This window comes from Sinohyriopsis cumingii, chromosome 16 (assembly GCF_028554795.1).
Source record: "Sinohyriopsis cumingii isolate HCF-2022 chromosome 16, ASM2855479v2, whole genome shotgun sequence".
In the NCBI taxonomy this organism is placed as follows: domain Eukaryota; kingdom Metazoa; phylum Mollusca; class Bivalvia; order Unionida; family Unionidae; genus Sinohyriopsis; species Sinohyriopsis cumingii.
Genome location: NC_142976.1, coordinates 7,877,752 through 7,989,322, shown reverse-complemented (window position 1 = coordinate 7,989,322; position 111,571 = coordinate 7,877,752). Strand labels below are relative to the sequence as shown.

Sequence of the window (111,571 nt, the reverse complement as noted above, 5' to 3'; positions counted from 1 at the left end):
GCCACACATATCAGACTAGTGGCCCATACATGATTTTTCGTGTTCTAAAGTTTTCAGTTTCAATGTTATTAATTTTTATTTTTATTTTTCTCACCACTGATCTAGTATCTACTCTAGCGTTTCGATGGCAAAACTATGACACCGTTTAAGCTTTCTAAATGAAATTTTGAAAATGTTTGTTCAAATATTTGAATCGTATTGTATGTGTTTTTTTCCTATTCAAAATTCATCAGATTAAATATTTTCAAACACACACATACATTAATAATCTTGATGTGCTTATGACCTTTTGAATATACAAACACAAGTATTTTAGATGTACTAATGATATTTGGAATATATATATATACATATATATATATATATATATATATATATATATATATATATATATATATATATATATATATATATATATATATATATATATATATATATATATATATATATATATATACTCGTAATCTATATTTATATTTGGAATATATGACATTAGTAATAGATTAGCCTTGATATAGATTACTATATTATTTTTGGGCGGCCTGGATATAGATGACTCCATATTATTTTGGTGAGGTTGGGATGTATATGACTCCATATTATTTTGGTGAGGTTGTGAGGTAAATGACTCCAATTATTTTGGTGAGGTTGGGAAGTAGATGAGTCCAATTATTTTGGTGAGGTGGGATGTAAATGAATCCTTATTATGTTGATGAGGTTGGGATGTAGATAGCTATATCTTCTTTGACTTACAACCATATGATAATAATTGGGAAAAGAAAATCGAACAAGTATCATTTAAACACTTGCCATTAATCAACCATGGTTAGTGTAAGCATTTAAAACTTGCACGTAACGATCTGCCGGTAAAAAAGATCATTACAATATCATTGGAAGAATATTATAAATGTATATCTCTCTGCTATCTAATACGGTGGAATATAGCGATCGATATGTCCGTCTGACCTTCCGTACTTTTTTGCTTGTTGTTGTTGTTGTTCTAGGGTTTAACGCCATTTTTCAGCACAAGATAGGCTATACATGGCGGCCAGTATAACTGGTGGAGGAAGAACACTGGAATACCCAGGAAAGAACCACAGACCCACGAGAAGCTACTGGCAGGCTTTCCCACGTACCCACGCTAGCCGAGCCTTGGACTCGAACCCACGCAGACAGAGGTGAGATGGCAGTGATCCGTAACGGTGAGCGCTTTAGACCACTCGGCCACTCGGGGCCCCGTACTTTTTTGCGGAATTATAACTTTAAAACGTTCATGGTCTCTCAGCCAAACTTGGTAAACATGTAAAGCAAGTTACATAGTTTTCATTCGTCGAACGTTCTGCATTCAATATTTTTGGTATGTTACCATGATAACAAAGTGTAAGATGGTAAGTATTTAAAGTGAAAGTACTAGACCATAGTGTATTTTCAGATTGAATCTTTGTATAAGGGGGGGGGGGCATTGTGGGATATGTCATCTCAAAACTTACACAAGTGGGGGTATTGTGGTATGTGCCATCTCAACATGATTATTTTTTCGTTAATAATTTGAAATTTATTATGCTGACGAAAATCTTCATGAAAATTACCCTTTCAAGAAAAAAGTTTTTTTTTAAAGCAGAACTGGTATTTTTCACTTGGATATTTGTTCCTTTTTTTTGGGGGGGGGGCTTGATATTTTATTGTTATTGCATGGAGATACTAGTTGTATATCTGAGCTTCCCTCTTGGTCAGTATGTGGCCATCACATCACCAGCGTGGTCAGTAGCGTTCCAAGCTTTATTATCTGACCAGTGTGGTCAATGGCCACCCAAAGTCCGCTAAAACACTTCAAAATGGCAATGGATATTTAATTTACCGTGATTTACTGTTAGGTAACAGAAATCGAATCTGATACGACTTTCTTTGTCCTTATACGTAATGCTGCGGTAGATACAAGCGGTCATCGCCATTAACGGCATTACCATGTCAAGATTATCGGGAAGAGTAAATAACCGTCTATATTGATATTGTAGGTTCACTTACTCTTGAAATTTAACGGTGTACGACGACGATTTTTCACATTTCTTGTAATTGCACTTCAACAATCACAACATTCGTGAAAGATCATGTGGAATATATGAATACATGACGCTAGTAACAGTTAGTACTACAGATACGCCATATATATATATATATATATATATATATATATATATATATATATATATATATATATATATATATATATATATATATTGTTAAACATTTGTTCAGACATATAGCCAGATAAAAAGATAGATAAATAAATAGCTAGACATAAAGATAGATAAACATGCCGATTTTCCCCATAAGCATAACAGTTTTGAACATACTATTATTATCAAATCATAAAATAAACAGTAATAGTGGGTCACTTTGAGATCCGTCTTGGTTTAATGCCAGAAGTGAAACTAACGAAAGCAATTTACTCTAAGCCGAATACTTATAGCAGAAATTATACAGTCATATAGGATAATGTACAGTCATACAGGATACTGTATAGATTGATACAGGAAGCTGTAAAGAGTCACATAGGATACTCTACAGTCATATAGGATACTTACAGAATCATATAGGATACTGTACTCAGTCATAACAGAAGCCAATGATCGTGAGATGAAAGCAAACATTTAAGCCTTCGTTCTCAATGTTCGGGATGTGCGTTTTTGCGTCTCTCAGATGTGACAATAATTTACGGGACGAACTAATTTCATTTGGGCGGAATCAAGACTCTCTTGGTTTTGTGACAGACCTGGTGGAGCACATTGATTCCGGCTCGCTCATGTAGACTTTGAAACCGCTCGCATGTTTGAGCTAATACTTCAGCTCGTTCGCGCGCGCGCGCGTGTGTGTGTGTACTTTTTTTGGTTGCTGGTAGTATTGGGATGTTGGATGGTATAGTGGTGTGAATGATGGTATATTTTTGCGGTGTAAGGGGTTGTATTTTGTGAGATTGCATCTTCTCCTCTTACACTCTAAGCTAACAGGACGTTTTTGGATAATGTATTGAGGATATGAATTGTATAGATGGTGTAATGTATAATATTTCAATGGGCTGTTGGATGGTATAGTTACTGTATGGAATTATGTTTGTGAGATTTCATCTCCTTCTCTTACACTCTAAGCTAACACATGGCGTTTTCGGATAGTTTGTGTAAGGGGTGTTGAATGGTATTGGGATGCTGGATAGTATAGGTTCTGTGATAGTGTGTTTTATGGTGTGATGGATATTATGCTTTGCTTTCATCTCATTCTCTTACACTCTTGGTTAACACAGGACGTTTGGGATTGTGTGCAATGATATATTATATAGATGGTGTAATGGATGGTATTTTTATGGGGTGTTGGATGGTGTGTAAAGGGTGGTGGATGAAATAGTTGGTGTGTGAGAGTATTTTTTGGCTTGATGGATAGTACGTTTCTCTTCTTTCATCTCCTTCTCTTATATTCTAAGCTAAACAATGTATTTTGGATTGTGTGTAAGAGGTGTTGAATGGTATAGTTGGTGTGGTGGATAGTATTTGTATAGTGTGATGGGTAGTGGTGGATAGTATTTGTATAGTGTGATGGATAGCATGTTTTGTTTGCTTTCATCTCTTTCTCTTACAATAAGCTAACATAGAACGTTTTTATATAGTGTGTGGGGGTGATGGTATATATGGTGTAATGGATGGCATTTGTATACGGTGTTGGATGGTATACAAGATGTGTGAGAGTATTCTTATAAGATTTCATCTCCTCCTCTCACACTCTAAGCTAACATAGAGTTTTGGGATAGAGTGTGTAAGGGGTGTTGAATCGTAATGGGATGTTGGATGGTACAGCTGATGTGATGGATAGTATATTCTGTGATGTGAGCGATAGTAAGTTTGTGAGATTTCATCTCCTCTTAAATTCTAAGCTAACATAGGACGTTTGGGTTGGTGTGTTTATGGGGTAATGAATGGTATAGTTGGGTGTGAGAACATTTTTATGGGCTTTCATCTTCTCTTACACTCTAAGCTTACACAATACAATTGTGATAGTGTGTATATGGGTGTTGTCTGGTTTAGTTGGTGTGTGAGAGTATTTTTGTGGTGTAATGGATAGTATACTTTTTGAGAATTCATCTCCTTCTCTTACATTCTAAGCTAAAAGGTGTTATGTGTGTATGTATGTGTGTGTGTCTATGTTTACAATTAAAACTTAAAACATTTCTACCCATAAATACGTTTGTCCCTATAAAACCCGTCCCTATCAACCAACCCTATACACATTTTACATAGCTTTTTACATACCTACTTACAGTAGAGCATATTGAGGTCAACTCGAACACTGTTACTAATTCACTGCTTGATTTAGGTCAGCAACTTGCAACACTATTGCCATTTTTCCCTAGTGTCAAGTACGATGATGTCACCCATGTTCAATTCCCCTTATCCCTTGATTCTTTTCTCACTTTGTCCCTAGAATTATTTTGTCCCCTGATTACATTTCACCTTTATTCAATGGTAAGTCCCATTCACCCCCAATAACTACTCCCCTTGACACAGAGATGACACATTGTGACATGCTGTGCTGAATTCCCCTAGACACATAGATGACACATTGTGATTTTTCATTCTCTTTTCACAAGGACTTTAATATTATTTGTATGTTCATATTGTACAAACACTGATTTTATCCTCTCTTCTTTCTATCTTACTAATTATTGTTACTCATGTATGTTTCTTTCTATAAGCTGTATTTCTTTACATTTCACTGTGTTGACATGGCTTTCAAAAATGACTGAGTCTAGAAACAAATTCATATTACACTGATTCTAATGGTCTATTTAGAATTGTTTATGATTTCTTACTTTAATTTTGATCAGTCAAATACAAGTACTAACTACAACTAACTGTAACTTCTAATGTCGTGTAGACACAGATCAGGTGTGTGTGTGTATGTGTGTGCAAAAAAGTGAGAATTTTATTGCAAACATTTCACCGCAAAAGATTTTCTTAAAACTGAAAAAAAATTAACTTCTGGGCTATGCAATGGCTTTGAGCCAGCAACAAGCTGTTCTTGAAAGACCACAAACTGATTTAATGGAAATCATGCCTGACAACTAGGATGGTATCAGCTTGCATGGTATTTAATTACCACAACAGTATAAAAATTTACCCAAGGCAACAGCGGAAATATTTACCCATGGCAACAGTATAAAGATTTACCCATGGCAATATTATAAAGATTTACCCATGGCAATAGTATAAATATTTACCCATGGCAACAGCAGAACTATTTACCCATGGCTACAGTATAAAGATTTACCCATGACAATAGTATAAAGATTTACTCAAGCAAGAGCAGAAATATTTATCCATGGCAACAGTATAAATATTTATGGATGGCAACATTAAAAACATTTACCCACAGCATCAGTATCAATATTTACCCATGGCATCAGTATATAGATTAATCCATAGCAACAAATATATTTACCCAAGGCAACAGGATAACTATTTACCATGGCAACAGTATCAATATTTACCCACAGCATCAGTATCAATATTTACCCAAGGCATCAGTATATAGATTAATCCATAACAACAAATATATTTACTCATGGCAACAGTATAAATATTTACCCACGGTAACAGTATAAATATTTACCTATGGCAACAGTATAAATATTTACCCATGGCAACAATATAAAAGATGCATTTGTTGCAACAATATGAAAAAGTACCCATGGCAACAGATCACTGGAAAAACATGCCACCAATGTGACAAGTAATGCTATACAAGAATATTTAATCTTCTTTTAGACTTACACCAACCTCATTGATATCAACACTGCAAATCAAAAGAAGTAACTACTGCAGTTAGATGTGTATTACATACATGTAAAATAAGAGACACTTGCAGTTAGATGTGTATTACATACATGTAAAATAAGAGACACTTGCAGTTAGATGTGTATTACATACATGTAAAATAAGAGACACTTGCAGTTAGATGTGTATTACATACATGTAAAATAAGAGACACTTGCAGTTAGATGTGCTATATGCAGGTAAATAAGACACATTTGTTGTTACACTTGTTGCATAGAGGTATATAGACACTAGCAGTTAGATATGTTATGTAGTCATAAAATGTTTTGTATTTTGAGGCAGGCAAGTCAAAAAGAACTTTGCCTTTGTTATGAAGTTTTAAACTGGCAAGCCAAAAAGAACTTTGTTATGAAGTTTTAAACTGGCAAGCCAAAAAGAACTTTGTCTTTGTTATGAAGTTGTAGACTGGTAAGTCAAAAAGAACTTTGTCTTTCTTATGAAGTTTTAAACTGGCAAGCCAAAAAGAACTTTGTCTTTGTTATGAAGTTTTAAACTGGCAAGCCAAAAAGAACTTTGTCTTTGTTATGAAGTTTTAGACCGGTAAGTCAAAAAGAACTTTGTCTTTGATAGACTGGTAAGTCAAAAAGAACTTTTGCCTTTGTTATGAAGTTGTAGACTGGTAAGCCATAAAGAACTTTGTCTTTGTTAGACTGGTAAGGCAAAAAGAACTTTGTCTTTGATAGACTGGTAAGTCAAAAAGAACTTTTGTCTTTGTTAGACTGGTAAGTCAAAAAGAACTTTGTCCTTGTTATGAAGTTTTAGACTGGTAAGTCAAAAAGAAATTTATAAAGATTCTCAAAAAGAGAATACAGTCAGTAATAATTACTTATCCACCTTAGTATAAATCTGGCATTTTGAATGAAAGAAGTTGTATTATATTAATACCTTACTTAATAAATGCAAACTCCAAACATTGCTAAATTACTTGCCTGTATTAACCTACACTGCAGTAATTTTATGCTACATCTAATTTGAACTTTTACAGGCACTACAGGTTATGTGACCTATATCTGGCTTTAGCACCTTCTATTTCATAAAAAAATATTTAAAATGGTTTGGTCAACGTTTTACAAACAAAAACAAAAAAGAAACTTTGCAAGATGTCACTTTTTGCCTGAAGATGATTGATCTAAAAAACAATCTTCACTAATTGAATGTGGTTATACCAGACCTTTCTGTTACACAAGACTTGCTTTACATAATGATTTAATTATTATCATTATTGTTACTATTATTATTAATTATTGTTGTTACTAATATTATATTATTGTTGTTATTATTATTATTGTTGTTATTATTATTATTATTATTAATATTTTATTTGTATTGTACTTGTAATGCTATACGAGATATATCAAGAGATGTGAATATAGCTGGCTGTAAGCAAGGCATGCAAATTTGTTTCACTCACAGAAATGCTTGCCAGAGATAGCTTCAACAGGCACAAATTTAATTATAACTTGGCTTACCATTCGTATCCAAGCTAGCACTTTAAAAGGATTTACTTGAAGACATTATCTACATATATTCTCTACTGAGTGCAATCAATCACAGTCCACCTTAAAGATACATGCATATATACATACACACATATATGTACACACAAGTTACAGATGTTGACTACTCATGAGGGGGAGTGGTATAATGAGGGATTTATAGTAATGTAACTTTAAGATGTTAACTTGTCTGGACTACTTTTCTGTTGCTGATCTCTGAGACGTGTGCCATGGTCATTAAGTTTATTGAGTGTACAGTCAAATACTGTTTCTTTACAAGAAATAAATTTATGTAAAGCAACACTCCATATTTAGCAACATTCTTGAACCAACTCAACTGGAACTTGAAAATATTTTGTATATAAATCTGCTTACTAAAATATCTGAATTCAAAATTCAAGCTAGGGAATGTACTGGAGATAAGGAGTTCTGTGACCATCTGGCCTGCCCTTTATTCAAGTTGAGGAGTTCAGTGACCACCTGGCCTGGCCTGCCCTTTATTCAAGTTGAGGAGTTCAGTGACCACCTGGCCTGGCCTGCCCTTTATCCAAGTTGAGGAGTTCAGTGACCACCTGGCCTGGCCTGCCCTTTATTCAAGTTGAGGAGTTCAGTGACCACCTGGCCTGGCCTGCCCTTTATTCAAGTTGAGGAGTTCAGTGACCTCCTGGCCTGGCCTCTATTCAAGTTGAGGAGTTCTGTGACCACCTGGCCTGGCCTTTATTCAAGTTGAGGAGTTCAGTGACCACCTGGCCTGGCCTTTATTCAAGTTGAGGAGTTCTGTGACCATCTGGCCTGGCCTTTATTCAAGTTGAGGAGTTCAGTGACCATCTGGCCTGGCCTGCCCTTTATTCAAGTTAAGGAGTTCTGTGACCACCTGGCCTGGCCTTTATTCAAGTTGAGGAGTTCTGTGACCATCTGGCCTGGCCTTTATTCAAGTTGAGGAGTTCAGTGACCATCTGGCCTGGCCTTTATTCAAGTTGAGGAGTTCTGTGACCATTTGGCCTGGCATTGTAGTCAAGCTGAGGGGTTTTGTGACTATGCGGCCTGACCATGTATTCAAATGGATGAGTTTTGTGAATATGGGATCTGGCTCTGTATTCAAGTTGAGGAGTTTTGTGACCAGTTGGCTCAACCTTGTATTTAAGCTGAGGAGTTTGGTGACTATGAGTTCTCGTCCTGTATTAGATCGAGGTGTTTTGTGACTATGGAGTCTAGCCTGAATTCAAGTTGAGTTGTTTTGTGACTACTGGGGCTGGCCTGTGTTCAAGTTAAGTTGTTTTGTGACTATGGGGCTGGCCTGTATCCAAGTTCAGTTGTTTTGTGACTGTGGGCTCTGTCCAAAACTCAAGCTGAAGAGGCTTGTGACTATGGCATGTGGTCACATATTCAATCTGCTGCTGAGTTCTGTGACTATGTGATCTGGCCCCATATTCAAATTAACTTGTTTTTTAACTATGGCATCTGGCAATGTGTTCAAATTGTGGAGTTCTGAGGCTATGAGGCTGGGCCCCATATGCCAGCTGACAAGTTTTGTAAATATGAGGCCTGGCCCTGTATTCAAGAAAGATCTCAACATGAGTAACACGCAAACCCAATCTTTTACAATTCAATGATATACAAACTAGCTGAACATTGCTGGATTATTTAAAGATGACCTATAATGCTAGTATGCTGTTAGAGTTATTTTATAAAACTGTGAGGGCTATAATAAATTTTATTGATAGCATATCTCAATTTGAGTGAGAAATTGATGAATATTTAGCCAGATTTGCCAATGGACTACATAACAAATATTGACTAACCATTTTTGCAAAGTATTCATTGAAATGGAATTACATATCACTTTGCATTAAAGTCTTTGATTGTTTTTACGTTCTACTTCTGCCTTGCTTACAGTTGCGTTTCACCATTATATTGTGGCATCAACTTCAGAAAAAAACTAGCCATAAGTATTTTTGCCATGCCTCAGTCCTATTTCACCTGTAAAATGTAACTCTAATATTCAACAAAACTATAATCACTGTGACACTCTGAAGAGGACTCTGTGTGTGTGTGAATTCTTGCTGCAACATCATATAACAACACGACAATGTTTTAATCAGTAAATTTTATTCCATTAGTCTCGAGTCTAATACCATAGTTTTGAACCCTTAAAAATGCCAACTCAAAGTCTCTCTTAATATGAGTACATGCATTGTATTTATGATCTAATTCAGTAGTGACTGCCATCATTACACAGGTGACGTCATGTCTTTGCATTCTACAGGCAATAGTTCCATTCTGCTTGAATAATTTGATCTTGATGCTGTAATGCACCAAGTGGTCAAACAAAGCATTTTGACATAAAATTCCTATTAGCTTTTGTCCATCCCTTCTGTCTTTGTATGTCATGTTTTCCGCTGCCGATAATCTCGTCTTTCTGGTCTCTGGTGAAGGCCTTTCTGTGGAGGCTTATCAATGGCATAGCTTTTGGGGACATCCATTTGTATGGATTCCTCTCTAACTTTCATAAGCCTCTGCCGATTGTACTTCCACAAGAACCGACGGTGATGTTCAAGGATTGGGAACAGTTCTGGAAATAACAGAACAAAACAAATCAGATAGCTGGGGACTGTTTTGTGCAAAAATGATAATTTATTGACAAGATCTATGTGTTTTATACTTGTGCGATCTATTATAGTTTTGTTTATAGACTTATGCCTGCATATACATCAGGCATCTCAAAGTTTTAATGGCACTCACCTGACACTGTCAAATGGAAAATAAAATCACTGCCAAATATAAGCAGACTTAAGTATAAAAACATTTTAAGGAGGTAAAACAAATTATAACAGAAAAGAAAACAATTATACACCTAATTATTACATGTACCAGTAAATGTGTCTTTTTCATTTTAGGATTTACTGCTGCTTCATTTTTTTGCATTACCCTTCCATTCTTCACTACTTTACTCTCAAACTGTTTCTTTTAAAAAAATAACTTTTTCTTGACATAATAATCTTTTAGAATTTCACCCAACAAGTGATTTTATGCCACTCTAGTGCTTTTAAAAATTAATTATTAACTGACAGTAAACAGAATAATGACCTTGAAAATATAACACTTTGGGTTTATGTCCCTTTATATGGTCGTTAGTCTAAGCATTTTGGTCACATGACTTCACATGAGCACAGGAGAAACTATACACTGTAATTATTCTAACTGACAGAAGTACCTAGATTACATTAGTATAATTACATTACTATAAATACTATAAATACACAATTGCATTACTATAATTACATAATCACATTACTATAATTATATTACCATAAATACACAATTACATTACAATAATTACATATTTACATTAATATAATTACATAATTACATTAATTTTACATTATTACATTGCTATAATTACATTATTACATTACTAAAATACATTATTATATTACTATAATTACATCACTATAATTATATAATTACATTCCTATAATTACCACTATATAAAAAATATTTAATCAGCTGCCCCTAGAACAAACAATTATGTTAGTTTCCAAAACTTCACCAAAAAATTGACTAAGTCCAAAACATTTCTAAGCTATTTTGAATCAATTTCTATCAATATACAGGATAGCATATGGACGTCTTCACACCATAGTGGTCATCTCTTCACACCATAGTGGTCATCTATTCACATCATAGAGGTCATCTATTCACACCAGAGTGATCACTGTTGTTGTGGATGAGTACCCTCAATTTGAAATCTACATGTTTAAGGGGTCAAGTCATGAATAAAGGTGAATTCTTTGGACTTATTCAATCTTAGTGACATTTTTAAAAACTAAAAAATTAAACTGTTCTATTGGCAACTGACAAAATATTTTTACCTATTTGTAAGTACAAAAATGTGAGTACACCCATATCACTATCTATCATATAGAGTGTCAGGCAATATATAATTATAAACAAAGTGTATCCACAAGATCTGTATTACAGATCTTTAAGTCCACCTGTGATTCTTCCTATCTGTCTTCAGATCTATCTGAACAGAGCTATCTGTCTGTCTCTCTGTCCATCTACATAATAAATATGCCTAATAGAGCTGTCTATCTTTATCCACTAGAGCTGTATGTCAGGCAGAGCTGTCTGTCTGTATCCACTAGAGCTGTTTGTCAGGCAGAGCTGTCTATCTGTATCCACTAGAGCTGTTTGTCAGGCAGAGCTGTCTATCTGTATCCACTAAAGCTGTTTGTCAGGCAGAGCTTTCTATCTGTATCCACTAGAGCTGTTTGTCAGGCAGAGCTTTCTATCTGTATCCACTTGAGCTGTTTGTCAGGCAGAGCTGTCTATCTGTATCCACTAGAGCTGTTTGTCAGACAGAGCTGTCTATTGATATCCACTAGAGCTGTTTGTCAGGCAGAGCTGTCTATCTGTATCCACTAGAGCTGTTTGTCATGCAAAGCTGTTTATCTGTATCTGCTAGAGCTGTTTATTAGGCAGAGCTGTCTAACTGTATCCACTAGAGCTGTTTGTCAGGCAGAGCTGTCTATCTGTATCCACTAGAACTGTTTGTTAGGCACAGCTGTCAATCTGTATCCACTAGAGCTGTTCATAAGGCAGATCTATCTCTATCCAACTGAGCTGTTTTTCAGGAAAGCTATCTGTATCCACTAGAGCTGTTCATCAGGCAAAGCTGTCTATATGTACCCACTAGATCTGTTTTTGAGGCAGAGCTGTGTATCTGTGTTCTTACCATATCCCATAATACAGAGCTGCTTGTCTTCTGTGTATACACCAGAGCCATCTGTCTGTGAACTCATCATATCTGTCATATGAAACTGTGTATATGGGCATGTAGTTGCCCAAGTCCATTATGTCCATGCACTCACCATATCTGTCACTACAGAACTATCTGCCTGCACTCACCACATCTGTCACTACAGAACTATCTGCCTGCACTCACCATATCTGTCACTACAGAACTATCTGCTTGCACTCACCACATGTCACTACAGAACTATCTGCCTGCACTCACCACATCTGTCACTACAGAACTATCTGCCTGCACTCACCACATCTGTCACTACAGAACTATCTGCCTGCACTCACCACATCTGTCATATGAAACTGTGTATATGGGCATGTAGTTGCCCAAGTCCATAATGTCCATGCACTCACCATATCTGTCACTACAGAACTATCTGCCTGCACTCACCACATCTGTCATATGAACTGTGCATGTGTTCATTTGTCTGAGCACTCATAATGTTATACAAAGCTGAATGTTAGTGTACATTTACCATAGTCTATATGCCTTTGCACTCACCAGGTCTTACAGAACTGTTTGTCTGTATGTGTATTGACCATGTCCTAGAGAACTGCTTGTCTCTCTGTGTACTCACAAGTTTTTGATTATGTACTCACTGTCTCTGTCACAACACAGTTGTCTATATACCTGTGTACCAACCAGTTCTATATTACAATACTGTATGTCTGTGTGTCCTCACCATATATGTCATACAGCTATATGCATTTATACATGTATTATTAGATCTCTAAAAATAAGATGCTTGTATCCCTATCTGCTCTTATACCAGATTGTTATAAAGATCTATTTGTGCTCACCAGATGGTCAGTTTTTGTGTGTTTTGTGGTTGTTATAAAATCTTTGAATAGCCAACAAAAACAGACTCTTCTGTTGAAACAAAAGTGTCCCACCCTAATCCATAAACTTATGAAATGATGAAAATGTTACTTCTTTTGCAAAACCACAAAAATTAATGTCCACAGAAATTAATGAATTTACAGTACTTGCTTTTTGTACTTACCAGATCTGTCAAACAGAGCTTGTGTGGCAGCTTCCATCTCTGCCTCCTGGATACTGTGACCAACCCCTGATGCCAGCCGCTCACCACGGAAATACACTGCAACTTTGTATTTCCTAGTATTAGTTGGCCCTGTGCACTCAATGACCCTGCACAAAGTATGAAACACCTTGTAATATTCTCCAATGTGAATACTCTTGTATGTATCATGAGGAATTTACAGTATGTATATTGTAATATTCTCTCATCTGCTGTGATGCAAAAGGTATGCTAATCCTATCCTCTATCAGAAGCTACCAGAATTGTCAAATACTATGGACCATGACATCAGAAGCTACCAGAATTGTCAAATACTATGGGCCATGACATCAGAAGCTACCAGAATACTATGGACCATGACATCAGAAGCTACCAGAATAATATGGACCATGACATATTTATATAAGCTGCACGATATTCTTGTTTATTTGTAGTAATAACTGAACAATGAAAATTCTCATTTCTAACAAAAGATTTTTTTTTTACTATTCAAAAGATACTATCAGAGTAAGCATGGGAGGAAAAATAAATTAAGACTATGTGGTTAATCCAACAGGACAAACCCAATGTTTAATGATGAAACCACTTACCTGAAATTCTACAACTTGGGTAAAACAAAGTAAAGTGTTTAATATAAACATTTGGAATCCACAGTAAAGGGATATTAAAACTGCATCCCTGTGTTTAAAATTGTAAAGTGAGATATGGATATTATGAGATTTTGTGTGTCTTCCAATGAAGAATAATGGAAAACTATTTTGCAAAACTGTCAACCAGAGTAAAAAACAAGTGTACCTAGAAGAGACCGACACTGTAATGTCCAAAAAAACAAGTGTACCTAGAAGGGACTGACACTGTAATGTCCAAAAACAAGTGTACCTAGATGGGACTGACACTAATGTCCAAAAACAAGTGTACCTAGATGGGACTGACACTGTAATGTCCAAAAACAAGTGTACCTAGATGGGACTGACACTAGCGTCCAAAAACAAGTGTACCTAGAAGGGAATGACACTGTAACATCCAAAAACAAGTGTACCTAGATGGGACTGACACTGTAATGTCCAAAAAGAATTTCCATGAATTCAAGATTAGATAATTTCTCCTTAAAAACTGCCGAGTATTGAAACCATCTCTATATTCTTGTGAGATAAGATATTAAAATTAGCCAATATGGTAGCATACTGGATGCAAGATGAGAACCATTTTCATTTAGATCAAAAACTAAACAGGATTAGAAGACTTCTGGTGAATACCCATTGCCAATACGACTATAATGGATGCCTGCTGAGCAACATTTTCATTTAGGATAATAAGATATATGTTGACAGTTTCCCTGTTTTTTTGAGAGTGCATGCTAAAAATTACATATGTACTTGCTTATTCCGGATTAAACTGCCTTAGACTGGAACTACTTCCAATTAAAGTTAAACTGCCTAAATTCAAGTTAAACTGCCTTACTTGTAGATTGGAATTACTTCCAATTAATGTTAAACTGCCTAAATTCAAGTTAAACTGCCTTACTTGTTGACTGGAACTACTTCTAATTAATGTTAAGCTGCCTAAATTCAAGTTAAACTGCCTTACTTGTAGACTGGAACTACACCCAATTAAAGTTAAAGTGCCTTACTTGTAGACTGGAACTACACCCAATAAAAGTTAAACTGTCTTGTAGACTGGAACTACACCCAATTAAAGTTAAACTGTCTTATTTGTAGACTGGAACTACATCCAATTAAAGTTAAAGTGCCTTACTTGTAGACTGGAACTACACCCAATTAAAGTTAAAGTGCCTTACTTGTAGACTGGAACTACACCCAATTAAAATTAAACTGTCTTACTTGTAGACTGGAACTACTACTTCCAATTAATGTTAAACTGCCTAAATTGAAGTTAAACTGCCTTACTTGTAGACTGGAACTACACCCAATTAAAATTAAACTGTCTTACTTGTAGACTGGAACTACACCCAATTAAAGTTAAAGTGCCTTACTTGTAGACTGGAACTACACCCAATTAAAGTTAAAGTGCCTTACTTGTGGACTGAAACTACACCCATTTAAAGTTAAAGTGCCTTACTTGTAGACTGGAACTACACCCAATTAAAGTTAAAGTGCCTTACTTGTAGACTGGAACTACACCCAATTAAAGTTAAACTGTCTTACTTGTAGACTGGAACTACATCCAATTAAAGTGTCTTACATGTAGACTGGAACTACACCCAATTAAAGTTAAAGTGCCTTACATGTAGACTGGAACTACACCCAATTAAAGTTAAACTGTCTTACTTGTAGACTGGAACTACACCCAATTAATGTTAAACTGCCTAAATTCAAGTTAAAGTGCCTTACTTGTAGACTGGAACTGCACCCAATTAAGTTAAAGTGCCTTACTTGTAGACTGGAACTACACTCAATTAAAGTTAAACTGTCTTACTTGTAGACTGGAACTACACCCAATTAAAGTTAAACTGTCCTACTTGTTGACTGGAATTACTTCCAATTAAAATTAAACTGTCTTACTTGTAGACTGGAACTACACCCAATTAAAGTTAAAACTGTCTTACTTGTAGACTGGAACTACACCCAATTAAGTTAAAGTGCCTTACTTGTAGACTGGAACTACACCCAATTAAAGTTAAAGTGCCTTACTTGTAGACTGGAACTACACCCAATTAAAGTTAAAGTGCCTTACTTGTAGACTGGAACTACACCCAATTAAAATTAAACTGTCTTACTTGTAGACTGGAACTACTACTTCCAATTAATGTTAAACTGCCTAATTGAAGTTAAACTGCCTTACTTGTAGACTGGAACTACACCCAATTAAAATTAAACTGTCTTACTTGTAGACTGGAACTACACCCAATTAAAGTTAAACTGTCTTACTTGTAGACTGGAACTACACCCAATTAAAGTTAAACTGTCTTACTTGTAGACTGGAACTACACCCAATTAAAATTAAACTGTCTTACTTGTAGACTGGAACTACACCCAATTAAAGTTAAACTGTCTTACTTGTAGACTGGAACTACATCCAATTAAAATTAAACTGTCTTACTTGTAGACTGGAACTACACCCAATTAAAGTTAAACTGTCTTACTTGTAGACTGGAACTACACCTAATTAAAGTTAAACTGCCTTACTTGTAGACTGGAACTACATCCAATTAAAGTTAAAGTGCCTTACTTGTAGACTGGAACTACACCCAATTAAAGTTAAAGTGCCTTACTTGCAGACTGGAACTACTTCCAATTAAAGTGCCTTACTTGTAGACTGGAACTACACCCAATTGAAGTTAAATTGTCTTACTTGTAGACTGGAACTACACCCAATTAAAGTTAAACTGTCTTACTTGTAGACTGGAACTACACCCAATTAAAGTTAAAGTGCCTTACTTGCAGACTGGAACTACACCCAATTAAAGTTAAAGTGCCTTACTTGTGGACTGGAACTACACCCATTTAAAGTTAAAGTGCCTTACTTGTAGACTGGAACTACACCCAATTAAAGTTAAAGTGCCTTACATGTAGACTGGAACTACACCCAATTAAAGTTAAACTGTCTTACTTGTAGACTGGAACTACACCCAATTAAAGTTAAACTGTCTTACTTGTAGACTGGAACTACATCCAATTAAAGTTAAATTGTCTTACTTGCAGACTGGAACTACACCCAATTAAAGTGCCTTACTTGTAGACTGGAACTACACCCAATTAAAGTTAAATTGTCTTACTTGTAGACTGGGACTACACCCAATTAAAGTTAATGTGGCTTACTTGTAGACTGGGACTACACCCAATTAAAGTTAATGTGGCTTACTTGTAGACTGGGACTACACCCAATTACAGTTAATGTGGCTTACTGGTAGACTGGGACTATTCCTGATTAAAGTTAAAGTGTCTTACTTGTAGACTGGGATGTCAGGATCCTCTTCATTCATCTCTCTCAAACTGAGACAGCATTGCTGTAACTGTGACTTGGGGTCATTCCAGTCCTGGTTTAGGATAAACTCCTAGACAAAAAGAACAAGTGAAAAACTGGTATTAAATGGAGATCTTGTAACAAAAATAATATATTCTACAATCTGTTACTATAAAAGTACATACAGCAACTATACAGGGTCAATCAAGACATGGTATTACTAAATACTGAAATACTATAGGGTTATTCTAGTTTTGATTCAGGATAAAGTCCTGTTTAAAAACTCAAAAATGAACTTGGACATTAAAAAACAAAAAGAACATTTAATCTAAAAACGAAAGCAAATACAGTTGTAAACTATAGTTTTTCATCAATTAAATAACTGCAACACATTAAGGTTATCCACTTTTGCAAAATCTATGTTTAGTGTGCAACTTGAAATGACATAATCATTCTCTTACAATGTCTTTGAAATAATGTCACTTTTCATCAAGCTATAATTGTAGTACTATAAACTCTGGGGAAGATTGGATGTAAAAAAACATGGTTGTGACTTCTGTTTCTTATCAAACTGATAGGTTTCTTCATTACCATAAGTGCAACCATCCACAAAGTTTGGGCCAGGCCTAAAATGTGGAACTAATGTTATTTAGAACAAAACTATTTGTCTTATTTTTGTCAGTGACCTTGACCTTTGATGCTAAAATCAACCTTACACCTAGTTCATGATATGCACAAAGTCTGTTTGGGGTAGGCCATGTAGAATTATCTTACCATGGAAAACCAATTTTTAATTCTTGCAGTCAGTGACCTTGCTCTTTGACCTTTTGACTCCATAATCAATAGTTTCTTCCTGACATGAATTTGAGTTTATGTAAAGAAAGCATTTTTCTTTTTCAGTCAGTGACACTGACCTTTGACCTTTTGAGCCTCAAATTGATAAGGTTTTTCCTTATCCAGTTATGTAGTCTTTTCACAATGACTGGAAGCTGCATAGGGTGGCAAACTTGAGCAATTGTGAAGAAACCATTACTCGTGAACTCAGAGTGATTTTGACCTTTGAGTTATTTAGCTCATTATCAACTGGTTCTCTCTTAGCTCAAGTGTCATCCATCCACAAAGCTTGGTAACTACAGATGGACAGTTCAGGTTACTGAGCAGAAACCAACCTGGTAACAGATGGATGGACATTTAGATGGAAAGACAAATGAACAGACATCATAACATAGTACACTCAGCCTTATGGCACAGTCAAACGTAATGCCAAAATTTACAGGAAGTCAAAACCACTCCAATCAAAAGTAAATATCCACCTAGAGACAAAAGAAAAATGAAAAGATGTTGCAAATACCTCCCTCCAACACAAAATGCACAGAAAATAAAGATAAAAGTAATGAAAGGTACAATCCTCAAAATACAAGTTCAGAAGTTTTCTGTGTTAACTGCCTTCCAAGTCCATGACATTGTCAGTTAAAACACATCACATGATACATCACAGCTAAGACTAGAGGAGACGGAGATACAAACCAAGTTTTTGATGTCACTTTGCTGGTGATGTATTATCTCACTGTGCTGGGCTTCATCCTGATAGGAGATGTAACTGTGCTGATAGTTTATGATCTCATTATGCTGATCATCATTGTCATAATAGATGTCACTGTGCTGATAGTTTATGATCTCATATGCTGGTCATCAACATTATAAGAGATGTAACTGGCCTGATGATGAATGAATTCATTATGCTGTACTGATGATGTATCATCTCATTGTGCTGATCATCATTGTCATAATAGATGTCACTGTGCTGATAGTTTATGATCTCATATGCTGGTCATCAACATCATAAGACATGTAACTGGCCTGATGATGAATGAATTCATTATGCTGTACTGAAGATGTATCATCTCATTGTGCTGATCATCATTGTCATAATAGATGTCACTGTGCTGATAGTTTATGATCTCATATGCTGGTCATCAACATCATAAGACATGTAACTGGCCTGATGATGAATGAATTCATTATGCTGTACCGATGATGTATCATCTCATTGTGCTGATCATCATTGTCATAATAGATGTCACTGTGTTGACAGTTTATGATCTCATTATGCTGGGTTTCATCAAGAGATAACATGGCACTGATGATGTATCATCTCACTATGTTGGGCTTCATCAAGAGATAACACAGCATTGATGATGTATCATCTCACTATGCTGGGCTTCATCAAGAGATAACACAGCATTGATGATGCATCATTTCATAATGCTGGTCATCATCATCATCATCATAATAGATGTCACTGTGTTGACAGTTTATGATCTCATTATGCTGGGCTTCATCAATAGATAACACGGCATTGATGATGTATCATCTCATTATGCTGGTCATCATTGTCATAATAGATGTCACTGTGTTGACAGTTTATGATCTCATTATGCTGGGCTTCATCAATAGATAACACGGCATTGATGATGTATCATCTCATTATGCTGGTTATCATTGTCATAATAGATGTCACTGTGTTGACAGTTTATGATCTCATTATGCTGGGTTTCATCAAGAGATAACACAGCACTGATGATGTATCATCTCACTATGTTCGGCTTCATCAAGAGATAACACAGCACTGATGATGCATCATTTCATAATGCTGGTCATCATCATCATCATCATAATAGATGTCACTGTGTTGACAGTTTATGATCTCATTATGCTGGGCTTCATCAATAGATAACATGACATTGATGATGTATCATCTCATTATGCTGGTCATCATTGTCATAATAGATGTCACTGTGTTGACAGTTTATGATCTCATTATGCTAGGCTTCATCAAGAGATAACATGGCACTGATGATGTATCATCTCATTATGCTGGGCTTCATCAAGAGATAACATGCCATTGACGATGTATCATCTCACTATGCTGGGCTTCATCAAGAGATAACATGGCATTGATGATGTATCATCTCATTATGCTAGGCTTCATCAAGAGATACAACACTGATGATGCATGATCTCATTATGCTGGGCATCATCATGAGATAACACAGCATTCATGATGTATCATCTCATTATGCTGGGCTTCATCAAGAGATAACATGGCACTGATGATGTATCATCTCATTATGCTGGGCTTCATCAAGAGATAACATGCCATTGACGATGTATCATCTCACTATGCTGGGCTTCATCAAGAGATAACATGGCATTGATGATGTATCATCTCATTATGCTAGGCTTCATCAAGAGATACAACACTGATGATGCATGATCTCATTATGCTGGGCATCATCATGAGATAACACAGCATTCATGATGTATCATCTCATTATGCTGGGCTTCATCAAGAGATAACACAGCATTGATGATGTATCGTCTCATTATGCTGGGCTTCATCAAGATATGATGTTGAAGGGTTTAATGGCACTTTTCAGCACAAAATAGGCTATACATGGTGCCCAGTATTAATGATGGAGGAAGAACCCAGGAAAACCCCGGAAAGAACCACCGACCCAGGAGAAGCTACAGGCAAACTTTCTCACACACCCACCATAGCCGTACCCAAGATTCAAATCCACGCAGACAGAGGTGAGATAGCAGTGATCCGTAATGGTGAGTGCTTTAGACCACTCGGTCACTCAGGGCCCCCTTCATCAAGATATGACACTGTACTGATGATGAATGATCTCATTATGCTGGGAATCATTGTCAGCATAATAGATGACAGTGGTTGTATAATAAAAAGACTTGGATTGAGGGAAAGTCTGAAAATGAATTACCTTTAGCCTTGGAAAGAAGCAGACCTGACACAGCACCTTGCAGAAATCCAGGCCTTTGTCCACATACAAAGCTCCCAGCAAAGCTACAAAAAAAATTAATTGTACATCTTTAAAACTGCATTGTGCAAGTCTCAGAAAGTAATCCAAAGGTGATGTCCTGGTAAACTGCTGAGATAATTCATGCAATAACTCTTAAACTACATTTATTTTTGCAAAGTATATACCAGGCACCCATCCCAAAAAGTTAAATTCCAAGAATTTAGAACCTGATTAATAATAAAGTAGCCAGATTAATTTAAAATGCAAAACAATTTTATTTGGATTAGACATGTTTTCATACATGTACAAGTCCTCTATTAGCATTTTTGCATACTGCTTGATTTTTTTTGGACAAACAAAAAATCAGCTGCTCTGTTAAACTCTGAACTTATATTTTTTATTTTCTTGCCAATAAAACATATAATATTAAAACTGTTGTTAAAATATTGGTGTCTTATCCCCCTGTACACAGTAACTGTATGCATAGGAAGTAAGCATAATCTATTTCTAAGGGTCATCTAAATGCTTGGAAACTTTTGACAAAGGGTGAATGGGTTTTCAAGCATCTAGTTACTTATAATTCATGTTAAAACAAGAAATGATTTACCAAAGAAATAATTATTCCAAATCCTTTCCTTCTTTGTAACTGAAGATCCAATATCCTTTGTCCCCCACCCCCACAACCTCGATCGTTGCAAGTATGCAATAGTACAAACCTTCCAACAGATCAGCCCTGTCCTTGGTTTTGAGACTGATGTTTGGATCAAAGGATTGGTCACCGCTAATTACATACTCTGACATCCCAAGGTCATCAGCTACAGATGCCTGAGTTCGATTGTTTACCAGTGAACTCCTCAGTAGCTACATAAAAAAGAAAAAGTTCCACAGAGTTTTAATTACTTGCGAATGGTGCTTTGATAATGCCATTACCTGTTAAAACAGATGATACTGAAATCGAAGGAAATCAAGGTACAAACTTATATGTATGAAGTACCATGTGAGATAAAATATCTAAACAGCGAGATTAAACACCTCTTTTTATTTGGGTGACATTGAGATTAATCACAATAAGCACACACCAAGGATATCATAAACAATGTCCCCAACATATGTATGCATGCTACTAGAAGATTTATCTCCCTTTATGTTGATAGCTCTCCACTTTAAAGATACTTTGTCTCTCTCAGTATGGTCTCCAACAACAAAAAAATACACATTAAACTTGTTCTTAAAACTGACTTAATGCATGAAAGTTAAGTGGCAAACAGACAAATGGAATGTATTATGTCACACATGGTAATAGTGGATACAGGTATGTGCAGGTATTATGTCACACATGGTAACAGTGGTTACAGGTATGTGCAAGTATTATGTCACATATGGTAATAGTGGATACAGGTATGAGCAGGTATTATGTTACACATGGTAATAGTGGATACAGGAATGTGCATGCATTATGTCACACATGGTAACAGTGGATACATGTGTGTGCAGGTATTATGTCACACATGGTAATAGTGGATACAGGTATGAGTAGGTATTATGTCACACATGGTAGTAGTGGATACAGGTATGTGCTGGTATTATGTCACACATGGTAATAGTGCATACATGTATGTGCATGCATTATGTCACACATGGTAATAGTAGATCCAGGTATGTGCAGGTATTATGTCACACGTGGTAATACTAGATACAGGAATGTGCAGGTATTATGTTACACATGGTAATAGTGGATACATGTATTTGCAGGTATTATGTCACACATGATAATAGTGGATACAAGTATGTGCAGGTATTATGTCAAAACATAGTAATAGTGGATACAGGAATATGCAGGTATTATGTTACACATGGTAACAGTGGATACAGGTATGTGCAGGTATTATGTCACACATGGTAGCAGTGGATACAAGTATTATGTCCCACATGGTGACAGTGGATCAAGGCATATGCAGGTAATATGTCTCATGTGGTAACATTGTATCAAGGCATGTGTACATATGTTGCATATGGTAATACTGTAACAAGGCATGTACAGGTATTCAACACAGATGGAAATAATGATCTAGGTTGTGTTGTTGTTGTTGTTGTTGTGGGGTTTAACGCCATTTTTCAGCACACGATAGGCTATTCATGGCGGCCAGTATTAATGGTGGAGGAAGAGCCTAGGAAAACCCTGGAAAGAACCACCGACCTACGAGAAGCTACTGGCAAGCTTTCTCACATGCCCACATTGGCTGAATCTTAGACTCGGACCGCCACAGACAGAGGTGAGATGGCAGTGATTCGTAACGAAGAGCGCTTTAGACCACTCAGGGCCCCAATCTAGGTTGTGGTTTGCAGTTGTGATTTTATAGGTATAATTCCTCTTTTCATCACATGATAGGCAATATATGGCAGCCAGTATTGGTGGAGCAAGAACCTGGCCTCCTCACCCCTTGAGAAGAACCAGTAACCCTCAGGAAGCTACTGGCAAGCATTCTTACATAACCATATGGGCCAAGCCCAAGACTTGAACCCAGGTGATCAGGGGTTAAGTGTATGAATGCATGTGCCGATAAAATGTCATATAAGGCAATAAAGGGTCAAGGCAAGTGAACATATTATATGATATAAGGTATTAGTTGGTCAAGGCATATGCAGGTATTATTTCACATATGGCAACAGCTGTTTGTAGAGAAGAACTGAGAAAAGATTCAAATGTATCAAAATGCCAGAAATAAACTAATTATCAATAGGGTGGTGGGGTGAGGGATGGTGAAGAATGGTTAGTGTTTGGCTAAACTTACAGACAAGTGCCCCTCATGGTGGTCTGGAAAATGCTTGAACAGAAATTCTGATGATACTAGCTGCATTATAGTGTCTCCAAGAAACTCAAGCCTCTGGTTATGGCCCCTGGAATGATATAAACAGAAATATAGTTGCCCCCCACTATAACCTCTTTCGTTATAATGTTTCTTCATACAGCATGAGTACAGGCATAATAATGTTAATTAGCTAATTAGTTAATGCAAACATATTATAGCTTCTCAAATTATTTCACACAATTTAGCTTGGCTCATGATAACCTCATGATACAGACTAAGGGAATGGTAATAAGGGAATTGGTACTACAGACAACAACAAAAAATGGTACTGGAGATTAAAGTGCTTGTGGGTTAGAGTCCTGTAGTGATCAATGATACCGTGTATGACAGCACTGCCCAGTGATTGGTACTGCAGACTAAAATGCTATTCTCACATTTCAACAGTAATTTTTCCTTAAATCTGTATTTCATCTCAAATAATAATCTGTGACTTTTCTAATGGAAAGCCATTAAAATTGTGTTTCAAATATGTTTATCAAAGTAAAAATAAAAAGGAAAAGAAATTAAACACTCTATATATCGCTTAACATATAAAGTGGTTACATTAATGGCCCATACGATTCAGGACATGAAGAAACAAACAAAAATGGTCTGCGAGTCACATGGAAATGCAAACCATTATTTACATGAGGGTTGTAAAGCCAAATGTATTTCTTTGTTGTCCCACTGTAGCAATAACAAAAACTGTCAAATCAGTTACATATAAAATCGTGTTATAAATCCAATTAAAAAATGTCACAATCATATGAACACTACATATGTTTATAACCAGGAACCTATACAGTTAAAGTGGGGCCTTGTTTCATCAGCTTGTAACATTAACGATTCCACTAAATGCTTTTTTTAAAAACTAACAAAACACAAAAATTCAGAAAAGGATGGTCCAAGTGGAATTTGGCACAATTGTGAGTTTCATAAGATGAAGAATTTAAAGAGTTTAAATGAGCTAGACAGAGCATGTTGATGACATTAATTTATAATTGTTTTCAGTGGGCAAAGCCGTATTGATCAGAATCTGTACAAATTATGGTCCTTAATGAAAGAAAACATTCATGCTGGTGTTAGGATCTGTATAAACTTTGGTCCTTAATCTAAGAAAACATTCACGCTGGTCTCAGGATCTGTACAAACTATGGTCCTTTAATCTAAGAAAGCATTCATGATGATTTTAGGATCTGTACAAACTATGGTCATTGATCTAAGAAAGCATTCATGTTGGTCTTAGGATCTGTACAAACTATGGCCCTTAATTTAAGAAACATTCACACTGGTGTTTGGATCTGTACAAACCATGGTCCTTAATGTAAGAAAACATTATGATGTTAGGATCTGCCTAAAATATGGTCCTTAACATAAGAAAGCATTCACACTGGTGTTAGGATCTGTACAAATTATGGTCCTTAAAGTAAGAAACATTCACACTGGTGTTAGGATCTGTACAAACTATGGTCCTTAATGTAAGAAAACATTATGATGATGTTAGGATCTGTACAAACCATGGTCCTTAATGTAAGAAAACATTATGTTGATGTTAGGATCTGTACAAGCTATGGTGCTTAATGTAAGGAAACATTATGTTGATGTTAGGATCTGTACAAACCAGGGTCCTTAATGTTAGAAAACATTATGTTGATGTTAGGATCTGTAAAAACCATGGTCCTTAATGTAAGAAAACATTACGATGATGCTAGGATTGTTAAATTTATATTTGGCCAAAACCAAGCTCCACCTGTTGCACTAGATGTTCAACTTACATGGTTAGATTGTTGTAGCCCACATTCCTTAAACTAAATGATCGTGCAAGAAGGCGAATGTGATCAAATCTGACTCCAATGGCTTCTTCAAATTTGGTCATCTTCTGAAAAGTCAATTTTATAATGCTTGAGCTTTTAAATTCTCAAATTTTGTATACGTAATCTCATCATTCATGTAACAAAGTGAAATTAGCCTATCGTGTGCTGAAAAATGGCGTTAAACCCAACAACAACACCAACAACAACAAAGTGAAATCTATCTTAAACTCAGCACAACACATGCAAAGAAAAATATAATTGGAATGTCACAAATAAAAACTGCAAAGCGGTGACTGGATATTGGCAGAGCTTTAAGACCCTTTATGTAAAAAGAGTTAAATCTTGCACACAAAAAACAGGAAACTGAATTTCTACAACTTTGACGTCATATATGGTCCAATTCTTTTATCAATGAGATTTTTCACTATACTTGATTTTTTTGACAAAATTAGAGGTAAAATTTACATTTTGCACATTCTGTTCCTTAAGCTTAGGAGATGAGTACAGTGAACACTAGGCTGCATGTGAAATTGGCAATCAGCTGACTGGTCTGATGCCAACTTATTTCATGGTGGAATGGGCCAAAAAAAATTACCAACCAGTCCATCTGGCCAGTTGGATTTTTAGTATAGCATGCATATTTAATTTACAAAATTGGATACTTTATATTAAAAAAATGAGAAATAAATAACAGTGAATTGTTTCTGATGACTACTTCTCAATATGGGTAAGAAGAGATTATAAATTACTTATGTGTAGTCTATGTTCAAAAGACGCTTCTAACTCCAGTTCAAACTCTACTGCATTCATGTAATGTCTGATGATAAATTCTACTTCTGAATTACAACACCAACAAATAGATGTATTTTGGATGCCAAGAAGCCACCAGAGGCCAAAAAGCCAAACATATCCAATGGAAACTATTGAAAAGGAACACAACACCATCAAATAAAAAGGTTTTTAAAAAATGTTGGGGTATAGAATTTGCTAGGAGTGTAGAAACAGGATCCATGCTAAGACCATGACAAAGCTATTAACTGTTTGGCCGCATTATCTTAATGGGATGAATCAGATCCATGTCCAGTAATCCACCACTTTGACTTGGTTTTTCCGATGACCTAATTTCATGTTCAGCAATCCACCACTTAGACTTGGTCTAGTCCTACATGTAAGACATAGCACATTTTGATTTTGTTGAGGTGCTATGTCTTACTATCCAAATAACGGCCTTGTATAGTGTGTTCCGATGTCGTTGACATCGGAATGAGTAATCAAAGTTTCAGGAACATCTCACACATTTGGCAGCCTATATCGACATTTTTCCACTAATTTATGTGTAATTAATATACTTACTGTGCTGTCTTTATCCTGGTGGAATGAAAATATGACACTAGCAAATGGATGCATTTTCACGTTCCGTTGATATACATTTGAATTTGTTGCAATGCGACGGAAGTCGAGGTATGCCGAAGTAAGTTCAAGTAGGTTGATGTTTGGGATATGTTTCTTGAACGAAACGAACCATTGCTTACAGTTCCAATAGGCATAATATATTTTTTATTCGTTTTGTTAAAAAATAAGGTTTCAACTTTATCCGTTTTCGGCATTCTCGGCTTTCATCGCTTTCCAGCCAACTGAAAAGTAGGCCAAAGAAACCTGAAAACGGGTCCATTACTTTTGTGAGAATTTGAATTTATTAGAGAAAAGGTATCATAGTAAGTAAAGTCTGATTAAAACATTATAACTTTAATTTGTAGAAAAGCGTCATTATTTTAGTTGTCAGTTGTGTGAAATATTCCTGAAAATTTTACTTTCGTAATGATGTTATACGACATCAAAACACACTACACAGCGCCATTAGTTAGGCTGTAAGACCCTGACGCCCACAACATAAATATCAGCGTTGGGTCTTACAGGTAGGACTAAGACTTGGTCTTTCTGCAGACCTAATTTCATGTCCAGCAATCCACCACTTTGACTTGGTCTTTCTGCAGACCTAATTTCATGGGCAGCTGTACGTTGGACACCAGAGCCTCATTTTGTATGTTAGATACACTTCTGATGCTATCACTAATGACAGTCTGTGGACATTGGATGAGAATCCTGATTTGTATTGTGACAATCATACAGACTGGTCATCATTGGCAGCAACAGATTCTGGTGTCCAGCCTCTGTATGAGTTAATATATATATATATATATATATATATATATATATATATATATATATATATATATATATATATATATATATATGGATCTGGTGGAAGGTTAGCATTAAGCATCTTTGTCCTTGTCAATAAACAGTCATCTTGTTTTGCTGAATTTAATTTAAAAAATTAAAAAAATTGACTGATCATAGGAATCTCTTATTTTGCGTTTTTCTATATTTTCCATGTTTCATTGTATAAATAACCTTACAAAGGAATAATGTTCATCTACCTGCATTTACCATTGAGTTGCAGACTACATTCTGACTTCCTGTATGATGAAATGTTGTTGTTGTTGTTGTTGTTGTTGTAGGGTTTAACACTATTTTTCAGCACACGATAGGCTATACATGGCAGCCAGTATTAATGGTGGAGGAAGAACCCAGGAAAACCCCAAGAAAGAACCACCGACCCATGAGAAGCTACTGGCAAGCTTTCTCACATACCCACATTGGCTGAATCCGAGACTCGAACCCACGCAGATAGAGATGAGATGGCAGTGATCCATAACGGAGAGCGCTTTAGACCACTCGGTCACTTGGGGCCCCATGATGAAATGTAGAACCAGTTGGTGATGGACAGAAGTTTCAGGTTACTAGTTCAGCAGGCTTTCTGAATTGTTTACTGAGTTTCTTGACTGTCATTTAGTACACTAGAATGTTTTGTCATGCCACCATTTATAAATCTGGCTGTGATAGAATTTCTTATTAAAGAAATACGAACAATGGTAGGCTTAGAAACTTTACAGGAGCCAACGTCTCCCCACACACTTCCCTTGTCAAAAAAATTCTGCCACAGTTATCAAACCTGAACTTGAGAACTTTTAAATTTCTGCACCTTAGCTGTTATTGTCTGTATCTCTTAAGTCCTAATTAGCCTTTATAGCCTAAAATCAGTAACCCAGATGGAAAATCTAAAAATGTGATACACTTGCACTGTTAACATTATTTGTCAGTTAAAAATTGAATAGATATTCTTAAATTACATATACAGCTTTGAATTTCATAAATATTATTTACTGTATAGTGGAATTTTTTCAATGATTTAGTCTGGTTCAAAATGAGGGTTTTAAATTTTGGCGATTTATATTTTTTATTAACTGCAAATCCATGGTGGTTATAATATATCTGATAATTAATTCTGATCAGTTTTGTTTATACAGTCTCACTCATATGCCACTAAATTGCTAAATTTCAACACCACTAAAAATGACACCTAAAATTTTAAAATGCAACAGAGAAATCTGTGGTGATTGATACACAAAGACCAACTGAATATACATATCACACTTGTAAGATAATATGGGTAATTAATAACATATCTAATACGCATCCCAGTGGTCTTGTGTTACCTGTAATGTTGGGCTGGATTCGATCCAGTGTCTGTCCCCATTAGGCTCATCCTCCTGTAGTGGGTGTTGCGGCAAATTTATCCAGGTTTGTAACAGATCCGACTCTGGAAACAGTGTAGATGAGAAAACACGGTCCGCAAGCTCTATCCCTCCATCCATAAACAGAGCACCTGGAGAGAACACAATGGACACCAGAAATTGATTGATCTGCCTGTAGGAAAAGTCAGCCTTACAAACTAAATCCATGATCCTGTCAGTCACAAGAAAACCTTCCATTGCTAAACCTATATACAGACTCCTTGGACATCAGTGACTAGTAGCATATTCCATCTACAAGCATGCAAGAGTCTCAACTTCTTTGTAATGAATGATACAAAACTCTAAATCAACTAACAGAAATGCATGCAGTAAACCATTCTGAAACACAGATTTATCAGTGACGTGTGTTAACATAGAGACATGAGTGATTAGGACAGATTTAGCTAGTATGACTTGTACAATTTTTGCAACATTAGCCATACTCAAGCTTGCTGTATGAGTACAGATTTATTTTGTGTTGAACAGAAAACCTCTTGTACCAAAATAATATTATCATGAAATAATATTTCAACATTCCCTTAAAAGATTATTTTCTTTATGCACTTAAACATATATTTTAGGATGAAACTCTAGTTATCCAAGACCAGAATGACAGATTAGTATCATTTTCAGAAAGTGGAGGAATGACTAATTTGTTACATGAAATAACTGCAACAAGTTAGAGTAAAATTGTTACGAACTGAGAGAAACATGATTCACTATTCATTACGATTGCAGTCACTGATATAACACATACAATCTGTGTAAACTATATATAGGAGACAGCTCAACCGATATAACACATACAATCTGTGTAAACCATATTTAGGCAACAGCTCAACTGATATAACACATACAATCTGTGTAAAGTATATATATAGGAGACAGCTTAACCAATACAACACATACAATCTGTGTAAACGATATATAGGAGACAGTTCAACTGATATAACACATACAATCTGTGTAAACTATATATGGGAGACAGTTCAACTGATATAGAACATACAATCTGTGTAAAGTATATATCGGAGACAGCTCAACTGTTAAATTATTAAAAGGCTATGTAGTTCCTACTTGTTTTTCTCTTTGACAAAGCTCTGCTAATGAAAATATTCACTGTGTGGTATACTGAATTAAAATGCAAGAAAAAGGACTGAAATATTTCTTTCTGTGATACATTTTTTATCTATATTCACTCGTTTAAATTCAAGCCATGTCAGGGCATAAGGACATAATTTACTGAGATGACAAAGTGTAACAATAAAGATGGATGATGTATGGATGATGGTGGATGATGGAATACCAACACTGGTGTCATAGTTATCCACTTTCAAACTTATCTAATGCAATACACATATATATATATCTGAACAATACTGAAAAATTTCATCATGTAAATATATCCAACCAGTACTCCATGATGGAGAAAAGTCTATAATTTAAAAAAAAGAACCCATCTTCTGCTGATAAATATACAAAGCACTAAGTTTCATAGCACTCCATTAGAAACATTTTGAGAAACCTTTAACATATAATGGAAACACAAACAGTCATCCTAATGAGATGATGTCAAGCACTCCATAAGTCTACAAAGCAATGAGGGCAATAACAAGAATTCCAGAAGCAAAATGATTTGTTGATATGCTTGTCTTCTGGTGAAGACCATAATATTTATCAAGTTTCATTGCAATCCATCAAAAACTGTGGGTCTATATATGGTATATTGTGTAATACAACGGATTATGCCATAACACACAAAAGGGAAATAACTCTAATAATAACTGCATGAGCAAAGTGAACTTTGATATCTGCAGAGGCAGGTGAGGACAATAATATTTATCAAGTTTCATTGCAATCCATCAAAAAATGTGGGTCTAGATACGGTACACTGTATAATACACTGAATTAAGCCATAAGACAAAAAGGGCAATAACTCCAATAACAGTATCATGAGCAAAGTGAATTATGGATATCTGCATTTTTAGGTGATGAACATAATAATTTATTATGTTTTATTGCAATCTGTTAAAAAAACTTGCTACTAGTTGTGCTAAGAAGATTGTGTCATGCATTATGTTACAAAGGGTAATAATTTAAACAGTACAAAAAGTACAATAACCTTTTTTAAAAAACTGAGTAACCAATATGATTAGTGGACATGTATATCTAAAGATATTGACAACAATATTTACCCAGTTTCATGGCATTCCATTAAAGCTTGCAGAACTAGATGCAATACTGTGATGGACAGAAGGATGGATGGACAGAAAGACACAGATGCAAGGATTAATATGTACCCACACCTCTACAGGTGTGGCTATAATATATAAATCCAAACAACATACTGTACTAGTGCATGATTCTTACAGGCAATTATGTAGGATAAACATAAATCTAATACTGATATTAACACAGATGCTTTAGAGTCCTCCTCAATGTTGGGTACTTAATTTTTCTATATTTTGTGTGCACATGATCACTTATTAAAAATAACTGGCCGATTGCCTGAGGCAAGAAAACCATGCCCAGTAATTAGTATAGTACATTTTTCAATTCAAAGTATTTTATGTTGATTCTTACATCATGTGAAATAGTGATCATTTTAATACATTTTGAAATGTTCAATAATAAAAGCTGAAAAGTGTTGAAGTTATGATGGTTTGAATTTGTATGTGATATATAGTGACAATTGGAAAGGCAGCATACCTCAGGCCCGAAAGTTATAGAAGCTGCAAGTATGACTGTAAATCATATTACGCTTACAACTTTGCTGGTGGTTGGTGGACCAAAGATATCGGCATGTGTCATTGTTTCAGTGACATATTGTGGTCATTAATTAATGAATTAATTTTCTTTGAAAAATATATCATTTTTTACAAGTATGATGAAATACAGTTGACAAAACTAAGCAAGTAATGCTTGTTTTCATTCATTAATTTACATGTGAAATTAGATTACTTTATTGCATGACTTGACAGGTAGACTGACATAAAACCTTATTGCATGACTTAAAGGGTAGACTGACATCAAATGTGTGGATTTGGTTGCATGGGCCTAGATGTTTCATTTGTTTCTTTGTTTTCGACACTGAATTAAATAGTTCTGATGTTGGTACCATCCAAAAATGAATAGAAAATAGTATAATAGTGTATACTTTATATGCTTAGTATGGTATAGTAATGTATAGTATAATAGTGTATACTTGATATACTTTGGATGGTACAGTATAGTACAATAGTGTATGCTTTATATACTAAGTATGGTACAGTATAGTATAATAGTGTATACTTTGTATACTTAGTATGGAACAGTATAGTATAATAGTGTATACTTTGTATAATTAGTATGGAATATTATAGTATAATAGTGTATACTTTGTATACATAGTATGGTATAGTATAGTATAATAGTGTATACTTTGTATACTTAGTATGGAATATTATAGTATAATAGTGTATGCTTTATATACTTAGTATGGAATAGTATAGGATAATAGTGTATACTTTGTATACTTAGTATGGTATAGTATAGTATAATAGTGTATACTTTGTATACATAGTATGGTATAGTATAGTATAATAGTGTATACTTTGTATACATAGTATGGTATAGTATAGTATAATAGTGTATACCTTGTATACTTAGTATGGAATAGTATAGTATAATAGTGTATACTTTGTATACATAGTATGGTATAGTATAATAGTGTTGTATACTTTGTATACTCAGTATGGTATAGTATAATAGTGTATACTTTATATACTTAGTATGGTACAGTATAGTATAATAGTGTATACTTTGTATACATAGTATGGAATAGTATAGTATAATAGTGTATAATTTATATACTTAGTATGTACAGTATAGTTTAATAGTGTATACTTTGTATACATAGTATGGTATAGTATAATAGTGTTGTATACTTTGTATACTCAGTATGGTATAGTATAATAGTGTATACTTTATATACTTAGTATGGTACAGTATAGTATAATAGTGTATACTTTGTATACATAGTATGGAATAGTATAGTATAATAGTGTATGCTTTATATACTTAGAATGGTATAGTTTAGTATAATAGTGTATAATTTATATACTTAGTATGTACAGTATAGTATAAAAGTGTATACTTTGTATACTTACTATGGTACAGTATAGTATAATAATGTATACTTTGTATACTTAGTATGGTATAGTATAGTATAATAGTGTTGTATACTTTGTATACTTATGGTATAGTATAGTATAATAGTGTATACTTTATATACTTAGTATGGTTTGGTGCTTTATGGCACAGCAATATATATATATATATATATATATATATATATATATATATATATATATATATATATATATATATATATATATATATATATATATATATATATATATATATATATATATATATAGGTTATTTAGTGCCCAAGGACACCTCATAGTAGCTGACCCAGGCTAGTCTGATGGTAGGATTTGAACTTGCACCCTTTCCATTATAAGTTCAGCACCACAACTTGTGTGCATTTAGAAAACAACTGTATGAATAATGCTATACTGGGCATGCAGAGTGCCAGCAACTTAATGGCTATTCAGGGTATGCAGAGTGCCAGCAACTTAATGGCTATACAGGGTATGCAGAGTGCCAGCAACTTAATGGCTATAGAGGGTATGCAGAGTGCCAGCAACTTAATGGCTATACAGGGTTTGCCAAGTGCCAGCAAATTATAGGCTATAACTTGTGTGCATTTAGAAAACAACTGTATAAATAATGCTATACTGGGTATGCAGAGTGCCAGCAACTTAATGGTTATTCAAGGTATGCAGAGTGCCAGCAACTTAATGGCTATACAGGGTATGCAGAGTGCCAGCAACTTAATGGCTATAGAGGGTATGCAGAGTGCCTGCAACTTAATGGCTATACAGGGTTTGCCAAGTGCCAGCAACTTAATGGCTATAAAGGGTATGCAGAGTGCCAGCAACTTAATGGCTATAAAGGGTATGCAGAGTGCCAGCAACTTAATGGCTATACAGGGTATGCAGAGTGCCAGCAACTTAATGGCTATAAAGGGTATGCAGAGTGCCAGCAACTTAATGGCTATAAAGGGTATGCAGAGTGCCAGCAACTTAATGGCTATACAGGGTATAAAGAGTTCCAGCAACTTAATGGCTATAAAGGGTGTGCTGAATGTCAGCAACCTGATGGCTATACATGGCTTGCCAAGTACCAGCAACTTAAGGGCTATAAAGGGTGTGCTGAATGACAACAACCTGATGGCTATACATGGCTTGCCAAGTGCCAGCAACTTAAGGGCTATACAGGGTGTGCCAAGTGCCAGCAACTTCATGGATATACATGGTGAGCCAAGTACCAGAAACTTAAGGGCTATACATGGCATGCTGAGTGTCAACAACTTCATGGATATACATGGTGAGCCAAGTACCAGCAACTTAAGGGCTACACAGGGTGTTCTGAGTGCCAATAACTTAAGGGCTATACATGGTGTGCTAAGTGCTATTGACTTTTGGCAAATACAATTCTCCAATTCTACATGATGTATACATAGTGAAATGTTTTCTGGTCCATCGAATACTCTGTCTCAGATACTTTCTTCAGCAGGCAATATATGCTGAATATAAACTAAATCTATCACACCTATGTGTGACACCAGTGGATATAAACTAAATCTATCACACCTGTGTGTGACATCAGTGGATATAAACTAAATTTATCACACCTATGTGTGACATCAGTGGATATAAACTAGATCTATCGCACCTATGTGTGACATCACTGGATATAGACTAAATCTATCACACCTATGTGTGACATCACTGGATATAAACTAAATCTATCACACCTCTGTGTGACTTCACTGGACATAAACTAGATCGAACACACCTATGTGTGACATCACTGGATATAAATCGAATTTATCACACCAATGTTTGACATCACTGGATATAAATTTTATTTATCACACTTGTGTGAGATACTACTGAATATAAATTGAACCTATCTCAGCTTATGTGAGATATCATTGGATGTAAACTGATCTATTACATCTTATGTGAGACATTACTGTGCATAAATTGGGTCAATCACACATTTTGTATGATAGTATGATACTGGAATATATATAATGCAGTGGACACCTAAATGTCACATAATGTAACCTGGAGACTTGCCCATTAGTGCCTCAAAGCAGTTGGCCATGGCATGTTTCAGGTTTGACTCGTGACACAAATATGGACCATGGGCGTACAGCATGTAGTCCTCTAAATACCACATAATGTGACCTGGAGACTTACCCATCAGTGCCTCAAAGCAGTTGGCCATGGCATGTTTCAGGTCTGACTCGTGACACAAATCTGGACCATGGGCGTACAGCATGTAGTCCTCTAAATGAAGATTCTGAAAAGCAGATACTTGTACTCAATAACATTCAGTACAAAAACAAATTCTATTTTTTCCAATTCATGAAAAAAAACCCAAGCTAAATACTGAAACTAAAGTATCCTTAAAGAAACAAAATATAGGACTGAGGAAATGGAAGTCGTCAGCAAAAAATAGTTTTATGATTGATAACAGTAGAACCGGTCTTAAGAGACCACCCTATCTTCGAAAAAAAGCCATGGTCTCTAAAGACAGGTGATCTATCATCATGGGTCACAACATTATATCATCAACAAATTAATGCTCTGAGAATATGGTCTATCAAGACAGGTCATCTTATAGCAGTGATTTTTGAAGAGAGATCTTACTGTACTAAAACTTCAACAAAGCTGTTTTGAAATTTAAAAAAATGACGTAAACCAGAGAAAGTATTTGTACATAGCCTAATAAACTCCTTGATAGTGAAACAATGCTTATCCAACTAATTATCAGATGAGTGTATCATAAATGATGAGTATGCCAAACTCTCTTAAATTGACAACTTTGCAACCTTATTTCTTCTGCATACTGATATTTCAGTCCCAAAATTGCAATTCTATTATTATTCAACCTTCTTATACTGGCCACCTCTAACAAATGGACAAAGTTTTTGGTCTCAACAGTGTCTGGTTTATGACAGCTTTACTGCAGAACACATCAACAGGGTTTACACTAAAATTAAGTAAGAAGGTAAGTGTGACCCACTCATTATAGTTTTCAATGGAACAGACGAAAATTAGATGGTCAAAGAAGGATAATAACAGAGCAGCAAAAGTGGATAGAAAGTCAATAAAAGAAACCACTAGGACACAAAATATTTACTAATGTATAAGCAAAAATGACACATTTTTAATACATTTTATCTTGCTTTCATTTAATTTAATATGCTTTGTTTACTGGTGTCCTTTTTAATTACCCCATTCCACAATTTGCCTTTTCTAAAGCTGCATACAAATTTTACTTTATTTATGCTAAATCGTATGGAGCTTGTTACTTTCAGAAACTGAGTTTCTTATATGAGCAGAATATCCTTGACAATTTGTCATAACAGTGACTTCTTAAACTAGAATGTTAGAATCTCCTAACCAGGGTTAACAAACTTTAACTTATTAATTGCTATATTTTTTTTATTTTCAATAACAATGCCACATGAAAATTAGATCAAATCTACTGTTTCTAGCATATTCATTAATTAAGCCTATCTTCATATTTTCATTAGAATTATCAACAAAACAAATTTACAAATGAATAACTCTCTTTCTTCCTACTTAGGTAGACAAATATCAAATAAAGTTTTCATAAAATGCATGATAAATCCACATAACACATTTAGTTGTGATTTTCACATGTAGCTGTTTATATTCCTAGTAAATAGTATGGATATGAGAGTAGTGACATTTTTGTCAGAACCAATAAGATCTGAATTTATTTGTAATACAACCAATGAAACTGGGTCATTTTTGAAAATGTCAGAGGTAGCCCTTATATGTATTTACTCTGCATATATAGCCTACCTGAGGACTAATTATTTGCTAATTACACTTAATTAGGATATCATTAGGGGCAGACAACTCTCAGTTGATTCCAGACAGTGATAAAAAATGCCAATTTCAATAAAAGGTCAGAATAAAATGACACTGAATTGGTGTGATATAGCTGATTTAATGATTGGATGAATCAGACTGAAAAGTGACACATATGGCAAGAACATTTTTTAAAACAAGGCTCTGCACCAGTTCTTGCTCAAGTATTTTTCATTACCCTAGCTAGCACTGCATGTATTTGTCATTACCCTAGCTAGCACTGCATGTATTTGTCATTACTCTAGCTAGCACTGCATGTATTTGTCATTACCCTAGCTAGCACTGCATGTATTTGTCATTACCCTAGCTAGCACTGCATGTATTTTTCATTACCCTAGCTAGCACTGCAAGTATTTGTCATTACCCTAGCTAGCACTGCAAGCTGCTGATTCTGTACAATGGCACCCCTATAGGTTGTCAGTCCCCCTTCTTCCAGCCATGGAAACATGAAAAACAGGTGGATACTAAAAAAACAAAAAAACAAATAAAAAATAAAATGACAGATGTATTAATCCTACAAAATTATCCAATGCATGCCATTATCAAAAAAAAAAATGTCACAGCAAGTTGAAACATGGATCAAAATGACCTAATTTGCAGCAGTCACTGAAATCCAGATCTTTTATGTTTGACCAATTATTATAAATGGCAAAAGCAAAACCTGATCACTGTGCCAATCCCTCTATCCACGCAGAGACAACTTAAGCATGACGTCTGTCTCACAAGCAAATGACACTTTAAAGCACTTTTGTTGCTAAAACATGCCAAAAGGCATGGTAAATGTCTTTAATAGCTCGGAAAGACCGGATCTGCAAGGAAGTGGAATTAATCTTAACTTATTATGATCCAGTAGCATAGTTGAAGAAAGTGTAACCATAGTTTAACATCATATGCATACACATATATATCTGCATGACCCAAACATGTGCATCCTTTCTACTGCCTTACAGGGCAGGGTGTATAAATCCTGTCTTGCAAGGCATTAGAGTTCTACAGCATACATGAGGTGCTTGAGTGCATGTCAAAAATTAGAATGAAATCTCAAGAATGTACATTTATTATATAACATCATACAAGTGATCATTTATTGACCCTCTCTTACTTTTTATTGTTGGTTTATATTACATACATCATCTAACTGACTTCCAGAGTGTATATAATAATTACATAACTCACCCTGATGTTTACACGTTTCCAGTAACCATTGTGAAGACTACCATGCAGTAAACAAATAGTGTTTTCTGATCATGATGTCATTTTATACTTGCATAGCCAAGTCATGTGACACTACCTCAGACAAAACGTTCAGTAATTTACTTTTATTATAGAGTACTATAAAATTGAGCCAATTGATTTACATTTTAGTCATTTATCTGAGATAATCTACATCCTAGATCTATACAATAATCTAGTTTAAAAGATTAAAGATAAACAGTAAAAACATCGAATAGAGCCAAAGTCAGTGAAATGTCGAATACGAGTCTGTAGCCTACTTATAAAATAAGGGTAGTCTTTATGATGCATCCTCTTGCCGAATTTCATGAGATAAATGTAAAAACTTAACATGAACCAGTAAAATGTGAAATGTAGGTTGCCATGACCTTCTTTTGCTGTCAGAGTGCGGCAACAACAGAGATGCATTCAATCATGATGATTCTAAAATGAACAGTTTGAGAAATAAACTTGAAAACAAAATTTAACTTAAGTCAGTGATGTGTGAAATATAGTACACAATGACCTACTTTCTTGTGTGATGTGGGTGTAGCACTCACTGAGATGCATCCTTACATGACAGTTCATGAATCTAGGCATAACAGTACATACAGAGTGTGCGAAAACCATTCTGGTCATGATTTAAACACGATGTGCAAATATGCCAAGCTAAATGCAAAAACGTAAAGAAGAATGTGTAAGTGAGGTACATATATGTACAAATTTCCTCACTGGGTAGGTGCTATAAAGCTCACTCTGAACTGTTGCCTAGAACCATGAAAGAAGGAATGGTTGACATTCAGTTAGAGTGCACATATGTATACACTTTTATCTGTGCATATACAAACACTGATGCTGATGTTGTGGGGTAGTACAAAGCTTCCCTGTTTCATAATTGTTACCTAACAATCATTTCTTTTTTCATACCCCACTAACTACCTTCACTTACCTTGTAATGAATTCTACCACAGCATCTCCAAGGAACTCAAGTCTCTCATTGTGAGGAACTTCTGATGGCGTGTCCTCCTTCTGCCCCATCTTGGCCATGATGTACATCAAAATATTGATTCCTAAATTGAAAAATAAAAAAAAGACAGCATATTTTATACACAGTGTCATCCATCCTTTACACCTTCACCACCTCTGGCAGCAATATATTCCCTACCACTGTCACTGTGGGATATAAACATACCGTAAATGTTACTGTATTGGATCCAAGAAAATGTACATTTTTAAGGCAGTTTTATTTCAGAATTTTTACTTCCCTACCAGCAATTCTATTTTATAGTACCTGCAAAATCATAGGGTTAAGAATGAACTTGCAATTCTTTACCTAGCTTTTAATTAGCTAAGCAGTTGCTTCATTTAACTCAAACTATTATACAGACCACCTCTTGCTTCAAGTATCTCAAACCATTATAAAGACCATCTCTTGCTTCAAGTATCTCAAACCATTATAAACACCATCTCTTGCTTCATTTACCTCAAACTATTACAATGACCACCTCTTGCTTCATGTACCTCAAACCATTATAAAGACCATCTCTTGCTTCATGTATCTCAAACCATTATAAAGAGCATCTCTTGCTTCATGTATCTCAAACCATTATAAAGAGCATCTCTTGCTTCATGTATCTCAAACCATTATAAAGACCATCTCTTGCTTCATTTACCTCAAACTATTATTATATAAACCATCTCTTGCTTCATGTATCTCAAACCATTATAAAGACCATCTCTTGCTTCATGTATCTCAAATTATTGTAAAGACCACCTCTTACTTCATGTATCTCAAACTAAAGTTAAGACCAGCTCATGTTTCATATATCTCAAACTACAGTAAAGACCACCTCTTACTTCATGTATTTCAAACTGTTGTAGCGACCACCTCTTGCTTCATGTATCTCAAACTATTGTAAAGACCAACTCATGCTTCAAGTATCTCAGACTATTGTAAAGACCACTTCTTGCTTCAGGAATCTCAAATTATTGTAAAGACTACTTCTTGCTTCAGGAATCTCAAACTATTGTAAAGACTACTTCTTACTTCATGTATCTCATACTATAGTAAAGACCATCTCTTACTTCAAGTATCTCAGCCTATTATAAAGACCACCTCTTGCATCAAGTATCTCAAACTGTTATGAAAAAAAACATCTACCCATAAAAGCCATATTTAATACTTTATATGTTAAAATAGAACCATAGCATTAACTCAATCGGCCCTGATCCCATCTGTAGGCATGATCAGGTTTATGCATTCATTGGCTGATCCCACCTGTAGTCGTGGTTTGTTTACTGCATTCAGTGGCCGATACCGCCTCCAGTTGTGATGAATGCGTGCTAGATACAATGTCTCTGACTTGTTACAAATGTTTTTTTCCAAGAACTAAACAACTATTAAACCAGTCAGAAATGATTTAACTTTCATTTGTGGAAATTTGAATTGTTCAGAAGCCAGGGGTTACTGCTTGAGAGCAGTTTCACACACATGTTCTGTTCATAAAAAATCGTAAATGATGGCGGATGTAAGAATTATTTTTGATGAGAGCAAAAATACGGAGTTTCTCGGGTTTGATCTCGAAAATATTGAGCAAGCCGAGGAAAGATATGTTCAGCAGCTGGATATTTTGCAAGATTTAGATTTGGACATAGAAGTTTCTGAGATTGAATCTTCAGAAGATGAGGATGCTGACAGCAATGATGATAGAGTTCTTGCGGATAAACATAGCACATAGTTTTGTAAATAGTGTATAAATAGGTTGTGAAAAAATACATCACTGTGTAGACAAATTCATTTGGAATAATTGGCGACGATTTCATGGATTTTAATTGGATATAAGAAGAGAAATTAAGGTAAGAGTATATGTATGTGCACGATGTTTTCAAAAAAATTCAAAAACTCTGGGGCACAAGCAGCTAGACACAGCTTAGTGCTTCTGGGGCATAGCAGCAGAGATACTGATAACAGTGCTAGGGCTGAATGAGTTAAAGTATATTGTTGGAGACCATTTTTGTGTATTCGTAGATGGTCTATGAAGCATTTCAATTCCCATTGCCCATGGCAAGTTAATTTTGACATGAGAAGCAAATATCCAGATGCAGGTAACACATGGTGAAAGAAACAAATCTGATAATACCTGTAACATCTGTAGGCATAGTAAGTAAAATTTTACATCTGATTATGTTTTGAGCAAACTGATTTTTACAAAAAAGCCAAAGCCATTTTTGAAAAAAAGACTGCTGCATTGATTACTGAAGAAATAAATATAACTGATGAAGTTACCCTTTTTCCAAGTTTGAGATTAACATACCCTTTTCCCAAGTGTGAGATGAACATACCCTTTTCCAGAGTGTGAGATGAACATAACCTTTTCTGTGTTTTAGATGAACATACCATTTTTCTGAGTGTGACATGAAAATACCCTTTATCCAACTGTGAGATGAACATACCCTTTTTCCGAGTGTGAGAGTAGTGAATTCTCTTATCTCCATACAGAGGCTGCCGACTACCACAGTTGGACAAGGAATTTCTGGCATGGTCTGGGTTGGTTCCAAAATTCACTTTATTGGAGGAATGTGTCAAGGCAAGCTGAAACATTTCAATACCAGTCTGATAGAACAAAACTTGTGTAAAGTTGAGATAAAAATATACAAAACTAGAAGTGATTGCATTTACAGCTAGTACTGAATCACAAGTGTGACAGCTTAGTTTGCAGACTGTGCTTTCATGTGTACAATAAAGTAGTATATGCTTAATGGGCCAAAATGTAACAATAAAAATGTCCAGTATTATGATATGGATTACATCTGGATACCTTGGACACTGTAGACATATTTCAGTAATATGGTTTGAATTAGAGTCAGATACCTTGGACACTGTAGACTATTTCAGTAATATGGTCTGAATTAGAGGCAGATACCTTGGACACTACAGACATCTTTCAGTAATATGGTCTGAATTGGAGTCAGATACCTTGGACACTACAGACATCTTTCAGTAATATGATCTGAATTAGAGTCAGATATCTTGGTCACTGTAGACATATTTCAGTAATATGGTCTGAATTAGAGTCAGATACCTTGGATAATGTAGACTATTTCAGTAATATGGTCTGAATTAGAGTCAGATACTTAGGACATTATATACATCATACAGTAATATGATCTGAATTAGAGTCAGATACTTTGGACACTGTAGACATATTTCAGTAATATGGTCTGAATTAGAGTCAGATACTTTGGACACTGTAGACATATTTCAGTAATATGGTCTGAATTAGAGTCAGATACCTTGGATAATGTAGACATATTTCAGTAATATGGTCTGAATTAGAGTCAAATACCTTGAACACTGTAGTCTATTTCAGTAATATGGTCCGAATTAGAGTCAGATACCTTGGACACTGTGGACATATTTCAGTAATATGGTCTGAATTAGAATCAGATACCTTGGACACTGTATACATATTTCAGTAATATGGTCTGAATTAGAGTCAGATACCTTGGACACTGCAGACATCTTTCAGTAATATGGTCTGAATTGGAGTCAGATAACTTGGACATTGTAGACATCTTTCAGTAATATGATCTAAATTAGAGTCAGTTAGATTGGACATTATAGACATCTTTCAGTAACATGATCTGAATTGCTTTTGGGTACCTTTGACATTATATATATCTTTCAGTAATATGGTCTTAATTAGAGTCAGATAACTTTGACATTATAGACACCTTTCAGTAATATGGTTTGAATTAGAGTCAGATAACTTGGACACTGTAGACATCTTTCAGTAATATGGTGTGAATTACAGTTGGACACCATGGACATTATAGACATCTTTCAGTAAAATAATCTGAATTACAGTTGGACACCACTGACATTATAGACATCTTTCAATAACATGATCTGAACTGTCTTTGGATACATTGTACATTATAGACATCTTTCAGTAATATGGTCTGAATTACATTTGGACACCATGGACATTATATACATCTTTCAGTAAAATGATCTGAATTACATTCAGATATCTTCAACATTATTCTTTCACACTTTTACTGTGATATCATGCAGTAATATTTCATATGACTGTGTAATATCAATAATGTGAATTGTCATAAGCATGACTTTATGTGGCACAATTTTTATCTTTGTCTGAAGATTTTTATTTTACCTGCAGAAGCCCTCTGTCCTTAAACTTGTATTCCAGGATTGACTCCAGATAGTCCAGGGATCCATGGAAGCGGAGGTGAACCAGTAATACAGGAAGAAGCATGGCATGCTGGGAAAATGAGAAGAATATCACTGCATATACAATATTTCTCATGTGATAAGCTGTTGTGGGTGTGGGGTGGTTGGAGCTAAGTGTGAGATGCTGACTTGTAAATTTTAGATACATTTGGTTGGATTGGGTTAATCAATAAATAAGACTTTCTATATTAAAATTGTCCAGTTTTCTTAAAGTGGTGATAAGCTTATCATCAAGAACTGGATTATTACTGAAGAATTATGGAACTAATACACTGTTTCAAGCTACTGATACAGACAAAGAAACATCATATTTAGATTATAAAAAGTTTGTATTTGAAATTTTAGAGCAATGAACATGGTTTTACCATGAGGTAATTCTGATTCGTAAACTAGGCTTCAACAGAGCTGGTAAACAAGATCCTGATGATAGCAAGGCTAGAACAGGGCTGGTAAAACTTGATTTTTTGTAGCAATGCTTCATTAGAGCTGGTAAAACACATGATATTGATGGTAGCAAGGCTTCAATAGATCTGGTAAAACACGAGACTGATAATAGCAAGACTTCAACAGAAATGGTAAAATAATATTGACAATAGCAAGGCTTCATTAGAGCCAGTATAAGATATGATAACAAGGCTTCAAAAGAGCTGGTAAAACTAGATATTAATGGTAGCAAGGCTTCAACAAAGCTTTTAAGACTAGATATTACTGACTGCAGGCTTAATCAGAGCTGGTAAAACAAGATAGTGATGATGGCCTTCAACAGAGCTGGTAATTTTTTTTTGTGATAATGGCCTTCAACAGAGCTAGTAAAAGAAGATAGTGATAATGGCCTTCAATAGAGCTGGTAAAACAAGATAGTGATGATGGCCTTCAACAGAGCTGGTAAACAAGACAGTGATAATGGCCTTCAACAAAGCTGGTAAACAAGACAGTAATGATGGGCTTCAACAGAGCTGGTAAAACAAGATAGTGATGATGGCCTTCAACAGAGCTGGTAAACAAGACAGTGATAATGGCCTTCAACAAAGCTGGTAAACAAGATAGTAATGATGGCCTTCAACAGAGCTGGTAAAACAAGACAGTGATAAGGGCCTTCAACAGAGCTGGTAAAACAAGATAGTGATGATGGCCTTCAACAGAGCTGGTAAAACAAGATAGTGATAATGGCCTTCAACAGAGCTGGTAAAACAAGACAGAGATAATGGCCTTCAACAAAGCTGGTAAACAAGATAGTGATGATGGCCTTCAACAGAGCGGGTAAAACAAGATAGTGATGATGGCCTTCAACAGAGCTGGTAAACAAGACAGTGATAATGGCCTTCAACAAAGCTGGTAAACAAGATAGTGATCATGGCCATCAACAGAGCTGGTATTTTTTTTTAGTGATGATGGCCTTCAACAAAGCTGGTAAACAGGATAATGATAATGGCCTTCAACAGAGCTGGTAAAACAAGATAGTGATGACGGCCTTCAACAGAGCTGGTAAACAAGACAGTGATAATGGCCTTCAACAGAGCTGGTAAACAAGATAGTAATGATGGGCTTCAACAGAGCTGGTAAAACAAGATAGTAATGATGGCCTTCAACACAGCTGGTAAAACAAGATAGTGATGATGGCCTTCAACAGAGCTGGTAAACAAGATAGTAATGATGGGCTTCAACAGAGCTGGTAAAACAAGATAGTAATGATGGCCTTCAACACAGCTGGTAAAACAAGATAGTGATGATGGCCTTCAACAGAGCTGGTAAACAAGACAGTGATAATGGCCTTCAACAAAGCTGGTAAACAAGATAGTGATCATGGCCATCAACAGAGCTGGTATTTTTTTTAGTGATGATGGCCTTCAACAAAGCTGGTAAAACAAGATAGTGATGATGGCCTTCAACAGAGCTGGTAAAACAAGATAGTGATGATGGCCTTCAACAGAGCTGGTAAACAAGACAGTGATAATGGCTTTCAACAAAGCTGGTAAACAAGATAGTAATGATGGGCTTCAACAGAGCTGGTAAAACAAGATAGTGATGATGGCCTTCAACAGAGCTGGTAAAACAAGATAGTGATAATGGCCTTCAACAAAGCTGGTAAACAAGATAGTAATGATGGGCTTCAACAGAGCTGGTAAACAAGATAGTGATAATGGCCTTCAACAGAGCTGGTAAAACAAGATAGTGATAATGGCCTTCAACAGAGCTGGTAAAACAAGATAGTGATGATGGCCTTCAACAGAGCTGGTAATTTTTTTTTGTGATAATGGCCTTCAACAGAGCTGGTAAAAGAAGATAGTGATAATGGCCTTCAACAGAGCTAGTAAACAAAATTTGATAGCAAGGCTTCAACAGAGCTGGTAAACAAGATATGGATGATGGACTTCAACAAAGCTGGTAAAAATAGATATTTGTGATATCAAGGCTTCAACAGAGCTTTTAAGACTAGGTATTACTGATTGCAAGGCTTCATCAGTGCTGGTAAAACAAGGTATTAATGGAAGTAATACCTACATTAAAGTTTTGAAATCCCATATACCAAATATTATATACTCCACATTCTTACACATTTTCGAAAATTTGCCAGAGAAGCTGTTAACAAAAAGATTTTCTGTGTGTCTTAAAAGTACAAAATGTGCACAATGTCAAAATAAAATAAAAATGTCTGAATTGTGAAAATGAATTCTTAACAGTCCCTAATTTATGTGTGGGTTTATCTACAGTAAGCTGGTGTTTCATCCAGGAATAATAATGTCCGAGTCACTTAATGCTCCCCACCTCCAATCAAGACACAGTTGGCACTTACTAGGAACCAAACAATGACTCATTCTTAAGAAAATGCCTGTCTTCTTTTTGAGTCTCACTTTTATTTAGGGTATACAGAAAGGAAAGGAAAATAACATTAACACTGAGCTTAACCCAGGGTGTGGACAGACACATACTAAAGTGATCACTGTGCTGATTTTCACTCAACGCAGGTTTTTTGATAACATCGCTTCCATTATAGTTATACAATAGAAAAATCCCTAAAATGCTAAGAAAAAACATTTTTATATGTGAGACATCATGATGTGCAGTAGCAAAACATTTATTCAAACTAAACACATTAATTTAGTTGAGATATGCAGACATCTGGATATCTGAATGTTACTGACCTTGGTGTGATGCAAGTTGGAGGTCACAGGTTCAATTTGGGTATTCTGATATTTTATTTTTAGGCAATCAGAGTTCTACTGAAAATGTCCATTGCAGACACTTACATTTTTACATAACTAAAACAATGCTATAAGTGAACCTACCTGACAGATATCAGACCTAATGCCAGTTCTCAAGAAATTCTCACTGCTGATCTCCACAGTTACCTCCCTTTTCATATTCCTGCAAGATAAAATGAAATAATTATCTGGCTTCCTATATTCTTCTACCAATTACTGAACTTTCACACTTTCAGTATTTCTGTTTGATAAAATAGCTGCCTCCCTTTCATGTTAGAGCAAAACTGATGACTACTTTTTTCTTACTATCTTCCTGTGGCAAGAATTGGAATTATTAAATCCACTTTATGTTTTTGAATACCAATCAAATGAATTATTTAAGTTAATGTGCAACAAAAAACTTAATTCAGGCAGTTATTTCACAATCAGAATTTAAACAAAATATACGAACTAGGTGTACAAGTGGATCTGAGAAAACTCACTTCACTGTTGTAAACCTAATGTCAGAGGTAGACCCAGTTTACCAATCCTTGTCAGTAGGTTGCCTTTCTGTTGAAATTTCATGCAATGCAGTTGAATGAATTTGTTATGAAAACACATGCTACAGGGGTTCTCTATTGTTTGTATCTTTACCCATATCTGATGTCAAATCAGTGTCAACTGTATACTATTTGTATCTTCACCCAAATCTGATGTCAAACCAGTATATCGTATCCAATATTGACAGGAATTTCTTATATCCTTACCCAGATCAGATTTCAAATCAGTATCAATTGAGCACTGTTTGTTTCTTTACCAGTATCTAATGTCAAATTAGTATCATCTGAATTTACTGTATCTTTACCCATATCTGATGTCAAATCAGTATCATGTGTCCATTGTTTGTATCTTTACCCATTTCTGATGTCAAACCGATATCATGTGTCTAATATTGACAGGAAATTATTGTATCTTTTCCCACACCTGATGTCAAACCAGTATCATGTGTCTAATATTGACAGGAATTTATTGCATCTTTTTCCATATCTGATGTCAAACCAGTATCGTGTGTCTAATACTGACAGGAATTTATTTTATATTTTCCCATATCTGATGTCAAACCAGTATTATGTGTCTATTATTGACAGGAAGGAATTTATTGTATCAATACCCAAATATGATGTCAAATCAGTATCAACTGTCCACTGTTTTGTATCCTTACCATATCTGATGTCAAATCAGTATCAATTGTCTACTGTTGGTATCCTTACCATATCTGATGTCAAATCAGTATCAATTGTCCACTGTTGGTTTCCTTACCACATCTAATGTCAAATCAGTATCAATTGTCCACTGTTTGTATCCTTACCCATTTCTGATGTCAAATCAATATCAATTGTCTACTGTTGGTATCCTTACCCATATCTGATGTCAAATCAGTATCAACTGTCCACTGTTGGTATCCTTACCATATCTGATGTCAAATCAGAATCAATTGTCTACTGTTGGTATCCTTACCCATATGTGACATCAAATCAGTATCAATTGTCTACTGTTGGTATCCTTACCATATCTGATGTCAAATCAGTATCAATTGTCCACTGTTGGTATCCTTACCATATCTGATGTCAAATCAGTATCAACTGTCCACTGTTGGTATCCTTACCATATATGATGTCAAATCAGTATCAATTGTCTACTGTTGGTATCCTTACCATATCTGATGTCAAATCAGTATCAATTGTCTACTGTTGGTATCCTTACCATATCTGATGTCAGTATCAATTGTCCAGTACTTGAAGGCCTTTATGCCAGGATGTTCAGCTTGTTGTGGATAAAGTTGTTTAAATGTTTCTCAACTTTGATTAATGACTGTCATGCTGGATCAGTATTATTTGTAAGAATATGAAAGACCTTATAACTAAGATGTTTTCTATTGAATTTGGTCAAACTGAGTTGAGCTGTTTTTTTGAGAAGTTGTTCATAGATTTATCTATTGTCAGTCTTATCTGATGCTGGATCAAACATCAACTGTACAAAGTTGAAAGGTCTTTATCCCAGAGTGAGTTCTGTCAAATTTGAATGATTTTTGTTTAGTGATTTTTGAAAAGTTGTTTAAAGTTTCTTCCAATTTTAGTAATGGCAGCCATATTTAATAGCAGATAAGCATCACTGTATAAATTATAATGCCCTTCATACCACCAAGGTTTCTACCAAATTTGGTAAAATTCTGTTCAGCAGTTTTTAAGAAAAGGGTTGCTTCATAGTTTTTTCTTTCTTTTTAGCTATGATGTCCTAATTTGAAAACAGATTGTCATCATCTGCTTAAACTTGAAATCCCTTCATGTCAGGATACACACTGATAATTTTGGTTGGAATGGGTCTAGTCGCTTTTGAGAAGAAGTTTAAAACAGAAGATTTTCATGGACAATGGAAAACACGTGACAGGAGGTGGACTACATGGACAATGTATGACAGAGTGGACAAAACATGGCAGAAGGTGGACTACATGGTCATTGATCAACACGTGACAGGAGGTGGACTACATCGACAATGGACAATGTATGACAGGGTGGACACAACATGGCAGAAGGTGGACTACATGGTCATTTATCAACCCAAGACAGAGGTGTGACTACATTGATACAGACCCATACCATAAGCTCAATAGGCCTTACAGCAAGGTGTGCTAAAAATAAAAGCAAATAAGGATACATCTATACAATTAATTCAATATAACGAAAGCAAAGTAGATACAAAGGAGACAAAATACATACAAGTATTCCATACTGCATGGGACTATATATGTCCTGAATGATGTATTCCAAGAAAGGAAAATTGGCTAAACTTATTTAACGAGTTAGCATTGCCAGTTCTTGAATTAAGTTACAAGAAGATCATGCCTTTTTTAAATAAAAAAATGAAATATAAGCATTGCCTAAATCATAGGCTAACAGAAAGGTGCTAAAAGCAATGTCTAATTCACCTGCTGTCATTAAGGTGTCAATAGCAATGTCTAATTCACTTCCTGTCATTAAGGTGTTAGGAGCAATGCCTAATTCACATGATGTCATCAAGGTGTTAAGAGTAATGTCTAAGTCACTTATTGTCATTAAGGTGTTAAGAACAAAGTCTAATTCACATGATGTCATTAAGGTATTAAGAGCAATGTCTAATTCACTTCCTGTCATTAAGGTGTTATGAACAACGTCTAATTCTCATGCTGTCATTAAGGTGTTAAGAGTAATGTCTAATTCACTTCCTTTCATTAATGTGTTAAGAGCAATGTCTAATTCACTTGCTGTCATTAAGGTGTTAAGAACAATGTATAATTCACACGCTGTCAGTAAGGTGTTAAGAGTAATGTCTAATTCACTTGCTGTCATTAAGGTGTTAAAAACAATGTTTAATTTGCATGATGTCATTAGGTGTTAAGAGCAATGTCTAATTCACTTCCTGTCATTAAGGTGTTAAGATCAATGTCCAATTCACTTGGTGTCATTAAGGTGTTAAGAACAATGTATAATTCACATGCTGTCATTAAGGTGTTAAGAACAATGTCTAATTCACTTCCTGTCATTAAGATGTTAAGAACAATGTATAATTCACATGCTGTCATTAAGGTGTTAAGAGCCATGTCTAATTCACTTGCTGTCATTAAGGTTTTAAAAGCAATGTCTAATTCACCTGCTGTCGTTAAGGTGTTAAGAAGTAACGTCTAATTCACTTCCTGTCATTAAGATGTTAAGAGCAATGTCTAATTCACTTGCTGTCATTAAGGTGTTAAGAGCAATGTCTAATTCACATGCTGTCTTTAAGGTGTTAAGAGCAATGTCTAATTCACTTCCTGTCATTAAGGTGTTAAGAACAATGTCTAATTCACTTGCTGTCATTAAGGAGTTAAGAGCAATGTCTATTTCACTTCCTGTCATTAAGGTGTTAAGAGCAATGTCTAATTCATTTCCTGTCATTAAGGTGTTAAAAGCAATGTCTAATTCACTTGCTGTCATTAAGGTGTTAAGAGCAATGTCTAATTCACTTGCTGTCATTAAGGTGTTAAGAGCGGAGTCTCATTCACCTGCTGTCATTAAGGTGTTAAGAAGCAACGTCTAATTCACTTCCTTTCATTATGGTGTTAAGAGCAATGTCTAATTCACATGATGTGATTAAGGTGTTAAGAGTAATGTCTAATTCACTTGTTGTCCTTAAGGTGTTAAGAGAAATGTATAATTAACTTGCTGTCATTTTAAGGTGTTAAGAAAATTGTTTAAATAAAAAGCTAACAAAGAGACATGTTAAGAGCAATGTCTAATTCACTTGCTGTCAATGTAATGTATTAAGAAATTTTTCTAAATTACAAGCTAACAAAAAGGTGTGTTATGAGCAATGTCTAATTCACATGCTGTCATTAATGTGTTAAGAGCAATGTCTAATTCACATTAAGGTGTTATGAGCAATGTCAAATTCACATGTTGTCATTAAGGTGAAAACACTGCAGAATTAATTCACAAGATAACAAAATGCTGTGTTAAAAGCATTGTCTAATTTGCAAGATAACAAGAGAATTTATTGATAGAGTGAAGATACACTTTGAAAACTTATGAATTGGTATTTAAGCTGCATTGCCTTGCAAAAAAATGAAAACTTACATATTGGTATTTAAGCTGCATTGCCTTGCAAAAAAATGAAAGCTGAGGTAGAGGCATGTTATTTTGTAACTTTCCAAACAGTGGTGAAAATATTTTGAACAAGGGTACACCATAGTCAACAAGAGTACACCAGAGTCAACAAGAGTACAGTTAATGGCACATAATATGGACACTCTATATTGGCACTTTCAAGGTCTAATGGAAATTACTGACCATTTGTGATCAAAAGGTCTCAATAATTTTGGTCAAGGTATGTGGTCTTGAACTAAACTTACTGTGCAAAAACCATTATTTTCAAATTAGACTTACCATGAACATGACCTCTGACCTTCAGAACCCTATACTACTAGGATTCTTTTATACCCAAAGCACATACCTGTAAAAAGTTTTGCTCAATATATGTGGTCTAGAGCTAAGTTATGATGAAAAAAATCTTTCATTTGGTAATCTTCATCTTTGGTCTTTTAATCTAAAATGAACAATCTGGTTTCTTACCAAAAGTGAAAGTAATCCAGAAACTTCTGTGAAGATTACTGAAGATACAAAGTCCAAAACTGAAATTTTTGTCCACAAACCATTTTTCATTTTACAGACACAGAGACCTTTTGACCCCAAAAACAACAGCTTAAGTGTTACTCTGTGTGCAAGCCATCCACAAAATTGAGTTCAGGTCGATGATGTAGAACAAACATTTTGTGCAGAATGCATTATTTGTTATTTAAGCAACAGTGACCTAGACCTTCAACTTCAAAAGTGATAGGCATTTCCTGACCCAAATTGCAATCAAACCACAATAACCATTTTCTTTCTCAGTCACAGCGGGACTGATCTTTGACCTTTTCACTCCAAAACTGACAGGTTTCTTTCTTACCTCAGGTGCAAGCAAACTTTGATATTTGGCATCATTAGTGAAGAACCTGAATTTCTATGCAGAAACCATTTCTTCTTTTCAACTGCTGAGTGCTAACACTTCTGATATTTGAGTGGTAAGATTTTCAAATTAGCTAACGTGACAGCCATATTTTATATAAGATCTGCACCAGTTACATTTAGGGCAAACCAGACACCATTAGAAGACTTTTGGTGAAAACACCATGATGACATTACCATCTATTCAGTAAAACTAGTGATAAGGTTTTCAATATGTTCAATGTGGTAGCCATATTGGACATCAGATTGGCACCATTTTCATTCAGGACCAACCAGATATAAAAATTAATCTTCTGGTGACAGGTCATGTCAATATGTCTCCGATGTAGAACTAAGGTCTGTGTGTGGAAACCATTTTTTCTTCTTTCAGGCACAGTGACTTTAACCTTTGATCTTTATACCTCAAAGTGCAAGCCATTTGCAAATCTTGGTAATAGTAGATGGTCGAGACCTCAAGTTATTATGTAGAAACAAAATACGGTACAGATAAATAAATGTACAGACATGTATCAATGGACAGAGAGATGCACAGACAACATCATGCCATAATATGCTCCAGGTGCATTAAGCCAGACATATTATAAAATTAGGGCCAGTCTGAGTTGGAACCTAAAACATTGGGCATTAAAAGGAAATATGAGTGGGGACTGAAAACATTGGGCATTTAAAGGGAATCTGAGTGGGGACTGAAAACATTGGGCATTTAAAGGGAATCTGAGTGTGGACTGAAAACACTGGCCATTTAAAGGGAATCTGAGTAGGGACTGAAAACATTCCACATTTAAAGGGAATCTGAGTAGGGACTGAAAACATTGGGCATTTAAAGGGAATCTGAGTTGGGACCTAAAATATTGGGCACTAAAAGGAAATCTGAGTTGGGACCTAAAATATTGGGCACTAAAAGGAAATCTGAGTTGGGACCTAAAATATTGGGCATTAAAAGGAAATATGAGTGGGGACTGAAAACATTGGGCATTTAAAGGGAATCTGAGTAGGGACTGAAAACATTCCACATTTAAAGGGAATCTGAGTGGGGACTGAAAACACTGGGCATTAAAAGGGAATCTGAGTGGGGAATGTAAACATTGGGCATTAAAAGGGAATCTGAATGGTGACCTAAAATATTGGCATTAAAATAGAATCTGAGTGGGGACATAAAACATTGGCATTACAAGGGAATCTGAAAGGGGACCTAAAACACTAAGCATTAAAAGGAAATCTGAGTGGGGACCTAAAACGTTGGGTATTTTAATATGGTGCATGTTTCACAGTTAGTTGTTCATCATACACTGGTGATCAAGTCAACATGGCACATGCAACTTCACATGGCCGACACAATATTAACTCTACATGCACAAGTGTAGAGAGTACATACTTTCTCCATCCAATGGTCTCAATAAGACAATCCGTGTCTGACCTAAAGCCTAGTCTATCTAAAAAGGTGTTGGAGATCCAATCATAATCAAGACATTCATTCGACCAGAGTGCATGCTTATAATTTATGAAAAGCGAGCATCATAATCAATTCCCCCACATCACTGAATGTAAATATTACTTTTAAATCCAAACACAAAAGGTTTCATAAAAAGGAAAGCCAATGTGGATTATATGGATGGATTTTGGTGGACAGATCATTGTTTTGCATTCTCAGACCTGCCAACCCTGACGAGACCGTCTCAGTAGGGCAGTTAAATTTTTTCCATAAGTTTAACCAGGTTTCAATAAGGTGTAACGTATTTAAAAGTTCAGTATTTGAAATATGCAGCGACAGAAAACATCAACTCAACTGAAAAGTTTTGTAAAGTACATGTAGACCTTATTTACTAATATTACATTTGCACAAACTTCAATTCCAAACCCTATGCAGCTCAATGGCTTGTTGCTATCTCCTAACTTGATGTAATTCTTGGAATTTTTTCCATTTCACATGATGACAGCAATTATATCTCCTGCCACAGGACACTCTTAAATTGGCATGTGATTTCCAATAAACATAATTGTCTCCCTTTCTGTTTATATGCACAGGGATCCGAATATTCCTTTTTATTCTCCATGTTGATTATTAACACTTTTTAAGAGGCTTAATTTTCCTTTCATCAAGGTGGCAGTGCACAGTTTTGTAAATTGGCCCCTGGTAAATTTCTTAACTTAAGGATATGGTGTGATTTTTTTAAACTATTATTCTGTAATAATTAAAGACATGGGTATATTTGTGAATTTGGTCTTTCTGGCTTGTGTTGTTCTTGAAATTGATGTTAGACATGTACACCTCATGTAGTCACTGCACAGTATGTAGCCAGTGAAATACCAAAAATCAGCTAGGAAGCAGAGCAAGCCACTTATAGCAATAGACACGCTGGTTCAAAACATATAGAATATCTCAAAAACTGCCCGGATGGCATTTATTTTATATCATATCAAGCTATTAAGTACACAATGTTTTTCAAAATAATCACTTAGGGAAAGAGCTTGTATTTGCACTGTGAGCATCACATGTTCTCAAAAATGCCCTTCAGTGATGACAAATGCATGTAAAAATTTGGGGGTGGGGTGCTTCAACTTTTTATTCTATGAATTTCCACTGATTTTTCAAGTGAAGTGAATGATATATGTTTTGCTTATTATACCTATCCCAAAATATGGACCTTTCTGACCTCTCTCATGTATTTTATTTTTGTATGAATTTTTATATCAGACAGGTGTACACAATGTTAAATTTGTCCATAAAAACTGTCCCTTGCACCCCAAACATGCACTGCTTTCTGGACACCATTTAAAAATAAAACTATAATCAGCTGTTTGATCATGCAGACACTTCACATGAAAAATATGTGCAGTTTAAAGTGTCTGAGGTACGACTGTAAAGTAAGTCTAGGTCCATGACTGATTACACTAATTCCAAATTAGCAAAATACATCTCTATTACTCAGACATGCAATCATCCTTAATACAAAAAAAGTTAGTTAAAAGTGAATGAATTAAGGAACTATACAAAATTCCACCCACCCCTTCATCCTTAGTCTGGCACATTCATCCCCCTTCTCCTTCAGTTTCTGTTTATCCTGCATACTGATCCGTGGCCGACTGTTTAAGAGGTGCCTGAACTTGTTGTACTCACGCCACTTCTTCTTGTACCTTAACAGGAGAAAAATTAGCTTAAATTATTTTTTAAAACTCAGTAGCACTTTAAACCCATCTGTCTTTCTATTTGTCTTATCCTACATACTAATCCAGCTGTACACAAAGCATCAGAACTTTTTGTTCTCTTGTAACTATATCTACATGTACCACACTTGAACTGTGCAAACATCGGAGCTGAAATTAAGGAAAACTCAAAACACTGGAAAGATAAAGTAACATTCCCTTTATATATCACTTCCTTGACAACTTGTGCGCAATGGGGTCCAAAACATCAAACACAGCATAAATTATGTAGGCCAAAACTTATGGATAACAGCTGGTTTAAACATATTTATTTAAAAAATACAATAGACAGTATGTAAAACAACACATCAAGCGATACAGAGTGTGAAGGAAAAAGCTTGAGCTTATTTTGAGTTCTCTCATTTGTAAAACTAATATTGACTTAGATAATCTGTCTGACATGAGGGATGAAAGAAGAAAAAAACCCAGATAAATATAACAATTATGACTAGCTAATGAAATATTAAAAAGAAAATTGTGCATATGATATAGTTGTTTTTGGTTTTGGTTTGGGTTTAACACTATTTTCAGCACATGATAAGCTATACAAGGCAGCCAGTATGAATGATGGAGGAAGAATCCAGGAAAACCCTGGTAGGAACCACTGACCCATGGGAAGCTACTGGCAAGCTTCCTCACATTAAATCCTCAATCTGCTGGTTGATGCCAAGGGCAAAGTGCCATTAAATCCTCAATCTGCTGATTGATGTCAAGGGCAAAGTTTCATTAAATCCTCAATCTGCTGGTTGATGCCAAGGGCAAAGTGCCATTAAATCCTCAATCTGCTGATTGATGCCAAGGGCAAGGTGTCATTACAAGTTCTCATCATATGTAAAATTTAAGTCAGGTTGAGCTGCTAAGTGAGCAGAATTATATCATAACTGTTATATGTTATCCTTTGGTTACCAAAATGTACTTGATGCCCTTGTAAGTAGACATTGTAAGCTATAAATCAACTTTATTATCATTTCTGCTTACCATCCAGTACAACAGACCATCTGGTCCTGAAAATCTGTTCTGCTTACAATCCAGCAAAACAGATCATCTGGTCACATGACTCTCTTCTGCTTACTTCAGGTAAAACAGATCATCTGACCCTAAGAATCTATTCTGCTTAACATTGAGCAAAACAGATCATCTGGTCCTGGAAATCTGTTATGTTTACCATCAAGTAAAACATATAATTTGGTCCTGGGAATCTGTTTTGTTTACCATCAAGTAAACTGGATCATCTGGTCCTGGAAATCTGTTACGTTTTCTATCAAGTAAAACATATAATTTGGTCCTGGGAATTTGTTATGTTTTGTCCTGGAAATCTGTTATGTCTACCATCAAGTAAACCAGATCATTTGGCACAGAAAATCTGTTCTGCTTACCATCCAGCAAAACAGATCATTTGGTCCCGAGATTTAAAAAAATCTCACTTAAACTCCAATTCAATTCAAAAGGCTAATGTTTGATTGATCAGTGACTGTGACAGAGCCTGAAATAAATGCACAAATTAAACAGGCTAAAAATACTACAGATGACTTACTCTTGGTCTCCAGCATAGCTGAGCTGAGCTGGCTTCAGGCCATGGTGTATGATCAGTGGGTACTTGTTGTCCCCCTCCACTTCATTCCGATCCAGTTGGTCTATTCTCAGTGAACAGGGCTTCTGTACAGAATAAATGAACATCTTTGAAGGCATTCTAATTACAGAAAAACCCATACAAAACTTGAGTACTTAAAAAAATGAATAAATTTTTCATTGTCTGAATTTACATAAGCTGCTTCTTTTGAATAATGTTGGTATTTGAATTTTCTTAATTTATCATGACTGAGTAGAACCAAATTTTCTTAAAAAATGAGTCAAAGATATAATTGTTTCTACCATGTTATGGACTGACCTTATGAGAAAGATTTAAAACATGTTGATTGTGTACATCTTTATTGTATTCTAAATGGATAAATAATCTCACTTACTGAATTTTGAGTTTTCTTGACTCAGGACTAGCTAGGTGTTTCCTATGTTTACATCTCAAGTTGGTAATTCAAAACCGGGCCACCTGGTTTTCATAATCCCCAAGTAAATGTTCATTACTAATCTAGTACTGACTTAGTTATTGAAAGTCCTGTAGGGTCGATATTCACTTAGTTATTGAAAGTCCTGTAGGGTCAATATTCACTTAGTTATTGAAAGTCCTGTAGGGTCAATATTCACTTAGTTATTGAAAGTCCTGTAGGGTTGATATTCACTTAGTTATTGAAAGTCCTGTAGGGTCAATATTCACTTAGTTATTGAAAGTCCTGTAGGGTCAATATTCACTTAGTTATTGAAACTCCTGTAGGGTTGATATTCACTTAGTTATTGAAAGTCCTGTAGGGTCAATATTCACTTAGTTATTGAAAGTCCTGTAGGGTCAATATTCACTTAGTTATTTAAACTCCTGTAGGGTCGATATTCACTTAGTTATTGAAAGTCCTGTAGGGTCAATATTCACTTAGTTATTGAAAGTCCTGTAGGGTCAATATTCACTTAGTTATTGAAAGTCCTGTAGGGTCAATATTCACTTAGTTATTGAAAGTCCTGCAGGGTTGATATTCACTTAGTTATGAAAGTCCTGTAGGGTCAATATTCACTTAGTTATTGAAAGTCCTGCAGGGTCGATATTCAACTTAGTTATTGAAAGTCATGTAGGGTCGATATTCAACTTAGTTATTGAAAGTCCTGTAGGATCTATATTCACTGAGTTATTGAGAGTCCAGTATGGCCAATATTCACTCAGAAAGACAATTGTTTCCAGCTGTTTATTTGCTAAAAAATGACACTTAAGCAATGCAAGAATCACATCTGCTTCTCATGAATTTACGATGACCCTGGAATCTCCTAGATTTCATCAATGGAGAATTCCACTGGTATGATTCTGGGGGCAATGCCTGTATCAAAGAGATGATGTATTGAGTTGACTTAAGTACCTGACTATTTTCCTTCTAGTAGCACATTAAGTATGCCACTGAGATAACAATTTCTTAACACACTAGCAGGTCCAAATTACCATTAACATTTTGTGACCTTGTTGAGTCAGAACCTAAATGGCACTTGGACCTTATTTTAGGGAGGGCATTATGCAAGCAAGCCTAAATGGCAGATGAACAAGTAATGCATCTAAATCACACAGAGGATTAATGAATGCATCTAAATCACACAGAAGATTAACTAATGCATGGTCAGAAATACTTTTGTTACTCACATGAAATGGGTGCACATCTAAGTGGCTAACTTGTCAATTTGGAATATGACAGCTGACACTGGTCAAATACAATAGTTGACACTGATCAAATAGCTTTCTTTGGTCAAATGTAATGCATGTCTCTGGTCAAATCTAAAAGCTGACACTGGTCAAATATAATAGTCAACAATTGTCAGATACACTGGTGGCTTGTTGAGAAAAACAGTTTGTAGCAACAAGTTCTGGTGATGCCAAATCTAAATAAGTTAGTTTTATATGTCATGAAGCTGCTGAATATTGGAAGAAATTATTTTGTTCTGACCAAATAAGCCACCATGAGGAATCAGGTCTTGTATGAAAGGTGTGCCAGAGATACTCCTGAGAGTGGTTCAGCCAAGTTAATACCCAAGATAAGTTCTGCTATGGGCACAGGGCTAACATTTTGGCTCTGTATATTCAAACATAGAGAGAAGGTCAGATAAGTCCATGTTTTGTCTGAAATCCTCTCTTCCATGGTGACAAAAGGTGTCAGCATTCATGAAGCAGTAACCTTTTACTGTACTTGGTGCCATTTTTATCTAAGAGCCAGAGAAAGCTAGCTACTTGCTGCATTGGTGAATCACTGGGTGAAAAAGTGCCATTTGCCTTTGAGGGCCTTCTTGCTAGAGTGATTCTATCCATGACTGGTTGTAAGAATTGTTCATTTCTGAGGGCCTGTATAATATAATACAGACATCCAGGTTTGGGTAGGAATGAAACAACTGCCATCGTGGTTGTTTGAGTAGATGAGGGAAAATCTGAATTTTCTGAGAGAGATTGTGAAGCAACATCTGTTGAAATGTGAGAAACTAATCTTGGCATTGTGGTGAATGAGTGACCTGAGGCAATATGTGCACACAAATCACTACTGTAGCCCGAGCCTATCTTGTAAAGTCGCACAGGCTACATGTTTGAGTGACTAAGTGCTCTTTAAATATGATGGAATGCTTATGCAAGATGCAACTGCCTAAATCATCTGTACACAAAATCCTTCACATTAACTCATTAACCCCTGGTGCTGCATTTACATGGCAGGAGGTAGTAGCCTACTGCTGAGCTCTGTAGCGTCAAGGTCATGTAAGATACACTAAAGTGGGTGGTATTATAGAAAGGTAGACAGATGTAGCTCTACAATGATACAAAATATTCTGGAAGTTCTAGTTGCACTACAAATTACAGTGGGAAATACCTAATGTTTTGGACCCAATTTTTTTCCACCCAAAATTCACCCGTGGTCAGAATCTGATTTTTTGCCCAGATTTTAGACTCAGATGTAAGGCAGACCAGTCTGAACTGCACACAGACAGATAAACCTTTGCAAAAAGTAGGATAAGATGGGCATCTGGAATAAAGAGGGGTCTCGATACAAAAATGATTGGTCTGTTAAGCAAAAAAAAAAAGAACTTTAACTTTTACTCTTCTGCTCATGCACGAGCAAAATAGCCAATGAAAAACATTGTTTCTAACACAACTAGGCATTAGGTTAATGGAAAATCACTTGGAAGTCGATGCATTAGGATGTATTTAGAAATAGCCCACAAAATGTGTTTCCTACTCGCATTTCAGGCGAAAACGACAAAAAACCTCCAGGGGTTAATGAGTTTAAGGGCACTGAAGTCCAGTTATAGATACATACAAAGTAGGTGTGACAATATCCACTAAGAGGCAATTGCATGTAGGGAAAAAGGCCCACAAACTGCCTGTACAAGTAAAATCAGTTAAGTTGGTGCCCAAACGCTACGAATGCCTTGAAATAAAAACTCACTGATATGTACCCATTCGTAATGAAATTATGCATATATTAAGAGTTTCCTTAGCAGTGAAAAACTCTTCCCACTTGTAACGGTTTATCTTTCATGTAGATTCTGGCTTCTGCAATGCCTCTCGTGATGAAAGCGCGCTTTTTGGCATGAGTGGAAGTAGTAAGTCAGAGGTTCATGGTTTTTGTCATCAATCCCTAAGGGGACTTGACTTTGCCTGACCGCCATCTAGATTAGCAGACAACTTTTAGCTCCCTTTACCTAAAAGTAATATCTGGGAGGGCTGGATTTGCGAGGTAGTAGTAGTTCTTCTAAGGTTTAATGATTGGATAATGTATTTGAATAAGAAAAGCTATGATTTGGGTATATTAACCTAAACAGCTTAGTGGTCACGTTATAAAATAATAGTTGTTTGCAAACAAATGATTGAGGCAAAGAAAAGATAAAACACTCAATAACTTCAATGTAAAGGGATATTTTTCATCTCTGGTAGTGCAGCTAAAAATAACTGCTTGCTTACTTGGACAGCAACACAAATAGGTTATTTAGTGTCAATGCAATTTGAGTAAAGTGCCTTGCCGATGGACACAGAGTGGTAGCCGACCTAGGTTGGTTTGATGGTAGGATACGAACATGCACCCTTTTGGTCGTGAGTTCAGCACACTAACCACTGAGCCACTGAATATCATATAGACAAATTTTCAATTAGTATAAATATATGTACAAATTAGAAAATTGTATGGAAGAGTGTCAGTAATATATTGAAGAAATAACTATTTTAACTTTAATTACTTTTCCGCTTTATAGGAAGGAAACCCCAAAATGTTTTTATAATATTCTTCATATTTAAATTATGGCAACAAAATATAAAAGATTTAATAAAATTTAAAATATATGAAAAACATATGACTCAAATTTTCCCATTAAATTAAAAGAATTGACTGATTATTCTGAAAAATAAAAAAGTACTAACCTTGCCAGGATAAGTGACGATCATTCCCTGGACTTCATCAACCAGATTTTGCCACTCTCGCTGGTCCATCTTTTTGGTTTTAGTCAGCTGACTTTCCTCCAGTAGGGGGACAGAACTCCGTAACATGTAGTTCAGAACCTCATTCATTGATAGGATTTCCTTCCCATTATCTGTGTGTACAGGTCAAAGTGTGAACCAACAAGATACAATACCCAGTCACTAAACGTGAAAGCAATAGCAAATATAGTTTTTACTCTGGAGATATAGGGATGAGACTAAAAATTTATTTTCTATAGACACCATCACATGGCTGATAACACAAATCTGTATTTCTTGATTCAAGTTGACCAAACTTTATGAAAATCAAAATGCAGTGTTTTGTGGCACTGTTTAAAGACAAATATCAACAACATGGGGAACAGGTAAAAGCTATCATAATCAGCAGTCTTTGCATTCAGCGGGCACAGTTAAATTAGCCCTGACAGACAAAATTTAATTAATTTTAAGCACACATACAGAAAACTGTTGAAGTATAAAGCATTGATAATAGGCATGGCAATAGATAATGGCACAGTTATTAAGTCTGGTATCAAATGTTCCTCAATGTTGAAAAATTTGTAGTCCAAGTCCTTAAAAATAAACGGGCATTGCTGCAATGTATTCCAGCAAATCTTATGATTTTCTTTCCTTTTAATGATTTTTAATGTATGATTGCTAAAGTTTCTGACTTATGTATTCCCTTGTCACCTTTAACCTTCCTGCAGTCATTGTTTCCTTCTTTCTGTCTCCAATAATATAAACTGAGTTACATAAAACACTGCATGAACACAATCTTCCAAAGGTCAGGAAATATCTAACTACTTCAAAATTTTGAGTATTAAGATGGTTGGAATAGGATGGGGTTGAAGGAGAGGGGATAAATTACCTGGTAGAGCCCTGGCAAATCTAGGCATAAGATGGTATCGAGGGCAATTCTCCTCTCCTCCTGGCCCCTTCCAGTCGATGTCCACAAATTCCAGAAGCTCTGTGAACAGGAAGTGAGCGAACAGGTCCAAGCTTCTCACAGAAAAATTCTGGAAATATAAATACTGACCTGATGAAAAAAATAATAAAATGCAAAAACAAACATGCAAGGGTTCCAAGGAACTTCATACCTTACATGCAGTTTGCATTAACACATGTCAAAGGCTTTCCCCAAAACTACTCCAAATTCTTGCTATAGATTGTGTTTGTCAAAATTTACAGCATACATTTAAGTGCAGCAAGCAGGTATGATGCTATACCTGATCGTCAAATGTATACTTTGTATGTTCTAAAAATAGAAGTCATGTAGGATCTTCATATTTATCCCACCGTCACTCATCAAAAGCATGTCATAAGTGATTCCATCAGTAATTATGTCTGAGGCATTCATTACACAACCACACTGCTCCCTTGATAACGTGGTCCCAATAACTCATGAACCCACTTATAACATGAGGTCAGGCATGGACCCCATTTTTTAACACTAGAAAATAAAATAAATATAAGCCCTATTTTATGAACTTGAAGAAACTCCTGATCAAAATTGGTAAATGAAACAATGATGCATCGCTTGTTTTATCATCAAAAACAGTTGATAGGACCTGGAAATTTTAATCAACATTATGAAATTATCAACATTTAATAAGAAGTCACATATTTTGTTGCATGTTCTTTCCAAACAACCTTCTTAGTACACCACTCCCTCGATAACTCGCGCACATCGGGGTCCAGAAACATCGACCACACTATAAGTGAGGCGCAAGTTATTGGGGACCTATAAAATAAGCCCAAAACCAATAAAGTGATCGACAACATAAAGGAAAAATAAGGGTGGGGGGGGTAGGCAGATTATAGTGTTGAATTCTCACTTTATAATCATGCTGAGATTAACTGTGAATAAATATCTCTTCATAACGGTGGACTTTGTTTATTATTTTCTCATAGAGCAACATTAATTTCAGGATAAATTACAGTATATTGAGGCGATCATCAAAAACATTATTCCACATGGTTTCCGTTCGCTTAACATGTGTACCACTTCACACATTATTTACTATGTCACTAATTTTTATGCTGAATTGGATACATTCTAGTTTTATTGTTTGATCCAAATTAGACGGTTTTTTTTATATACAAAAGATCGACTCTTTTCGAGAAACAGTCAATTGAACGATAGATAGATAGACAGATTTGATTGTGATAGAAGTAGAATGGAAAACAAAAAACAAGGGTTAATCAGTACTAACATATTTAATGGGTCTACAAATTTAAAACAACGTAAATTAGAACAAGTTAATACTTGCCATTTGTGCCAAGCTTGACAAATATCAATTCACTTTTTGAAAAAATCAATTTTTTTTGTGTGTTACTCCTTGGTTTCTCTGCTGCCGAGCAAAATCCCTCAGATTTCTCAACTGCATGAGCTTTACGTAGTCAACATTTTGGGTCTCCAGCCACCTTATGGCAATATCAAAAGATCTGATTGCTTCCTGTGCAGAGGGGGGAGGTGGTGCAACATCTGCGTCTGCATCACTTTCAACACTTGTAGTACTCCAGTTAGAATCGTCTTCTGCCACAAATTTGTTCGTTATAGAATTAATTATTGTTTCATCTGACATGCATTCGGCTGTGGGGCAATCATTGTCAGCACAAAACCACTCCTCCATATCATCAAGAGAAATGCCCATCTCAGGACCATGAGTCTGTACGAATTTCTCCCAAACAGCCTCGGCATTAATGACATCAGTTTCACTGAAACCTTCAAAGTCACTATCATCGTCGCTGTCTCTGTTACTGTTTTGCTTTACGTCAAAGGCAGCTCCATAACCCCTAATCCAGCATCCCAGGTCTCTTGTAATCGATTTTTTAATGCAACAAACACCTCCCCAAGTTGATGATCAAAACAAAGCCGGCATGTAATTAGGTTCTCATAGAAGTACTCACAGGTTTCGATGTGACGTTCGATTGACTCTTTTCATGTTTTCAATGAACAGAATATGTTGCGATTATAATGTTTACACTGAAACGGAATTAAAGTATTAGAATGTGACTTTCACACAGGAAGATGTTTAACTGGTGTTTATTTTATTCTCTGTTGCCACCTGTTAGCATTAACCAGAGGTTTTCATTGATCGCTATTTCACCAGACTGTTTATTTACAGTATACTGACAACTATTTATGATAAAAACTTACATAATATATGATATCTTTAAACAGAGGTCTCGCTAGGATTTTAAAACTGGGTCTTTCTGCCTCTGAATTCAATCACTAAATATCAGTACATTTTCTCACCCGGCTGCCAGTCAAAGCCTTTGAACTAGCTGCCTAGCTATTGCATCATGTTCTTTTTTTATGTACTCTTATAAAATGGCAACATGTATGTACATCAAGGAGTCTTTCAGTCACTGAATTATTCATTGTAAATATCAGCACAGCTAACTAATCAACACATTTTCCCACAAAGCACGTGGCTGAAACAGGACTGGCAAATCTTTGAATTTTCCTGCGCACCTATTACATGCATACGGAGGACTCCCGCCTCAGTGATTTTCTGCATCCCAGATCAAAAATTGGCATCCAAATATGCATAATTAAGCCATTTCAAGATCTCTGAAATTAATTCTTATTTAGAACTTGCAAATTTTAAAATATGGATTCTATTTTTACGGGCATTAATCACCATTTTCGATGATAAAACGAGCAATGTATCAAGGTTTAATTTACCAATGCTTATCGTAATTTTTTCATGTTCAGCATATTTTAAAGATATTTTAAATACATTTTCTCTGGAAAAAATCAGGAGCCAAGATGGACACAGCGTTATAAGCGGGATTGTGAGTTATCCGGGCACGAGTTATAGAGGGAGTGGTGTACACTGTAAATAATGATATTCAACAAAATTTCAATCCATAAAAATGTCACTTATGCCTACTAAAGGTATTACTTTAATAATTAAAAATCAATTAAATAAAAAGCAAAATTTGTGTGTTAGTTCTATCTTTTAGTTTGGTTTAAAAATAATCATCATAAATGCAATGTGCCTTCTTGTATTCAAATGTAAAATGTGTCAAATGATTATGTCCACAAGTGTTTCGCTGAGAACTTAATTAAGTGCTGACCATGTTTTGGTATCTGACTTGTTGAAGCATTTGTTGTATAGCTGCACTGCATTAAAAGCTGGCCTCCTTTGCATCATCAAGTTGATTGTGTGTTTTGTATCAAATAAAGGCAGTTGAATAAAAGAAATGTCAAAAGGTATGTAAAACCTACATGTATAAGATCTAGCAACTCTGGTCATAAATCAGTTGAACTCATTCCAATTGATTAGTCAATAAATATTACTGTGTACATGATATAAGCTACCTTCAATTTAAACTACTCATTCACTCGTACTAATAATAATAATAATGAAGACTTTGTATAGCGCCTAATCTTTAGAAGCTCTAAGCACTTTACAACATTAGACAACACCTGTAAGATAAAAAACATATAATGATATGATTACAGAAACAAACACCATGAAATTAGAAAACATTAAAAAACATGCTGAGAATATTTAAGGTAGGAAACATTATTAGATCTTTAAGTTTGTTCTTGGAGTCTAAATAAGTGAGTTTTGAGAGCACTCTTGAATGGGATCACTGTGTCTTTGTGTCTAAGTTCAGTGGGCAATTCATTCCATGTTGCTGGGCCCTGGTATGCAAAAGAACGCTGTCCATATGACTTTGTTTTCATAGTGGGAATAATGAGTATACGATTGTCAGAAGAGGAGCGTAAGTATCTTGCTGGTGTGTACACATGGGGGAGGTCGGATAGGTATGTTAGACTGTGTTTGATTAACCTACTCATTCATAAATATGACCATAGATAGCATGGCAATCAAGCGAAATGAATACTTTGTCAAATAAAGAGCTTTATTTCATAGATAGGATCATTGTTGTGAAGTGAGTTTCAGAGAATTCCTGAATTGAAACTTTGAGATATCCTTAAGGCTAAGAAGTATCACTAATAATTGCAATAAAATCACGGCATCAATATTTTACTGAGCAATACAAAAATGAAGTTTTGATGTAGCCAATATTTTTACAAAATAAATGTCACTAGTTTTCAGAAAATGGAATATTATTTCATAGTGTATCGACAGTTAGCCTTGTCACTATTTTGTAGACTCCCTGTTTTGTACTTTGTAGCCATATATGAAGCAGGAAACCAGACTAATCAATGACAACAAAAAGCAGTGACATAATACACAAAATGTTCTTGTCTACATGTGAATGTTCTTTGAAACTGGTTGGAATAATGTTAATGATCTTTCAGATGTTGGGCATCTTAAAAATATATATACTTTATAACAAACAACTTCATTAGAAAAAGCTCATTATTGAAAAGTATTCTCAACACAATTATAAAGCTACTTACCAGCCATCAAACAGTATTTACAGATTTGTGTTTTAACATAGTGTTTTCTAAATTTGTGTCTCAATGTCAAGGTTTTTAGATCTGTGTCTCAATGTCAAGGTTTTTAGATCTGTGTCTCAATGTCAAGGTTTCTAGATCTGTGTCTCAATGTCAAGGTTTCTAGATCTGTGTCTCAATGTCAAGGTTTTTAGATCTGTGTCTCAATGTCAAGGTTTTCAGATCTGTGTCTCAATGTCAAGGTTTCTAGATCTGTGTCTCAATGTCAAGGTTTCTAGATCTGTGTCTCAATGTCAAGGTTTTTAGATCTGTGTCTCAATGTCAAGGTTTTTAGATCTGTGTCTCAATGTCAAGGTTTTTAGATCTGTGTCTCAATGTCAAGGTTTCTAGATTAGTATCTCAGTGTTAAGTTTTCTAATTTGTGCCTCAACATTTAGTTTTCTAGCTTTGCACTGTTTCTCTGTGTGAAATCTTCTGACATTACTTAGTTTTATTTTTGGTAGCTATTGCTTTTCTAATTCTAAAATCTGTTATTGTTGTTAACTGTAGTGCTGGTTATGTTAAAAGGTAGTGGTGAATCCCTCATTATTGGCTTTATAAATCATAAATGTATGATAGCTATTTAACTTGTCTCTAGCCATTAGACTATGATCAAATTAGTAATTTTTCAAATACTGTGAAACCAATGTTTTCCAGTAAATCATATTTTAGGAGAACTACTAATACCTTGCAAACCCAGCCCTCCAGATAACATTTTTAGTTAAAACAAGCTAAATGTTATCTGCACACCAAGGTGACAGACAGAGTGATCTCCCATTGGCATAAATCCCATGAGTATCTTAATTACTAATGGAGCATAAGTTATACTTTCTATAGATGCAGCTGTGAGGAGGCTGGGAGGATGTATGTACATCATGATTTGGTACATATTCTTGAAGAAACAAATTTTACTAGAAAAAAATGTTTTTTTTAAAATAATTTAAATATCACCCAGTTATAATACCTTAGGATAACATGTAAGAGGTGAAGGGAGATACATCCCCTTACCATCTGCTCCCCTAAGGTATGTGGGAGAGCTTCTAGATAACCCAACTTGAAAATATTCTGACTGTCAGAGAGTGGTGAAAGGGGAAAAGGTTCCCTCACACAAATCCAGAAGTTGTGAAGCCACATCTGTATGAAGCTGTCAAATGATCTGGAAGGGTAACCTTTCTGCCACGGGTAAAAGTTCCTCCAGATGAAATTGAGCCATTTAGGATGAGATCTCTCTGATAAGACCTTGTGATGTGTACTCAGATCTCCACCCCACAGCATGGATAAAGATAGAGAACAGTTTCACTCCATTGCAGTGATTGTGCTGACTGTCCTAACTTCTTGAGGCAATATGTATGCAGAGCAAATTCACTGGTGGATAGATAGTCAACCTATTCTGGATGAAAATGCCCAAATGTATGTTGATATATCATCCTTCCCGTCTTTGAAAGTACAATGAGGTGTGATCTCCCTCAATGTGACAGCATAACATTCCTGAAATACCACTTTAGAGCTTGTGCTTGGTCCTGTTGATAATCTTGAGATGAAGGTCTGAACACTAGTTCCACTTTGCCATTTGAGATGAGTCACCATGGTGAAGTTATCTGACAGAAAGAGAAATCCACTCCAATACAGGTTCTCTGGCCACTAATGAAAAGCTTTCAGAATGGTTTCCATCTTGATATTGACATGTAATAATGACCTTGAGGGGGCAATGCCCCTATGGCAGTCCCTCATGGTAGAGACTTGCTAACTCAGCCCTCTGTGTTCACATCCATAGTGAACATGAATGCTAGAGGTTGTGCTTGCAGAGGTATCACTGACATGAGTAAGCGGTTTCCCTGCCTTGAAATGCTGCAGATTATGTCAGCTGGCCCAACAGTCACATGTTTTGTCTCCATTTGGACCACATAATCATTGTCATGGGAGCTCAATAAAGCAACCAAGGACTAAGACGTCTGCTACCTTATTGAGTAAAACTATGATGGTGAAGGAATTGTCTGGCAAATGGATTGCTCCAAACAGTCATGGAACCTAACACTGCATGAATTCAATTCTTGTTCCTTGTGCACATTCATTATACTTGATCACTGATTCCAGACCTAGTCAACCAAATCTTGAAAAGGTGAGAGGTCAGAGATTTTCTTGTTGGCCAAGGAGATAAGTGATAATTGTAAAAGCTGGACTTTGTCACCACAGGAAAGAAAGAAAAGTTGAAAACATAGAAGGAATATACTTCCCTTTGGAAATGAGGATACCTGCAGCTTGCAAGTGTAGAACTTCCAGAAACTTTGTAGAGGATTATGAGACATCCATCTTGATGACAGCATGCTGCTTGGCACAAGTGGAAGTAGTGACTGCGATATTCACTGGATTTGGTGCCAATCCTTATACCAAGGGAAGATCACTCTGCCTGACTGCCACCTAGGTGGGCTGATAACTTTTAACTTCTTTTACCTTTGGAAGGACTGGATATGCAAATTAGTAGTAGTTCCCCTAAGGTATTAGGTCTGGGTTGGAAGGGTTGGATATGCAAGTTAGTAGTAGTTCCCCTAAGGTATTATGACTGGGTTGGAAGGGTTGGATATGCAAGTTAGTAGTAGTTCCCCATAGGTATTATGACTGGGTTGGAAGGGTTGGATATGCAAGTTAGTAGTAGTTCCCCATAAGTATTATGATTGGGAAGTGTATTTATAGAATAAAATCTTTTTTGCAGGTATCACTTGTAGTTTTGATGAAAATTATGCCAATTATTAAATAAATGGACTGGGGAGAGATCATATCATTTCCATAGTAGAATCATTTGAGGAGATTTTGCAGTAGATCCTACTGTTTCCAAGATGGATAACATGGATATATTCTATTGTTTCCATATAAGGATCACTTGTGGTCACAGCATATTGTTTCTATATTTGGACCTGTTGGGAAGAGATTCTACATTTTCACTGAAGGATCACATGGGGAATAATCCTACTGCTTCCACAGAAGGATCACTTGGGAAGAGATCTTACTGTTTCCACAGTAGGATCACTGTATGATCAATCTTGAGATCTGTGATTTGTAGAAACATAAAATCCATGAAAACCTCAGGAATATTAGTCAACAGTAAATCCAGACTATAGAAGTAATTCCACTGTACTTACTTCTGGGAATGATTCCTCTATCAGATGAAGTGTGTACAGAATATTAGTCAACAGTAAACCCAGACTATAGAAGTAATTCCACTGTACTTACTTCTGGGAATGATTCCTCTATCAGATGAAGTGTGTACTCAATGTTAAAGCGGATCACTCTGCACTGGGGAATCTGAAATGGAATGTAACATGGAATTCAGTGCATTAGAAGCTGATTAAATGTAATTTGGTTGGTTGTTTGGTTGGTTGGTTGGTTTATAGTGGTCCCCTCAACACTTTCTTTGGTTATATCATGCTTAGAAAGCTTCGTGTCTTTCCCAAGAACAGAGTAAAGCAATAACTAAGTCTCTCAAGAAGCTGATCAGAAATTTATTTAACTACATAATAACTGCCCTGTTTTTGCAGCATCGTTAAAACACTTATAGTTATGAATGGAATAAATTTAAACAGACCCAACCCCTCCGTAAGACTGTCAGTATTTATCCCCCCAAAAGTCCGATCAATTTTCAGTAAGGTGTAATATAATATCAAAAATAATTATATTCTGCAACTTGCAATACGTGTATTTGAGAAGTCTAGGCATAGTTTATGAGTGGTCTGATGATATCGTAAATATGCACTTCCAACTGGAATGCATGTATTGGAATTTAGGTGTAGTCTCATGCAGCAACTGCAACATTATGTTCATTATCAGTGCACAACGACCTTAATGACCTCCAGTTTAGTATCAGAAACCGTAGTTACAAACTCCATGAAAGTCAGTGATGTCCCCACTCTACAGCTTGTCTGGTTCCCTAGCTAACTCTTTTGCACCTAATATGAAAAGCTGGACCCAGACTGAATTTGAACAAGTCAATATCTGGACCTGACCCAAAGGAGCGTGTTTTTGTGATTACATGCTTTGTTCCATAAGTTTGTAATTTTTGTGGTATTTCATTTACTGTTAAGCTGGCAAGAAAAGATAAATGGATGAAGGTAGAAAAAAAATGAAACAAGCTATGAATATGCAGTTAAAAATGTCCACATGAAATCTCAATAATGGCTCAACAATGATAATGTATAACTACAAAAAATAAACTTAGACCAGATGATGACTACATTTACATCAGCTATATTAAAATTATCAATGTGTATTCCCTATCAACTGTAAAATCATTTTCTTTTGTATGTACCTTTATGAATATCCCACCATTATCTGTTCGATGTCTGGTCATGAAAACAAATTTTGATTGATGGCTTTCTCAGCAGGGAAACACTAACAGCTATATGTCTATTGATACTTGCATTTAATATTTTTTCATGTACGCATTATCTGTAGATACTTGTATTTAATAATACTATATAAGCAATGTCTGTTCATACCTGTATATATGACAATGTGTATATGTTAATATGTAAATTTAACTGTAAATAAAACAATTTATCCCTCTAATTTAAACAAAAGCAACACAAGATTTTCAGCATTTGGTTGGATATGCTATGCCCATGAAAACAAGTACATGAAGACCTGAGCCTACATGTTGAACCCATGGTCAAAGACTTGCTGAAAATCTGTAAACTCTAACCAAAACCTAAACAAAATGTTGGCACTATGCCAGTACTGAAAAGGTGATTGCATTGTCTCATTGCCCACTAATATGGGATGAAGAAAATTCCCTTTTGTGAGTAAGGCGTACAGGTTAGCCTGTGTATATTACACTTTATGGCTTTCAAAGGTATGAAGACACAAGCCGAGAGTAATATGTTTAATTTTTTTCTGTTTGAAATCACATAAAACAGATTTATATGAATTTCTTACATTTTCAAGTCTGTAGTGAGAGAAAAGTGAGAAGCCCTCGAATATATACTCATGGCTGTCATATTCAATAATGGTTGGGGTTTTAGTCTGCAAAAGAAAAGAAAAAAAAAAGGAAAATTAGCATGAAGTTTTAGTCTGCAAGAGAAAATAAATAAAAGTTAGCAATCACAATTAGGCCTCAAATTGATGGTTTATTGTAAATCAGCACAATTAGGGCACATAATGATGACATATTGTAAGCAATTTTAGACCTTGTAATGGTGGCATTCACAAATGGTCACATCGAGGCCTCGTAATGATGATTCATTATAAGCATAATAAGGCCTCATAATGATGGCACATTGTAAGCACAATTAGACCTTGTAATGATGGTACATTGTAAGCACAATTAGACCTTGTAATGATGGCATATTGTAAATTGTCACATTTGGGCCTCATAATGATGGCACATTGTAGGAAAATTAGGCTTCATAATGATGGCACATTGTAAGCACAATTAGACCTTGTAATGACAGCATATTATAAATTCTCATAATTAGGCCTAATAATGATGACATATTGTTAGCAACATTAGACCTTATAATGATGGCATATTGTAAATTGTCACATTTTGGCCTCATAATGATGGCACATTGTAGGAAAATTAGGCCTCATAATGATGGCACATTGTAAGCACAATCTGACCTTGTAATGACAGCATATTATAAATTGTCATAATTAGGCCTAATAATGATGACATATTGTAAGCAACATTAGACCTTGCAATGATGGCATATTGTAAATTGTCACATTTGGGCTACATAATGATGGCACACTGTAAACACAATTAGGCCTCATAACGATGGCTTATTGTAAATTGCCACAATTAGGACTCATAATGATGGCATATTGTAAATTACCACAATTAGGCCTCATAATGATGATATATTGTAAGCACAATTGAGCCTTCTACTGCTGGCATATTGTAAAACAATTAGGTCTCATAACATCATAGAATGCACATGCTTAAATCAGTGGAACCTCATGTGATAAAATAAATATCTGTACATCATTACATGCCTCACAAAAGAAAGAAATCATTAAACATGTGTCATAAATTTCACATCAGATAAGTACTCCAGTCTGATTCCTATTTGAATAATATTTCAAAACATAAAATATTTTCACAAGTGACAATACTTCCTCTGGTATTATGACAACAATAATAACAAGAACAAAAAGTAAGCAAGATGACTGTATAACTTGCCATCCTCTAAATAATTCAGGTAGGATCTTAGATTATAATAAGGGCTTTTTTGGGAGGAAGTTTATAAGTATGCTGATTGTGACATATTATTACAGTATACATACCTTAAAAATAAGTAAAAACATCTATGTTAACTAGAAATTTGTCCACATGACACAGATGATCCTGCCATTATGTTGCAGTTGAAGAGCAAATATATGTGCCAAACTGGACTTGAACACGGTAAAATAAAGGAAATTTATAAAAATCAAGCTTGAACTATAACTTCTTAATATAAAAGCTCAGAGCAAATTTGCTTTCAATTCATAAAGTCCTTTACATAGTATTTAGAGGAAACTGAAGTGTTGGTTCAAAGTGAACGATGAAAATTAACTCTATCAAGTTGAGCTGAAAAATGGCAAACATATAACTTCACCCAGGCCTTCTTAATGTTAAGTCAATTTTAATTTCGATTCATGAATTCCTTCAAATCTAATTGAGTGGAAATAAAAGGAAAGTCAAAGAAAAGTCAATACAATTTGGCCAAAAAGACAGCTAAAAGCAAACCTGAGCAAGGTCTTCTGTATGTATAATGGTGAAAATTGACCTTGAAGTATGTTATAAGTAAAATGGTGAAAATCAATCCTGAGCCAAGTGTTCTTAAAGTAAAAAGGTGAAATCAATCCAAAGGCAAGTGTTTTTAAAGTAAAATGGTGAAAATTTAAACTGAGCAAGTGTTTTTAAAATAAAGTGGAAAACTGATCCTGCAGCAAGTGTTTTTAAAGTAAAATGGTGAAAATTTAACCTGAGCAAATGTTTTTCAAATAAAGTGTTCTTAAAGTAAAATGGTGAAAATTTAACCCGCAAAGTCATATTAATGTAAAACATTGAAAATCAAACCTGAAATCAATATTCCTATTGTAAAACCTTGCACCAATTTTATTTGATTCTAAAAGGTCCTTCAAAAGCTAATGAGTGGCTACATGATGGAAACACGTGACTTTATTTATCCTCCAGATATTCTAAAACCTTTTCTTTGTGATTTTATTTCCTTTCATACTTATACATTGCATCTATACAAACTGTAAATAGTTTTATGCAACTTATTATCATTATTATTATTATTATTATTATTATTGACTAACCTGAAGTTGATAACATAGCAGGTGCTGCCCTTTGTCAGTTGTTGAAACCCAATCAAATTTCCCCAAGGGAGACAATTTATCAGCATGTATATGATTAGAATGTGACACAGTTTACATGATATTATCAAAAGTGACCTTTCACAAACAGAATGATGCATATTTATTCATTAGACATTTTGTGATAGTTCACTGATAAGTGCTGACAATTCTGGAGAATACATGTGACTTATGTTATTATTTCAATAAAGTGGCAAGTTAACATGGCAATCTTCATGGCACCTCCAGTGCAAACAAAATGCAACCATACAGTATCAGAAATTTCCAAAACTGATTTTTCTTTTCTCCAGGTTAAATAAATCTGCATCAGCCCCATCTGATGCCAATTCTGAAAGATTTTTTCAATAAATTTACCAGTTATATATATTTAATGATTCTGGGATATACCCATATTTTGTGTAGATATACAAACAGCAACTCAGCTACCAGTGCATACAACATTCTCCTTAATCACATGGAAAAATAGATGGGCATGTCTAGCCAAAAAGTTGGCATACGACCATTGCTCATTTCAGACACAAGCCTATTTTCTTATTGTCAAGATATTACATGTCTCTTTAAAGTATGTCTATGTCTCTAACAGTATGTCAGTGTGAAGCATATGTCTATATGTTATGTCTATTTGAAGTATGTCTCTAACAGTATGTCAGTGTGAAGCATATGTCTATATGTAATGTCTGTTTGAAGTATGTCTCTAACAGTATGTCAGTGTGAAGCATATGTCTATATGTTATGTCAGTGTGAAGCATATGTCTATATGTAATGTCTATTTTAAGTATGTCTAACAGTATGTCAGTGTGAAGCATGTCTATATGTAACGTCTATTTGAAGAATGTCTCTAACAGTATGTCAGTGTGAAGCATGTCTACATGTAATGTCTATTTGAAGTATGTCTCTAACAGTATGTCAGTGTGAAGCATGTCTATATGTAATGTCTTTACACTGTCTCTATAGTATATCTATGTGCAGTATATCTCTCTTCACTATGTCTATCAGCAATCTATGTGAAGTATGTCTCTCTACAGCATGTCTATGTGAAATGTCTCTATATGCTATGTCTATCAACAATCTATGTGAAGTATGTCTCTCTACTGCATGTCTATGTGAAATGTCTCTATGTTATGTCTATCAACAATCTATGTGAAGTATGTCTCTCTACTGCATGTCTATGTGAAATATGTCTCTCTACACTACGTCTGTCTGAAGGCTTTAGTTTTGTCAGTTTTATTTTTAAACTTGAAATATTGGTAGTTGTGTAAAATGAGCCTTAAGTAACTGACTAGAAAATATGCATAGTACGAAAGGCTTGAGTATAGTAAAAAAATGAACCCCAATCTTTTATTCAGAAAAAAAATCTTGTAAAACTGAATAGTTCATGAGAAATGAATAAATTCCGCTGAATTAGTAATTTGATTATGCATCCCTAATCAATACAAGTGAAATACAAGACAAGTATAAAATGATATACCTACCAAGAAATTAGTGTGTGGAGACATAGTCACTCTGTAGTGATACAGCTTTCCCAGATTATTACTTTCCTTGTCACAAGTCAGAGGCTGAAAAGAGAGAATGATGTTCAATGGCGACATGCTGCAGTCTGTGGCATTAGGCTAAGAATCTGACTGTAGGGCTATTAAGACATGTATACTACATTCTGAATTATGTGTGTGTGGGGGTGGGTGTGTGTTGTTGTTGTGTGTGTGTGGTCATGCCTTGTGTTTGCATCTTCTTCACCACTAAGGATAGAAATGACAAAATTATGAGGTGATTTGCATAGTGCAAAGATGTCTTGGAACTAAAATGATTATAATGACATTTAATATGACTTTATACCAATAAAAATATATGTTAAAACATGAAGTGAAAACGGCCAAGGTTGTGGATATATAAACCTTTAACCTGACAGAAAGAAAGAAGAGAAATGGATGCTTTGAGGCAGAAGGGAATTTTAGAATACATTCTGTACCTTTTCGCCTGGAAATTTATTGTGCCGAATTCCTGTCTTTTTGGACTTCAAACTACACCTACACAGTGGACCATCATTCATCTGAAACAAGGTACAACATGTTCTGTTTATTTGACAAGGAAAATAATATTGACACTAGCTGTGTGACTATTAACCAAAATGATCTGACATTGGAGGGAAAAGCAAATGACCAAATGTTTGATAATGAACTTCCATCACTGAATATAATCTGTTACAGTTGTCTCATATTTTAAATGTTCAATTTTTATAACAAAATCTTCCAAAAAAAATAAAAAATATAAATGCTTCCAGTTAATATGGCTTTCACTGTTTTTTGGCATTAACATGGCAAATTGTAAAGGTGTCAGTAAGGCATCCTGAATCAAGAATACAAGCAGCTTGACCATTATCAAGTGTATAAAAAAATATTTCCAACCAATTAAAACTGATGATTGTCTGTGATGAACCAATCTGGGAGATAATCTGCTGACTGCATGTCTTGACCCCAACATGCCTTGTGGAAGGTAAGCTGCTGATTGCATGTCTTGATCCCAACATGCAGTGTGGGAGATAAGCTGCTGATTGCATGTCTTGACCCCAACATGCCTTGTGGAAGGTAAGCTGCTGTATGCATGTCTTGACCCCAACATGCAGAGATAAGCTGCTGATTGCATGTCTTGACCCCAACATGCCTTGTGGAAGGTAAGCTGCTGTATGCATGTCTTGACCCCAACATGCCTTGTGGAAGGTAAGCTGCTGATTGCATGTCTTGACCCCAACATGCCTTGTGGAAGGTAAGCTGCTGATTTCATGTCTTGACCCCAACATGCATTGTGGGAGATAAGCTGCTGATTGCATGTCTTGACCCCAACATGCATTGTGGAAGGTAAGCTGCTGATTGCATGTCCTGACCCCAACATGCCTTGTGGAAGGTAAGCTGCTGATTTCATGTTTTGACACCAACATGCCTTGTGGAAGGTAAGCTGCAGATTGCATGTCTTGACCCCAACATGCATTGTGGAAGGTAAGCTGCTGATTGCATGTCTTGACCCCAACATGCATTGTGGGAGATAAGCTGCTGATTGCATGTCTTGACCCCAACATGCCTTGTGGAAGGTAAGCTGCAGATTGCATGTCTTGACCCCAACATGCCTTGTGGGAGGTAAGCTGCTGTATGCATGTCTTGACCCCAACATGCCTTGTGAAGGTAAGCTGCAGATTGCATGTCTTGACCCCAACATGCCTTGTGGAAGGTAAGCTGCAGATTGCATGTCTTGACCCCAACATGCCTTGTGGGAGATAAGCTGCTGATTGCATGTCTTGACCCCAACATGCTTTGTGGAAGGTAAGCTGCTGATTTCATGTCTTGACCCCAACATGCCTTGTGGAAGGTAAGCTGCTGATTGCATGTCTTGACCCCAACATGCCTTGTGGAAGGTAAGCTGCAGATTGCATGTCTTGACCCCAACATGCCTTGTGGGAGGTAAGGTGCTGATTGCATGTCTTGACTCCAACATGCCTTGTGCAAGGTAAGCTGCTGTATGCATGTCTTGACCCCAACATGCCTTGTGGGAGGTAAGCTGCTGTATGCATGTCTTGACCCCAACATGCCTTGTGGAAGGTAAGCTGCTGATTGCATGTCTTGACCCCAACATGCCTTGTGGAAGGTAAGCTGCAGATTGCATGTCTTGACCCCAACATGCTTTGTGGAAGGTAAGCTGCTGATTTCATGTCTTGACCCCAACATGCCTTGTGGAAGGTAAGCTGCTGATTGCATGTCTTGACCCCAACATGCCTTGTGGAAGGTTAGCTGCAGATTGCATGTCTTGACCCCAACATGCCTTGTGGAAGGTAAGCTGCTGACTGCATGTCTTGACCCCAACATGCCTTGTGGAAGGTAAGCTGCAGATTGCATGTCTTGACCCCAACATGCTTTGTGGAAGGTAAGCTGCTGATTTCATGTCTTGACCCCAACATGCCTTGTGGAAGGTAAGCTGCTGATTGCATGTCTTGACCCCAACATGCCTTGTGGAAGGTAAGCTGCAGATTGCATGTCTTGACCCCAACATGCCTTGTGGGAGGTAAGGTGCTGATTGCATGTCTTGACTCCAACATGCCTTGTGGAAGGTAAGCTGCTGTATGCATGTCTTGACCCCAACATGCCTTGTGGAAGGTAAGCTGCAGATTGCATGTCTTGACACCAACATGCCTTGTGGGAGATAAGCTGCTGATTGCATGTCTTGACCCCAACATGCATTGTGGAAGGTAAGCTGCTGATTGCATGTCTTGACCCCAACATGCCTTGTGGGAGGTAAGCTGCTGATTTCATGTCTTGACCCCAACATGCAGTGTGGGAGATAAGCTGCTGATTGCATGTCTTGACCCAAAATGCCTTGTGGGAAATATGTGGTTGACTGCACCTCTTGATGCCAACATCCACTGTGGGATGTAAGTGGCTGATCACATGTCTTCTTCCCAACAAGCATTGTGGGAGTTAAGCAGCTGACTGCATGACTTGATTCCAACTGGCTTTGTGGGAGGTAAGAGATTAATGACATGTCTTCATCACAAAATGCATTGTGGGAGGTAGGTGGCTGACTGCACCTCTTGATATCAAAACACCTTGTGGGAGGTAAGTAACTAAGTGTACCTCAATCCCAAGGTTCCTGTCTTGATCTCAACATGCATTGTTGTAAGGTGTTTACTAAGATCTGATAAATGTTGTAATGGGAGATAACTGTGCCTCACCTCTTTGATCATTAAGTTCTCCTGCCCTTACTGCAGACAAGCTAAGCAAGGAAACTACTAAACCTTACAATCTGAGATAACTGTGCCTCATATTTCCTGCACCTAATGCAGGCATGCTAAACAAGAAGACCCTGCAGAAGCTTATAATGGGAGATAACTAAGATAATGGGAGATAACAGCAACATCTCTCCAGTATCATTAAGTTCTCCTGCACTAAGTGCATAAGTGCAGATGAGCTCAAGAGGAAAACCATACTAAACCTTATAAAAAAGAATAACTCTGTCTCACCTCTCCTGGATCATTGTACCAGAGATCAGGATGAAGTCGCTGAGGATGTTTACGTTTTCTCTCCAGCTCTTCTATCCAAGTGTCCTCCAAATCATCATCCTCTGAATCTGAACTGCTGCTGCTGCTGCTACTACTGTTACTCTCTGAAAATATACACCAGCAGCCTTATACTCATCCCCTAATGGGGAAATTATACAAGATATTTGTACATACATTGTATATCAGCTATGATAAGAACTATAAATCCTATATTACTATAACTAAAAAAAATCACAATTAAAGACATATGCTGGATCCAGTTTCACTAAAATTCTCCTGATTTCTTATATTAAAAGTTTATATTACTGCACTTACACTACTTCAAAAAATGCTATTATTACTTTTTTCCAGGCACAGTGGAAAGATGAAAAATAAATGTTCAGTTACCAACTTGCATACATGGAACACTTTGTATCCTTGAAGAAGAAAAAAAAAAGAGTAGAAATTTCCTTAAAGTTAGGACTGGAGTCCATTGAAAAATTCAAGATTATAGGACTGCAGTTTAATCCCTGATACTGCCTGAATGTTCTGTTAAAATAATGCCATTGTTACCAACAAAGCAATAAGAAAGATGTTGAAAAATCTGGGAAATAAACTGTAAATTCAAAATTCTACCTTTAAACTGTGGCCCAGACTAAGGTTCACTGAACTTCAAGAATATTCTCAAGCTAAGATTTTTAAATCACTTTCTTATTGCTTGCTTGACAATGATTAATTTTAAATGAACATTAACCAGGCACCAATTAGTAACAATTAGTAATAATAATATCTTTAATTCTCATCAAAAAAGCAATGGTTTATCTATCAGGAAAGTTTGAGGACTTCTCAAATTTAAGGGATCTCTCAACTCCATTTTCAAAACTTAAACAATTCCCTTGTGGATAAACATAAAATAGATGAGTTATTTTTCATCATTATTACTTTCTATACCTCAGAATACAATAACAATATTGTCAAATTAGCTATTAGACAATATAAACCTTTAATTTCACAATATTGTTTGAGAAACTTAGTGAAACTGGTGTCACAACCTCAAATTTTCTTTTCTTTCTGAATTAGGTTGTGGAAACTAAATGAATATAGAATGTGAGGAATATATAACTTACATCTCTCTATTCAAAATCATAATATTTCTGACAAAAATGACAGAATTCATCAGATTTTAATTGACAAAGCTTATCGATGGTGTTTGAAGGCTGAATGGATCATGGTTGTACACAAGTAATCATTGCATAAATACACAAGAAATAATAATCAGTTTAACTGATTAATTAGGCAGATTTTTAAACACCTAAATTCATTTATCAGCACCTGGTTGAATAATTTTGATTATTAGATTATTGCTTTTATGGACTTCAAATTACTGACGTATCATCAAGATCTCTCTAAAAATACTGCTTACTGAAAGTTTCCCTTCAATGATTTTTGTGATCAATTTTACCTGAATGGCCACAATGTTTATGTACATGGAGAGGATTGGGTTCTGGTCTACTTGGAGGGTCATATTTGGGTAGAAGTGCTTTCGCCTTTTCTGCCCTCTTGCACAATTCATGATCAAATCGGTCCTCAAGTTCCTGCATCCGCTTGGTTCCAACCATGCAGCCACTCTGAAACAGAGGTACAAGTTACATGCTATATGGTGGCCAATGGTTTCTTTGATCAAAAACTGATATTCCACGGTGTCTGAGTTGCAGGTGAAGATGAGGAAAAGAAGTCTGAATGCATATATGCCTCAACACAAGAGAACCATTTTTTGCTGAGTCTGCCTTGCACATACCTAAGTAAAAAACAATTAACATTCAGTTTAATTTATGGTGAGGATGGGGACAGACAGACAAATGAATTAAATGTACAAAGATGCCAAAGTGGTAACGATGATGAAATTCTTCAAAGCAGAAGTGTGCAACATTGCCACTAGCACAGTGGTCCTATACCAGTTAATTTCACAGCAGATTGGGGAATAAAATGTTTTTAGGTATGTCATGTAAGTTGAATCTACAAATGATATATTATCTGATATTAAAAGAAACCAAGTGACATCAATAATGGGAATTTTTCTTAAAGACCACTCATGAATCTGTGTGAGTTGAGCAGATAAATAACTCATGACACACAGTACTTCTGATCCTGAAGTGGACAAACAAAGGCATCAGGATGCTTCAAAGCAGAAATCCAAACAAAGCCAAAGAAAACAGAACTATCCAAAGGGAATACAACACTATCAAATAAAAGCAATTCAAACCCTATTGGGTTACAGAATGTACACTGAATATAGAAAGTTGTTGTTGTTGTTGTTGTTGTAGGGTTTAATGCCATTTTCAGCACACAATAGGCTATACATGGCGGCCAGTATCAATGGTGGAGGAAGAACCTGGGAAAACCCTGGAAAGAACCACCGACCCACGAGAAGCAACTGGCAAGCTTTCTCACATACCCACATTAGCCAAATCCGAGACTCGAACCGATGCAGACAGAGGTGAGATGGCAGTGATCCGTAATGGAGAGTGCTTTAGACCACTCAGCCACTCAGGGCCCCTGAATATAGAAGAGAATGTATACTAAGATCATGGCGATGCAGTTAACTTTTCAGTTGCAATCTCCTGCTGGAACTAATGTTTCCGCAGACCTAATTTCCTGGGTATCTGCACTCTGTTATTGATGACAGAGCCTCATCTTTGGAGTCTGGGTCTAGTTCTGATGCTGTTATTGATTACAGAGCCTCATCTTTGGAGTCTGGATCTACTTATGATTCTGTTTTTGATGAAAGAGCCTCATCTTTGGAGTCTGGGTCTAGTTCTGATGCTGTTATTGATGACAGAACCTCATCTTTGGAGTCTGGGTCTAGTTCTGATGCTGTTATTGATGACAGAGCCTCATCTTTGGAGTCTGGGTCTACTTCTGATGCTGTTATTGATGATAGAGCCTCATCTTTGGAGTCTGGGTCTACTTCTGATGCTGTTATTGATGACAGAGCCTCATCTTTGGAGTCTGGATCTACTTCTGATGCTGTTATTGATGACAGAGCCTCATCTTTGGAGTCTGGATCTACTTCTGATGCTGTTATTGATGACAGAGCCTCATCTCTGGAGCCTGGATCTACATCTGATGCTATTATTGATGATAGAGCCTCATCTTTGGAGTCTGGGTCTACTTCTGATGCTGTTATTGATGACAGCCTCATCTTTGGAGTCTGGGTCTAGTTCTGATGCTGTTATTGTTGACAGAGCCTCATCTTTGGGGTCTGGGTCTAGTTCTGATGCAGTTATTGATGACAGAGCCTCATCTTTGGAGTCTGGGTCTACTTCTGATACTGTTATTGATGACAGAGCCTCATCTTTGGGGTCTGGGTCTAGTTCTGATGCTGTTATTGATGATAGGGCCTCATCTTTGGAGTCTGGGTCTAGTTCTGATGCTGTCATTGATGACAAATCAATGGATGAGGATCCTGATTCTTATTCTGACTTATTCAGATTCATCATCAATGGCAGCAAAAGATTTTGATGTCCAGTCTCTACATTACTGTGTGCGTGGATCTGGATTGGCATTAACAGTAAGCATCATTGTCATGGTATGTAAACAGTGACCAATGTCAAGCACAATTCAATAAATTTACTAGATTTGAGTGTGTGATGTAAATATATTTTGTGGTTTTCTTTATTTTCTATATTTCACTATACAGATCATCTTGCTTAAAGGATGATATTTATGTCCAGCTGTGTTTACGATCAAGTCATTGACTACATTGTGTCATCTTCTATAATGAACTGTAGGATGGACCAATTTCCTTATGGATAGGACTTTTTCAGGTTACTGGTCCTGTGGGCCTGTGGGACGGTTTGGCAAGATTCACACGTATAAAGAAAGGTTCTAAAAAAATTTATCCAATTAAGCTGAAACATGTTTGGAATGATTTTATAATATGTGAAACTATTTTGGAATATTTTTGTAATATGTAGTCTTTGTGTGAAACTTGTTTGAAAAGAATTTATAATATATGGTTTTTATGTGAAACTTGTTTGGTATTTGGGAAAACTTTCATAGAGTTATAAGACTAACTTAAAGATGTTGAGTTACATGACTAGCTTGAAGATGTTAGTATAAATGAGTTATATGACTAGCTTGAATATGTCAGTATAAATGAGTTATATGACTAGCTTGAAGATATTAGTATAAATGAGTTATATCACTAGGTTGAAGATGTTAGTATAAATTAGTTATATGACTAGCTTGAATATGTCAGTATAAATGAGTTATATGACTAGCGTGAAGATCTTAGTATAATGAGTTATATGACTAGCTTGAAGATGTTAGTATAAATGAGTTATATGACTATTTTGAAGATGTCAGTATAAATGAGTTATATGACTAGCTTGAAGATGTTAGTATAAATGAGTTATATGACTAGCTTGAAAATGTTAGTATAAATGAGTTATATGACTAGCTTGAAGATGTTAGTATAAATGAGTTATATGACTAGTGTGAAGATCTTAGTATAATGAGTTATATGACTAGCTTGAAGATGTTAGTATAAATGAGTTATATCACTAGGTTGAAGATGTTAGTATAAATTAGTTATATGACTAGCTTGAATATGTCAGTATAAATGAGTAATATGACTAGCGTGAAGATCTTAGTATAATGAGTTATATGACTAGCTTGAATATGTTAGTATAAATGAGTTATATGACTAGCTTGAAGATGTTAGTATAAATGAGTTACATGACTATTTTGAAGATGTTAGTATAAATGAGTTATATGACCCACTTGAAGATCTTAGTATAAATGAGTTACATGACTAGCTTGAAGATAATAGTATAAATGAGTTACATGACTAGCTTGAAGATGTTAGTATAAATGAGTTACATGACTAGCTTGAAGATGTTAGTATAAATGAGCTACATGACTAGCTTGAAGATAATAGTATAAATGAGTTACATGACTAGCTTGAAGATGTTAGTATAAATGAGTTATATGACTAGCTTGAAGATGTTAGTATAAATGAGTTACATGACTAGCTTGAATATGTCAGTATAAATGAGTTATACGACAAGCTTGAAGATCTTAGTATAATGAGTTATATGACTAGCTTGAAGATGTTAGTATAAATGAGTTATATGACTAGCTTGAAGATGTCAGTATAAATGAGTTATATGACTAGCTTGAAGATGTTAGTATAAATGAGTTATATGGCTAGCTTGAATATTTTAGCATTGGACTGCAGTGGATTCATGATTAGTATTCCAGAATCATGACTAGAAGATAGCCGGTTCAAATCCATTACCATTGGATGAGCATGGGTCAGCTACTGTTGTGTGTCCATTGGCAAGGCACTTTACTCCAATGCCCTTGACACCAAACCAAACCAAGCCAAAAAACCATAATTAAGGGCATAATATGTGGAATTAGGGGCTTTAAAATAATGAACCCAACCCAGCTCCAAACCATAATTAAGGGCATAATATGTGGAATTAGGGGCTTTAAAATAATAAACCCAGCCTAAGCCATAATTAAGGGCATAATATGTGGAATTAGAGGCTTTAAAACAATAAACCCAACCTAAGCCATAACTAAGGGCATAATATGTGGAATTAGGGGCTTTAAAATAATAAACCCAACCTAAGCCATAACTAAGGGCATAATCTGTGGAATTAGGGGCTTTAAAATAATAAACCCAACTTAAGCCATAACTAAGGGCATAATATGTGGAATTAGGGGCTTTAAAATAATAAACCCAACCTAAGCCATAACTAAGGGCATAATATGTGGAATTAGGGGCTTTAAAATAATAAACCCAACCTACGCCATAACTAAGGGCATAATATGTGGAATTAGGGGCTTTAAAATAATGAACCCAACCCAGTTCCAAACCATAATAAAGGGCATAATATGTGGAATTAGGGGCTTTAAAATAATGAACCCAACCCAGCTCCAAACCATAATTAAGGGCATAATATGTGGAATTAGGGGCTTTAAAATAATAAACCCAACCTAAGCCATAATTAAGGGCATAATATGTGGAATTAGAGGCTTTAAAACAATAAACCCAACCTAAGCCATAACTAAGGGCATAATATGTGGAATTAGGGGCTTTAAAACAATAAACCCAACCTAAGCCATAACTAAGGGCATAATATGTGGAATTAGGGGCTTTAAAATAACAAACCCAACCCCAAAACCATAACTAAGGGCATAATATGTGGAATTAGGGGCTTTAAAATAATAAACCCAACCTAAGCCATAACTAAGGGCATAATATGTGGAATTAGGGGCTTTAAAATAATAAACCCAACCTACGCCATAACTAAGGGCATAATATGTGGAATTAGGGGCTTTAAAATAATGAACCCAACCCAGTTCCAAACCATAATAAAGGGCATAATATGTGGAATTAGGGGCTTTAAAATAATGAACCCAACCCAGCTCCAAACCATAATTAAGGACATAATATGTGGAATTAGGGGCTTTAAAATAATAAACCCAACCTAAGCCATAATTAAGGGCATAATATGTGGAATTAGAGGCTTTAAAACAATAAACCCAACCTAAGCCATAACTAAGGGCATAATATGTGGAATTAGGGGCTTTAAAATAATAAACCCAACCTAAGCCATAACTAAGGGCATAATCTGTGGAATTAGGGGCTTTAAAATAATAAACCCAACCTAAGCCATAACTAAGGGCATAATATGTGGAATTAGGGGCTTTAAAATAACAAACCCAACCCCAAAACCATAACTAAGGGCATAATATGTGGAATTAGGGGCTTTAAAATAATAAACCCAACCTAAGCCATAACTAAGGGCATAATATGTGGAATTAGGGGCTTTAAAATAATAAACCCAACCTACGCCATAACTAAGGGCATAATATGTGGAATTAGGGGCTTTAAAATAATGAACCCAACCCAGTTCCAAACCATAATTAAAGGCATAATATGTGGAATTAGGGGCTTTAAAATAATGAACCCAACCCAGTTCCAAACCATAATTAAAGGCATAATATGTGGAATTAGGGGCTTTAAAATAATGAACCCAACCCAGCTCCAAACCATAATTAAGGGCATAATATGTGGAATTAGGGGCTTTAAAATAATAAACCTAACCTAAGCCATAATTAAGGGCATAATATGTGGAATTAGGGGCTTTAAAATAACAAACCCAACCTAAGCCATAACTAAGGGCATAATATGTGGAATTAGGGGCTTTAAAATAACAAACCCAACCCCAAAACCATAACTAAGGGCATAATATGTGGAATTAGGGGCTTTAAAATAATAAACCCAACCTAAGCCATAACTAAGGGCATAATATGTGGAATTAGGGGCTTTAAAATAACAAACCCAACCCCAAAACCATAACTAAGGGCATAATATGTGGAATTAGGGGCTTTAAAATAATAAACCCAACCTAAGCCATAACTAAGGGCATAATATGTGGAATTAGGGGCTTTAAAATAACAAGCCCAACCTAAGCGATAACTAAGGGCATAATATGTGATGACAATATACATCAAAGAAAAATCTTAAATGCAAAATATTTTGGTAATTTATTTGAGGCAGATATGAAGAAATTCAAAATACATTCACTAAACAAGAAAGCCCCACCACAGTTCATGGGAAATGACCAAAACAAAATAATTAACATCATGGACATAAGATGAATGAACACGAGTAACATTATATGACTTTCATATTCATGGTAGATAAGGATAACACTATATGACCCTATTCTATTCATGGTGGATAAGGATAACACTATATGACCCTATTATATTCATGGTGGATAAGGATAACATTATATAATACTATCATACTCATTGTGGATATAGGTAACGCTATAATGATTTTATATTCATGGTGGATAAGGATGACACTAAATGACCCTATCATATTCATGTTGGATCAGGGTAACACTATATGACCTTATCATATTCATGGTGGATCAGGGTAACCAGATGACCCCATCATATTCATGGTGGATCAGGGTAACTATATGACCCTATCATATTCATGGTGGATCAGGGTAACTATATGACCCCATCATATTCATGGTAAATAAGGATAACACTACATGACCTATCATATTCAAGGTAGATCAGGGTAACACTATATGACCCTATCATATTCATAGTGGATAAGGGTAACACTATATGGCTATCATATTCATGTTGGATCAGGGTAACATTATATGACCCTATCATATTCATGGTGGATAAGGGTAACACTATATGACTGTCATATTCATGTTTGATCAGGGTAACACTATATGACCCTATTATATTCATGGTGGATAAGGTTAACATCATACAACCCTATCATATCATGTTGGATCAGGGTAACACTATATGACCCTGTCATATTCATGGTGGATAAGGGGATAAATTTATAACTATATATCCCATGATGAATAAGGATAACAATGGCCAAATCATATTTATGTTGGATAAGTATAACACTATATGAAATAATCATATTCAATGAGGGGTACAAAAACAATATTTGACCTGCTCCAACACTTCTAACTGCTCCTCCCCAATTAACACTCACTCATTAAGGACCTAATTTCATAACCTAATAATATCCATAACAATCCCATATTAATCAGCTACAAAATAAATGATGATAATTTAATGCTACTGTGGTTATTAATGAGACTGTCCATTTTTTAAAATTTAAATTGTCACGGTCATTTAAATTATGATGTCGAGAATGTGCAGTGTGCTTCATGATACAGATTTAAGATAATGACAAAGCGATAGTATAAAACAAAATGTTTTAATTCAGTTTAATTTTCAATGGTGTAAATAACAGCAAAATTTCAAAATTATTTAAATTTACAAAAATTTTATTGATGTAAGCTATATGCTATGAAATGAAATCTTTTTAATCTGCATGAATATTTTCTTCTTTTCCATGCTGCAGTGTTACCTGATTATCCCTAGTGAAGAATAGATCGGCAGGTGAACAACGTGTCCAGGCTGGAATATCCTCCTCCTCACTAAGCTCCTCTTTAACCTTGATGAGTTTTGATGGAGTTTCATCCTGGCTAACCAAATAGGATTCATCTTCATCAACACTAGATTCCTGCTCTGAATCTCCACAATCTGGACTGTTTACTGACTGCCGGTCTCTTGATTCCGATCTTCCAGATGTAGAGCCACCATCAGTTTTATCACCAAGCTCAGATCGGCTGTCCTTTGATAGTCCACCCTCTTGAGGTTGATGGCCTTTACTGTCATATCTGTCTGATCTTGACCTTTTACTCCTGTAAAGAATTTCCTTGATTTGAATCACTTGGATGGCAAATTGTTTTTGTGTTATCTTAATGGTACTTTTTACATACATTTTATTCTTTCTGATGAGAGTGATAACTTATTTTAAAGAAATAATCAAATCAAGACAACAAATGAAAGCTGAGATTAACTGATTTGTTCAGTTATATAATGTGTGCAATCTAACAGCCAATAAGTATTCTAGAATGTGGGAGTCACTTCAATGTAATAGCCAAGAACTACTCTAGAATGTGGGAGTCACTTCAATGTAGTAGCCAACAACTACTCTAGAATGTGGGATTCACCTTAATGCAATGGCCAAGAACAACTCTAGAATGTGGGATTCACCTTAATGTAATGACCAAGAACTACTCTAGAACATGGGAGTCACTTCAATGTAATAGCCAAGAACTACTCTAGAATGTGGGAGTCACTTAAATGTAATAGCCAAGAACTACTCTAGAATGTGGGAGTCACTTAAATGTAATAGCCAAGAATTACTCTGGTATGTGGGATTCACTTCAATGTAATGGCCAAGAACTACTACTGAATGAGAGATTCAAATCAATGTAACATCCAAGAACTACTCTAAAATGTGAGATTCACCTGAGTGTAATAGCTAAGAACTACTTTAGAATGTGGGATTCACCTCAATATCATAGACAACAATTACTTTAGAATGTGGGATTCACCACAATGTAATAGCCAAGAGCTACTCTAGAATGTGGGATTCCCATCAATGTAATAAAAAAGAACTACTTTTGATTGTAAGATTCACCTCAATATAACAGCCAAGAACTACTCTAAAATGCATGATTCACATCAATGTAACAGCCATTAACTACTGTATAATGTGGGATTCACTTCAATGTTATAACCAAAACAACTCTTGAATGTGAGATTCATCTCAATGCTATAGCCAAGAACTAGTCTAGAATGTGGGATTCACCAGTGTGTAATAGCCAAGAGCTACTTTAGAATGTGGGATTCACCTTAATGTTATAGACAACTACTACTCTAGAATGTGGGATTCACCTTAATGTCATAGACAACAACTACACTAGAATATGGGATTCACCACAATATAATAGCATATATCTACTCAATATGTGGGACTCATCTAATGCAATGACCAATTTCTACTATAGAATGTTTGATTCATTTCAATGTAACAGCCAAGAACTACTCACAGAAATAATTTAAATAAATCTAAATAAAAAAAAACATTTTTAATGCGTTCAAAGCATGCCAACCAGTTATAAGCTTTTAGTGAAAGCTTGTTGGCATATTTCTACTGCCCACATACAATCAATGTTTTATAATGGAAAATCTGATTATTTACAAACCATGCTGTGGAGACAAGTTAAAGGTATTCCATGCATATTTAACATTGTAATACTTGGTCATGATTAGAACATTTCCCCAGAGTTGAATGACTGAGAGCATTTAGCCCAATTGGCAAAAGTCTCCATAACCAGGACCTCTCACATGGCTCTGTGAGATCCTTGCTTTACAAGCATCTGGTCAATGTACTATCCAAAAAAGAATTTCCAGTCAGTGTTCCAAACCAAAACAATTAGATCAAATAAATGCTAAATTTTCATAATATTTTAATGTTACAAACTAACCACATAAAATACGAGTAGGTAAAACAAGTTTTTTGCTTGCTGCACAAAAATCTTGCAAACAATCACTTAGTACACAAAGTCATTGAGAACATACAAAGGGTATGCATTGCCAACTTTGGCACTGATATTTCTGCCATCTCTAAAATAAATGTACATCATAAACATGTTTACATTTATTGCTTATACGCAAGTAGTGTTGATGGACTTTATGGTATTGATAGTTTTTCAAACAAACAAAGTTAGCCAAAGACTGACAAACAGACAAAGAAATGGATAGCTCACTGGAGAGACATAATAATTGACTGATAAAAAGGCAGCAGAATAAATTCGTAACCTTGGATCTGTGTCCCTGTCATCAGCCCATCTTTTTTTTGAATCTTGTATGCTGTCATGACCTTGATTACGGTCCCCATAGCTACGATCCCTTCGATAAGTATCACTGTCAGAACCACTCTGTCTACTACCAGACCTCTCTCTCCTACATCTGTCATCCCATGGTTTACTGCGCTGAAATCGATTTCGTGAATCATCCTTGCCATATCCACTAGCAGAATCCTGTCGAATTGGTCTATCCCTATTCAAGAAGAAAATTAATTATAGCTAGGAACAAATGGTCAACTGCAAAGGTCAATACTCTCTATAATTTAATCAGCAAGGCTTTAAATATAAGAACTCCAGAAGATATGCACTTAAGATCCATAACTTATACAAGTAATGATATGGAATGCTGAAACTTAAACTCATACAAGGTTTCATCAACATAAAGGTGCATGAAAAGTTTGGGTGAAATGCAATATCATGCATCATAATTATGATACAGAACGCAAAGTAAGGATGATGGGTAAAAAGGGGCTGTAACTCATCTAATAATAATCTGGAACACTTAAAATTAAACTCATTTAAGGTTTCATCAAAATAAAGATGAATGAAAAGTTTGGCTGTAATGCAATATTCTGTAGTATGGTTATGCTACAGAAACCAAAGAAAGGATTATGGGTAATCAGTGTTATGTATATCTATCTTAGGTGTATTATTTTGATAATAGTTTGCAAAGGTCATTTAATTAATAATATTTTAAATTCTAATCTTCTCTGTGATTGTATGGTCACACTTTAAAGATGAGTCCTTCTTGTAATGTGTGTTAAATCATTCATAAAGTTCCAAGGTTGAATTATAATATTAGCTGAAGTGTACATCACATATGATCTGATTTCAGGGACATGTGCTCTTGAAAGGCCAAGCAGACCTATTTTCTGCTTGGTCAGTGTAAAGCACAAGACCTTGTTTACTGGTTGAAATCATTCTGCAATGATTGTGTATCTTCAATTGTATTATGTCTTAGATTTGTATATAAGAGTTAAATTACAGAGAACTCTGCATTCCTAGTATTAATATGTCCAGGAAGACATTAATTGTGAGGATTGATTTATTTAATTCACTATTTGGAATTATAGCTATTATGGACTTACAGTAGAATTTGATTAAAGACGTTTTTGGACTATATTGTACTGATTCATTCATCACCATTGACACACCAGTAACATTAGTACAATAGTAAACATCATCCAGAAATCCATGGGAACTCATATGGGTTATTTTTGGACCTGATAAAATTATATAGGACTGTTTAGGTTTTCATTTACCATTAAGTTATATTTAGTTTTTCACTTTGTACATTAGGGAAATAAATTATATTTTAAATTTTTTTTAAAAACTTGTTGTTTTTTGTTTTTTATTACATAGTTTAAGACCATAACAAGAAATTGGTGGGCTCATTATAAGATCTGAATTACTTTAGAATATTTCAGAGAAATTATAACTTTTTTTAATTTAAATTTCATATTGGCTTGACATTTTCTTAGTCCAGTGTATTTTAATTTTACATATTTAGGAAATTATTAGTGAAACCAAAAGCTTTCACCATGATATCTAAAATAGTGGACTTTATTTCTAATCCTACACAGGAAAAAAGAACAAGTTGCTTGAGGCTGCCAAACATTATGATCTTTCTGAAGTGAATGCTGTGAGAGAAGCAAGAAAAATGCAAATGCAGAGAGAGAAGCAAGAAAAATGCAAATGCAGAGAGAGAAGCAAGAGAAATGCAAATGAAAATGAGAGAGAAGCAAGAGAAATGCAAATGCAGAAAGAAGCAAGAAAAATGCAAATGCAGAGAGAGAAGCAAGAGAAATGCAAATACAGAGAGAGAAGCAAGAGAAATGCAAATGAAAATGAGAGAGAAGCAAGAGAAATGCAAATGAAAAAGAGAGAGAGAAGCAAGAGAAATGCAAATGCAGAGAGAGAAGAAAGAGAAATGCAAATACAAAAGGAAGCAAGAGAAATGCAAATGAAAAAGAGAGAGAAGCAAGAGAAATGCAAATGCAGAGAGAGAAGCAAGAGAAATGCAAATACAGAGAGAGAAGCAAGAGAAATGCAAATGAAAATGAGAGAGAAGCAAGAGAAATGCAAATGCAGAAAGAAGCAAGAAAAATGCAAATGCAGAGAGAGAAGCAAGAAAAATGCAAATGCAGAGAGAGAAGCAAGAAAAATTCAAATGCAGAGAGAAGCAAGAAAAATGCAAATGCAGAGAGAGAGAAGCAAGAGAAATGCAAATACAGAGAGAGAAGCAAGAGAAATGCAAATGCAGAGAGAAGCAAGAAAAATGCAAATGCAGAGAGAGAAGCAAGAGAAATGCAAATACAGAGAGAGAAGCAAGAGAAATGCAAATGAAAATGAGAGAGAAGCAAGAGAAATGCAAATGCAGAAAGAAGCAAGAAAAATGCAAATGCAGAGAGAGAAGCAAGAAAAATGCAAATGCAGAGAGAGAAGCAAGAAAAATGCAAATGCAGAGAGAGAGAAGCAAGAGAAATGCAAATACAGAGAGAGAAGCAAGAGAAATGCAAATGCAGAGAGAAGCAAGAAAAATGCAAATGCAGAGAGAGAAGCAAGAGAAATGCAAATACAGAGAGAGAAGCAAGAAAAATGCAAATACACAGAGAGAAGCAAGAGAAATGCAAATACAGAGAGAGAAGCAAGAGAAATGCAAATGAAAATGAGAGAGAAGCAAGAGAAATGCAAATGCAGAAAGAAGCAAGAAAAATGCAAATGCAGAGAGAAGCAAGAAAAATGCAAATGCAGAGAGAGAGAAGCAAGAGAAATGCAAATACAGAGAGAGAGAAGCAAGAGAAATGCAAATGCAGAAAGAAGCAAGAAAAATGCAAATGCAGAGAAAGAAGCAAGAGAAATGCAAATGAAAAAGAGAGAGAAGCAAGAGAAATGCAAATGAAAAAGAGAGAGAGAAGCAAGAAAAATGCAAATGCAAAGAGAGAAGAAAGAGAAATGCAAATAAAAAAGGAAGCAAGAGAAATGCAAATGAAAAAGAGAGAGAAGCAAGAGAAATGCAAATGTAGAGAGAGAAGCAAGAGAAATGCAAATGCAGACAGAAGCAAGAAAAATGCAAATGCAGAGAGAGAAGCAAGAAAAATGCAAATGCAGAGACAGAAGCAAGAGAAATGCAAATGCAGAGAGAGAGAGAGAAGCAAGAGAAATGCAAATGCAGAGAGAGCAAGAAAAATGCAAATGCAGAGAGAGAAGCAAGAAAAATGCAAATGCAGAGACAGAAGCAAGAGAAATGCAAATGCAGAGAGAGAGAGAGAGAAGCAAGAGAAATGCAAATTCAGAGAGAGAAGCAAGAGAAATGCAAATGAAAAAGAGAGAGAAGCAAGAGAAATGCAAATGCAGAGGAAAGCAAGAAAAATGCAAATGCAGAGAGAGAAGCAAGAAAAATGCAAATGCAGAGAGAAGCAAGAGAAATGCAAATGAAAAAGAGAGAGAAGCAAGAAAAATGCAAATGAAAAAGAGAGAGAAGCAAGAAAAATGCAAATGCAGAGAGAGAAGCAAGAAAAATGCAAATGCAGAGAGAGAAGCAAGAGAAATGCAAATGAAAAAGAGAGTGAAGCAAGAGAAATGCAAATGCAGAGAGAAGCAAGAAAAATGCAAATGCAGAGAGAGAAGCAAGAGAAATGCAAATGAAAAAGAGAGTGAAGCAAGAGAAATGCAAATGCAGAGAGAAGCAAGAAAAATGCAAATGCAGAGAGAGAGAGAAGCAAGAAGCAAGAATCACCAAGGCTTGTTAAGTCCTTATTTCACTCTCAGTAGAACAAAGTAGTAGGTATGATGTGGTCAAGGAATGTATCATGAAGGGTCATGAGTTGGTAACTGAGGCATATCATCAAAGGTTTAGAAATTGTAGAAAAGAAACTATTTAGGCTCATGTTGAGTTTGCATGGAAAAAAGAACTACTGTTTTATAGGTGGTGTTAAGCCAAGAAGGCTGACAAAGATAAAGATAACCTCAGACAACTCATATTGATTTTAAGACCTACCTTGATGAGAAAGAGGATCAGTCTTTATGGAATGCAGCTAGTACAGCTGAGGTCTATTCCTTGAAATGGTTGATATAAATCCTCAAATATAAGATTTATAATATACTATAACAATTTCTAAAAACAAAAGATTTTGTGCCAAACTTTAACATTGATTATCTAAAGTAGCTAAGCTTGAATAGAAATCTTTGTTTTATTCCTTATATTTTAATACAATGGCTTCAAATTTAATTTCAACATTGACTTTCAGCCATTTAATCCAACATATGTGGAATAATTCCTTCCCACACCAGCATGGAATCTGCAATTGGGGCTATTACGTTGAGTGCAATTAAAGTTACTTTGATGAAAACTTTTCCCTTGTGCCACAGTGACCTTGACCTTGGACATTCAATAGGTTTATTTACTGATCTCTGTGCAAGCCATCCATAGAGTCTGGGCAATGTATGTGGTCCAGAATTACAGTTACTGCATGGAGACCATTAAGATTTCATTTTACTTACTATGACCTTGACTTTTGACCTGGAAATCGTTTGACCCCAAAACTTATACAAGTAAGTCATCCTCAAAGTTTGATCAAGGAAATGAGTATAAAACAAAACTTAATGTGCAGAAACCTTTTCCAAGTCACAATTACTTTGACCGTAGACTCTTGATCCCAAAATCAAAAGATTTTATTCTTAAGCTACGGCATCCATATAGTTTGGTCAAGTAACACTGTCTTGAACTAAACTTACCATGTTGAAATTATCTATTTTTAAGCCAGTGACCTTGACCTTTGAACTTCTGCCCCCCCCAAAAAAAAAACAGCCTTATTTTTTACTCCAAAATGTAAGTTATTACAAAGTTTATCTTTGGTGAACCTTTTATTCAGGTATTGAAAAGGACCAATTAATAGAACTCAAACTCCTGTAAAACTAAACAGAATGGAAACTGGTAGAAATAAATCTGCAAAGAGGTGACATAGTGCTGTGGAAATGGACTCAAAAGGAATATGGTAGTTATAAACTGTATTTTAAAAAAGGACCAATAATACAAAAAACAAAAGTCATGGCATCATAAAATAAAATTAACATTTATTTAACTTATATTCATCAGAAATAATTTGTAAAAAAAGCTGTTTACAATTTAGAATACCTTGACTCACTCCTGTTTCTAGAACCATCACGACTTTGGTCCCGGTCCCATGACCTTGCTTTATCGCCACGTCTTTCATCTCTGCCCCTCCTGTTACCCCTGTCTCTGTCTCTATCCCTGTCTCTGACTGGATGCCTGTAATCTTGTCTGTCACTGGACTGATCTCTTCTCCTGTCATCATCTCTTCTATAATTTGATTGGTTTCTTCTGGCTCCACTTAATGGTGGATGGGACTGTGGGTGGGGACTACGATCTCCCATTGGTTGGTTCTGTGAAGTCATAAATGGGAGGCTCTGATTTGGCTAGACAGAAGAAATTAAAAATAAATATAAAATAAATTAAAAAATTCTGTTTTCATTTTATGGTTCCTTTTTCTCCATGTGATAATTAAAAAGCTGGTTTTCCATCAAATGCTATAATTTGATAGATACATAATCACCATGTGTTACACTACACTACTAACACTGTCTAGATGTCTTTTTGTGCCCCAACATCTAGAATTGTCTTTGACTGCATAAGACTGCAACAAGAAAATTAATATGTAAAAAATTAAAGATTAATGTAGACTGTTAAATGTAGTAACAAGAATCATAAAGGACATGCATGTGAGCTGCTTTATTCTACATCGTAAGGCAATTTATCCTGACCCAACAGTATCATGGGTCATACAGAAAATGCATGTGAGTTGCTTTATCTTACAGTTTGAGGCCACTTATCCTGACCCAACAGTAACATGGGTCATATAGAAAATGCATGTGAGTTGCTTTATCTCAAAGTTTGAGGCCATTTATCCTGACTCAACAGTAACATCGGTCATACAGGAAATGCATGTGAGCTGCTTTATCTTACAGTCTAAGGCCATTTATTCTGACCCAACTGTAACATGGGTCATACAGGAAATGCATGTGAGTTGCTTGATCTTACAGTTTGAGGCCATTCATCCTGACCCAACAGTAACATGGGTCATACAGGAAATGCATGTGACTTGCTTTATCTTACAGTTTGAGGCCTTTTACAAAACCATTATTGGAATTATTCAACTTGAATAATTTCGGTCTTGCATTATTTAACAAGGGACCCATGTGGGCCAGATATGGCACACCTGGGTAGTTGACATACATTATGTCAGCTTATGCATGCAAATTCACACAAGCATCGCAACTGTGGAGGAAAAGAGAAGCTTGGAGCACATACCAGCACCATTCTCTATTAATGTTACTTGATTTACCATCTTTGATCATTCACATACGTAAAATCACTTTGCATTAACAGGACAGATGGCAAATTGGCATCATTTGCATAAATCTAAATGTTGCTATTACCAGAATGCTTTGTGTCTGATTTGGTCAACTGGTATCAACCAGTCATTTAAAGTCTTGTCTATTTTTCGTAATGCAGCCATATCTAATGATGGATCAGTATCATTTGAATGAATATAACAGGCCTTCAAGCCAAGATTCTGTCATATTCTATCAAATTCTGTTGAGTTGTTTTTGATAAAAAGTTGTTTTAAGGCTTTTGTAATTTTAGTTAAGATGGCCATATCTGATGGTTGAGCATTTGAACAAATCTTTTGAGTGGTTTTTGAGAAGTAGTAAACGGATGATGCACAATGCATTATGTGCATAGAACCCCTTGAACATATGGCCAAATGAGTTTCTAAGAAAAAGACAATGCAATTGTCATTTTACTCCAATCTCTTAGCTAGTTCAAAGTAATAAGATACAATTACAGGGATCATACAATCTGGCGATATGGAGGAATAATTTGCCTAAAAAATTTAAACTTTGCCCTGTGATTTTTTTAGACATACAATGAGTGACGGTAGTTTCACTTTTGAGATACTCCTCACTCAAGCCAGGTAGTTCTGACACTGACAGTGTTGTGTTGTAGCCCAAGGTGAAATGTACTTCATGCAGTTGATAACAACTGCACTGACATACAAACTCTTGCATATTCACAGGCATGTGTTTTAATAGCTGACTGACCATTAACCTGTTCCCTAGCAAGTTATCATTGCCTGATTTCTGCAAGTTATCATTGCCTGATTTCTGCAAGTTAGGCCTAGCATTTGACGATGAAATCATACCAACTCCTGTTTCAAAACCTACACATCAATATGTAAATAATAATTTGTGTTTTAAAAATATAATTGGTGAAAATGCTTTCTAATTTAAGCAATAAATAAATAAATAAAGATTGTAACTGCCATGTTTGCATTATTTTGAAACCATAATGAACCTGGAATGGCGGACATTGCTGTGTTTAGGAATTACCGCTTCATTAGAAATCATCTGGCAAACAGATTAACGAAAATATAAAATTCACTGAAAGCAAAGTCTAAATATTATTTGAAGATTTAGCCAAAAAACATAATAATTTGGTCAGAGAAATGTGGGACAATACTGCTATGTTGTGGAATTTGAGAAGTACAATAAGATCAAGTTTGTTTTCTGACATCACTCATTTTGTTGAAAATACAACAAAAAAACAATGAAGCAAATACTATTTAATAATGCACAATATTACTACAAGTATATAGGGAAACCATAAATTTGCAATCCTATCAATGGATAGAAAGTGAGTAGTTATTTTAGGCAATCACTCATTCTAACAAAAGATGCATTCATAATCATCACACATGACACATTATTTATTCTTGGATGTGTCAATTTGGATGGAAAGAATTTATATGCAATAATGATGATGATAACAACAGTTCCTTTGTTAATGAAAAAGTGATGCCTACATCTTGATATCTGCTAATACTAACAAATAAACAATACCTTCATGTTGAGAGGCATTGCCTGGATGGGTACTGGTGGAGACCCTAGCAATGAAGACATGGTCCCAAGGCTTTGGTGCACAAGGGTCTGACAACTTGGAGTAGAAACCCAAACTGGTTGCTGGGAAAAAAAGAAAACACACACAGCCTGAACAAGGCAATTTGTTCTGTCTAAATATTTGTTAAAATTTACTTTTTTATGTTTCACATGGAATTAGGTAAATTTTGGCATAATTGCATTAACAAAGTTCCCAGAATGGACGGATGGATGTACAAAACTACTATATCAACATTATGTCAATGAAGTATGCTGCCAGACACAAAGGCCAATCAGGTAAATAATCACAAAATTGCAGAACTAAAATAGTCCAGCTTTCTCTAAGTTCCAATCGAAAGACGAAAATGTATCCTTTTTTTTAAAAACTACAAAGCCATGAAAATTAAGATCCACAAAAAAAAGATACAACAATATCCCACTTCCCCCTGAAAATATAATGGTTGTTCCCTAGCATAGTGTTTATTACCAGCAGGTTTATACAATCTTTAGCTGCATGGTATCTCATGGTAAAGGAATAAGTGGTAAAGGAATAAGTGCTAAAGCAAACTTTGCTTTACATTTTTGAATTACGCATTTCTTTTTTACTGAATTTACTTTTTCTACCTTACTGGAAACTTAGCAATTGGAACAATATGCAAGAACTTGAAATCTCAACTTGCACTCTCCATAATTAACTTACATTTAGAGAGTATTTGAATACCAATTTTGCTGTGGCATCTATAATGGATGTCAGATTGGCACCATTTTCATTTAGGATCAACTATGTGTCATAAGAAGTCTTTTGGTGAAAAGACCATGCTATGTACCAGTAGCCATCCTTTTTGGATGAGCAGCTACAACAAGATTTTCAAGATGGCAACCATGATGGCCATATTGGATGTCAGTTTGGCTTAATTTCATTTAGGACTAACTAGTCACCTGAAGGAGTCTTCTGGTCAAAACCCCATGTCAATATGACCAGTCATCTAGGAGGGGTATCAATAACAAAATTTTCAAGAAAACCGTAACAACAGTTATATTGGAAGTCTCAATGGTACACATATTGCTGCAGACATGCTAGACTTTTTAAGGAGTTCTTTGGTGAAAAGCCAATGCATGGCTCTCAGGAACCTGAGCTGCCGGGTCCTATATGAAATTCTCAAAAGACATGCCATTTCTCCCTGCTGCATACCACCAGGACATGCATCATTTTTCCCTGTGACATGCCCTTTTTATTTACCTTTTGGTCAGCATTTGGCCAAAGTGTGGAAAAGCGAAAGGTTAGACTTACATAAACAAAAATAAAGCCGGCGTGACTAATTAACAGTTAATCCATAACACTGTAATTATCTTGTGAAAAGGACTGCCCCTCTGAAGGCTACTAAGAATTGACATCAAAGAAACAAATGTTATACTGGGTGTGTATGTATGCACTTACATTTACATTAAGCACTTAAGACTGTTTGGCAAAAAATGTCCCTTTTTGTTGTAACAGCATTTAAATTAAACTGGTGATAATGCATATAAAAATCAATCAAGTAATGAAAGCTTTTTTAGAGTTTGGTTTGGACAATATTGTCAAATCATTCATATTTCACAATATTAACTGTTTACATGTAATTTTGACTTTGCCACTTACAGAATCATTAGACAATTTTAAAAGTGCAGAAAAATACAAAGACTCTTAAAAATGAGTCAGCAAAAGCTGCTTTCATTTATTGGGAAAGGACTTGTGATGAAAATGACTAATGCAAAAAAATAATAAAAAATTGTGAAAGTGAGGGCACAAGTGAAGAGAAAGAGAACCTGAACTCGGGATGTGCATTGAATATTTTCTTTTAAGACAAAGCTTACTTAGTAATTTCTCATTTTGTGTTTAAAAACACAAAATTTCATTTACATGTGAGTGGTGGTAATATTTATGTATATTTAATTTGCATAGTTTATGTTTTGCATAGTTTATGTTCTTTTTTGTTTATCTTATTTCATTATAAGCTAATGTAATATAACACTGTATGTTGGACCTTGTCCAAAATTAAGTTTATTTTCTACTTGACCTAATTAGTGATTTTTTTATTGTGTAAACAACTATTAGGTACCTAAAATATTCTCTCCATGTATGGGTTTAATATTAAAATCATTATTAATAGAAGTAAACATGTTTATCTGGATCTGGGTCAAGGTTATTGGGATTCCCCTGGTGTACCTGGCATACTCCAGGTTATGTATTATAATTTTAGTAACAGAAATTCTAATTGTAGCTAACATATTATCTTGTACACATTTAGAACCTTCCAGATTGAAATTTTCCATTAGGTAAAAGTTTTTATTAGAAAATGCTAATTGTAATCTGAGATCAATAGAGTACTATATAAACTTGTCGCTAAATTTTTTTATTCATTCATGCCTTAAGATCTAGCAGAATCAGTTTATATTATTGTTGTGTCCAGAAATTTATTTGGGCTGGAATTTATTTCTACAAATTATTTAATTCAAGTGATTTTTCTCTGGCAATACAGAGTGATTATAAAACTAATATTCATGGACAGAGACATTCACTGGGATTTAAAGTCAATTCAAATGTTACTATCATTCAACAAAAGACTGTTGGTACAAGATCACGATACAGGCCTACACAGACATTAACACTTTTAGCATTGGATTTAATTTGGATTTCCACTAGAGTTATTCAGAACTTTTATACTCAGGACTTGTGTCTGCAATTTGAGGATTATTTTGGGATTTAAATCGCAATACCATATATTCTTTTTTTTCCTCATTTGTATTCAAGAAAAATAAATGATTTGTTGAATTTTACAAAGCTTGTTGCTTTTCAGTCTTTTCTGATACTTATTTTAAGAGTGTTGACGCATAACAGTAATGATGATGGTGAAGATGACAACCATTAATATTACTGATTATTGTTATTCAGTACATTATTTAGTTAGGATTCTTTTTTAAATACTTTTATAGCTTTAAAATATTATTGCTCTGATTTACTGCAATGAATAAAAATATCCATGATATTAATTGAAAAAAAATATCTTGTGGTAGACGTATACAAAAAAATATTTATCCAAGCTGGGTCACTACCTTTAATACATACATGTTGCATTTGAATGCTGATATCTGAGTACTAATACCTAAAGTTCATCTTGACAACAGTTCACATCTGCTGTCTCAAGCTCTCTGGGTATCATACATGTGACTATCAAATATGCTCCTCAGCCAACCCAGTGGGACAAATACCCCAAATTTTAAATGCCTCATTTTCACATCAAAAATTTGTTATGGAATAATGTTCTAGTATCTCATATTCAGTAAAATTAATTGGAAGATAACACAGTTTTTCATTCCAAATATTGCTTGTCAGAGCATTGCTATCATTAACTTGTAACTCACATAACAGGATGGACAAATTGGATATTTAACTAATGATTTATTTTATTATCTAGATAATAATTAACATAAAGCTATTACAACTACATAATGTATAAAAGCATCATCATCATCTGTATGATTAACATCTATATAAATTGTGTCCATTTATCATGTACTTGTAATCCATCAAGTAACTACTTCAAGCATCAAGATATTAGTGCCCATTTGCAATTAGGACAAAACAACAAATGATATATCATTGTTTCAGGTTCCATTAAATTGGTATTAAGACTTTATTAGGTTATAAAATCTAACTTGTTTAACATGGATGTCAAACAAAATTTTATTTCTCTATTTAAAATTCACAATTGACAGGTTTGGTGCTGGAAGTAACTATGCCACATCTGTTGTAAATATTCTGGATTCCACTTCTCCATTGTCCCAGAAATTTGCAAACTTTCTTAAATTTTTTTGGCTGCAAATGGCAATTCTGATATAATCTAAAAACAAAAATATTTATGTACAATGTAATTTATGTACAATTTAATTTATGTACAATGTAATGATTATTAATTATGTTGGGTCTGTAATATATTAGTACATTATGTACTTTAAAATATTGATATAGTCCTAGATTTAAATTTTGTTGCATTTTTTTCATTTGCGATATATAATGCTGATTATGTATGCACCTCTTGGCTTTTACTTGCTTAGGGTGACTTCTGAACTAAGCATTCGATGACAAAGGAAACTTTCTGGTCCTTATAATTGAGCTGATGCTGCTTTTGCTATAAAGTCCTTTGACAGTACTCAGTAATTGACAGTACTCAGTAATTGACAGTACTCAGTCACTGACAGTACTCAGGCATTGACAGTACTCAGTCATTGATAGTACTCAGTCACTGACAGTACTCAGGCATTGACAGTACTCAGTCATTGATAGTACTCAGTCACTGACAGTACTCAGTCAATGTGAAGTCTTTCAAAATCAGATTTTAAGCAATGTTATATTGTGTAACTTTCCAAGACAAGAGACAAGACTCACATTACTATGACTGCCAATTCTGTTTCATAAATGCTATGCGAGATGCACATATGTTAGTTAGAAGTAATCAAACTAAACACAATCCATAATTGGAAATGCAGTATTTATTTCATTTTAATTGGATGCATGAGAGTGATATCCTCTTAAAATAACAATACACAATAACAGTTGTCAAGTTTTATGACTGAAGTTCCATCAATGTCACATGATTTGCACAAAGGTTGGTCAGAAATAAATACATTGATTGTACCGCCAAAAGACCAAATGTCAATATTAAGACCATTTTTAGGCATGTCAATAGGATAGCAGAATTTTATTTATGTTTATTAACATTAAGCTGTTTATGTACAACAATGTAACATGGATGAACACTTTCAATCTGTAAATCTTATGTGAGATTGGTTTTGATGTCTGTCATAAACGACAATCTCTCGAGTACAGATAAAATACTCATGTTTCTTCACTGAATTCTTTCATTTTAATGGTCATCACATATTTCTAATTAAAGATAAACAATTTATCTTAAGTCTGTTTGCTACACACTGAAAGAATTCTCTTATTTTGTCACATATCATGTAACTTACTGGTTCACATAACATCCTTACGGACAACTTTAGCAAGTATCCTGATCAAATGCAAAGAATGTCTGATTGATTCCATGATGGTTTTTAACAACAGGATAGCAAGTGTGCTGTGTGCAAACTGAGTGTCGTGTGCAACTGTTTGGGTTTTTGGTAAAAATAGAACCTAACATTTTACTCGTGTAACAGTGAAAGTAGACAGACACTGACAGTTTGTCTACAAATTTGTAAATTTGTCAAAAATTGAATATATAAAAGAATTTTAAGTTTTCTTTACTCCAACACAATAAAAAAAGGACACTACAATGCACAACTTACTATTTAATTGACTGAAAATATTATGACTTGGCAAGTCATAGAACATCACGTAACCACTCGGACAGAGCCATAAAATTCAATAGTGGGGTGATAAAATTAATTTTTTTAAGATTACTTTTCCAACCAGCATGATAATTCTTACTGATTAAGAATCAGAATACATAAGATTGTAACAAGCCATAGTTTTTGTACTTGCAATGACAAAAAAAGATATAGTAATGTCCAGAATGTAATGTTGTTGGAAATGAGAGAGGAAATTAATAATTAACAACACATATTTTATGTCAAAACTGCCTTTTTTTCATAGTAGCACATGAACATATACATGTATAATAAGTAATATTTATGAGCAATGAGCAATTAAAGTCTGAAATGCATTCACAGTCTCTTTTTAACAAACACTAGCATCTGACATTAGACACATCTACGTACCAATATTATTCATCTTCTCTTGAGCCCACATTACATCCCACCACTATTCTTTAGGGACAACTTATTTTTTTAATTAGTTCTTTGCACATATGCACAAGGGCATTTTCGATGGCCCAAGGGCTGCACCACCTTTGTTATCTCTCATGACACCTTGTGATGCCAATCATTTTGTGGGCCACAGGATAAGGCTTGGTGGGACGCATGCGATGCATGGGCCATGTATTTGAGACCTCTAGTGTAATGCCTCTTTTATTCAAGTAAGTTACATTGGTGTGAAGGAAACACTACTTTATTGCAAAGAACAGGAAATTGTGCTGAAAGCAATCTGAAAAGGCAGACAGTACCCTGCATCATGTTATAAAATTGCTTTGGACAATTACTGAAAAATAGCTTGTTTTCAGTATGATCTCAAAAAAATCTAAGAATTAAATCTAAATCTGTAATAAAATAATTATAAACCTTTTTTCAGGTTCCTTTCCATTCTTTGTTAAAAAAAAACATTAATGCCAGGGACTCTCAAAAATAGTATGTGGGACTCCTGAGTTCTAGGAGTGAAGAATCGAGGACTCTTCAACCTGAAACTCTGTTGTGAGCCCTGCAAATGACTTTCTGTTTAAGAGGTACAGTGATAACAAGATTTTTGAGATGCTTACCATGGTTACCATGGTCAGATCAATACCATTTTCATTCGGGACCAATCAGACATCTTACAAAGTCTTCAGATTATAAAATCACACTGACACAACTGTCTATTTAAGAGTAGTGATAACAAGACTTTTCAAGATGACTGCCAGTTATCATAATGAATGTGAAATCAGCTTCACTTTCATTTAGGACCAATTACACATTATAGGAAGCATTTGGGTCAAAACCCCATGCTGATATGACCTTCGAATGAGGAGAAGCAGATATAAACAAATTTTCAAAATGTCCCTCATGATGACTATACTGGATGCCTGAACTGCATTATTTTCATTTAGGAGGATTTACAACAATAAACTTTACTAATGGACAGGTGGATGATGGACTAACAACTGACAATGGACAACAGACAATCCCATAAGCTCTGCTGGTCTATGACCTATTTAGAAAAACATCATTCACTGGATGCTAAATAGTTCATCACATAGATAAAATGTGCATAATTTACCAGCCACTGGATGTGCTTCCTTTTTTCTAAGAATCAATCAAACAGAATCAATGAAGAAGGCATGCAAATTACCTGAGTGCTCATTAGCCCTGGGCCAGGAAGAGTCTGTCTCAGCCCCTCTGTAGAAATGGCCCCTGAACCCCAGGGTATCAGGGCTGAGGACGGTTGTTGGACAATGCTCCCTGTCTGCTGTTGTGGCATCTCCATGGTTGGTCGATAGAGCTGAACCTGAGGGGGAGGACCTATAAGCCCCATCCTCATGTTCCCCATGCTGCCAGGATTTGAGGAATGCCCTAGTCCAGGACTTTGGGAGTGGCCTAATAGGGGGTTTGACCCTGGGGACTGTCCAGGAAGCATCAGATTACCCACCATATATGGCCGCTGTGGTATACCCCCGGGGGGAAAGGTGGGGCTCAGGAAACCTGGCATCTGAAATAGATGTGATCATTAACAAGCACAGTCATATTGAAATGGGGGTGAGAGAAGGTATAGAAGAAAAGATTATTCACTAAAATTTCACTAAAATTTATGACAAAACACTGGCAACCGAGAAATTGTATCAGCTTGTAATAGTTATGGAAGGAAGTGTTGCCACTATCTAGATTGTTTTGAAGCAAATTTTCTTTACATCAAATGCTAGCGAGCATCAAGGATAAAGAAAAAGGATCTACCCAGCTAGTTAGCAAGAGATATTACATCCTTTTGACCTAATCGGTTATACCAGCTTATCTTGAAGTTCAATTCAGAATCTCGATCCAAATTCTTCTTTGAAAACACACCAGCAACTCTGCCACCAGTACAGAGAGCTGAACACGATCTAATCTTGACTATGCATCAACTCACAAGTCTTAAAGTCGATGACAGTATGGGGTCAGAATTACCATCAGAATCATGTCAAGTGATATGTTAATGTGTAGTCATATACAAAATATTAAACTGCACGCACTATATGTAAAGTGTACAGACTGATATATATATATATATATATATATATATATATATATATATATATATATATATATATATATATGCTCCTGCTAGAAAGAAATAGAAGGGTGTCCTGCCCCATCACTTTAAGTACAAACCCCTTTAACCTTAATATGTGCCAATCTGATCCCTTAATCATGTTCCTCATATGCCCTATTCAAAGTATGTCTCTGTCTTCTTGAACTGCTCAGTTAGTGTCTGTATAAATACTAGTATCTTCCACATGCCTTGTAAGTTAAACTTCTTGTTTTAATTTCAAACTTCATGAGAAAATGTATTGATAAGTTGGCTGTGCTGATATTTACAATGACTGAATTCAATGGATGAAAGAACCCTTGATGTATATGTTGCCATCATAAGAGTACATCAAAAGAACATGACACAATAACTGGGCAGCATGTTCAAAGATTCTTACTTGTGGCTAGTTGGGAAAATGTGCTGATATTTACTATCACAGAATTCAGTGGCTAAAACACCCCTTGATAAGTTGCCATTATAAGAGTACAAGTTCAAAGCCTTTGACTGGCCACTTATTGGGAAAATATACTGATATTTACACTGATTGAATTCAGAGGCAGAAAGACCCAGATTGGGAAAATATACTGATATTTACACTGATTGAATTCAGAGGCAGAAAGACCCAGAGATGTACATGTGGTTATTTATAAGAGTACATGAAAAAAGCAAATTTAGCTTTCATAATTGTTATCATTTCTGAGTGTAGAGGACTAAGCAATGCACTTGACCTCAAAATCAAGAGACATTCAGACTTAGACAAAATGCTATTCACAAATTTGGATAGTATTTTGGAGTTAAATGGCAAACGGATGAAGATTGTAATGAGATTCAGAAGAGAGCTAAAGTTGCTAGAACTGAAAGTTCAGATGGGACAGCAGCCAAGTGTTGTTGTTGTTGTTCTAGGGTTTAACGCCATTTTTCAGCACAAGATAGGCTATACACGGCGGCCAGTATAACTGGTGGAGGAAGAACCCTGGAAAACCCAGGGAAGAACCACCGACCCACGAGAAGCTACTGGCAAGCTTTCTCACATATCCACATTGGCTGAATCCTAGACTCGAACCCACGCAGACAGAGGTGAGATGGCAGTGATCCGTAATGGTGAGCGCTTTAGACCACTCGGCCACTCACAGCCAAGTGTAAGAAAGTATGTGATGTCTAGCTTAGTGCTTGGAATAAGAGCTTTCTTGGATTGACAAAATTCAGTCTCCCTCTAATGGACAAACAATAGCTATGTCAATGTTATAAAGAATGTAGAAATTAAACTCAATGGTAACTAATAGTTCTTCTAATTTGCAATAGTTTTCTGGGAGGGAACTGCAACTTTTGCTGGTGGGACTCCCATGTTTACCAAAATGGGAGTCCTGGACTCCTAGTTTTAAATTGTTGCGAGACCTCTGTCAAGTAATAAAATTTAAAAAATCACAAGAACTTTGTGATGGTAAATAGATCTTTAAGGTTGGATTGAAATCAATGACAGCAAAAATTAATACACAAGTCACAATATTTATAAATTAACTAGTTTATAGTCAATGTTGATCAAACTATTACAAGCCTTGATTTTTTTAAGTTATTCAGTTTTTAAATTTTTTTGGTATCAATTTTCAGTTATGACAGACTAAAGGAAGCAGACTCTCATCTCAGACACTTACTAGAAACACTAAAATATGTTAAAAAACCGAAATACACAATTATTTACATGTTTTAGGTGTATGTACTTTGACTAAAGCAATTTTGATATGAATTATTTTTTATCAATTTCTAGCAGAATTAACTGAATGACATCACTCAGGCTTACATGGTTTTGCTCGATTGAACAGGTGTAATAAACCATGAATTGGTCAGAACTTAAAACATGAAAGTGAGAGTATGTTTATGAGAATCCAGAAAGTGTATTTACAAATTTTGCATGGAAATATATACTTACGTGTTTTAAAGTAAATAAAGACATAAATGACACAAAACAAAATTTAAGCTGTCCAATCAAGTACGACTTAGTGACTTCATTAAACAAATGGAGCTATAAACAGAAAAAAGTAAATAATTCATATAAAAATCACTCAAATCAAATTTTATTTTGCTTTTTTTATCATAAGTGTATTTATATTCTTTTTGTATTTTGGTGTTTCTAGTAGTCCTACATGTAAGACCTTGATGCTGATATTTATGTTGTGGGCGTCAAGGTCTTACAGCCTAACTAATGGTGCTGTGTAGTGTGTTCTGATGTTGACTAACATCTTTACGAAAGTCAAACTGTTAGGAATATTTCATATGACTAACAGCTAAAATAACAACACTTGTCTATAAAGTCCTGATGTTTTAGTCAGACTTTACTTACTCTGATGTTTTTTCTCTAATAATTTCAAATTCTCAAAAAAGTAATGGACCTATTTTCAAGTTTTGTTGGCCTACATTTCAGTTGGCTGGAAAGTGATGAAAGCCGAGAATGCTGAAATTGGGTTAAGTTGAAATATTATTCTTTAACGAAACGAATAAAAATATATTATGCCTATTGGAACTGTAAGCAACGGTTCATTTTGTTCAAGAAACACATCCCCAACATGAACCTACTTAAACTTACTTTGGCATACCTGAACTACTGTCACATTGCAATAAATTCAAATGTATGTCAACGGAATGTAAAAATGCACCCATTTGCTAGTATCATATTTTCATTCTGCCAGGATAAAGACTGCACAGTAAATATATTAATTAGACATAAATTAGTGGAAGAGTGTCGATATAGGCTGCCAAGTGCGCAAGATGTTCCTGAAACCTTGATTACTCATTCCGATGTCATTGACATTGGAACACACTATACAAGGCCATTATTTAGATAGTAAGACATAGCACTAAAACAAAAACGACATGTGCTATTCTTACATTGTGGGACTAGTGTTTCTAGTAACCCATCATAAGACTTAACACTGTCATATTGCTGAATCAGTTATGCAATTTAAATACCCATTTGATCATCCTGGCATGTTATGACTAAAGATTGTCTATGCAAACTAATCAGTCCACTGTATATAGTATAATTTGTCAATTTAAAATCTTTTTTATCTTCACTATTAAAAACACACATCTGTCCACAAATACAGCTTTGATTTGCTTTACTTACCAAATAAATGCTTATCTGTTTTATCACAATGCAATACATTCTACTTGTTTTATCGCAATCGGATAAGAAGGAAAAAAAATCAATATCAATTTCATTGTTAAAAAACAAATGTCATTTTAATATAACAGCGCAATTCTTGATAAAGAACCTTCCAGGCCAAAACAAAGCGCCCTTTGGCACCCTCTTCACCCCGTAATAAATTTCTGACTAGAACACTAAAAGTTAATTCAGTGGATACGAATAAAGATACAGTTTGTAAATAATCGAAAAATGGGAGTAGCCCGAGGCCAAGGTATTTTTACCATTGCTACATTAATTACCTGAGCCATTCCTTTCCCATCCTGACGAGCGAATCCCTGGCCTCTATTAAATGACATACTTTACCAATAATTTGCTCAATAAAATATCAGAATTTTTTTTTAAAAATCACGCATTATATATCTTTCCACTTTACAGTGGACGTTGCCATATTGGTAGGATCCTTCTAAACATTTTATTTACAGCACAAAGATACCCAATAAACCGGATATATTTAAGACCCGGTATCAGTACCAGAAATATATTAAGGTCGTTTGTCTTCGTTTTATAATTTAAATTATTATTATTATTATTATTATTATTATTAGTAGTAGTAGTAGTAGTAGTAGTAGTTGTTGTTGTTGTTGTTGTTGTAGCAGTAGTTGTTGTAGTAGTATATTTCAATTTATATTGTTTTATAATGGTTTTTTATTCTCTCACTTGATTTGCATATTTACAACAGTCAAAGTTAGTTTCTTCACTAAACTGTATGCAGGTGCAACATTCAAAGCAAGAATATTTACAAAACTGAAAACTTTTGCAGGATCCTGTGTTCTGCAACGCAATGATTACACTGTATTAAAAAAAGAAAAAAAAATTAGAAAAAAAAGCTTGGCGTAAAGTTTTATGTCTAAGTGACGAGTTTTTAAAATAGAAAAATTCCATAAACATACTAACTGACCATCATGCTTAAGGTTTGAAAATGTAAATTTTTCTTGGAAGACATAGACATACATAAAGATAAATAAACAGAACAGCAATGCTTGAATATTATCTAAAAGATTAGATATGGAAATATTCTCTCGTTTTGAGGGTGGGGGAGCAGTCACTCTAGCCAACGCGCTTAATTTTTTTCCATTGTTTTGTGTTTGTTTAAATTAATTTTTAAGTCTTGATACTCAAAGAGAAGAAAAACAATCAACTTTTATGAAACATCTTTGGTATTCTATAATTTCTATTTTTATCTTTATTTAAGCTCTGTTGTAGGCAATAGTGAATTTGAAAATAATAAAACCAGGGAATATCAAGACTTCTTTCAACTCAGCGAAGTTACGGTTCGGATGGGTTTAGCATCCTGCTCTTCGAGGTAATTTATCTTTCAAAATCAGAATTCATGAAGATTGGACCATAGCGTCGACGCTTTTTTTTTTTTTTTTTTTTTTGTAATGGGGTTTAACGCCATATTTCAGCGCAAGATAGGCTATACATGACGGCCAGTATTAATGGTGGAGGAAGAACCCGGGAAAACCCTGGAAAGAACCACCGACCCACGAGAAGCTACCGGCAAGCTTTCTCACATACCCACATTAGCCGAGCCAGAGACTCGAACCCACACAGACAGAGGTGAGATGGCAGTGATCCGTAACGGCGAGCGCTTTAGACCACACGGCCACTCGGGGCCCCGACGTTTTGTATTTC

The 111,571-nt window shown here is 35.3% G+C and overlaps 1 protein-coding gene across 1 annotated transcript; it reads right to left on the bottom strand.

The window, feature by feature from the left end:
* Nucleotides 1-9,470: 9,470 nt before the first annotated feature.
* LOC149779899 (ribonuclease 3-like) lies at nucleotides 9,471-110,332 on the bottom strand. The gene is made up of 30 exons (XM_089936586.1): nucleotides 110,176-110,332; nucleotides 105,802-106,158; nucleotides 98,787-98,906; nucleotides 96,001-96,302; nucleotides 90,817-91,056; nucleotides 88,511-88,847; nucleotides 81,026-81,191; nucleotides 79,546-79,688; nucleotides 76,510-76,590; nucleotides 76,016-76,099; nucleotides 72,117-72,203; nucleotides 70,419-70,490; nucleotides 62,637-62,784; nucleotides 61,712-61,881; nucleotides 57,263-57,384; nucleotides 55,531-55,659; nucleotides 47,051-47,129; nucleotides 43,687-43,794; nucleotides 41,963-42,101; nucleotides 39,459-39,579; nucleotides 37,662-37,761; nucleotides 35,591-35,693; nucleotides 29,199-29,368; nucleotides 25,600-25,703; nucleotides 23,768-23,873; nucleotides 21,692-21,836; nucleotides 20,937-21,019; nucleotides 17,136-17,242; nucleotides 13,192-13,337; nucleotides 9,471-9,950 (listed from the first exon to the last, which is right to left on the bottom strand). Exons 1-30 carry the CDS (start codon nucleotides 110,230-110,232, stop codon nucleotides 9,766-9,768), a joined length of 4,311 nt encoding a protein of 1,436 aa, XP_089792712.1. The 5' UTR covers nucleotides 110,233-110,332; the 3' UTR covers nucleotides 9,471-9,765.
* Between the last annotated feature and the right edge of the window lie 1,239 nt (nucleotides 110,333-111,571).

Excerpts from the sequence above, each read along its gene's own strand:
- LOC149779899 (XM_089936586.1), bottom strand. The coding sequence starts at position 110,232 with ATGTCATTTAATAGAGGCCAGGGATTCGCTCGTCAGGATGGGAAAGGA. Across the intron at positions 106,159-110,175 it reads ATGGGAAAGGAATGGCTCAG|ATGCCAGGTTTCCTGAGCCC; the intron begins GTAATTAATGTA and ends CATCTATTTCAG. Across the intron at positions 72,204-76,015 it reads CTCCACACACTAATTTCTTG|ACTAAAACCCCAACCATTAT; the intron begins GTAGGTATATCA and ends TTTCTTTTGCAG.